We start from the raw sequence: 144,179 nt of genomic DNA, 5'->3' as shown, positions 1-144,179 counted from the left end.
ATTTTGGGAGCCTTGAAAAATGTGTGGAAGTCGAGAACATTATCTCGGAAAGCAAAAATGGGTATGTTTGAAGGAATAGTGGTTCCAACAATGTTGTATGGTTGCGAGGCGTGGGCTATGGATAGAGTTGTGCGCAGGAGGATGGATGTGCTGGAAATGAGATGTTTGAGGACAATGTGTGGTGTGAGGTGGTTTGATCGAGTAAGTAACGTAAGGGTAAGAGAGATGTGTGGAAATAAAAAGAGCGTGGTTGAGAGAGCAGAAGAGGGTGTTTTGAAATGGTTTGGGCACATGGAGAGAATGAGTGAGGAAAGATTGACCAAGAGGATATATGTGTCGGAGGTGGAGGGAACGAGGAGAAGAGGGAGACCAAATTGGAGGTGGAAAGATGGAGTGAAAAAGATTTTGTGTGATCGGGGCCTGAACATGCAGGAGGGTGAAAGGAGGGCAAGGAGTAGAGTGAATTGGAGCGATGTGGTGTACAGGGGTTGACGTGCTGTCAGTGGATTGAATCAAGGCATGTGAAGCGTCTGGGGTAAACCATGGAAAGCTGTGTAGGTATGTATATTTGCGTGTGTGGACGTGTGTATGTACATGTGTATGGGGGGGGGGTTGGGCCATTTCTTTCGTCTGTTTCCTTGCGCTACCTCGCAAACGCGGGAGACAGCGACAAAGTCTAAAAAAAAAAAAAAAAAAAAAAAAATATATATATATATATATATATATATATATATATATATATATATATATATATATATATATATTTTTTTTCATACTATTCACCATTTCCCGCATTAGCAAGGTAGCGTTAAGAACAGAGGACTGGGCCTTAGAGGGAATATCCTCACCTGGCCCCCTTCTCTGTTCCTTCTTTTGAAAAAAAAAAATGAGAGGGGAGGATTTCCAGCCCCCCACTCCCTTCCCTTTTAGTCGCCTTCTACGACACGCAGGGAATACGTGGGAAGTATTCTTTCTCCCCTATCCCCAGGGATATATATATATATATATATATATATATATATATATATATATATATATATATATATATATATATATTTGCGTGTGTGGACGTATGTATATACATGTGTATGGGGGTGGGTTGGGCCATTTTTTTCGTCTGTTTCCTTGCGCTACCTCGCAGACGCGGGAGACAGCGACAAAGCAAAAAAAAAAAAAAAAAAAAAAAATATATATATATATATATATATATATATATATATATATATATATATATATATATATATATTCTTTTTTTCATACTATTTGCCATTTCCCGCGATAGCGAGGTAGCGTTAAGAACAGAGGACTGGGCCTTTGAGGGAATATCCTCACCTGGCCCCCTTCTCTGTTCCTTCTTTTGGAAAATTAAAAAAAACGAGAGGGGAGGATTTCCAGCCCCCCGCTCCCTTCCCTTTTAGTCGCCTTCTACGACACGCAGGGAATACGTGGGAAGTATTCTTTCTCCCCTATCCCCAGGGATAATATATATATATATATATATATATATATATATATATATATATATATATATCCACAACAGACTTCATTTTTGCCCCTCTTTCCAAAACTCTTGCATTCACCTCCCTAACAACCCAATCCATAAACAAATTAAACAACCATGGAGACATCACACACCCCTGCCACAAACCTCCATTCACTGAGAACCAATCACTTTCCTCTCTCCCTACACGTACACATGCCTTACATCCTCGATAAAAACTTTTCACTGCTTCTAACAACTTGCCACCCACACCATATATTCTTAATACCTTCCACAGAGCATCTCTATCAACTCTATCATATGCCTTCTCCAGATCCATAAATGCTACATACAAATCCATTTGCTTTTCTAAGTATTTCTCACATACATTCTTCAAAGCAAACACCTGATCCACACATCCTCTACCACTTCTGAAACCACACTGCTCTTCCCCAATCTGATGCTCTGTACATGAGAGAGCTTGGGAAGTGAGTCAGTTGTTGTTCGCTGATGATACAGCGCTGGTGGCTGATTCATGTGAGAAACTGCAGAAGCTGGTGACTGAGTTTGGTAAAGTGTGTGAAAGAAAGAAAGAAGAAAGTTAAGAGTAAATGTGAATAAGAGCAAGGTTATTAGGTACAGTAGGGTTGAGGGACAAGTCAATTGGGAGGTAAGTTTGAATGGAGAAAAACTGGAAGTAAAGTGTTTTAGATATCTGGGAGTGGATCTGGCAGCGGATGGAAGCGGAAGTGAATCATAGGGTGGGGGAGGGGGCGAAAATCCTGGGAGCCTTGAAGAATGTGTGGAAGTCTAGAACATTATCTCGGAAAGCAAAAATGGGTATGTTTGAAGGAATAGTGGTTCCAACAATGTTGTATGGTTGCGAGGCGTGGGCTATGGATAGAGATGTGCGCAGGAGGATGGATGTGCTGGAAATGAGATGTTTGAGGACAATGTGTGGTGTGAGGTGGTTTGATCGAGTAAGTAACGTAAGGGTAAGAGAGATGTGTGGAAATAAAAAGAGCGTGGTTGAGAGAGCAGAAGAGGGTGTTTTGAAATGGTTTGGGCACATGGAGAGAATGAGTGAGGAAAGATTGACCAAGAGGATATATGTGTCGGAGGTGGAGGGAACGAGGAGAAGAGGGAGACCAAATTGGAGGTGGAAAGATGGAGTGAAAAAGATTTTGTGTGATCGGGGCCTGAACATGCAGGAGGGTGAAAGGAGGGCAAGGAATAGAGCGAATTGGAGCGATGTGGTATACAGGGGTTGACGTGCTGTCAGTGGATTGAATCAAGGCATGTGAAGCGTCTGGGGTAAACCATGGAAGGCTGTGTAGGTATGTATATTTGCGTGTGTGGACGTATGTACATGTGTATGGGGGGGGGGTTGGGCCATTTCTTTCGTCTGTTTCCTTGCGCTACCTCGCAAACGCGGGAGACAGCGACAAAGTATGAAAAAAAATATATATATATATATATATATATATATATATATATATATATATATATATATATATATATATATATTTTTGCTGGTTGAGGAAAACAACCAAAGCAGTGTAAAGTGATGAGGAAGGAAAAGAGTGAAAGAAGGTCTCAATATGCTTATAATTTAGCTGAAAATGAGTTTCACGATTTTGTGTGAAAAGGACTTAAGGAGATAACGATGCCCCTAAACTGTTTATGAAGTCCCACATTAGAATAGTTAAGGAGACAAAGTGTCAGGAGGCAAATATCTGAACAGCTTTCATGTATATGGATATGGTAATACTTAGCTAACTTCATATACTCCACAAGGCCAAAATTAAAAGATGTACCTAAAGTTTGGTCATTGCAAATCAAGAAGCACAAACAGCTGTAGAGAGGGTCCAGAGAATGGCAACAAAAATGGAACCAAATGTAAGATAGCTGAGTTACAGGAAAAGGCTCGAGTCTTTAAAGTTGCCCACCTTGAAGGAGAGGAATGAGGGGTGACCTGATCCAAACTTTAATTTTACAAAACAGATTAATAATGTGGAATGTGAAAAAGATTTTGAGAAATGTAGAATCAGAGCAACCACAGCGCATAACATGAAATCAAGTGAGAAACTTGTTAAAAGATGTAATAAAGTACTTGCACAAAATAAAAGGAAATAGAACAGAATTACTGAGGACATTTTAATGTAATAAAATACTTGTACAAAAGAGTAAAAGATAAATAGAACAGAATAACTGAGGAAATGCTTAATGCAGACAAAATACATAAATTTAAGTTGCATAACAGCAGAATGTTAAGGTGATGTGGCCCTGGAATTGTAAAGCTTCCTATTCATTTAGTACAAATAAGTGATTACATAAAATCTATCAATCTATATCTCTGATGCCTGTTCCCTTCTAGAATTCCCTCAAGGGGGTGGCCATGGCAAAACAGCATTCATAACTAATTAACTCCAGTGCTGCTTCTTAGCCTATAGTGCCTCACCCTTAAGAGGCCACTGGCAGAGGGCAAGTCAATCACAGTATTCATAGAGGCTCCTACCCAATGTTCTGACTGAATAATTCTACTTAATGTTCCACTAACTACTACTACCTAATATTTCTACTAACTGCTCCTACCTAAATGTTTCTATTTACTACTTCTATATACTGTTCCAACCATTTTGCCAAAAGGCAGGTACAGCACATAGTGTTCACCACAAGAAAATCTAGGGTTACAAAGAACGAGCTGTGTGAGCTGAGTTGTCAAGCATTGTGTGTGAAAAGGAGAGATTGCATGTTTGTGGACAGAATGCCAGCATTCCACATGTGGGTGAGGCAAATAGAAAACACAGCAACCTAGGTCAAAGGAATGCAACTTGACAACCACTGAAAAGTTGGTTGACCATGCAGCAGTTACTAATCCTCCCGATACCCAGGTGAGGAGTACTGGTGATATACCTTCCTGGTCACTACCTGCTGACCAACTACTACTAATATGAAATATGAAACTTCCATTCATACTACAAGATGTGAGGATATGTAAAATAAAGTGGTTCATGTTCTTTATAAATTCTAATATTTCAATTTCTATACTTTTAAGTGTTTAATTCCCTTTTATAGAATTAATGGTTAACATGAACTTTACATTTTGAGAAAAAAAATGTTAGGCACGACATAACACACATATTACATATAAAAACAAAAACCGCACAAATGTTATATATTTTATTCATGGTAAAATCTGATCTGTACATAGTACATAATATCCACACACTTGTCAACCTGCAGCTGAGAATCTATTTGATACCTATACAAACTGCACTACAATAGGGTTATATCCTCTTAACCCTAAAATCCAAACAGGACACTTACTTGCAATTAATTCATATTAGGTTGACATCAAATTTCTCAAGCCATTCTGCTCATTTTCACAATATGTTTGCACACTTTCTTAAGCACAATACATTACTGATCATATTATCATAAAAACAAGTGTTTTGACATTATTCTGCACCAGAACAAAAATAAAAATAATGTGGATTTCCTATGTAAACAACCTTGAGCCTCTGATTAATCCTTCCACAATATCTACAACCATATCCACTAAAATTCTTTCACTCACATGATGCAGTTCTAGCCACTGCATCAAAGGATCATGATACATCCAATCTACTAATACTTCTTTCATTTATGGAGCACTGAAATCAGCAACACACTTAGTCAACTCAAGCTTTTGCAAATAACCATTATTACAAAACCAATACACTCAATACTCTTTGTATGTGGATTTCCTACCCAGATTAATGGTGATAATGCTGAATAACTTCCATATTCACATAAATAAATAATGTAATATTCTTCATGAGGTAAAACCGTATGAAAAGGATATGCAGAGGATGTGACAATAAACAAGTATACAAAATTATGTAAACTGGCAATTCAACTAATATTACTGTAAAAGTACAAGTGGTGGTGACATGGTATGCAGATGAGATACAAACAGCAATGGAAAGAGTTTTTGTGCCAATCATCCATAACCTGAGTAGTATATAAACAATTCTGAGCAGTCGGCAAGTCGTTACTAATAGTTGCGACACCGGCAGTTACCTGTCTAAGTTGCTTAACATCTGCATGTTGCAGGAAGGCTGTGGAGCAAGGGCAATATGGACAAGACAGAAAACAGCAGTAAGGCACAACAAGCAGTCAAACCCGCTTGTATAAGAGAGACCTGCAAGACACCAGTTCTTGTACTCCGCTCAAACCAACTCTCATGCATACACCTTAAGGGATGGATGATTTGAACTTGTGTATGGAAACCATCATCTTATCGAGTGAGCTATTTACATTTCAAGGCCTACAAGAATGGGACCTCTGGCAGTGTACAAAATGTTACTTATGTTTACAAACATAAAAAAAAGACTGAAGAATGATTAGTCTACCCTATGATTCTTCAACCCTTCCACATCCAAACTAATAGTCTATAACCACTCATAACAACTTTTTATATACTAATAAACATGATAATATGAAGAATAAGAGTATCAATACTCTTTTCACTTACACATACACAACTAAATATCATCATTATTATTATCATTATCATAAAACCACAGTATCCCATTTTTGAGGGCTTCCGCACCTTCACGGTAACACTCAACAGGTGAGCAGGAAATGATGGATCTCTCTAAAGTGAGATGATCCTCAATGAGACTGTACTCTTTTCTGTCCATTGACAATAATATACCCTTAATGATGGTGACTTCACTCACAGTATAAGTACCTGCAGTCGGAGTCTGATAACACCTACAATAAATATATTATTATTACTGTATATATAACTTCAGGACCCCTTTTATGGGACTCCTCAAGCTTCAAGGCTGAACTACCATCAGAGGAACGAAAGTGATGGACTTCATTGAGTAAGAATTTCCTTAATGAAGCGAAATCCTGCAGATCAACTGACGTGACACAGCCTCACCAAAGGAGACTTTTCACTCATGATGCAACCAAAAGTAGGTGGAGTTTGGTTATACACACACACACACACACACACACACACATATATATATATATATATATTTTTTTTGCTTTGTCGCTGTCTCCCGCGTTTGCGAGGTAGCGCAAGGAAACAGACGAAAGAAATGGCCCAACCCACCCCATACACATGTATATACATACGTCCACACACGCAAATATACATACCTACACAGCTTTCCATGGTTTATCCCAGACGCTTCACATGCCCTGATTCAATCCACTGACAGCACGTCAACCCCGGTATACCACATCGATCCAATTCACTCTATTCCTTGCCCTCCTTTCACCCTCCTGCATGTTCAGGCCCCGATCACACAAAATCTTTTTCACTCCATCTTTCCACCTCCAATTTGGTCTCCCACTTCTCGTTCCCTCCACCTCCGACACATATATCCTCTTGGTCAATCTTTCCTCACTCATTCTCTCCATGTGCCCAAACCATTTCAAAACACCCTCTTCTGCTCTCTCAACCACGCTCTTTTTATTTCCACACATCTCTCTTACCCTTACGTTACTTACTCGATCAAACCACCTCACACCACACATTGTCCTCAAACATCTCATTTCCAGCACATCCATCCTCCTGCGCACAACTCTATCCATAGCCCACGCCTCGCAACCATACAACATTGTGGGAACCACTATTCCTTCAAACATACCCATTTTTGCTTTCCGAGATAATGTTCTCGACTTCCACACATTCTTCAAGGCTCCCAGGATTTTCACCCCCTCCCCCACCCTATGATCCACTTCCGCTTCCATGGTTCCATCCGCTGCCAGATCCACTCCCAGATATCTAAAACACTTTACTTCCTCCAGTTTTTCTCCATTCAAACTTACCTCCCAATTGACTTGACCCTCAACCCTACTGTACCTAATTACCTTGCTTTTATTCACATTTACTCTTAACTTTCTTCTTTCACACACTTTACCAAACTCAGTCACCAGCTTCTGCAGTTTCTCACATGAATCAGCCACCAGCGCTGTATCATCAGCGAACAACAACTGACTCACTTCCCAAGCTCTCTCATCCCCAACAGACTTCATACTTGCCCCTCTTTCCAAAACTCTTGCATTCACCTCCCTAACAACCCCATCCATAAACAAATTAAACAACCATGGAGACATCACACACCCCTGCCGCAAACCTACATTCACTGAGAACCAATATATATTTATATATATTTATATATATATATTTATTATTTTATTTTGCTTTGTCGCTGTCTCCCGCGTTTGCAAGGAAGTGCAAGGAAACAGATGAAAGAAATGGCACAACCCACCCCCATACACATTGTACACACACACACGCCCACACACGCAAATATACATACCTATACATCTCAATGTACACATATATATACACACACAGACACATACATATATACCCATGCACACAATTCACACTGCCTGCCCCTACTCATTCCCATCGCCACCTCGCCACACATGGAATACCATCCCCCTCCCCCCTCATGTGTGCGAGGTAGTGCTAGGAAAAGACAACAAAGGCCCCATTCGTTCACACTCAGTCTCTAGCTGTCATGCAATAATGCCCTAAACCACAGCTCCCTTTCCACATCCAGGCCCCACAGAACTTTCCATGGTTTACCCCAGACACTTCACATGCCCTGATTCAATCCTCTGACAGCACGTCGACCCCGGTATACCACATCGATCCAATTTACTCTATTCCTTGCACGCCTTTCACCCTCCTGCATGTTCAGGCCCCGATCACTCAAAATCTTTTTTACTCCATCTTTCCACCTCCAATTTGGTCTCCCACTTTTCCTCGTTCCCTCCACCTCCAACACATATATCCTCTTGGTCAATCTTTCCTCACTCATTCTCTCCATGTGACTAAACCATTTCAAAACACCCTCTTCTGCTCACTCAACCACACTCTTCTTATTTCCACACATCTCTCTTACCCTTACATTACTTACTCGATCAAACCACCTCACACCACATATTGTCCTCAAACATCTCATTTCCAGCACATCCACCCTCCTGCGCACTACTCTATCCATAGCCCATGCCTTGCAACCATATAACATTGTTGGAACCACTATTCCTTCAAACACCCATTTTTGCTTTCGGAGATAATGTTCTCGACTTCCACACATTCTTCAAGGCTCCCAGGATTTTCGCCCCCTCCCCCACCCTATGATTCACTTCTGCTTCCATGGTTCCATCCGCTGCCAGATCCACTCCCAGATATCTAAAACACTTTACTTCCTCCAGTTTTTCTCCATTCGAACTAACCTTCCAATTGACTTGATCCTCAACCCTACTGTACCTAATAACCTTGCTCTTATTCACATTTACTCTTAACTTTCTTCTTTCACACACTTTACCAAACTCAGTCACCAGCTTCTGCAGTTTCTCACATGAATCAGCCACCAGTGCTGTATCATCAGTGAACAACAACTGACTCACTTCCCAAGCTCTCTCATCCCCAACAGACTGCATACTTGCCCCTCTTTCCAAAACTCTTGCATTCACCTCCCTAACAACCCCATCCATAAACAAATTAAACAACCATAGAGACATCACATACCTCTGCCGCAAACCTACATTCACTGAGAACCAATCACTTTCCTCTCTTCCTACACGTACACATGCCTTACATCCTCGATAAAAACTTTTCACTGCTTCTAACAACTTGCCTCCTACACCATATATTCTTAGTACCTTCCACAAAGCATCTCTATCAACTCTGTCATATGCCTTCTCATGAATATATATATTCATGATCTAGCATTTGCTGATAACCACGAGGAAAATGAAACAGGATAAGTTCCCAAGTGCACTTTCGTGTAATGATCACATCATCATTAGATATACAAGAATGAGATAGAATGCATAGAACATTCAGTTGATATAAAAGGAAGAAATGTAACTAGGATGCCACTGGTAAACAAGTGTTACTACCATCTGGTAACACTTGTTTACCAATGGCGTCTCAGCTACGTCTCTTCCTTGTACATCAATTGAGTATTCTGTTTTCTATCTCATTCTTGTATCTCCCCTGACAAAGTGATCATTACACAAAAGTGCACTTGGGAACTTATCCTGTTTCATTTTCCTTGTGGTTATGTGTTTTATGTAAGTGCACGTTCATATGCACTATATTCATGTTCATATACCTCAGCATTTGTACAATAAGGTTCTGTAAAATGCTAGTTGCTAGTAATGTGAGTCTAATGGGATTTGACAGGTCTAGACCCTGTTGCTCATGGATGAGACAAAGGATATTAGATTACTTGTAATCGAATGGTCATTTTCCTATTAGGGGTGATCATAGCCAAGAGGTTAGGGTTCCCAACTACCACACAAAGGTCCTGGTTTCAAGTCCGTGTTGTTGGAGGGTATTATGTATTCTATGAAAGTGTGCATTCGTATGCACTATATTAATGTGTTGCCTTTTCCTAGCGCTGCCTCATTTCATGTGTGGTGGGGTGGCAACGGGAATGAATAAAGGCAGCAAGTATGAATTATGTACATGTGTATATATGTATATGTCTGTGTATGTATCCCTGGGGATAGGGGAGAAAGAATACTTCCCACGTATTCCCTGCGTGTCGTAGAAGGCGACTAAAAGGGAAGGGAGCGGGGGGCTGGAAATCCTCCCCTCTCATTTTTTCTTTCTTTTTTTTTCTCCAAAAGAAGGAACAGAGAAGGGGGCCAGGTGATGATATTCCCTCAAAGGCCCAGTCCTCTGTTCTAAACGCTACCTTGCTAATGCGGGAAATGGCGAATAGTATGAAAAAAAAATGTATATATATATATATATATATATATATATTAAACAACCATGGAGACTTCACACACCCCTGCCGCAAACCTACATTCACTGAGAACCAATCACTTTCCTCTCTTCCTACACGTACACATGCCTTACATCCGCGATAAAAACTTTTCACTGCTTCTAACAACTTGCCTCCCACACCATATATTCTTAATACCTTCCACAGAGCATCTCTATCAACTCTATCATATGCCTTCTCCAGATCCATAAATGCTACATACAAATCCATTTGCTTTTCTAAGTATTTCTCACATACATTCTTCAAAGCAAACACCTGATCCACACATCCTCTACCACTTCTGAAACCACACTGCTCTTCCCCAATCTGATGCTCTGTACATGCCTTCACCCTCTCAATCAATATCCTCACATATAATTTACCAGGAATACTCAACAAACTTATACCTCTGTAATTTGAGCACTCACTCTTATCCCCTTTGCGTTTGTACAATGGCACTATGCACGCATTCCGCCAATCCTCAGGCACCTCACCATGAGTCATACATACATTAAATAACCTTAACAACCAGTCAACAATACAATATGGATGGGGTTGTTAGGGAGGTGAATGCAAGAGTTTTGGAAAGAGGGGCAAGTATGAAGTCTGTTGGGGATGAGAGAGCTTGGGAAGTGAGTCAGTTGTTGTTCGCTGATGATACAGCGCTGGTGGCTGATTCATGTGAGAAACTGCAGAAGCTGGTGACTGAGTTTGGTAAAGTGTGTGAAAGAAGAAAGTTAAGAGTAAATGTGAATAAGAGCAAGGTTATTAGGTACAGTAGGGTTGAGGGTCAATTCAATTGGGAGGCGAGTTTGAATGGAGAAAAACTGGAGGAAGTGAAGTGTTTTAGAAATCTGGGAGTGGATCTGGCAGCGGATGGAACCATGGAAGCGGAAGTGGATCATAGGGTGGGGGAGGGGGCGAAAATTCTGGGAGCCTTGAAGAATGTGTGGAAGTCGAGAACATTATCTCGGAAAGCAAAAATGGGTATGTTTGAAGGAATAGTGGTTCCAACAATTTTGTATGGTTGCGAGGCGTGGACTATGGATAGAGTTGTGCGCAGGAGGATGGATGTGCTGGAAATGAGATGTTTGAGGACAATGTGTGGTGTGAGGTGGTTTGATCGAGTAAGTAACGTAAGGGTAAGAGAGATGTGTGGAAATAAAAAGAGCGTGGTTGAGAGAGCAGAAGAGGGTGTTTTGAAATGGTTTGGGCACATGGAGAGAATGAGTGAGGAAAGATTGACCAAGAGGATATATGTGTCGGAGGTGGAGGGAACGAGGAGAAGAGGGAGACCAAATTGGAGGTGGAAAGATGGAGTGAAAAGGATTTTGTGTGATCGGGGCCTGAACATGCAGGAGGGTGAAAGGAGGGCAAGGAATAGAGTGAATTGGAGCGATGTGGTATACAGGGGTTGACGTGCTGTCGGTGGATTGAATCAAGGCATGTGAAGCGTCTGGGGTAAACCATGGAAAGCTGTGTAGGTATGTATATTTGCGTGTGTGGACGTGTGTATGTACATGTGTATGGGGGGGGTTGGGCCATTTCTTTCGTCTGTTTCCTTGCGCTACCTCGCAACCGCGGGAGACAGCGACGAGGTATAAAAAAAAAAAAAGAAAAAAAACAAAATATATATATATATATGTATATGTATATTTTGAAATGCATAGGGATGTATATGTGCATGTGTGGACGTGTATGTATATACATGTGTATGTGGGTGGGTTGGGCAATTCTTTCATTTGTTTCCATGCGCTACCTCGCTAACGCGGGAGACAGTGACAAAGTATAATAAATAAATATCATTATATTTTTCATCATTACTATTTCTATCTAAAATTCCCAATGATCCCTTTCTAAAAAAGGCATCCTCTAGTTACCCAGGACCTCCTTTCCTAAGGTTCCTGCAGCCCAAGACTGCATTACTTCCAGCAGCAGGGAAGTGATGACTCCTTTGGAGTAAGTTCCCTTACAAGACTGTAGTCCCAAAGACACAGCCTTACTATGGGTGACTTTTCACTTGCAGTGTAACCTCATACATATGGAGTCCAGTAATACCTATATGCAGGGATCAAATTGAGGGTTGACAGCATTCCCTCATTTAACTAAGAATGGTATCCATCATGTTAACTCAGAATCAAATAACCACCCTCTTTTTAAATGAATAAGATATGCTTTAACATCAACCTAAAACTTACAAATGATTCTGCAGCATATCATTCCCTCAAAAGGCATCGGACTGTAGCATTATGCATTATCATAATTACTTTTTTCACAATTTTCACAGGAGGGCAAGAACCCCAGACCCCCAACCTACTCATTTTCAATATCTTGTAAATAATTTACAATTTAAGCACTGCCTAAACATACATACACACTTCAGCACCCCTCACTCACAGATCCCCCACCCCAAAAAAATATAACTAACAAAATGTACACAATGAAGTAACTTGACAAGCACTCAACAACTGTCCCTCTAACTCAGTTTCAAACTCCATCCCACAGGACATATGCCCATTTGAAGCCATTCCCCACACAAATACAAGTCCCTTTATTTCTGTTTATACTTTGGACATCACCCATCCCTACATCATCGCAATAATCATTTCATCATACTGTATTCCATGACCCTTTATGTCCACAATACAAATACCACAACAAAGACACCAAACACCTCTCAAATGCCCTACACTCTCCCTACACATAAGTGCACACATTACCACACTATATGACCTATTGTCTCACACAGAGAATGTGGCCAGCTTCCTTAGCACTGCAAAAGTTTCACAAGGATAGAAGGATCTCCTAGAGCAGGATATAAATAAGTGTGGCATTACATATATATATATATATATATCTTTGCGGAAGATGAAAGCCAGCAAGGCAGCAGGTTTGGATGGTATTGCAGTGGAATTTATTAAAAAAGGGGGTGACTGTATTGTTGACAGGCTGGTAAGGTTATCTAATGTATGTATGATTCATGGTGAGGTGCCTGAGGATTGGCGGGATGCGTGCATAGTGCCATTGTACAAAGGCAAAGGGGACAAAGGTGAGTGCTCAAATTGCATAGGTATAAGTTTATCGAGTATTCCTGGTAAACTATATGGGAGGGTATTGATTGAGAGGGTGAAGGCATGTACAGAGCATCAGACTGGGGAAGAGCAGTGTGGTTTCAGAAGTGGTAGAGGATGTGAGGATCAGGTGTTTGCTTTGAAGTATGTATGTGAAAAATACTTAGAAAAGCAAATGGATTTGTATGTAGCATTTATGGATTTGGAGAGGGCATATGATAGAGTTGATAGAGATGCTCTGTGGAAGGTATTAAGAATATACGGTGTGGGAGGTAAGTTGTTAGAAGCAGTGAAAAGTTTTTATCGAGGATGTAAGGCATGTGTACGTGTAGGAAGAGAGGAAAGTGATTGGTTCTCAGTGAATGTAGGTATGCGGATGGGGTGTGTGATGTCTCCAGGGTTGTTTAATTTGTTTATGGATGGGGTTGTTAGGGAGGTGAATGCAAGAGTTTTGGAAAGAGGGGCAAGTATGCAGTCTGTTGGGGATGAGAGAGCTTGGGAAGTGAGTCAGTTGTTGCTTGCTGATGATACAGCGCTGGTGGCTGATTCATGTGAGAAACTGCAGAAGCTGGTGACTGAGTTTGGTAAAGTGTGTGAAAGAAGAAAGCTGAGAGTAAATGTGAATAAGAGCAAGGTTATTAGGTACAATAGGGTTGAGGGTCAAGTCAATTAGGAGGTGAGTTTGAATGGAGAAAAACTGGAGGAAGTGAAGTGTTTTAGATATCTGGGAATGGATTTGGCAGCAGATGGAACCATAGAAGTGGAAGTGAATCATAGGGTGGGGGAGGGGGCGAAAGTTCTGGGAGGGTTGAAGAATGTGTGGAAGTCGAGAACAGTATCTCGGAAAGCAAAAATGGGTATGTTTGAAGGAATAGTGGTTCCAAAAATGTTGTATGGTTGCGAGGCGTGGGCTATGGATAGAGTTGTGCGCAGGAGGGTGGATGTGCTGGAAATGAGATGTTTGAGGACAATGTGTGGTGTGAGGTGGTTTGATCGAGTAAGTAATGTAAGGGTAAGAGAGATGTGTGGAAATAAAAAGAGCGTGGTTGAGAGAGCAGAAGAGGGTGTTTTGAAATGGTTTGGGCACATGGAGAGAATGAGTGAGGAAAGATTGACCAAGAGGATATATGTGTCGGAGGTGGTGGGAACGAGAAGTGGGAGACCAAATTGGAGGTGGAAAGATGGAGTGAAAAAGATTTTGAGTGATCGGGGCCTGAACATAAAGGAGGGTGAAAGGCAGGCAAGGAATAGAGTGAATTGGATCGATGTGGTATACCGGGGTTGACGTGCTGTCAGTGGATTGAATCAGGGCATGTGAAGCGTCTGGGGTAAACCATGGAAAGCTGTGTAGGTATGTATATTTGCGTGTGTGGACGTGTATGTATATACATGTGTATGGGGGTGGGTTGGGCCATTTCTTTCATCTGTTTCCTTGCGCTACCTCGCAAACGCGGGAGACAGCGACAAAGCAAAAAAAAAAAAAAAAAAAAAAAAAATATATATATATATATATATATATATATATATATATATATATATATATATATTTTTCTTTTTTCTTTCAAACTATTTGCCATTTCCCGCATTAGCGAGGTAGCGTTAAGAACAGAGGACTGGGCCTTTGAGGGAATACCCTCACCTGGCCCAATTCTCTGTTCCTTCTTTTGAAATATCTAAATATCTAAATATCTATTATACTTCGTCACTGTCTCCCGCATCAGCGAGGTAGCACAAGGAAACAGATGAACACAGCACATATACATACCTATACATCTCAACATATACATACATACACACACACAGACATATACATATATACAAATGTACATAATTCATACTGTCTGCCCTTATTCATTCCCGTCGCCACCCCGCCACACATGAAATGACAACCCCCTTCCCCCGCATGCGCATGAGGTGGCACTAGGAAAAGACAACAAAGGCCCCATTCGTTCACACTCAGTCTCTAGCTGTCATGTATAATGCACCAAAACCACAGCTCTCTTTCCACATCCAGACCCCACAGAACTTTCCACGGTTTACCCCAGACGCTTCACATGCCCTGGTTCAATCTATTGACAGCATGTCGACCCCGGTATACCACATCGTTCCAATTCACTCTATTCCTTGCACGCCTTTCACCCTCATGCATGTTCAGGCCCCGATCACTCAAAATCTTTTTCACTCCATCTTTCCACTTCCAATTTGGTCTCCCACTTCTCCTCGTTCCCTCCACCTCTCACACATATATCCTCTTCTTCAATCTTTCCTCACTCATTCTCTCCATTTGACCAAACCAATTCAAAACACCCTCTTCAGCTCTCTCAACCACACTCTTTTTATCACCACACATCTCTCCTACTCTGTTATTACTTACTCGATCAAACCACCTCACACCACATATTGTCCTCAAACATATCATTTCCAATACATCCACCCTCCTCCGGACAACTCTATCTCTAGCCCATGCCTCGCAACCATATAACACTGTTGGAACCACTATTCCTTCAAACATACCCATTTTTGCTTTCCAAGATAATGTTCTCGACTGCCACACATTCTTCAACGCTCCCAGAACTTTCGCCCCCTCCCCCACCCTATGATTCACATCCACTTCCATGGTTCCATCCACTGCTAAATCCACTCCCATGTATCTGAAACATTTCACTTCCTCCAGTTTTTCTCCATTCAAACTTACCTCCTAACTGACTTGTCCCTCAACCCTACTGTACCTAATAACCTTGCTCTTATTCACATTTACTCTCAGCTTTCTTCTTTCACACACTTTACCAAACTCAGTCATCAGCTTCTGCAGTTTCTCACATGAATCAGCCACCAGCACTGTATCATCAGTGAACAACTGACTTCCAAAACTCTTGCATTCACCTCCCTAACAACCCCATCCATAAACAAATTAAACAACCATGGAGACAACACACTACCCTGCCGCAAACCTACATTCACTGAGAACCAATCACTTTCCTCTCTTCCAACACATACACATGCCTTACATCCTTGATAAAAGCTTTTCAATGCTTCTAACAACTTGCCTCCCACACCATATATTCTTAATACCTTCCAAGAGCATCTCTATCAACTCTATCATATGCCTTCTCCAGATACATAAATGCTACATACAAATCCATTTGCTTTTCTAAGTATTTCTCACATACATTCTTCAAAGCAAACACCTGATCCACACATCCTCTACTACTTCTGAAACCACATTGCTCTTCCCCAATCTGATGCTCTGTACATGCCTTCACCCTCTCAATCAATACCCTCCCATATAATTTCCCAAGAATACTCAAACTTATACCTATGTAATTTAAGCACTCACTTTTATCCTCTTTGCCTTTGTACAATGGCACTATGCAAGCATTCCGCCAATCCTCAGGCACCTCACCATGAGTCATTTATTTTATTTATTTTATTTATTTTGCTTTGTCGCCGTCTCCCGTGTTTGCGAGGTAGCACAAGGAAACAGATGAAAGAAATGGCCCAACCCACCCACATACACATGTATATACATACACATCCACACACTCAAATATACATACCTATACATCTCAATGTACACATATATATACACACACAGACATATACATATATACACATGTACATAATTCATACTGTCTGCCTTTATTTATTCCCATCGCCACCTCGCCACACATGGAATAACATCCACCTCCCCCATCATGTGTGCGAGGTAGCACTGGGAAAAGACAACAAAGGCCCCATTCGTTCACACTCAGTCTCTAGCTGTCATGTAATAATGCACCGAAACCACAGCTCCCTTTCCACATCCAGGCCCTACAGAACTTTCCATGGTTTACCGCAGACGCTTTACATGCCCTAATTCAATCCATTAACACCATGTCGACCCTGGTATACCACATTGATCTAATTCACTCTACTCCTTGCCCGCCTTTCACCCTCCTGCATGTTCAGGCCACAATCACTCAAAGTCTTTTTCACTCCATCTTTCCACCTCCAATTTGGTCTCCCACTTCTCGTTCCTTCCACCTCCAACACATATATCCTCTTGGTCAATCTTTCCTCACTCATTCTCTCCATGTGCCCAAACCATTTCAAAACACCCTCTTCTGCTCTCTCAACCACGCCCTTTTTATTTCCACACATCTCTCTTACCCTTACGTTACTTACTCGATCAAACCACCTCACACCACACATTGTCCTCAAACATCTCATTTCCAGCACATCCATCCTCCTGCGCACAACTCTATCCATAGTCCACGCCTCACAACCATACAACATTGTTGGAAACACTATTCCTTCAAACATACCCATTTTTGCTTTCCGAGATAATGTTCTCGACTTCCACACATTCTTCAAGGCTCCCAGAATTTTCGCCCCCTCCCCCATCCCTATGATCCACTTCCGCTTCCATGGTTCCATCCGCTGCCAGATCCACTCCCAGATATCTAAAACACTTCACTTCCTCCAGTTTTTCTCCATTCAAACTCACCTCCCAATTGACTTGACCCTCAACCCTACTGTAACTAATAACCTTGCTCTTATTCACATTTACTCTTAACTTTCTTCTTTCACACACTTTACCAAACTCAGTCACCAGCTTCTGCAGTTTCTCACATGAATCAGCCACCAGCGCTGTATCATCAGCGAACAACAACTGACTCACTTCCCAAGCTCTCTCATCCCCAACAGACTTCATACTTGCCCCTCTTTCCAAAACTCTTGCATTCACCTCCCTAACAACCCCATCCATAAACAAATTAAACAACCATGGAGACATCACACACCCCTGCCGCAAACCTACATTCATTGAGAACCAATCACTTTCCTCTCTTCCTACACGTACACATGCCTTACATCCTCGATAAAAACTTTTCACTGCTTCTAACAACTTGCCTCCCACACCATATATTCTTAATACCTTCCACAGAGCATCTCTATCAACTCTATCATATGCCTTCTCCAGATCCATAAATGCTACATACAAATCCATTTGCTTTTCTAAGTATTTCTCACATACATTCTTCAAAGCAAACACCTGATCCACACATCCTCTACCACTTCTGAAACCACACTGCTCTTCCCCAATCTGATGCTCTGTACATGCCTTCACCCTCTCAATCAATACCCTCCCATATAATTTGCCAGGAATACTCAACAAACTTATACCTCTGTAATTTGAGCACTCACTCTTATCCCCTTTGCCTTTGTACAATGGCACTATGCACGCATTCTGCCAATCCTCAGGCACCTCACCATGAGTCATACATACATTAAATAACCTTACCAACCAGTCAACAATACAGTCACCCCCTTTTTTAATAAATTCCACTGCAATACCATCCAAACCTGCTGCCTTGCCGGCTTTCATCTTCCGCAAAGCTTTTACTACCTCTTCTCTGTTTATATATATATATATATATATATATATTTTTTTTTTTTTTATTATACTCTGTCGCTGTCTCCCGCGTTTGCGAGGTAGCGCAAGGAAACAGACGAAAGAAATGGGCCAACCCACCCCCATACACATGTATATACATACGTCCACACACGCAAATATACATACCTACACAGCTTTCCATGGTTTACCCCAGACGCTTCACATGCCCTGCTTCAATCCACTGACAGCACGTCAACCCCGGTATACCACATCGCTCCAATTCACTCTATTCCTTGCCCTCCTTTCACCCTCCTGCATGCTCAGGCCCCGATCACACAAAATCATTTTCACTCCATCTTTCCACCTCCAATTTGGTCTCCCTCTTCTCCTTGTTCCCTCCACCTCCGACACATATATCCTCTTGGTCAATCTTTCCTCACTCATCCTCTCCATGTGCCCAAACCACTTCAAAACACCCTCTTCTGCTCTCTCAACCACGCTCTTTTTATTTCCACACATCTCTCTTACCCTTACGTTACTCACTCGATCAAACCACCTCACACCACACATTGTCCACAAACATCTCATTTCCAGCACATCCATCCTCCTACGCACAACTCTATCCATAGCCCACGCCTCGCAACCATACAACATTGTTGGAACCACTATTCCTTCAAACATACCCATTTTTGCTTTCCGAGATAATGTTCTCGACTTCCACACATTTTTTTTGCTTTGTCGCTGTCTCCCGTGTTTGCGAGGTAGCGCAAGGAAACCAAGAGGATATATGTGTCGGAGGTGGAGGGAACGAGGAGAAGTGGGAGACCAAATTGGAGGTGGAAAGATGGAGTGAAAAAGATTTTGTGTGATCAGGGCCTGAACATGCAGGAGGGTGAAAGGAGGGCAAGGAATAGGGTGAATTGGATCGATGTGGTATACCGGGGTTGACGTGCTGTCAGTGGATTGAATCAGGGCATGTGAAGCGTCTGGGGTAAACCATGGAAAGCTGAGTAGGTATGTATATTTGCGTGTGTGGACGTATGTATATACATGTGTATGGGGTGGGTTGGGCCATTTCTTTCGTCTGTTTCCTTGCGCTACCTCGCAAACGAGGGAGACAGCAACAAAGCCTGAGGATTGGCGGAATGCGTGCATAGTGCCATTGTACAAAGGCAAAGGGGATAAGAGTGAGTGCTCAAATTACAGAGGTATAAGTCTGTTGAGTATTCCTGGTAAATTATATGGGAGGGTATTGATTGAGAGGGTGAAGGCATGTACAGAGCATCAGATTGGGGAAGAGCAGTGTGGTTTCAGAAGTGGTAGAGGATGTGTGGATCAGGTGTTTGCTTTGAAGAATGTATGTGAGAAATACTTAGAAAAGCAAATGGATTTGTATGTAGCATTTATGGATCTGGAGAAGGCATATGATAGAGTTGATAGAGATGCTCTGTGGAAGGTATTAAGAATATACGGTGTGGGAGGTAAGTTGTTAGAAGCAGTGAAAAGTTTTTATCGAGGATGTAAGGCATGTGTACGTGTAGGAAGAGAGGAAAGTGATTGGTTCTCAGTGAATGTAGGTTTGCGGCAGGGGTGTGTGATGTCTCCATGGTTGTTTAATTTGTTTATGGATGGGGTTGTTAGGGAGGTGAATGCAAGAGTTTTGGAAAGAGGGGCAAGTATGAAGTCTGTTGGGGATGAGAGAGCTTGGGAAGTGAGTCAGTTGTTGTTTGCTGATGATACAGCGCTGGTGGCTGATTCATGTGAGAAACTGCAGAAGCTGGTGACTGAGTTTGGTAAAGTGTGTGAAAGAAGAAAGTTAAGAGTAAATGTGAATAAGAGCAAGGTTATTAGTTACAGTAGGGTTGAGGGTCAAGTCAATTGGGAGGTGAGTTTGAATGGAGAAAAACTGGAGGAAGTGAAGTGTTTTAGATATCTGGGAGTGGATCTGGCAGCGGATGGAACCATGGAAGCGGAAGTGGATCATAGGGTGGGGGAGGGGGCGAAAATTCTGGGAGCCTTGAAGAATGTGTGGAAGTCAAGAACATTATCTCGGAAAGCAAAAATGGGTATGTTTGAAGGAATAGTGGTTCCAACAATGTTGTATGGTTGCGAGGCGTGGGCTATGGATAGAGTTGTGCGCAGGAGGATGGATGTGCTGGAAATGAGATGTTTGAGGACAATGTGTGGTGTGAGGTGGTTTGATCGAGTAAGTAACATAAGGGTAAGAGAGATGTGTGGAAATAAAAAGAGCGTGGTTGAGAGAGCAGAAGAGGGTGTTTTGAAGTGGTTTGGGCACATGGAGAGAATGAGTGAGGAAAGATTGACCAAGAGGATATATGTGTCGGAGGTGGAGGGAACGAGGAGAAGAGGGAGACCAAATTGGAGGTGGAAAGATGGAGTGAAAAAGATTTTGTGTGATTGGGGCCTGAACATGCAGGAGGGTGAAAGGAGGGCAAGGAATAGAGTGAATTGGAGCGATGCGGTATACCGGGGTTGATGTGCTGTCAGTGGATTGAATCAAGGCATGTGAAGCGTCTGGGGTAAACCATGGAAAGCTGTGTAGGTATGTATATTTGCGTGTGTGGACGTATGTATATACATGTGTATGGGGGGGGGGGGGTTGGGCCATTTCTTTCGTCTGTTTCCTTGCGCTACCTCGCAAACGCGGGAGACAGCGACAAGACAAAGTATAATAATAATAATACTAATAATATATATATATATATATTTATATATCCTCCCCTCTCGTTTTTTTTTTTTTTTCTAATTTTCCAAAAGAAGGAACAGAGGGGGCCAGGTGAGGATATTCCAAAAAAGGCCCAGTCCTCTGTTCCTAACGCTACCTCGCTAACGCGGGAAATGGCGAATAGTTTAAAAGAAAGAAAAATATATATATATATATACACAGACACATACATTTATACATATGTACATATTCGTACTTGCTTGCCTTCATCCATTCCTGGTGCTACCCTGTCCCACAAGAAGCGAGATCATATACATACATACATATATATTGGAAAGGATCACAATTTTGCACATGATGTATATTCCTATGAGTCCACATGTTTCAATTTCCCAATGGGCTCATAGGAATATACATATATATATGGACTGAGTGATGAGAGAAAAACTAGGGAAAAGGGGTGCAGAGATCGAATGAGGTGGTGAGGATTGGTGGCTAGTGATAAGCATGTCTGCAGATGATACTGTAATGTTAGCTGAGAAAGAATAAGAGTTGCAGGCTGTAAGTGTGTTATGAAGGTAAATGCAAGTAAAAATAAAGTAATGATGTTTGAAAGGAAGCACAGTGATGAAAGTATAGATTTTGCCAAGCCCTATAGCATAAAAGTTCTTAAGAAAGAGTACTCAACTATGTTATACATATGAGGGAGAAAGATGTGAATAGGCAACTTAATTTAAGTATTTAGAAACTAGCTTGGATAAGTCTGGTGATACAGAAGGAGAGATATGGGAGAGAGTAGTACAGGGGAAAAGAGTCACTGGGTCCCTTAACGGAATAATGAAGGGCAGTGAAGACAAAATCAATGGACAGTATTGTGCTCCTGACCCTGACCCATGCAGCCAAAACAAGGACGTGGAATTAGTGACAGATGTCAAGGACCAATAATGTGAAAATAAGTGATTTGAAAGGAACATGTGGTATGACGAGAGAATGAAAAAGAAATAAAGGGGTGTATGAAAGATTTGGTACTGTAAGGAATGCAATGGGAATGAATTGTGGAATAGAAGAATTTGGTGAAACATAATACTTTGAAAGGGTTTGGGCATGTGGAGAAAATGCAAGACGGAGATATTATAAGAAGAGTGTGAGAGGAAGACCACCTATGAAATGGGGAAATACAATGGAAGAGTACTGAAGAGACAGAAATGGCAGAAGAATAAGTGGAATGGTGTATGCAAAGGAGGCATGTAGGGACAGGGATAACTGGAGACTTTTGTCGAGACCCACTCCCTTGATAGGAGTTCCTGGAGAGAACAAGCATCAGCGATATGGACAGACAGATAGGAGTGAGAGGGAAGGGGCACTGGAATCCTTCCCCTTCAGTATTTCAGTTTCTTAGTAAAAGAGAGAACAGAAGAAGGTGCCAAGTAAGGACAGCACATCCTGCTTGATGGTTCTGACTTGGGCATCTTAAACATATGTGGATATAACCAAAATTAGAAGAAAGGTAAGATAAGTAGTCTGTCTGAGGAAAGGAACCTGAACGTTCCAGCTCTAAGTGAAACAAAGCTAAAGGGTAGAGGTGAAAATGATGATAAAGTCAGGGATACTCACACTCTCTTCAAACACACACACACACACATAGGTGCTACCAGACTCCACCTGTATGTAGTTACATTGCAAGTGAAAAGTCACCTTAAGTGAGGCTGTATCAACATCTGTTCATGAAGTCTGTAAATTCTTAATGAGGATGTTTTTGCACCAAAGAAATCCTTTGTTTCCCTATTTCTGATTGTAGCACAACCACAAAGCTTTAGGAGCCCGAGAGAAAGGTTTCTGGGATTATACAATAACAACAACAACAACAATAATAATAATAATAATAATAATAATAATTATTAGGTACAGTAGGGTTGAGGGTCAAGTCAATTGGGAGGTGAGTTTGAATGGAGAAAAACTGGAGGAAGTGAAGTGTTTTAGATATCTGGGAGTGGATCTGGCAGCGGATGGAACCATGGAAGCGGAAGTAGATCATAGGGTGGGGGAGGGGGCGAAAATTCTGGGAGCCTTGAAGAATGTGTGGAAGTCGAGAACATTATCTTGGAAAGCAAAAATGGGTATGTTTGAAGGAATAGTGGTTCCAACAATGTTGTATGGTTGCGAGGCGTGGGCTATGGATAGAGTTGTGCGCAGGAGGATGGATGTGCTGGAAATGAGATGTTTGAGGACAATGTGTGGTGTGAGGTGGTTTGATCGAGTGAGTAACGTAAGGGAAATAAAAAGAGCGTGGTTGAGAGAGCAGAAGAGGGTGTTTTGAAGTGGTTTGGGCACATGGAGAGAATGAGTGAGGAAAGATTGACCAAGAGGATATATGTGTCGGAGGTGGAGGGAACGAGGAGAAGAGGGAGACCAAATTGGAGGTGGAAAGATGGAGTGAAAAAGATTTTGTGTGATCGGGGCCTGAACATGCAGGAGGGTGAAAGGAGGGCAAGGAATAGAGTGAATTGGAGCGATGTGGTATACCGGGGTTGACGTGCTGTCAGTGGATTGAATCAAGGCATGTGAAGCGTCTGGGGTAAAGCATGGAAAGTTGTGTAGGTATGTATATTTGCGTATGTGGACGTATGTATATACATGTGTATGGGGGGGGTTGGGCCATTTCTTTTCGTCTGTTTCCTTGCGCTACCTCGCAAACGCGGGAGACAGCGACAAAGTATAATAAAATAAATAATAAATAATAATAATAATAATAATAATAATAATAATAATAATAATAATAAAAATAATAATAATAATAATAATAATAATAATAATAATAGTATAGTAATAAATTACTACTACTACTACTACTACTACTACTACTACTACTACTACTACTAATAATAATAATAATAATAATAATAAACTGATGGATTTGTATGTAGCATTTATGGATCTGGAAATGGGATATGATAGGATTGATAGAGATGCTTTGTGGAAGGTATTAAGAGTATATGGTGTGGATGGTAAGTTGCTACAAGCAGTGAAAAGTTTTTACCAAGTATGTAAGGCATGTTTATGAGTAGGAAGAGAGGATTGTGACTGGTTCCCAGTGAATGTTGGTTTGCGGCAGGGGTGCATGATGTCCCTAATGTTGTTTAATTTGTTCATGGCTGGGGTGGTTAGGGAGGTGAATGCAAGAGTTTTGGTGAGAGGGGCAAGTATGCAGTCTGTTGTGGTTGAGAGGGCTTGGGAAGTGAGCCAGTTGTTGTTCACTGATGATACAGCGCTGGTGACGATTCGGGTGAGAAACTGCAGTGGTTGATGACTAAGTTTGGTAAAGTGTACAAAAGGAGAAAGTTGAGAGTAAATGTGAATAAGAGCAAGGATATTAGGTTCAGTGGAGTGGAGGAACAAGTTAACTGGGAGTCGTTCGAATGGAGAAAAACTGGAGAAAGTGGTGTTTTTGATATCTGAGAGTGGACTTACCAGTGGATGGAACCATGGAAGCAGAAGTGAGTCACAGGTTGGGGAGGGGGCGAAGGTTCTGGGAGCATTGAAGAATGTGTGGAAGGCGTGAACATTATCTTGGAGAGCAAAAATGGGTATGTTTGAAGAGTGGTTCCAACAATGTCATATGATTGCGAGGCATGGGCTATAGTTAGGGTTGTACGGAGGAGGGTGGATGTGTTGAAAGTGAAATGTTTGAGGACAATATGAGGTGTAAGCTGGTTTGATTGAGTAAGTGATGAAAAAGTATGAGACGTGTGGTAATAAACAGAGTGTGGTTGAGAAAGCAGAAGAGGGTGTGCTGAAAAGGTTTGGACACATGGAGATAATGAGTGAGGAAAGATTGACAAAGAGGATATATATGTCTGAGGTGGAGGGAACAAGGACAAGCGGGAGACCAAACTGGAAGTGGAAGTTTTGTGGGGAATGGATGTGGAAAGGGAGCTGTGGTTTCGGTGCATTATTTACAATATGTGTATATGAGTGGTTGGACCATTCTTTGTCTGTTTCCTTGCGCTACATCACTGACACAGCAAACAGCCTTTAAGTATCACAATAACAATAATAATAATAATAATAATAATAATAATAATAATAATAATAATAATAACAATAATAATAATAATAATAATAATAATAATAATAAACACAATGAATGATCTATGTATAACAATCTTATTATAACCTACTACACAAATTCCAACACAAACTAAAAATCACTCATTCACGATCATAGTTAGCTAACTCGCAATTAATTTCATACTGAAAATTAAAATTTTCTAGTATATCCTATTTGCCATGAACAATATGGAGATAAAATAATCAGAGGCAAAAATAAAGGCCTTGTACTAAACTAAGGGAACAAAAACACTGGTAACATTCATCTTAGCATCTCAGCACATGAAATATAGTGCTCCTGGGCTGGACATCTCTTTCAGATTAATGTTTAGTGTGTGTTTCACACAATGGATATCATGGAAATAATACTGTTCTCAAAATCTACATTCTGCAATGAATATTTGGCTGATAATTAATGATAGAGAAAAATTAAATAGGCTAGAAATAGAGTCCCTTCAGTAAACACGGGAAAAACTGAGAAGCCACACAACTGAAAGCTGTTGAAGCTTCATATATAACCCCATATCACTTCCATACCCTTTACCATTCGTGTATCAAGAAATTGCACGGTAGGTCAAAAGTAGATTTCACAGATGTGTTTCTTTTTATGGTGAGTAGTTTGAAAAAAAAAAAAAAAAAAATGGAGTTGAAAAGAGATGGCTTCATGGAGTTGCTGGTGTTTTAAGTTACAAATACCATTAAGATTGTCATACCTAGTGGACACAAGACCATTGTAAAGGTAGGAATCTCTGTAGTACCAGTATTTACACTTGCAACCACTAATGACAGTCTTCTGAACTTGGCTAAATAACATATCAACACTTGAAATAGCCACAATCTTTTGAATTTCTTCTTTAGCCTTTTCATTTGACATGCAAAGCCCATTGGAATTGGAAGACTTACAAAAACATGCACAGTACAGAACACAGGATCATACATAACTGCATAGCAGCATGTATTACTGTGCAGTATATGTTGTACGTATAAATATGGTGTAATACATGATGTTAACATCAGTATAAATAAAGAAAGCCAGCTTCACACTGAACTGTCACAATCATCTCACCTTCATTCTACATCATGAAACGGTCAGGAGAAACTTTGTGTCCCTTAAAAGTAGCAATTATATTAACACCCAAATTAATAACAACAAAACTAATAATTTTTTTCACATTTGTTTCCAGTTCCCTACTTTAGCGAAGACTTACCAGAGAGTGAAAAACCCGCCTTATCTGCCTACACCCATTCTCTTGCTGCCATTACATAATGCACTGAAACTAAAGCCCCCCCATCTACATGAGGGTCCTTGGGCCATTCTGCGGTAATACCTTACTTTCATACTAGTTCACTGGACCATCATAAGTACCCAAATGCTTTAAACATTCACACAAATTTTTCATTTCTTCATCTCCCGAGTACTAATGCAAGCCAGTAACATTAAACCTAATCCTGGATAACCAGAGTACCTCTGCCCAGTGCCGATCACCCATTACAAAAACACTTTCATCACATGCTCCAACTGCACTCGATGCAGCAACAACTCTGACAGTAACTCCCAAAACCACCTCCAGCACAAACATCTAACAAACAATTCCAATCATCTCAAACAATCCCTATTACTCCATAGTATCCCCGTGACAAACTAAGCATTCAGGCATCAAAAACAAACTCAGAGAAATACCGACTACAAGATCAGAGACAAAGAAAGGCCTCATTTGCTCATATCTACGCTACAGCAGCCGTATGTAATGCACTGAAACTACAACCCACAATCCACAACTAGATCCCAAAGACTTTTCCATGGTGTCCCCTGCAAAGCTGCTTCATGGGCACCTGGTTCAATCCTATTCATTATACCCTGAGCATGCCTCTCAAGCTCCTGCATAATCAGGCCCTGAATCATCCTTCCATTTCCAATGTGGTTTCCTTTTCTCCTTGTCCCCTCAACTTCTGACATATATATCCTCTTTGTCAACCTCTCCTCACTCCTCTTCATAAGGGTGGTGATACATGTGTAAGTGTGTTTCATGATGTGTGTAAATGTTCACAATTGAATGGGAAAGTGAGAAAAAGTGAAGAAATGGTTGAAAGGAACCAGAGAAAAAGTATAGAATTTGCAAAGTCATACAGAAAAAGAAAAGAAAGTGTACTAAACCGCATTATAGATATGGGGGGGAGAAAGACTGGTATAGGTGACAAAACTTAAATGTGTGGGAACTATCTTCGGTAAGTAAGGGAGAGAACAGTACAGGGTAGAAGGGTCACTGGGTCTCTTCAAAGAATTAATTATTGGAGAGGAGCTTGTGGTTAAAAGAATGAACAAAGTAATGAGGGGGTTTACAAGGGAGTACATGATGGTACAATTAACAGGGTTAGTTTAAGAGGGGGAGCACCTGTGACATGGGAAAAAGGAAGGAAAAGTGCTGAAGGGAGAGATATGGGGGACAAATGCATGGACTGACATGTAAAAGAGGACTGTAAGGAGGGGAATAAATATAAACTCCTTCATCGTGGTCACCCTGTTGATGGGAGTTCTTAAAGGGAACAGGCACAGAGACATATATAGATGAATCTTTTTAATTATTATCATTAATATACTTAATCGCTGTCTCCCGTGTTCGCGAGGTAGTGCAAGGAAACAGACAATAGAATGGCCCAACCCACCCACATACACATGTATATACAAAACCGCCCACACATGCACATGTGCATACCTATATATTTCAATGTTTGCATACATATACATACACCGACATATACATATATACACATGTACATATTCATTCTTGCTGCCTTCATCCACTTCTGTCGCCATCCCACCACACATGAAATAGCATTATCTCTCTCTCTCTTCCCCCCCACCCCACCCCAAGGGAGGGCTAGGGAAAAGACAAAGAAAGGCCACATTCGTTCACACTCAGTCTGTAGCTGTCATGTGTAATGCACTAAAACCAAAGCTCCCTTTCCACATCCAAGCCCCACAAAACTTTCCATGGTTTACCTGAGATGCTTTACATGCCCTGGTTCAATCCACTGATAGATAAATATATATATCTATATATAATAATGCCCACATATTCCCTGCATGTTGTAGGTGATTTAGAGGAATGGCAGCAGGGAGCTGGAAACCATACCCTCCTGTATTACTTTCTAAAAGAAACAAACAAAGAAACCAAGTGAAAATTTTTCACTCTATAGTCAATCATCTGTAGAAAATGTGAGTGTGTGTGCATAATGCATATATATATATATATTTATATATATATATATATATATATATATATATATATATATATATATATATATATATATATATATATATAAAGAATGTATATTTGCATGTGTGGACGTGTCTATGTACATGTGTATGGGGGGGGGGGTTGGGCCATTTCTTTCGTCTGTTTCCTTGCGCTACCTCGCAAACGCGGGAGACAGCGACAAAGTATTAAAAAAAAAAAAAAAAAAAAAAAAAAATATATATATATATATATATATATATATATATATATATATATATATATATATATATAAATATATATATATATATATATATATATATCATTTTGCTTTGTCGCTGTCTCCCGTGTTAGCGAGGTAGCGCAAGGAAACAGATGAAAGAATGGCCCAACCACCCACATACAAATGTATATAAATATACATCCACACACGCAATATATACATACCTATACATCTCAACGTATACATATATATACACACGCAGACATACATATATCCACATGCACATAATTCATACTGTCTGCCTTAATTCATTCCCATCGCCACCTCGCCACACATGAAATGACAACCCCCTCCCCCAGCATGCACACGAGGTAGCGCCAGGAAAAGACAACAAAGGCCACATTCATTCACACTCAGTCTCTAGCTGTCATGTATAATGCACTGAAACCACAGCTCCCTTTCCACATCCAAGCCCCACAGAACTTTCCATGGTTTACCCCAGACGCTTCACATCCCTGGTTCAATCCATTGACAGCACGTCAACTCAAGTACACCACATTGTTCTAATTCACTCTATTCCTTGCACGCCTTTCACCCTCCTGCATGTTCAGGCCCTGATCGCTCAAAATCTTTTCCACTCCATCTTTCCACCTCCAATCTGGTCCTCCCACTTCTCCTTGTTCCCTCCACCTCCGACACATATATCCTTTTGGTCAATCTTTCCTCACTCATTCTCTCCATGTGATCAAACCATTTCAAAACACACTCTTCTGCTCTCTCAACCACACTCTTTTTATTACCACACATCTCTCTTACCCTTTCATTACTTACTCGATCAAATCACCTCACACCACATATTGTCCTCAAACATCTCATTTCCAACACATCCACCCTCCTCCGCATAACTCTATCTATAGCCCATGCCTCGCAACCATAAAAAATATATAAAATCTTTTTCACACTCGATCACTGTTTCCAGCAATAGCAAGGTATTGCCAGGAACAGATGAAGAAAGGCCGCATTTACTAATATCCATTCTCTGGATGCCGTGTGTAATGCACCAAAATCAAAGTTCCCTATCCATGTATAATACACCCCAAATTGTGGTCCCCTCTACATAACAACACTATCTGCAGTCAGTAATACCAAACACTGTTGTTCAACAGAGGGGATGTGTGATATCGTATATGTGAAAAAATACCAAACATTACTTATAACAACATGGAATGTTGTTTAATGATATCATTTATCAGGAGAGGTAAGTTTGATACACCAAATGCACATTAGTGGCAATGACTGGTTACCACCAGTGGCCTGGTCTGTGCAGTGGCATCTCTTCAGTTCAACTACACATCTCATTCTTTTTGGCTGCCTTTCATTCGCCCAGTTACTTTTGTAAATTTACCACTGGTGTTCTCTGTTCATCATGTACTGTACTGTGAGAAATGTCTCATTTGTTCAGCACATCATGTGCATATACTGTATTACAAAAAGAGCTTATTGTGTTTACCATGAACTGTGATTAAGCTCTCCTTTCACATGCGCAAGTGTGTACACTCTATACAATACTGTTCTGTACATCTACTCTATTCTGGTTTTGTTCTGTACTACATTGTCATACTGTGAAAATGCCAGATGTAGTGACAAAGAATGGTTCTGGGAATGAGCCACTTAGATGCTGAATAATTTTCTACTGTCATGCTCCTGGCATGGATGAACCTGTGGAAGGACCTTCAATCATCTTTCACAATAACCAGTTCAGCAACAGAGCATGGCACAATGACTAATTTGTCCTAAATTTCTATGTACAGTATCTTAAAGTAAAGTATGCTAACTATTCACTTTGTGACATCTGCTGTTATAATTTTAAAATCTTTCTAAAAATATATTGTGCATAATTAAGATGTACATGCTTCTAAACTATTTTAGATTAGGCCCTATCTATATCCTGCATAACTTATTTGATGAAAGATATAATAATAAGTGCTCTATACTCAAATGAAAATAGCTTTCCTATTCCAAGGGAAACAGTATAAATGGTTGGTAATCAAAGGTTGTCTCCAAACAGCTAATCTCTCTACAAAATCCTCTCTTTAACAACATCACTGTGGCATAAGTATTTTGTTTTTTAGGTTATACATATCTATACCAACATTATTATCACTGGTATCATAATCATTACTAGCTTCTTAAGAAAGCCTGAAACCTAGCTTGAGTAATTTTGGGGTCAGGCCTAAGGCATCTTCATTAGAGACACACCTTCACTAAACTCCATCTTTACAGCACCTTCATCTTTACTGCGCCCTTACATTCACTACAATCTCATTTTCACTATTCTTATCTCAAGCAATTCATCATCACTACACCCTTACTTTCACCGTGTCTTCATTTTCACTGCACCCTCATCTTAAGAAAACACTTATATTTACCATATCTTTAACTCTTTCATGGTTCTGAGTCATATACACTACCACCAACTCAGGGTCCAGCCTGTCAGAATACACGTACACTACCAATTTTCCGGCACTCTTGGTTCCAAAGCCTTACCGGATTAACCATTTTGCCGGATCAACCATGGTCAAGTAATAATAATTTATCAACACACCACTAACCCACTAATTATACATCTCCCATGTGTATAAAGTATACCATGGATTGCTAGAAATTTAAACAAATATTAAATGTTTGAGCACCCTAAAATGGTAAGTCTGTCCTTAGATTGTTTCAATCCTGTGGGGTCTTCTTCATCTTCTGTTATTAGTGTTTTCCTGTGTGCATTGCCAGAATAATGCAGTTTCACCTGCATTATACACCTGCTCAGGACTGAGGTGCTCGTCAGCTACGAGTTTCGCAAATTTGTCAACATATTCAGCAGCTCCTTCAAGGTTTGCAGACTGCCTTTCTCCGCACACTTTATTCATGGAAATTCCATGACGCTTCTTGAATCTGTGAAGCAATTTTTCACTATAGTCACACTCATGTTGTAACTTAAGTTCTTTATGGAACAACTTAACCTGGTCCATTATCATGCTACCTGACAAATCCACTCCACTCCGACGATGTCGAAACCATTTCATCATCACTCGATTGTGCTCAGTACTCTTCCCATCTTTCATAGTTTTTCTAATCGTCATTTTCTTCTTGGAATTGCTGTCTGCATAGAATTTCAATATTTTCTCCCTTTGCTTCTTTATATCAAAACAGTTGATGAACCAATACTGTAGATGTCACACAGCTTACGCACCAAAACACCATGGTCCATATGGACTGGTGTTTACGTTTGGCACCATGACTGACACTCTTATATGTCTTAGAAGCCATATCTAGGGTTAAATTTAAGCAAAATAAGCTAAGAATCTCACAGAATTGCAGTATCACCTCCAACAAGTGCAGTGCAAAGAATCTAAATAAGTGCACCCTACACAATGCCATCTGTGGCCACCCAGTAACCTAGTCTGGTGGCTGCAGTAATTTCAAGTTCCCTCACGTAATTCTGTCTGGACTAAAGGAGGCGCTGAACCATCAGTTGCCGGAAAATCAGTGGTATACCTGTACCAATCCATCTGCTAAGATCTAGTGTACGAAACGTGCATACTCTTTGCAAAAGAATGCTTTGTAACTGGGATTGCATTTTTTTTTTTTTTTTTGAAAACTGATGCTGAATAGTTTATCTTAAATTTATTTCCTATCAATATCTATGGAAAAAAAATAACTAGATGAAGCAAAGAAAAATTAAGTATACATCCCTGGAGATAGGGAAGAAAGAATACTTCCCATGTATTCCCTACATGTTGTAAAAGGGGAGAGAGCAGGGGGCTGGAAATCCTCCCCTCCAGTTTTTACTTTTCCAAAACAAGGAACAGAGAAGGAAGCTAAGTGAGGATTTTCCCTCTTAGGTTTAGTTCTCTGTTCTTGGCGCTACCTCGCTAATGCTGGAAATGGCGAAAATGCATAAAAAAATAATATATGGAATTACATATGAAGCAGTAAATTCATTCTTTTATTATTGTGTATACAAAAATATAATCATATACAATACAGAAACAACTAAAATAAATAAATAATAAAAAGGGGCAATGAAGAAACTGGTAGGTAGATATGAGGAGGGGATTAGCAAAGATGAGTAGTAGAACCTAAACTTCACTTCTTTCAAAATTTGTAAATACTTTCCCTCGTCTCTTCTTTTTCCCTTTCAGTAACTTCTCCATATTTCAATTAAGGCCTGGCCTTGATGCGGACTTTTGTCCATCACTGGAATCTTTAAAAAAAATTGCCAGACAAGATGTAAGAGAAAAACTGCTCTGATACAGACTGAGCATATAAATAACAGTGATATGGATTCAAACTGAAATTTTATGACCTGCAAATCATCATATGCAATACGTGTATGAAAATTATGAGGGAGGTGGGAAAGTTCATGCAAGGATTATGTACAGAAACCTATAAAGAGTTATGGATCAAGTCGAAGTCCCTCTTTACAGCACCCTTATCTTCACTACACATTTCACCTTCACAGCAAATCTTACCTTCACTACTCCCTTATTTTCAGTGATAAGGGCCATCATCACTATGCCCCATGAGAACAGCTTTGGGTTTATGGCAATATTCTAGCAATAAGTCTTTTCTACAGACAAGCGGACATGCACACACAATACCAACACCCTCAATATATTGTCTTTCATTATCATAATCATTATTACTATCTTTCAGCCCAAAGATCCCCATTTATGGGGCTCCTGGAACTTCAGAGCTGTATTACAATCAGCTGCAGGAAAATATGGACTCCTTTGGAGTATGAAATTCCTTGAAGAGACTGCACTCCTTTCCATCCAATGACAATGATATAACCATTATTATTTTTCATATGCAGGGTAATCTCATGCAGGTGGAATCTGGGAGACCAAATTGGAGGTGGAAAGATGGAGTGAAAAAGATTTTGAATGATCAGGGCCTGAACATGCAGGAGGGTGAAAGGCGTGCAAGGAATAGAGTGAATTGGAACGATGTGGTATACCGGGGTCGACATGCTGTCAATGGATTGAACCAGGGCATGTGAAGTGTCTGGGGTAAACCATGGAAAGTTTTGTGGGGCCTGGATGTGGAAAGGGAGCTGTGGTTTCGGTGCATTATACATGACAGCTAGAGACTGAGTGTGAACAAATGTGGCCTTTGCTGTCTTTTCCTAGCGCTATCTTGTGCACATGCAGGGGGAAGGGGTTGTCATTTTATGTGTGGCGGGGTGGCGACGGGAATGAACACGAGCAAACAGTATGAATTATGTACATGTGTATATATGTATATGTCTGTGTGTGTATATATATGTATACGTTGAGATGTATAGGTATGCATATGTGCGTGTGTGGACGTGTATGTATATACATGTGTAAGTGGGTGGGTTGGGCCATTCTTTTGTCTGTTTCCTGGCGGGGTGGCGACGGGAATGAATAAAGGCAGCAAGTATGAAGTATGTACATGTGTATATATGTCTGTGTATGTATATGTATGTATATGATGAAATGTATACGTATGTATATGTCCGTGTGTGGACGTGTATGTATATACATGTGTATGTGGGTGGGCTGGGCCATTCTTTCATCTGTTTCCTTGCACTACCTCGCTAATGCAGGAGACAGCGACAAAGTATAATAAATAAATAAATATATATATATATATATGTGTGTGTGTGTTACCCCTAGGGATAGGGGAGAAAGAATAATTCCTATGTATTCTCTGAGTGTCGTAGAAGGCAACCAAAAGGGGAGGGAGCGGGGGCCTGGAAATCCTTCCCTCTTGTTTTTCAATTTTCAAAAAGAAGGAACAGAGAAGGGGGCTAAGTGAGGATATTCCCTCAAAGGTTCAGTCCTCTGTTCTCGACGTTACCTCGCTAACGCGGGAAATGGCGAATAGTATGAAAATAAAGTGTGTGTGTGAGAGAGAGAGAGAGCATATATATATATATATATATATATATATATATATATATATATTTCTTCTTTCAAACTATCCCCAACAGACTTCATACTTGCCCCTCTTTCCAAAACTCTTGCATTTACCTCCCTAACAACCCCATCCATAAACAAATTAAACAACCATGGAGACATCACACACCCCTGCCGCAAACCTACATTCACTGAGAACCAATCACTTTCCTCTCTTCCTACACGTACACATGCCTTACATCCTCGATAAAAACTTTTCACTGCTTCTAACAACTTTCCTCCCACCCCATATATTCTTAATACCTTCCACAGAGCATCTCTATCAACTCTATCATATGCCTTCTCCAGATCCATAAATGCTACATACAAATCCATTTGCTTTTCTAAGTATTTCTCACATACATTCTTCAAAGCAAACACCTGATCCACACATCCTCTACCACTTCTGAAACCACACTGCTCTTCCCCAATCTGATGCTCTGTACATGCCTTCACCCTCTCAAATCAATACCCTCCCATATAATTTACCAGGAATACTCAACAAACTTATACCTCTGTAATTTGAGCACTCACTCTTATCCCCTTTGCCTTTGTACAATGGCACTATGCACGCATTCCACCAATCCTCAGGCACCTCACCATGAGTCATACATACATTAAATAACCTTACCAACCAGTCAACAATACAGTCACCCCCTTTTTTAATAAATTCCATTGCAATACCATCCAAACCTGCTGCCTTGCCGGCTTTCATCTTCCGCAAAGCTTTCACTACCTCTTCTCTGTTTACCAAATCATTTTCCCTAACCCTCTCACTTTGCACACCACCTCGACCAAAACACCCTATATCTACCACTCTATCATCAAACACATTCAACAAACCTTCAAAATACTCACTCCATCTCCTTCTCACATCACCACTACTTGTTATCACCTCCACATTTGCGCCCTTCACTGAAGTTCCCATTTGCTCCCTTGTCTTACGCACTTTATTTACCTCCTTCCAGAACATCTTTTTATTCTCCCTAAAATTTAATGATACTCTCTCACCCCAACTCTCATTTGCCCTTTTTTTCACCTCTTGCACCTTTCTCTTGACCTCCTGTCTCTTTCTTTTATACATCTCCCACTCAATTGCATTTTTTCCCTGCAAAAATCGTCTAAATGCCTCTCTCTTCTCTTTCACTAATACTCTTACTTCTTCATCCCACCACTCACTACCCTTTCTAATCAACCCACCTCCCACTCTTCTCATGCCACAAGCATCTTTTGCGCAATCCATCACTGATTCCCTAAATACATCCCATTCCTCCCCCACTCCCCTTGCTTCCATTGTTCTCACCTTTTTCCATTCTGTACTCAGTCTCTCCTGGTACTTCCTCACACAGGTCTCCTTCTCAAGCTCACTTACTCTCACCACCCTCTTCACCCCAACATTCACTCTTCTTTTCTGAAAACCCATACAAATCTTCACCTTAGCCTCCACAAGATAATGATCAGACATCCCTCCAGTTGCACCTCTCAGCACATTAACATCCAAAAGTCTCTCTTTCGCACGCCTGTCAATTAACACGTAATCCAATAACGCTCTCTGGCCATCTCTCCTACTTACATAAGTATATGTGAGAAACTGCAGAAGCTGGTGACTGAGTTTGGTAAAGTGTGTGGAAGAAGAAAGTTAAGAGTAAATGTGAATAAGAGCAAGGTTATTAGGTACAGTAGGGTTGAGGGTCAAGTCAATTGGGAGGTGAGTTTGAACGGGGAAAAACTGGAGGAAGTGAAGTGTTTTAGATATCTGGGAGTGGATCTGGCAGCGGATGGAACCATGGAAGCGGAAGTGGATCATAGGGTGGGGGAGGGGGCGAAAATTCTGGGGGCCTTGAAGAATGTGTGGAAGTCGAGAACATTATCTCGGAAAGCAAAAATGGGTATGTTTGAAGGAATAGTGGTTCCAACAATGTTGTATGGTTGCGAGGCGTGGGCTATGGATAGAGTTGTGCGCAGGAGGATGGATGTGCTGGAAATGAGATGTTTGAGGACAATGTGTGGTGTGAGGTGGTTTGATCGAGTGAGTAACGTAAGGGTAAGAGAGATGTGTGGAAATAAAAAGAGCGTGGTTGAGAGAGCAGAAGAGGGTGTTTTGAAGTGGTTTGGGCACATGGAGAGGATGAGTGAGGAAAGATTGACCAAGAGGATATATGTGTCGGAGGTGGAGGGAGCAGGGAGAGGAGGGAGACCAAATTGGAGGTGGAAAGATGGAGTGAAGGGGGTTTTGTGTGATCGGGGCCTGAACATGCAGGAGGGTGAAAGGAGGGCAGGGAATAGAGTGAATAGGAGCGATGTGGTGTATCGGGGTTGACGTGCTGTCAGTGGATTGAATCAAGGTATGTGAAGCATCTGGGGTAAACCATGGAAAGCTGTGTAGGTATGTATATTTGCGTGTGTGGACGTATGTATATACATGTGTAGGGGGGGGGGGTTGGGCCATTTCTTTCGTCTGTTTCCTTGCGCTACCTCGCAAACGCGGGAGACAGCGACAAAGTATATAAAAAAAAAATATATATATATTTTTTTCATACTATTCGCCATTTCCCGCGTTAGCGAGGTACCATTTAGAACAGAGGACTGAACCTTTGAGAGAATGTCCTCACTGGGCCCCATTCTCTGTTCCTTCTTTTAGAAAATTAAAGACGAGAGGGGAGGATTTCCAGCCAACCACTCCCTCCCTTTTAGTCGCCTTCTACGACACGCAGGGAATACGTCGGAAGTATTCTTTCTCCCCTATCACCAGGGATATATATATGTATATATATATATTTTTTTTTTGTCGGTCTCCCGCGTTTGCGAGGTAACGCAAGGAAACAGATGAAAGAAATGGCCCAACCCATCCCTGTACACATGTACATACATACGTCCACACACGCAAATATACATACCTACACAGCTTTCCATGGTTTACCCCAGACTCTTCACATGCCCTGATTCAATCCACTGACAGCACGTCAACCCCGGTATACCACATCGATCCAATTCACTCTATTCCTTGCCCTCCTTTCACCCTCCTGCATGTTCAGGCCCTGATCACACAAAACCTTTTTCACTCCATCTTTCCACCTCCAATTTGGTCTCCCACTTCTCCTCGTTCCCTCCAACTCCGACACATATATCCTCTTGGTCAATCTTTCCTCACTCATTCTCTCCATGTGCCCAAACCATTTCAAAACACCCTCTTCTGCTCTCTCAACCACGCTCTTTTTATTTCCACACATCTCTCTTACCCTTACGTTACTCACTCGACCAAACCACCTCACACCACACATTGTTCTCAAACATCTCATTTCCAGCACATCCATCCTCCTGCGCACAACTCTATCCATAGCCCACGCCTCGCAACCATACAACATTGTTGGAACCACTATTCCTTCAAACATACCCATTTTTGCTTTCCGAGATAATGTTCTCGACTTCCACACATTCTTCAAGGCTCCCAGAATTTTCACCCTCTCCCCCACCCTATGATCCGCTTCCACTTCCATGGTTCCATCCGCTGCCAGATCCACTCCCAGATATCTAAAACACTTTACTTCCTCCAGTTTTTCTCCATTCAAACTTACCTCCCAATTGACTTGATCCTCAACCCTACTGTACCTAATAACCTTGCTCTTATTCACATTTACTCTTAACTTTCTTCTTTCACACACTTTACCAAACTCAGTCACCAGCTTCTGCAGTTTCTCACATGAATCAGCCACCAGCGCTGTATCATCAGCGAACAACAACTGACTCACTTCCCAAGCTCTCTCATCCCCAACAGACTTCATACTTGCCCCCTATTATATTCTTAATAAAAAAATATCCTTTTTTCTTTCTTTCACACTATTCGCCATTTCCCGCATCAGCGAGGTAGCGCTAAGAACAGAGAACTGGGCCTCTGAGGAAATATCCTCACCTGGCCCCCTTCTCTGTTCCTTCTTTTGGAAAATTTAAAAAAAAAAAAATAAAAAAATAAAAAATAAAAAATAAAATATATATGTATATATATCTCATTCTTTCCTTCATACTATTCGCCATCTCCCACATTTTATTTTGCTTTATCGGTCTCCCGCGTTTGCGAGGTAGCGCAAGGAAACAGACGAAAGAAATGGCCCAACCCACCCCCATACACATGTATATACATACACGTCCACACACGCAAATATACATACCTATACATCTCAATGTACACATATATATACACACACAGACATATACATATATACACATGTACATAATTCATAGTCTACCTTTATTTATTTCCATTGTCACCTCGCCACACATAGAATAACATCCCCCTCCCCCCTCATGTGTGCGAGGTAGCGCTAGGAAAAGACAACAAAGGCCACATTCGTTCACACTCAGTCTCTAGCTGTCATGTAATAATGCCCGAAGCCACAGCTCTCTTTCCACATCCAGGCCCCACAGAACTTTCCATGGTTTACCCCAGACGCTTCACATGCCCTGATTCAATCCACTGACAGCACGTCGACCCCGGTATACCACATCGATCCAATTCACTCTATTCCTTGCACGCCTTTCACCCTCCTGCATGTTCAGGCCCCGATCACTCAGAATCTTTTTCACTTCATCTTTCCACCTCCAATTTGGTCTCCCACTTCTCCTCGTTCCTTCCACCTCCAACACATATATCCTCTTGGTCAATCTTTCCTCACTCATTCTCTCCATGTGACCAAGCCATTTCAAAACACCCTCTTCTGCTCTCTCAACCACGCTCTTTTTATTTCCACACATCTCTCTTACCCTTATATTACTTACTCGATCAAACCACCTCACACCACATACTGTCCTCAAACATCTCATTTCCAGCACATCCACCCTCCTGCGCACAACTCTATCCATATAGCCCATGCCTCGCAAACATACAATATTGTTGGAACCACTATTCCTTCAAACATACCCATTTTTGCTTTCCGAGATAATGTTCTCGACTTCCAAACATTCTTCAAGGCTCCCAGAATTTTCGCCCCCTCCCCCACCCTATGATTCATTCATACTGGGGGTCAACTTGCTGTCCATGGACAGAAACAGGGTATGCAAAATGTCCAAGGTAAACTATAGAAAGGTCTAAGGGGCCTGGTTGTGGATAAGGAGATTTGGTTTCAGTGCATTATAAATGAAAGCTGCAGAATGAATGTAAGCTGATACAGTTCTTCTTTGTCTGTCCCTGGCATTTCCTCTCTACCACTAGGGTGTGTGTGTGTGTGTGTGTGGAGAAAACATAAGTTGTGGTTGATACAGAACATATGGTGTGAGAGGTAGGCTGCTACAAGTAGTGGGAATTTTTTTTTGCAAGGATGTAAGGCAAGAGTATGAGTAGGAAGAGGGGAGAGTGAGTGGTTCCAAGTGAAGGTAGTCTGCAGCAGGGGAATGTGATATCATCATGGCTGTTTTAATCTTTTTATGTATGGGGCAAGTCTTGGAGAGAGGGGTAAGTATGCAGACTGAAGAGGATGAAGGGAACTGAGAAGTGAGATAATTGCTGTTTGCTGGTGACCTTGTTAGGAAGGGTATGTGAAAGAAGGAAATTAGTGGTGAATATGAATACTAGCAAGTTTATGAGGATTAGCAGGGTTGAGGGACATTTGTTACTTAGGGTGTGAGTTTGGAAGAAGAAAATTTGGAGGATGTGAAGTGTTTTAGATATCTGGTAGTGGACATGGCAGCAAATAGGACCATGGAAGCAGAAGCGAGTCAAGAGGTGTGTGTGCGAGCAAAGGTTCTGGGAGTATTGAGGAATGTGTGGAAAGGTTGTTATCGAGCAGGGCAAAAATTGAAATCTTTGAAGGTATAGTCATCTTCACAATGTTGTACAGATGTAAGGCATGGACTATAAATGAGGATGTGCAAAGGAGGGTGGATATGTTGGAAATGAAACGCTTGAGCACATTATGGTGTGTAAGGTAGAATAACTAAGTAATAAAAGTAGAAGGGGAAAAACGAGTACAGTCTCACTGATAAACTTCTCACTCTTAAGAAGTCCATCATTTCCTCTTACTGGAAGTAGCATAGCCTTAAAGCTACAGGAGCCCCTAAAGAGAAATTGGTACATGGGTTATATGATAAAAATAATAATAATAATAATAATAATAATAATAATAATGAAATAATTCTATATTAATATAAAATGAAATAATGATAAGATATGGTGTAGGAGGTAAGCTACTGGAAGCAGCGAGAGGTTTTTATCAAGGGTGTGGGGCATGTGTACAAGTAGAAAGATAGGAGAGTGACTGGTTCCAGCAAAGGCTGGGCTGTGGTAGGAGTGTGTGATATAACCATGGTTGTTTAATTTGTTTATGGATGGGGTGGTTAGGGAGGCAAATGCAAGAGTTTGGGACAAAGGGGCAAGTATATGGTCTGTTGAGGATGAGAGGGCCTGGAAAGCAAGTCCACTGCTGTTCACCAATGATGCAACACAGGAGGCTGATTCAAGTGAGAAACTGCAGAAATTGGTGACAGAGTTTGGAAAAGTGCATGAAAGGAGAAAGTTGAGAGTAAATGGGAATACGAGCAAGGTTATTAGGTTCAGTAGGGTTGAGAGACAAGTTAGTTGGGATGTAAGTTTGAATGGAGAAAAATTGGAGGAAGTGAAGTGTTTCAGATATCTGGGAGTGGATTTGGCAACAAACAGAACTATGGAAGCAGAAGTGAGTCACAGGGTGGGGGAAGGAGCAAAGGTTTTGGGAGCGATGAAGAATATGTAGAAGAAGAGAACATTATCTAGGAGAGCGAAAATGGGTATGTTTGAAGGAATAGTAGTTCCAACAATATCATATGGTTGCAAGGCATGGGCTATAGATAGGGTAGTGTATAGAAGGGTGGATGTGTTGGAAATGAAATGTTAGAGGACAATATGTGGTGTATGTAAGGTGGTTTGACTGATTAAGTAATGAAAGGGTAAGAGAGATGTGTGGAAATAAAAAGAAATGTAGTTGAGAGAGCAGAAGAGGGTGTGTAGAAATGGTTTGGACACATGGAGAGAATGAGGAAAGATTGACAAAGAGTATATATTTGTCAGAGGAAGAGGGAAAAAGGAGAAGTGGGCGACCAAATCGGAGGTGGAAGGATGGACTGAAAAAGATTTTGAGCGACCGGTGCCTGAACATACATGAGTGTGAAAGGTGTGCAAGGAATAGAGTGAATTGGAGTGAAGTGGTATACTGGGGTCGACGTGGTGTCAATAGATTGAACCAGGGAATGTGAAGCATCCGGGGTAAAACATGGAAAAGTCTGTGGGGCCTGGATGTGGAAAGGGAGCTGTGGTTTCAGTGCATTACACATGACAGCTAGAGACTGTGAACAAATGTGTACTTTTTGTCTTTTCCTGGCGCTACCTCGATGGAGGGGGGAGGAGGGGATGCTATTTCATGCGTGTCAGGGTAGCAAATGAAATGGATGAAGGCAGCAAGTTATGAATAAGTACATGTGTACGTATGTATATGTCTGTGTATGTGTATGTATGTATACGTTGAAATGTATATGTATGTATATATGCGTGTCTGGGCATTTGTGTATATACATGTGTGTGTGGGTGGGTTGGGCCATTCCTTGTCTGTTTCCTTGCATTACCTCGCTGACACAGGAGACAGCGATCAAGTATAATATAAATAAAACATTTATTATTTATCTATTTATTTATCATACTTTGTCGCTCTCCCGCATCAGTGAGGTAGAGCAAGGAATCAGACGAAAGTGGCCCAACCCACCCACATAACACATGTATAAATAATTATATCTTTCTTTCAAACTATTCGCCATTTCCCGCATTAGCGAGGTAGCGTTAAGAACAGAGGACTGGGCCTTTGAGGGAATACCCTCACCTGGCCCAATTCTCTGTTCCTTCTTTTGGAAAATTGCAAAAAAAACCGAGAGGGGAGGATTTCCAGCCCCCTGCTCCCTCCCTCTCTGGAGATAGGGGAGAAAGAAAACTTCCCACTTAATTCCTACGTGTCGTAGAAGGCAACTAAAAGGGGAGGGAGCGGGGGGGGGCTGGAAATCCTCCCCCTCTCACTTTTTTTTAATTTTCCAAAAGAAGGAACAGAGAAGGGGGCCAGGTGAGGATATTCCCTCAAAGGCCCAGTCCTCTGTTCTTAACGCTACCTCGCTAACGCGGGAAATGGTGAATAGTTGGAAAGAAAAAAAAAAAAAAAAAAATATATATATATATATATATATATATATATATATTTCTTTTTTTTTAGAAGAAAGTTAAGAGTAAATGTGAATAAGAGCAAGGTTATTAGGTACAGTAGGGTTGAGGGTCAAGTCAATTGGGAGGTAAGTTTGAATGGAGAAAAACTGGAGGAAGTAAAGTGTTTTAGATATCTGGGAGTGGATCTGGCAGCGGATGGAACCATGGAAGCGGAAGTGGATCACAGGGTGGGGGAGGGGGCAAAAATCCTGGGAGCCTTGAAGAATGTGTGGAAGTCGAGAACATTATCCCGGAAAGCAAAAATGGGTATGTTTGAAGGAATAGTAGTTCCAACAATGTTGTATGGTTGCGAGGCGTGGGCTATGGATAGAGTTGTGTGCAGGAGGATGGATGTGCTGGAAATGAGATGTTTGAGGACAATGTGTGGTGTGAGGTGGTTTGATCGAGTAAGTAACGTAAGGGTAAGAGAGATGTGTGGAAATAAAAAGAGCGTGGTTGAGAGAGCAGAAGAGGGTGTTTTGAAATGGTTTGGGCACATGGAGAGAATGAGTGAGGAAAGATTGACCAAGAGGATATATGTGTCGGAGGTGGAGGGAACGAGGAGAAGAGGGAGACCAAATTGGAGGTGGAAAGATGGAGTGAAAAGGATTTTGTGTGATCGGGGCCTGAACATGCAGGAGGGTGAAAGGAGGGCAAGGAATAGAGTGAATTGGAGCGATGTGGTATACAGGGGTTGACGTGCTGTCAGTGGATTGAATCAAGGCATGTGAAGCGTCCGGGGTAAACCATGGAAAGCTGTGTAGGTATGTATATTTGCGTGTGTGGACGTGTGTATGTACATGTGTATGGGGGGGGTTGGGCCATTGCTTTCGTCTGTTTCTTTGCGCTACCTCGCAAACGCGGGAGACAGCGACAAAGTATAAAAAAAAAAATATATATATATATATATATATATATATATATATATATATATATATATATATATATATATATATATACACACACACACACACAAACAAACCAATCAACATACTTTCAAGACAAAAATGTTTTGAGTTCTTGCAGCTGTACACTTCTAACTTCTTACTGTATGTGGAATTTACCTCTCTGTAATTTGAAATAATTCTTGGAAGCTAACAATTTTTAGTGTGATCAGCTGTACACCCAGTCTTATTAGATCTGATTTTGGGGACAATGTTTTCCAAACTATAATTTTTCCATGTTTGACCTCCAATACTAGAGGGCATGTCAGTAATTCCTAAAACAACATTCACTGTATGTGTTTGTATATGCAATAAGCATTAGCTACTTAAGTGCAACTCAACCTAGTTCAACAGAAGATGCAGCCTCCAATGAGTGTTTTTTATGTTAATGTTGTCATAGAGCTGCATAGATAATACTAAAACATCATCCAAGTTTTATCTACACTAATAAAGTAGAAATTAGATGTACTAATTTTTCTCCTTTTCAGTACATTTAAAAAAGTAAAAGTATGTACTGCATCTAACAGTTGCTTTCTTGTTGCCAAAATTGAATAATGCAATGCAATGCATTTAATATACACGTTAACTTTCAATATCATTAAACATGTGGCCATATCTCTCATATTAAGTTCCATTCTTACAAAATTTTTATCATGTTTGCACAATGTACTTGCACACCAAGAACTAAAAACAACAATCCACTTCATGTTTGCAAAAAGTATTAGGTAGACAGTCATCTTGTTTTCTTTGCTGAAATGCAGCATGATGTACTAAAAATCAGATTAGGAATTCAAAATCCAAGATTCTGCAATTTTTTAAATCCTAAACATACCACAATTAAGGGGGACCTCTGAGGTGAAAAACATACTAGAAAGCCACAGATCATATGTTCTGTCATTAAAAATTATTAACATTTGATTTATACATTAATGATTAAGCAAAAATTGCATCAGACATCCTTGATCAAGTGGCTCTCAAGCATGCTTAAATATATCTATGAATATTCTAGTCTCTACGATCCCAATGTTTATACTTTTCTTTGTGTTTCTTGTGAAACTTATGGTCTCGCATACCAAATTTGTTCCATGGCTTGTTGCGTTGGTGGTAATGATCACGGTGTTTGTTCCAGTATGAATGCCTAGGATGCTGAGAGTTGAAGTGTGGGCTTGAATACTGGTGCGGACTATGGTTGTGGTGGTTATGTGGTGTCCAAGATCCTGAATTACGTAAATCTTGGATCTTCTGAAATTCATTAGAAGAGCTACGATCCCAGCGCTGAGACTCCCAACACTTCTTTGCGGTCTTTATCTTTTTTGTCTGTTAAAAAAAGATGCAGGAATTAATGCATATGTCTGTCACTGAAAAACTAATGGAAGTTTTTATGTATTGATGGATCGCCAAAACATTACATAAAATATCAAATCTAATCAAATTCATATGTGGCTGTCAAGCCAGGGTCATTCATAAAGACTACATCCCACTAATTGCAATCTCAACAATGGAGTTCCCAAGACAACAGTTCTTTCTCTCTTTTAAATCTTTTCCTCCCATCACATCCAACAGACCGCTGCAGAACTCCCATCATAAACATATGCCACTACAAATAATTTACATCACCATGACTCTACTCAAGAAACAACAAACATGCAACACAACATTTTTTGAACACTGGCTCACTCAAAACAGAATGCCCACATCCCTAGGGAAATATATTGTCACCCTCTTAACATAAATCAAACCTGAAACCTTCCACCACCCTGAATCATCAACCATTCTAACTCAACATATTCCAACCATACTCGATATCAAATATACCCACGACATTCATTCCTTAATCAACAGAAAGGCTATAAATAAACTATAGGTCCTCATAACATTTACCAATTAAAAAAAGGTACCCTCTACAAATGATTAATTCAATTGACCTCAAACTTCATATCACCTTCCAGGTCATTTGTGCTGTCAAAATCAAAAAACAAAGTTGGAAGCCACACAAACCAGAGCACTCAGGAGAATCACACAACCACAAACATCCAACACCTGCATAACAAAACAAAATTTGCAACTGCACAGACACCCCCCCCTGCCAAACCACTTCATAACCAACCACTAATACCTAAGTAAAAGTTAAAAACTTACCCCTGCTTCCCACTTCAGCAACCTACACTTACAGATCACCTCTCCCCCAATAACCATGACAATCAGAAAACACATACACACTGTAATGACCTGACAAGCACTAAATAACAGTGTTCCCAACCCATTCTTAAGCTCTCCACTAAATATACCCATGTGAAAACACACTCCCAAGTGCAAGTTATGCATTCTTCTCAGCATTCTGGGCACTATCCATCACTCCAACTTTATAAGCACTAAATAAACATATCAAAAGACCCCTCAATCCTAAGATCCAACTTTCATGTTAATGACAATGAACACTTATTCCTTTGTCCTGTACTCAATCCACAAACAAAATCACAATTCAACACCATACTTCTTGATCTGTGGTCATGCTCAGTGAACATGGCTAGCTTCCAAAGCAAACAGAAGGGGATTCTAGGCCAGGAGACCAAGTGTACATAAATACATTCTTTTACCTAAATGACTCTCCTGCATCACCATTATAACACCCAGAAGAAAAGACCAATAGCTTTTTATTGCATTCATCCACTCTCTTGTGTTATGTACAATGTTCTGACACCAAAATCCACCATCCACATGCATCAACCACAAACTACTCCATAACTGCTTCATATACAGTGGTTCAAATCAATGATAGTCTGTTATCACCCACATAAAATATCAATCCATCTAATTCTTTCCCATGCAGTCCTCTCACCCTCAACAACTTTTAGAACGATAATAATAAAGTTTTTTATAAAAAAATGAGGATGACTTATAATACATAAACAACTTACTCTGCCACTATCAAATTCTTCATTGTACATGTCATCAGCAGTTCTCTTCTTCATTTCTCTGCGTTCTTTCTCAGTCTCTTGGTCGGCAGCACTCCTACCCCCACCCCAGGTATTCACTGTTGGGTAATAAGAGGTTCAATTATGGAATGGCTGCTAATATATTCAGGCTTCTGAGAATGTAATAAATAAATCAACATAATTACCCCACCATTCCGAAAAAGGCCCAGTCCTCTGTTCTTAACGCTACCTCGCTAACGCGGGAAATGGCGAAGTTTGAAAAAAAAAAAAAAAATTACCCCACCCCAGGTATTCACTGTTGGGTAATGGAGGTTCAATTATGTAATGGCTGCTAATACATCCAGGTTTCTGAGAATGTAATAAATAAATCAACATAATTAAAAATATAAAGGTGAAAAATGAATGATTTACGGTAAAGACAAGTGAATGGGCATGAAAAATTAAGTATAAAGCTGAAGGAACCTAAAGTTTCTTGCTTGTTACCAACATTCAACCTTTGAGTTACCTATCCATATCTCTTTGGGTGGCCATGTCAAAAGAGTCTCCATAACTGATGAACTCAAATGTTGCTACTTAGCCTTTAGTGCCTCATCCTTAAAGAGGCCACTGGCAGAGGGCAACCCCATCGCAGTATTTCCAAAGACTCTGACCTAAAGTTCCTTTCGACTACCTAATGTGTCTACCAATGTTTCAATCTACTACTACAACCTAACAATACCAAATATTTCTACCTAAAGCTTCTGACTCTGACTAATGAACCTACCCACTAATTCAATCTATTACTCCTATCATTTTGCCAAAAGGCAGGGATAATCTATATTGCTTATTGAAAGAAATTCTAGAGATACAAAGAATGAGTTGTGTGAGTTAAATGTAGTCAAGTGTTATGTGTGACAAGGAACGACTATGTTTATGGACAGGACACCAGCAACCCATATGTGGGTGAGTCAGAAAGAAAAGACAGCTTCCTGGAACAGAGAAGTGCACCTTGACAACCACTGAAGCGCTGGCTCATTATGCAGCAGTCACAAGTATCAGGCAGGTAGCACTGGTAATATCTGGTAATATAACTCCCTGGTCGGAGGCTGCCTACCAACTACTACCTCCAAACCAAGCTGCAAGCAAAAATCTTGTGAATCATATATTGCTAACTTATGCATTATTTTGAGGCCATGTGTGGGGTTGGAAATACCAATGCACCAAAAATCATTGGTAAAGCAATAAATGACCAAAAATTGCCTATATTCCTATTTCTATCACAAAGTATAAATCAATGATCACTCAATTATTAATCAATTCTTCCATAAAAACCTGGATACCTTAGCATTTCAAGAACTCTCTATGGAAATGGTTTGTGGGCTGACTTAACACCTGGTTTGTCTCAGGTGACAAATCATTAAAATAAATAAAAATCTAATTCAGAACCCTTGCTTTTCTAAACATATATTAGCAGTCAAGAATCCAGGCTATGGAAATGAGTTATTTGAAAGAAGCATATGGTATATGACTAGATGGACTGAAGAGATATGGGAGGGTGTATTAAAGATTTTGTATGACAAGAAATGCACTGTGAAGTTGTAGAGTGGGTGAAATGTATTTTGAGGTGATTTGGGCATGTAGAAAGAATGCAAGATGGGGGATTTACAAGGAGAGTGTATGACTGCATGATAAAGGAGATATGAGGAAATAAAGTGGAGGTGTACAGGAGGGAGAGAATTTGTGGAAGAATGCATGAAATGATGTATGCAAGGGAGGCATATAAGGACAGGGATATGTGAAGACTCTTTTGCTGTGGCCTTCCCCTGACAGAAGTTCCTGGAGGGAAGTAGAAATCACAGATACAGATACGGATAGATGTAATCAACATGGTATCGTCAAAATATGCTCTAATCAAGGCCATCTCGGGTGAAAGAGAAGTAAAAGAAAAAGAGAGTAGAAATTAATCAGGGTTCTGTTAGCATATCATCCCCTGCAGGTCACACTCCTCCTATTCACTTTATCCCATACACAATTCACCCTCCTACATGCTTAGGCCCTGACAACTCAAAGCATCTTTCATTTCAACCTTCCATTTTGTCCTTGATTTCCCTCTTCTCTGTGTTCACTGCACTTCTGATACTTATACCCTACTACTCATCCTCTCCATACTTCCACACAATTTCAGCACATCAACTTAAGTTCTCTTAAAAATACTCTTCTTACTATCACAACTCTATGTTAACCTATCATTTTGTAACTGATCAACCCTCCTCACATCATATAATGCCCTCAAACACTTCATTTCCAACACATCCACACTCTTCCAAATTATTATGTGCAGGGTCCATGCCTTGCACCTATACAACATTGGCTGGGTTCTTATATCATCAAACATACCCATCTTTGCCTTTACAGACTGACCTCACATTCTGCACACTCCTCAATGCACCCAGATCTTTAGTCCCCCCCTCACCCACCCTATGCCTTATCTCAACTCCCACTTCAACTCATGGCCAATGACTATGCAGCATACAAGGCTCAGGAAATTGCTTGCTTACACCCAAAATTCTCTGGTCATCTGGTTCCGAGTTGCTGCCAACCTGCAAGCAGGACTTCAGGCCCTGGAATCCATGCTAAAGAGGGCCAAGCAGGCCATCTATTGGTCTAGCATGGATGGTGACCAGCAGTATCATGGCTTGCTGTGTCTCACCTGTTAAATACATGCACCCTCAGAGCACCCTGAGCCTACAGTCCTCACACCTCAACCTGATTATCCATTTCAGAAGACTGCAGTCAACCTGTTCCAGCTGAATGGCAGGATGTACATGGTTTATGCTGAAAGGTTAACAGATTGGCTGGAGGTAGCCTAATTCCCCAGTGATACTAGCTCAGTGCAGATAATTATCAAACTGAAGAGTTACTTCATATGCTGAAGGAGATATCCACGGATGAAGGCACCAACCTTGAAAGTGAAGGGTTGGCAGTCTTCTTCAAGAGGGTGGAAAGCAATGTGCATGTGCAGTGTCTTCTGACCACTCACCCCTGGCTAACAGCCGGGCAGAGGCCTCTGTCAAGGTAGTGAAGAGGGTTCTTCACAACAACATGGGTGTGTTTGGGGGGGCAGCCTGCACAATGACAAGGTGTCACAGGTGCTGCTACAGTATCAAACATGCCCTTGCATGGTGTAGGCGAGGTGCCAGCTCAAGTAACCATGGGTAGGGATTTGAAAGATGAAGTGCCCACATCCTGCCAGCACTGTATGGTGGACTAGCTATGGAGGAGAGCCCAGTGGCAGGGGGAGCTCCATATGGCACCGCATCAGAATGAGATGGCACAGCAGATTAACTGTAATGCGACAGGCCTTACACCTCTGGCAGCTGGACAGCACGTCAAGATCTAGGATCAGACTTCCAAGAGATGGGATAGGAGAGGTGTGGGGTTGAGGCATGCCAACTCTAACAATATGCTGTCTGGCTAGACAGCCATGGTTGGCTTTACTACAGGAATTGAAAGCATCTACGGAGTGTTGTGACAATCCATCCAGTCATCCACAACTCAAAATTCAAGGTGAGAAGATACTACCTAAGCATCCACCACTGCTGAGGATGTCCCTCTGCCTCACCCAAACAGGGTGCACAAGAGACCAAGATGGATGGACGATTTTGACTAGAATTCTAGTATTAAGATTTTCAAAATTTTCAAAAGGTGGGGAGATGTGGGAGCATACTGCTGTATGAGAAGTTAGACCCAGGGGAAGCCAAAGGCAATGTGATGGTGTCACCCCCGGGCAGTTCTTGGTCAGAGTGTACAAAAGGTAGGAAACACATCTCCACCCACTGCTGTATTATCTAACCTTATTATCCCAAACTTACAAAATATTTTCCTACTCTCCCTGAAGTTTGCCAACACTATCTCAACCCAGCTCTTTTTTTACCATTTTTAGCCCATGCACATTCTTCATGACCTACCACTTCCTCTTTACATCTCACAAACACATGACCTCCTTCCCTGCAGGTAATGCCCATACACCCCTTTATTCTCCTTCAGTAACAATTTAATTATCTCTTTCCACCGCCTATTATCTTTTCTCACAAGCATAAATCTCACCTATTGCAAGCCACCCACTTCTCTTTCACATGTAAATAGTGTTTACCTATATACTTCCCATTACTTGCCCACTTCTCTAGTCTTGTCTAGTCACCTTTTGCCATTTTTTACCAAAGCTCTCCAACTATTTCCCTGTACAAGTATCTCTTCCAAGTTCACCATTTTTGCTATTCTTCACCTAATCTCTCCTACTATTTCCTCATACAAGCCTCTCTTTCAAGTTCACAACTTTCACCATCCTATTTACACCCACATCATTTCCTCTTTTCCTAAAGCCTCAACAAATATTCATCCTCGCCCGTACCATAAAGTGATCAGACAACCCATCATTTGCCCCTCTCAGCATACACTCATTCGAAAGTCCTTCTTTTGCAGGAACTTAGTTTCACTACATGCCAAAATATCCAGGTTCCTATCCCTTAACATACAACTTATCTTTCCCTTCTTCTCATCCTGGTTATAGCCATGCACATTCAGACACCCCAGCCTGAACCTTCAAGGAGAATATACACTCTTCTCTTGACTCATTCTGTTATAACATTTAAAAACTAAAATACAACTAGGGAAGGGTTTTTAGCCTCTTGCTCCCAGCCCTTTTAGTCACCTTTTATGACACTAGGAAAAAAGGGTACTGTAGTATTCTTTCTTCCCTATCACTAGTCTGGATTTCGTTCTTTCTAGATCACCTTCAATTTTCTTGTGGAAAAGAGCGGACATAAGAATCATACATAACAACTGCTGGAAAAAAATCACCATATCACAGAAGAGAAATGTGAAAGTTTAAGACAACAAGTTCAATGGTGTCAGCTTTTCCCTTTTCACAGATGAATCCAAACTGAATTTTCTGAATCTTCAACAGAAGAATTTACCAGAACCAATGGTGATATTCTTCAAAGAACATTTAATCTCGTGATTACAATACTAATATTGCTAACATGACCTTTCAAGGCAAGCAACAGTTAAAAATCCAGTCTCAGCCTAAACTGTCAAAAATCAAAAGTACAAGGATTGACTGAAATCAGTATCATGCTTTTCCCATTAACATATGTGAGGGATATATTTTCATGATCATATGTAGGAAGAGAGGAAAGTGATTGGTTCTCAGTGAATGTAGGTTTGTGGCAGGGGTGTGTGATGTCTCCATGGTTGTTTAATTTATTTATGGATGGGGTTGTTAGGGAGGTGAATGCAAGAGTTTTGGAAAGAGGGGCAAGTATGCAGTCTGTTGTGGATGAGAGAGCTTGGGAAGTGAGTCAGTTGTTGTTCGCTGATGATACAGCACTGGTGGCTGATTCATGTGAGAAACTGCAGAAGCTGGTGACTGAGTTTGGTAAAGTGTGTGGAAGAAGAAAGTTAAGAGTAAATGGGAATAAGAGCAAGGTTATTAGGTACAGTAGGGGTGAGGGTCAAGTCAATTGGGAGGTGAGTTTGAATGGAGAAAAACTGGAGGAAGTGAAGTGTTTTAGATATCTGGGAGTGGATCTGGCAGCGGATGGAACCATGGAAGCGGAAGTGGATCATAGGGTGGGGGAGGGGGCGAAAATTCTGGGAGCCTTGAAGAATGTTTGGAAGTCGAGAACATTATCTCGAAAGCAAAAATGGGTATGTTTGAAGGAATAGTGGTTCTAACAATGTTGTATGGCTGCGAGGCGTGGGCTATGGATAGAGATGTGCGCAGGAGGATGGATGTGCTGGAAATGAGATGTTTGAGGACAATATGTGGTGTGAGGTGGTTTGATCGAGTAAGTAACGTAAGGGTAAGAGAGATGTGTGGAAATAAAAAGAGTGTGGTTGAGAGAGCAGAAGAGGGTGTTTTGAAATGGTTTGGGCACATGGAGAGAATGAGTGAGGAAAGATTGACCAAGAAGATACATGTGTCAGAGGTGGAGGGAACGAGGAGAAGTGGGAGACTAAATTGGAGGTGGAAAGATGAAGTGAAAAAGATTTAGAGTGATTGGGGCCTGAACATGCAGGAGGGTGAAAGGCGTGCAAGGAATAGAGTGAATTGGAACGATGTGGTATATTGGGGTTGACGTGCTGTCAATGGATTGAACCAGGGCATGTGAAGCGTCTGGGGTAAACCACGGAAAGTTCTGTGGGGCCTGGATGTGGAAGGGGGGCTGTGGTTTCGGTGCATTATTACATGACAGCTAGAGACTGAGTGTGAATGAATGTGGCCTTTGTTGTCTCTTCCTAGCGCTACCTCACACACATGAGGGGGGAGGGGGTTGTTATTCCATGTGTGGCGAGGTGGTGATGGGAATAAATAAAGGCAGACAGTATGAATTATGTACAAGTGTATATATGTATATGTCTGTGTGTGTATATATAAATGTGTACATTGAGATGTATAGGTATGTATATTTGCGTGTGTGGACGTGTATGTATATACATGTGTATGTGGGTGGGTTGGGCCATTCTTTCGTCTGTTTCCTTGCACTACCTCACTAACGTGGGAGACAGCGACAAAGCAAAATAAATAATTAAATAAATGTAGGAAAAATCTTAAAAGGGTATAACTCCTAAAATAAATATATGGCATAGAGGACTGTAATGAGAATACTAACACCAAAAGGTACTATAATGGAAAAAAAAAAAAGTTCAGTCTTAACCTGTTTAACTCAATACCTATAAGCAGCACTATGAATCACCCAAATTAGATATTCAAAAGATTAACTGAAAATATCTGTAAGGTGTACTATATCAGCTAGGATGTGAAGCCTGTGAGCTGCAGCCTCATAAATTCTAAATGACCAGCAAACAGACAAAAAAGCTTTGTTTGACACTGAGCTGTTACACTTATCTATAAGCATCCAAAAATATGATAGGTGGGAACTTAGCCACATAACACAAAAATTTAAGCCATATATGTATATAAAAGATATGAGTATAATTACATTCAAGAAAAACTTTCAATACCCTGACTATAACTGTAAAATCTGTGCTATAAACAGGCAAAAATATTAAAGTTTTCACACAAGTTACTTTCATATTCACATATACTTCTAGATTATAATAAAAAAAAAAAGCATAAATTTTGGTATTCACTCAACTCACCTTTAGCTCCATATGCAAAGTTTCCAGCCCTCCGCAATTCATCCACTACTTCAGAGCTACGACTTCCATCCCACATTCCAGACCTCTTCTGAGGTTCTCTGACATTTTCCCTTTCATGATCACGACTTTGTTCATTGTCACGGTTACGGCCTAATGCATGAGATAAATCTTTTATGTTACTATTCCAGTGAACAACATGAGCTCCTGGATTTGTTTTGGCCTTCCCAAGAGTTTCCTTAGTTTTTTCTACCCAACACTCAGTTCCTTCCTGATCACCTTCACTTTCACTTGACTCAGAGTCTGATAATGATCCTGAGAGGGATGAGGCAGATGCAGATGAGGAGGAGTCATTCTGAACCTTTGAAGTTTCATCACTGTTACAAGACGAGCTATTTCCTTGCTTACGATCCTTGTTGTTTTTATTACCTTTCACACCCTTTGTCACAAGCCCATTTTTTGATTTTCCATTTTCATGGATGATTCCGTTTTTTGAAACATCAGAATCATTATTCTGCTTGTTTTTTGACTTTAGGTCATAACCATTATCTGATCCGTTTTTTGAAGCACATGAGCTATATCCATTTTTTGATGTCTCTTGTTCATTCTTTACGCAGCCTTTAGCCTTGTCTTCGGGACGACATTTCTTTGAAGGGCTTGATGGTTCAATGTCATCTTGGTCTCTGTATCTCTTAGTCTGGGAATTTTCTGTTTCAGTGTCAGTGTCTGATTCTGAGCTGTGATGACCATTCTCATTGTGGGAGCTGATGCCTTTCTTTTTGAATTCATCTGAAGCTTCTTTCTTACCTTCTCTGTAACTGTGTAAACTGGCTGTACCATTACACTTACTGGTCTTGTTCTCAGTATCAATATGTTTCATATTATCACCATCTAAAGACTTAAGTTCACAACATTCCTGAGTGTCCTCATGGGGATGTGAAGCTTCTGGTTGTTCATCTTCAGGGCTATCAGGACTACGAGAAGATGAAACACATGTAAAAAGAGAAAGGATAGATTTCTTCATGGATTTTGTCGATCGATCAGAACGACTGCTATCAACACTGGCTTTGCTTTTCAAACTGGCTGAATCTGGTTCATCCTTTTTATGGCTTGGCCCAGGAAGAACAGAGTCATGTGAATGAGACTTCTCTAATTCTGGGCGCTGTCTTCTTATTGTTACAGTCCATCCCTGGTTCTCAGGTTTTTCATGTGCCTGACCTTCTTGCTGCTTCTGTTCCAACTTACAGCTAGTAGGTTGGTCAACTACTGTGAATGTACTGGTATGTAATCCACCAACACTACTGCAGCTGCTCTCACTTGGAGAATGTAGAGATGCATCTGTTACCAGCCAACCTGAGTCAGCCTTTCCTTTGAAACTATTACTGCTGCTCTCTATGTGATGCTGGCAAGTATTACTTACTACCTGGAGTGATCGTGGCACAAAGTTAGTTGACCCACTTTTACTGGAACTGTGACTTTTTACACTACTGTCACTTTCAGTACTCTTACTATCACTTTTAATATCACCATTACTAAGTTTTTCTGGTTTTTGTAAATGCAAAGAGCCATTCATTCGATCACCTTTAACATTCTTAATACCACTAGCTTTCACAATTTTCTTATCATCAGTTTTCATGTTACCATTCTGTAGAGACTTGTCCCGATGTGTCTTAACAACTCCCCGCTTGGAATCATCAACTTCTGAATCCTCTGAATCATCCAGATATGGAACTAAACTAGGTGTACAAGTCGATGAGGAGGAACCTAAAGAGACTGAGGATTTTGTACCCAAGAGTGATGTAGTACTAGTGTTGAGAATGATCTTGTTTGGTTTACTTGTACTTTCACCTTTACTGCTATTCTGGCTCAATTTCATACCAAAAGAAATTCTTTCCCTGTGGAATAAACAACAGCAGAGTTGGTTCCCATTTGAAAAAATAAATTTCTATAGAAAACACTAACTTAATCATCTAAAATATCAATATAACTTGAACAACAAACCACAAATCAAATTACATAATGATAATGATTATAATCAATCCACAGCAACTACACTTGTGATAGCATGTCAGCAATGTTCAGTCCTACTTACCTTTCTTTGTGTGCTGGCAATGGAGGCTTATTGGTAGGATTTTGAATATTATTTCTACTTCCAAGTTCTCCAATGCTATCAGTGGCACGACCAAAGCCATTCGCCACAGAAGAGGCACTGTGGCTTGTTGGCAGTGGTTTCGAGACACCATCTGAATTCTGACGTACTAGAACCTTCTCAGAGCTCTGGCGAACCACCTGTTTTATATGTGATGAGTCCTTTGGTTTTCGCACCATCTCATAAAACAGGATATACGGATTTCTCAGGAGTGCACTCTGAACAGATATAGATCGCACCTACAAAACATGCAAGAGGCCAAATTAATAGGGCATGTGATGCCTTTCTTAAAAATATGTGTAAAGCTCTCAAGAAATGAGGAACTTGTAACTAAATTCATTGAAGTAATCAGCTTTGCCCAAAGAATGCACAGTTTTCAGATAAAAGTGACAAGAGCCCAAAGCTGGCTCATTATATCATTATCACTAACCCTCCCAATTTCCAGAGAGTAATACTGTACTTCCCTAACTAGTGGATGCCTGCCACTTACTACTACAACTGCTGCTACTAATACTAAGACTATTACTGATATACAAATATAAAAATACTTACTGATGAGTCATCAAATTCAAACATAGTGCCATTGGATGACTCTGCTACAGCTGTATAGTGGCCCCCGTGCTGAGATCCCCCAAGGTGAATCACCATGGATGCTAAGCGATACTGATACGGTCCACCAGTCGACTGATGTTTGTTTGCCCCATTTATAAACTTTGATATATCTATCATTCGCTGAATGCTGATGTGCTTTCCAATCTTACCACCAGATATAGTGAATCTGAAAATGACATATTCTATATTACTGATAAAATTTTGCTAGCACTTAGGCAAATTATACTTGTAATGGACAAAGTAAATATTTTCATACACAAAAAAATAAACATTACCAACCTCTTCAGCTGTATGAGCAGCACATGAGGTGCTCGTTCTATGAGATGTCTTTTAGTAGCAGGTACCTTTTTGTGGCAACGTTCACACTTATAGGCATTATCAACATCTAAGGTTTCCTTTTTAAAATGCAAGTTAAGGGCATCCTCAACACTGTTGACTGAACGTATATCTAGCACCAGGTCTTGGAAGTGTGAGAAGGTTGTTGATACATGACGACACAATGGGCATATTACTGTAAGAAAACAATATAAAAATAATATAATAAGCTTGCAAGAAATATCTAATAGAAACCATTCATCTCAAATAAGTCAGAGTAATAATTTGGTCAGAATTAAGTATAAAATAAAATTTTGCTATCTGATGATATGAAAAAAGTATATGTTGAATTTTGGGGCAGAAATATTCTATAAGCAGAGGAATGCAAATTACTAAAACTACGTAATTAACTGCGCTCTATCACATTAAATATCTATATCAAGAATGGCAACCAGTACTTATTTACTTTCCTCTCAGCTACTAAAAGCTGTCAAAAAGTAACTGATCAATCTTTAAAAACATGTTAAAGAAAATAAAAGAATATATAGTAGTTACGGATTCCAAAAAAGACATATGACAAAAATTTATCAGAGGAGCTGGAAATATGGTAACCTGTTTCACTGATCTATGCAGCAAGATGCTAGTTTTTGAGAGTGATGGGGCTTCAGAGTTTAAGATCAGTCTACATGGTGAAGAACTAGAAAGTTATGGGTGAGTTTACTATTTGAAAGTAAATTTTATTAAAAATGTCAAGAAATGCTAAAGTTGAGGGCACAGCCATGCAAGAGAGAAATATTGGTGATGGACTGGGAGTTCTGATGAATATGAAGATTTGAACCATATAGGCTGCATGAATCTTGCATGAAGGATTGCTTGTCTCAATGCTGATCTATGGCCAAGATAGGTGAATAATGTATCAGTAAAGATGCATACCTTGTGAAGGGTAACTGGGATTAGGAGGAGGGATAGAATGAACAATATAGATGACAGAAGGACAAACTTAGTAGCATAAAGAAATCATTAAAGAGGCACATGGATAACTTTAGGATGGTATGGTCATATAGAACAAATAGCATAAGATAGGTTGGCTGAAAATAAAAATAGTGATGAAAAAGAAGGTACAAGGAAGAGAGGTAAACCACAAAAGAGATTGGTTCTTGCACTAAGAAGAATGATTAGGGCTACGGATATCTCAGATGAAGGGGCAAGAGGAAGGACTAGGGATCAGGAGTAAAGGTAGCACTTTCTGTAGATGGTATGGATGGAGCCATTGGTCTCCCATGGTGAACTAAATTTTGTGAGGTGAAAAAGTGAAGAGCCCCTCTGGAAGTGTGGAAATCCATGTCATTATGTTCCTGTGGCTGTATGTACCTGATCCTTCCTATGTACATGGAAATGTAGTGCTGATGATAGACAAAGAGACAGATACGTAAAGGCTTTAGATACTTCTCATTAAAAAATGCATGGAAGACATTTGAGTATCATTACAAGCTTTCATCATGGAAATGAAACTTGTATAAGTCAACACAGGTACGTATAAGTGGTCTGAAATAAATGTGGGAGCAAATCTGAACCATAAAATCTTGCAATGGTTGTTTAATGCTTTTAGGGATGGGACACTGCTTCATATTCGAGTAAGGAGGTAACTGCAGGGTACAAAAGTGAAGGAAGAGAACAAAATGAAAGTTATTACAATTACTGAATGATGATTATGCTGTTCTCTTGGCTGTATCATAGGAGCTCGATGGAGTGGTAAGCAGCTCTGCTGATGCAGGTTGGAAGAGGAAATTAAAACCAAATCTGAATAAAGCAAGGTTTCTATTTTAAATAGAGGGGAAGTTCTGCAGTATTAAGAATGAAGAAGTAATGAATATCAATGAGTGTGGATACCAAAGAGACTGATAGGAACAAAGACAGGGTAGCTAAAGTTTACTGTAAAGTCATGCACTCTGACAGTTATGGTGAATGGAAAGAATATGTGCAGCATTTGCACAAAATCTTTATGTGCTTGTCAACACAAATGTACAGAAGTGAAACTTCATATTCCTAAATCTAAATAAGTGAAAACTAAGAAAAATTGAGGTGGATAACCTGTCATAAGTATTAGAAGTACCAACAGTAAATAATGAAGATATGTGTTACGATAAACTTTTCATTCAGAAGTGGTTGAAAGCCTTTATGATGGTACAATCATGTAGGATGTGAGGGAAATGAGAGTCAGCTCAAGAGCAACTCTGGGTGAAGGGACTACAAGATAGTGACAATATAAATGATGGACAGATGCAATGAGTGAACTGTTGAGAGTAAGATGTACTCCTCATGAGAATGACACAAGGCAGAGAAAAAGCATTTAGGATAAGACAAGTGAAAGGGTGTAACTATTTGCATGATGAATCAACTTAGTAAGTCATGAAAAACAGAATAAACCATTTCCTTTTACAGAATCCCTGTGTAATGTAAACAGGGTACCTGTACTGATGTTATCAAAATTCTTGCTTATTCAAAAATCATATTTCACCCTCGAGCTTTTACCTCTATCAAAATAAGCTTGAGTTTTAATCATTTTATCACCTAGCTTATTTCTTTAGCCTTGAAGTCATAGTATCAATTTTGCTACCCTTCTCTGAACCTGCCTAAGTGTACCTTGAAGATAAAAGGGACCCCAGAATTGTACTGCATACCCAAGAATGGGGATTACAAGGTTGAAATAAATGGTCACTGTAATGTGTGGTGTTTTGAAATGAGTTTCTTGCAATGAATCCTAATCTTAGTTGTTCTCTGAACAGCAGATATACTCTGCTTAATGAATTTCATACCATTAATAATAATGATCCCAGAACTGTACGGCATACTCAAGAATGGGGATTACAAGGTTGAAATAAAGGGTCACTGTAATGTGTGGTGTTCTGAAATTAAAGTTCTTGCAATGAATCCTAATCCTAGTTGTTCTCTGAGCAGCAGATATACTCTGCTCAATGAATTACATACCATTAATAATAATGACTCCACTTCTCTTCCTGAGCCTTTGAAGCACTTTTCCAACTGTGATATACTCATATCTTTTTGCTTTCAACTCCAAAATACACTACAGTACTACAAACTTGCCTACTCTGAGTTTCTATTGCTGATTCTCAGATCTGTCTTAGATTGTCTTGGACAATCACGTTTACCAAATGGCGTCCTAGCAAAGTCTCTTTGTTGTATATAAACTGACGGTTATATTTCTCGCTTGTATCTCCCCTAATGATGTGATTATCACACGAAAGAGCACTTGGGAACTTATCATGTTTCATGTTCCCCATGGACTCATAGGAATATACCAGATCACGCGCAAAATAGTGATCCTTTCCAATATATATATATATATATATAATGAGATGTTTGAGGACAATGTGTGGTGTGAGGTGGTTTGATCGAGTAAGTAACATAAGGGTAAGAGAGATGTGTGGAAATAAAAAGAGCGTGGTTGAGAGAGCAGAAGAGGGTGTTTTGAAATGGTTTGGGCACATGGAGAGAATGAGTGAGGAAAGATTGACCAAGAGGATATATGTGTCGGAGGTGGAGGGAACGAGGAGAAGTGGGAGACCAAATTGGAGGTGGAAAGATGGAGTGAAAAAGATTTTGTGTGATCGGGGCCTGAACATGCAGGAGGGTGAAAGGAGGGCAAGGAATAGAGTGAATTGGATCGATGTGGTATACCAGGGTTGACGTGCTGTCAATGGACTGAATCAGGGCATGTGAAGCGTCTGGGGTAAACCATGGAAAGCTGTGTAGGTATGTATATTTGCGTGTGTGGACGTATGTATATACATGTGTATGGGGGTGGGTTGGGCCATTTCTTTCGTCTGTTTCCTTGCGCTACCTCGCAAATGCGGGAGACAACGGCAAAGCAAAATATATATATATATATATATATATATTTTTTTTTTTTTTTTTATACCTCGTCGCTGTCTCCCGCGGTTGCGAGGTAGCGCAAGGAAACAGACGAAAGAAATGGCCCAACCCCCCCATACACATGTACATACACACGTCCACACACGCAAATATACATACCTACACAGCTTTCCATGGTTTACCCCGGACGCTTCACATGCCTTGATTCAATCCACTGACAGCACGTCAACCCCGGTATACCACATCGCTCCAATTCACTCTATTCCTTGCCCTCCTTTCACCCTCCTGCATGTTCAGGCCCCAATCACACAAAATCTTTTTCACTCCATCTTTCCACCTCCAATTTGGTCTCCCTCTTCTCCTTGTTCCCTCCACCTCCGACACATATATCCTCTTGGTCAATCTTTCCTCACTCATCCTCTCCATGTGCCCAAACCACTTCAAAACACCCTCTTCTGCTCTCTCAACCACGCTCTTTTTATTTCCACACATCTCTCTTACCCTTACGTTACTCACTCGATCAAACCACCTCACACCACACATTGTCCTCAAACATCTCATTTCCAGCACATCCATCCTCCTGCGCACAACTCTATCCATAGCCCACGCCTTGCAACCATACAACATTGCTGGAACCACTATTCCTTCAAACATACCCATTTTTGCTTTCCGAGATAATGTTCTCGACTTCCACACATTCTTCAAGGCCCCCAGGATTTTCACCCCCTCCCCCACCCTATGATCCACTTCCGCTTCCATAGTTCCATCCGCTGCCAGATCCACTCCCAGATATCTAAAACACTTCACTTCCTCCAGTTTTTCTCCATTCAAACTCACCTCCCAATTGACTTGACCCTCAACCCTACTGTACCTAATAACCTTGCTCTTATTCACATTTACTCTTAACTTTCTTCTTCCACACACTTTTCCAAACTCAGTCACCAGCTTCTGCAGTTTCTCACATGAATCAGCCACCAGCGCTGTATCATCAGCGAACAACAACTGACTCACTTCCCAAGCTCTCTCATCCCCAACAGACTTCATACTTGCCCCTCTTTCCAAAACTCTTGCATTTACCTCCCTAACAACCCCATCCATAAACAAATTAAACAACCATATATATATATATATATATATATATATATATATATATATATATATATATATATATATATATATATACACACTCCTACATGTTCAGGCCCTAATTGCTCAAAATCTTTTTCACTCCATACTTCCACCTCCAATTTGGTAGAGGATGTGTGGATCAGGTGTTTGCTTTGAAGAATGTATGTGAGAAATACTTAGAAATGCAAATGGATTTGTATGTAGCATTTATGGATCTGGAGAAGGCATATAATAGAGTTGATAGAGATGCTCTGTGGAAGGTATTAAGAATATATGGTGTGGGAGGCAAGTTGTTAGAAGCAGTGAAAAGTTTTCATCGAGGATGTAAGGCATGTGTACGTGTAGGAAGAGAGGAAAGTGATTGGTTCTCAGTGAATGTAGGTTTGCGGCAGGGGTGTGTGATGTCTCCATGGTTGTTTAATTTGTTTATGGATGGGGTTGTTAGGGAGGTAAATGCAAGAGTTTTGGAAAGAGGGGCAAGTATGAAGTCTGTTGGGGATGAGAGAGCTTGGGAAGTGAGTCAGTTGTTGTTCGCTAATGATACAGCGCTGGTGGCTGATTCATGTGAGAAACTGCAGAAGCTGGTGACTGAGTTTGGTAAAGTGTGTGAAAGAAGAAAGTTAAGAGTAAATGTGAATAAGAGCAAGGTTATTAGGTACAGTAGGGTTGAGGGTCAATTCAATTGGGAGGTGAGTTTGAATGGAGAAAAACTGGAGGAAGTGAAGTGTTTTAGATATCTGGGAGTGGATCTGGCAGCGGATGGAACCATGGAAGCGGAAGTGGATCATAGGGTGGGGAAGGGGGCGAAAATTCTGGGAGCCTTGAAGAATGTGTGGAAGTCGAGAACATTATCTCGGAAAACAAAAATGGGTATGTTTGAAGGAATAGTGGTTCCAACAATGTTGTATGGTTGCGAGGCGTGGACTATGGATAGAGTTGTACGCAGGAGGATGGATGTGCTGGAAATGAGATGTTTGAGGACAATGTGTGGTGTGAGGTGGTTTGATCGAGTAAGTAACGTAAGGGTAAGAGAGATGTGTGGAAATAAAAAGAGCGTGGTAGAGAGAGCAGAAGAGGGTGTTTTGAAATGGTTTGGTCACATGGAGAGAATGAGTGAGGAAAGATTGACCAAGAGGATATATGTGTCGGAGGTGGAGGGAACGAGGAGAAGAGGGAGACCAAATTGGAGGTGGAAAGATGGAGTGAAAAAGATTTTGTGTGATCGGGGCCTGAACATGCAGGAGGGTGAAAGGAGGGCAAAGAATAGAGTGAATTGGAGCGATGTGGTATACCGGGGTTGACGTGCTGTCAGTGGATTGAATCAAGGCATGTGTATGGGGGTGGGTTGGGCCATTTCTTTCGTCTGTTTCCTTGCGCTACCTCGCAAACGCGGGAGACAGCGGCAAAAAAAAAAAAAAAAAAAAAAAAAAAAAAAAAAAAAAACTTCCACCTCCAATTTGGTCTCCCACTTCTTGTTCCCTCCACCTCTAACATGTATATCCTCTTTGTGTGTGTGTATATATAGTGTTCATGAGATGGCCTTGATTAGAGCCTTAATTGCCCGAGCTGTCTCAGCTAACATAGAAAAATAGATAAAGAAAGCATATTACAGCTAGTTGTTCTTGAACTCTTTCATGTGTCTTCCATACTTCAGAGCTAGACAGAAAATTTTTGGTTGGAAAGGCAATCCCTTTATATAATGGATTTCAACTGCTCATTTAACCATGTATCAATCAGAACTAAGTTCTCCAGGAATGTAACCTTGGCAGCAAGTAGAGGAGTTGGGGAAAACTTGAAGTTGAAAGCAGAAAAAGGGAGAAAAGCTTTGCTGATTCAAAAAATCTTGTAAATGGGAAAAATCTAATTGTAGATTTTTCATGAAGCATGTATAAAGGAGTACTTGGTCCCAATGCTTAAGTATGGGTGTTTAACCCAAATGTCAGGGCAGGTTAAACCATATAAGCAGTAAGATGGATGAGTTGCATAATATAGTTAGCATCAGGTTGATATAAAGAATGAAGATCTGAGAAGCTTATGTTGTGTGGATAGGTCAGCTAAGAGCATGAATGTAAGCCTTTTCAAATGAAAAGATCAAAAAGAATGCATGATAAAAGTCATTAGAAAGGAGCATAAATGTAAGATCAACAGAAAATATGGCAAACACAGTGGTGTGTGTATAACTAGCTTAGGATAAATTTACTTGAAATAGTCCCAGTGATACCCAGTACCTTTCTAAAGGCTCCTACAGCCTAGATGCACTACTTCCAATGGCAGGGAAATGCAGACTCCTTCGAGTAAGAAGTACTCCTCATGATACAGCCTTAGCAGAGGTGACTTTTACGAGAGGTGTAACCTTGAGCAAGTGCACTCTTGGAACACCCAGTGCAGAGGTCAAAATGATAAACAGCAGAACACAGGAAGATAATACAAGGAGGAGAATGTTGATAGTAATATCTATGAACACAGTCTATTTCCGTCTATGTCTTAGAGCAAAGGTCACTTCCCTAAATGCCTTGGAAGAGAGTCCATTTACTTCTTCACTGAACAGGGTCCATTTCCCTTCATGTAATGGAAGGGATGGACAGATGTATAAAGAGATATGAATAAAGCTAAGGATATTCTAGACGAAAATGCTTGAAGAAAGATTCGGATCAGATACAAAAGAAGGCCTGGTATGTAAAGTGGGAAGTAAGGAGCATGTCTTCATGTGTGTTAGTCCATGTCTCACTTTAGCACACTGGGAATGTATTAGGGATGTGTGAATAATGTTTGGATGTTACATATACCTGATCCATTCCATCAATTGGGAAAAGTAATGATAACAGTAAGATAAGAGACACTCATAATCCCAACTCTCTGTACAGCATTTGGAGCTTAACCTTTTCACTGCAGCAGTCTTGATTTCCAGCGTACACTCTGTGTGTAGGATATTCTCTAATATTATGAAAAAAATATGAGGATTAATTAGTGCAAATTTTCTAAAGTGACAAAAAATTGACCCTAGTAAAATCTGCTTACATATACAATATGCCCTTTAACTTGAGCTTTTCTGCTGCTTGGTAAGCTAGGAGTATTGTAAGGCATATGCAGTGTTATGTGATATTCTTTAAAGTATTACAGTCACATACAAATATGACCACTAAGGATTTTCATCTCCATTATCTATCATTTTGTTAGAGCTGTAGCACTATAAGGACAATATTTAGCCTAAAGCCTAATAACAATGCATGGGGTGCCATCATGAGCACTAATGGCCACACATTTTGCCTTAACTGAAATGAACAGAAACAATATATTCAGACATATCCAACCCAGGCAGAGTAAAGAGTTGCATCAATAAAGTGGTTTGACAGTTACATTACAAACTGGAAACAAAGTACCTCACTGAAAGAGTTCCTTCAATTGCCATAAAATACTTCCTTGTAATATATATCAATGCCTTACTTTTCCTCATGTATTTGAATGATGGTGTCAAATGTAGTAAACGGGTAAAACTTACTCAGCTAATGACACAATCATCTTCAGTTCTATCCCCTGTACTTAAGAATCACTACTCATACCAAATCAGAAATGAACACTCTCCACTCCAAGTTTCTCTGATACTGAGTGAAGCTAAACTTTTACATGACACCTCTTCTAATATTCTATGAAAACAAACATAAATATACTATAGAGGCTAATGTAGTCACAGCATCTAGGGGTGAAAAGATATTTAGACTCAACACTAGTTAGATACATGTTTGATGAAACTTAACCCAAGCAAATGGAAAGGGACAAAGGTGGGGCGCAATGACAGATGGTTAAGCTATAGCTGTCGTCTTGTAATGACGGAATTACAATAATCTTCCTGTAAAAGGGACCTAGCATTAGACACAGTATACATTGTCACAAAAACCACAATTGCAGAACTGTCAAGAAAGGAATTATGAACCTGTGAATAACAACACTGCCTTCAAGTAAACACTGAGATACTGAAAAAAAAAACATATTTATGACAGGTCCACAGTGAAGTATGCTGCACAAATTTAGTCACACCTGAATTTGCTGAAAGTTCTAAACAATGCACCTGAAATAAAAGTTTTAAGCTACAAGGAAGGGTCAGCAATCAACAACTTGCTCATACAAAACACACACACACACACACACACACACACACACACACACACACACACAAACAATGAGCTTCAGGATCCTTTGTGTGAGAACTTAGGAGTCAACAACATCCCTAACCTGTTGCCAGAGTCCCACATTATGAGAATAGAAAAGGAATCAAACTGTCTTGTAGTAAACATCAGAATGGCTCCAAAGTATACATATAAGGAAATATTTAGCATGATGTTCATATCGTACATAAGGCCAAAACCAGAATATGATTCTCAGGTTTGGTCACTGCACCTAAAGCACATACAGCTAACAGAGAAAGTCCAGAGAAGGGCAACAAAGATGATACCCAAATTAAGAAATCTAAGTTACAGGCATTAAATTTCCCCATCTCAGAATACAGAAGAGAGGTGAGACTTAAATACAACCTTTAAGTTTTTAAAGCAGATTTATGATGTGGACGATCAACACTTCTTTGTGAGATGTATGGAGACAGTATCCAGAGGAAATAACATAAAATTAAGCAAGATGTGAGTTAAAAAGATGTAAAGAAGAACTTTGATGGTAACAAAATGTGAGTTAAAAAGATGCAAAGAAGAACTCTGATGGCAACAGAGCGGTGGGTGAATGGAACAGAACGACTGAGGACATAGTTAATATAGACAGCACACATAAATTCAAGACACTATTGACAGTAGAAAATGTTCATGGGATGGAGCTCCACAAGTGTAAAACTCTCCCATAATATTGTTCAGACAGGTAATTACATATAGGAAATTACACAACAGGTTAGACACTTTTAATAGATTTTCTCAGTGGTTGGGAATAGTTGATGCATGTCAGAGGAGCCTTCTCAATATGAATTGAGATGACCAGCACAGTGCCACAGGGTTCTGTACTGGGACCTTTACTCTTCTTGACCTTTGTAATGACTTGCCTGAAAATACTGACTCCTACCTGAATATGTCTGCGAATGTCGCAAAAGTCATGAGGGAAGTGAAAAGTGAGGACTGCATCAGATTACATGGCGACCTAAACAGACTCTGTGAGGACTGCATCAGATTACATGGCGACCTAAACAGACTCTCATGGTTGGTCTGATACATGGGTGATGAAATTCAACCCAAGCAAATGTAACGAAGATGAGACAAAGTGAAGGAAGGCCTTAATATGATTACACTATTATCTAGCAGGTAATAAGTTTCAAGATTCTGTATGTATGAGGCTTTTGGGAGTCAACATCATCCCTAACCTTTCGCCACAGTCCCAATCAATATAAATAGTAATTACAAACACACATAAGCAGAATAAACTACTGGAAGAAGTCACAGAGAGCAGAGTATTCAATTATAGACAGGACAATCAGGAATGCATGTGGAGTACTGGATAGAAGACTCAAAAGAATACAAACTGATTAGGATAAATGGGGAGTAATGAAAACTCAAATTTTAGTTAAGATTAAAGATGAAAAGAACACAGCATGACTATAAGAGATAACTGACAGATGGGCCACTACATGACTTAAAGAGAGAGTGAAGAATGAAGTCAACTGACATAAGTTGGTGAGAGTCTTTGTGTTGAAAAATGAAAATCTGATAAAAGAGGAAAGGGAAGAATAAGCAAGAAGAGCATATCAAAATGTGAAAAACAAGTTAGGATATCATATACAAGCACGGTATCAAAGGAAAGCAAAGGATTACCTTCATTATGGAGATGCATAGCTGAGAGGTGCTTAAGCAGGTCAATGAACCTGCCAAGATGGAAAAGTCAAAATAAGTGTTTGTCAAAAAAGAGAAACCAAGAGGAAAGAGAAAGAGAAAGAGAAAGTACCTACCTACCTATCTTTGACAAGATATATCTATGATGGCAGGGCTAGCATGAAACACTCACTACAAGTCTTACTTGATGAATAATGATGTTCTTCTCTGCTGCCACCTACATCACATAATAATCTATTCTAAGTTCATCTAGGACTGACTTCAACCATATGTCAAGTTTCCTTTGAAATGTTTCTGAAGGTGTTTCACAAAGGTTTCTTAACTCTCCTGGTAATGCATTTAAGTTGTTATTCCTGGCTGGGCTTTCATATACTTTTTTCTGATCTAGTTTCAGTATATTCCATGACACTGTTGTTGATCTAATAAGTATACTCTCCTTGTTCAGATGCTTTCATACAGAAGTCCCTTGCCAAATCCTGGCATTACATTCCTAAACCTTGTTGTTGGCAAAATTGTAGCGGGCAAGGCATACAGCCCATGGGAAGTAGGAGATTAGGGAGAGTGACCCCTGAGATACATATCTTTAGTTCTATAACAAACACTTCCTAGCTAAAAATAAGACGGTTATACATCAAAAACAACATTCTTATTCTATGAAAATACAGAGAAACGATGAAGAAAAAAGGTAATAATATACCGGCAGTATGTCACCTCTGATACCATGCCTGCATACTCTTACAAAGCAGCCCGCCAGCTGCAACACACAAAAGGCTACCTCAACACTCGTCCTTGCAACAACACCTGGTTATGACACTCATGCCCCTTCCTACAAATGGTGGTCTACAGCAGCCTACAGCCACATGACATGCTTGGATACAATTTTGGGGGTCCTATGGAAAGCTGTGTATACTTGATACTTCATGCTCTTGTTAAAATGATATACATTATTCATGGTATGTATACTCAAAACTGTGGTTGGAAAAATTGTGGAAGGCAAGGGACCTCTGTATCTGTTCTTTTATACTTTTAAGCTGTTGTCAAGTACATATTTTCACATATCTTTCTCTGTCCCATTCTTTCAACCTTTTATGATAGATAATATTTTCCATCCCCTCAACTATGCTCAGGAAGTGTTCTGAAATGTCTCTAATTTTTCTATTTCTATTTTGCTTCAAATGTAACCAAATAATAGTCACATTAAATAAATTTTGCTTCGTATGCATCACTATTTGTCAGCTGGCTGACAAAACATCGTCACTCAAAAAAGGTTTCACCTCCAAAACCCTCAAATTCCACTATGGCTGTCCCCAAGGAGCAGTACTCTCTCCAACCCTCTTCAATGTCTTCCTAAATGAGCCCCCCCTCTATATCCTTTAAACCAAACTGTAAAAGTCCTCCCATGTGCAGATGACCTCACTATTACATCACAACACCATGACACTACCAAAGGAACAATATGCAGCACTGCATAAAACAACTAGAACACTGGCTCACTCAAAACAGTGTGTCTGCATTTCCTCAGAAATCCATTATCCTAACTCCATACAGAAATGAATGCAACCTAAACCCTCCCTTAACCCTGAATGGTCAACAACTTCCAATTAACAGAGCTTAAATCATACTAAGTATGATGTAAGACAAACACATAATAGTTACTCCCCATGGCAAAAATATCAACAAAAATACGAAACACAATCTAAATTCCCTCAGAACACTTCCTGACATTAATTTCCTTCATCCACTCCAGCCTAAACTACCCCTCACCTGCCTGGTCATCAACCCTGTTAAAAAGAAACAACAAAACTGCAACCAACACCCTCCAAACAATCACTGACTTCCTTGCAACCAGAAACATTCAACACCTGCAAAATGAAACAAAAAACTGCCAAGACAATATCACTCCAAAATCACTGGCATCTTATTCTTTACAAGCTAGACACCTTATAGCCAAACCACACTGTAACCAAACATCAAGCCCTAAGCAGACAAAAGACTTAACCAAACATTACATTTCTGCATCAGTACTCACAGATCCCTCTATCCCCAGCAAACATAACACTGACAAAACATGTAAACATTGAAATGACCTGACAAGCACCACACAACTGCCTTCCTAACAAAGTCATAAACACCATTCCACTAGACATATGCACATCTAGAACCATACTCTCATGACATATAAAAGTAAAACTTCCTCATCTGCACTCTGGACACCTCCCATCTATAATACATTACAAATATCAAATCAACAAATCACAAGACCCCTCATTCTCGAGATACAACCTCCATACCAAAGACACAGAACATTTACTCCTATAGTCCCACCCAGCAAACATGGCTGGTTTACTAAACACTGTGGAGACTCCAAAGAAGGGGCTTATAAGGCAGGAAGAGATGTGTGGATAATGCATTTGCTTTGAAGAGTGTGTGCAAAAAATACTTAAACACAAGAATTTGAGTGTGGAATTTATAAACTTGGAGAGAATGCGACAGGATCGAAAGAGTGCATTGTGGAAGGTGATGCAAATGCATGATGTGAGATGAAAGTGCAAAGTAGCTTTTATCATGAGAGTAAGGCATATGAGTTCCAGGTGAAAGTGGGTCTACAGCAGGGATGTGTAATGTCACCATGGCTGTTTTATTTGTTTATGGATGAGGTAAATGCAAAGGTCTTGAAGAAAGGGGCAGATGTGCAATATATGAGAGGGGGTCATCAATTGTTGTTTGCTGATGATACAGCACTGGTAAAAGATTTAAGTGAGAAACCAGAAGTTGGTGTCTGACTTTGAGAGTGTGAGTAATAGGAGAAAGTTGAAAGCAAATCTGAAAAAAGCATGGTTATTTGGCTTACCAGGCAAGAAGACAGGTAAGTAGGGGTGTGAGTTTAAATGAAATAACTTGGAGAAAGTTAAGTGTTTCAGATACAGAAGCAAGTATAGCAGCAAATGGAACCAAGGAAGGAGAGATGAGATATAGGAAAGGTAAGCTGGTTAAGGTTTCTGAAGCATTGAGGAATGTGTGGAAAGAGAGGTTGTTATCTAGGAGAGCAAAAAATGGGTACCTTTGAAAGATTAGTTGTCCCAACAATGTTGTAATAATGTGAGTTATAGGCTACAGATGAGGAAGTGCAGAGGATGGATGTGTTGGATAAGAAATGCTTGAAGGCAATATGTGGTCAACTGATTTACAAGGGAGAGACATAGCTGAGACATGAATGGTAAACAAGTGTTACCTGATGGTGTTGTTTGGGTTAGTGGCGTTTGGGTTTGGCATCATTCCTGTCATACAATTCTATTATGTGGACGTGAAAGAGAACGTGTTTATCAATGGTATCTCAGTTACATCTCTTCCTTGTGTATCAATTGACAGTTCTACTTCTTCTATCTCACACTTGTATCTTCCCTGACGATGTGATAAATACACAAAAGTGCACTTGGGAACTTATCATCTTTCATTTTCCTCATGGTTATCGGCATATACTAGGTCACATGCACCACTGTCACCTCTTGCAAAATATACATATATTCCCTACGTGTTGCAGATGGCAACTAAAAGGGGATGGGAGCAGGGGGCTGGATATTCTCCCCTCCAGTTTCTACTTTTCTAAAAGATGGAACATAGAAGGGGGCCAAGTGAGGATTTTTCCTCAAAGGCTCAGTCCTCTGTTCTTAATGTTACCTCACAATTGTGGGAAATGGCAAATATGTATATATACGTGTATATGAGTGGATGGGCCATTCTTCATCTCTTTCCTGGCGGTACCTTGTGAATGCAAAAAACAGCAATTATGTATATTTTATTTATAGTTATTATACTCTGTCGCTGTCTCCCGTGTTTGCGAGGTAGCGCAAGGAAACAGACGAAAGAATGGCCCAACCCACCCACATACACATGTATATACATACACATCCACACACACCACATATACATATCTATATATCCCAACGTATACATATATATACACACACAAACATATACATATATACACATGTACATAATTCATACTGTCTGCCCTTATTCATTCCCGTCGCCACCCGGCCACACTTGAAATGACAACCCCCTCCTCCCGCATGTGCACAAGGTAGCAATAGGAAAAGACAACAAAGCCCCATTCATTCACACTCAGTCTCTAGCTGTCATGTATAATGCACCGAAACCACAGCTCCCTTTCCACATCCAGGCCCCACACAACTTTCCATGGTTTACCCAAGATGCTTCACATGCCCTGGTTCAATCCATTGACAGCACGTCGACCCCAGTACACCACAATGTTCCAATTCACTCTATTCCTTGCACGCCTTTCACCTTCCTGCATGTTCAGGCCCCGATCACTCAAAACCTTTTTCACTCCATCTTTCCACCTCCAATTTGATCTCCCACCTCTCCTCGTTCCCTCCACCTCTGACTCATATATCCTCTTTGTCAATCTTTCCTCACTCATTCTCTCCATGTGACCAAACCATTTCAAAACACCCTCTTCTGCTCTCTCATCCACTCTTTTTATTACCACACATCTATCTTACCCTTTCATTACTTACTCGATCAAACCACCTTACACCACATATTGTCCTCAAACATCTCATTTCCTGCACATCCACCCTCCTCCGCACAACTCTATCTATAGCCCATGCCTCGCAACCATATAACATTGTTGGAACCACTATTCCTTCAAACATACCCATTTTTGCTTTCCAAGATAACCTTCTAAACTTCCACACATTTTTCAACGCTCCCAGAACTTTCACCCCCTCCCCCACCTCCAGGGAAGGAGTAGTACCACTGAAACAGGAATGGTGGGAGTATGTGATAGAGTGTAAGAAAGTAAACTCTAGAATGATATGGGTAAAACTGAAAGTGGATGGAGAGAGATGGGTGATTATTGGTGCCTATGCACCTGGGCATAAGAAAGATCATGAGAGGCAAGCGTTTAGGGAGCAGCTGAGTGAGTGTGTTAGTAGTTTTGGTGCAAGAGGCCAGGTTATAGTGATGGGTGATTTGAATGCAAAGGTGAGTAATGTGGCAGTTGAGGGAATAATAGGTGTACATGAGGTATTCAGTGTTGTAAAAGGAAACGGTGAAGAGCTTGTAGATTTGTGTGCTGGAAAAAGGACTGGTGATTGGGAATACCTGGTTTAAAAAGAGAGATACACATAAGTATACGTATGTAAGTAGGAGAGATGGCCAGAAAGCGTTATTGGATTATGTGTTAATTGATAGGCGCACAAAAGAGAGCCTTTTGGATGTTAATGTGCTGAGAGGTGCAACTGGAGGGATGTTTGACCATTATCTTGTGGAGGCAAAGGTGAAGATTTGTAGAGGTTTTCAGAAACGAAGAGAGAATGTTGGGGTGAAGAGAGTGGTGAGAGTAAGTGAGCTTGGGAAGGAGACTTGGGTGAGGAAGTACCAGGAGAGACTGAGTGCAGAATGGAAAAAGGTAAGAGCAAAGGACATAAGGGGAATGTGGAAGGAATGGGATGTATTTAAGGAAGCAGTGATGGCTTGCGCAAAAGATGCTTGTAGCATGAAAAGTGTGGGAGGTGGGCAGAATTAGAAAGGATAAAGTGGTGGGACGAAGAAGTAAGATTTAGTGAAACATGAGAGAGGCAATTGGACGATTTTTACAAGGAAATAGTGCAAATGACTGGGAGATGTATTAAAGAAAGAGGCAGGAGGTCAAGAGAAAGGTGCAAGAGGTGAAAAAGAGGGCAAATGAGAGTTGGGGTGAGAGAGTATCATTAAATTTTAGGGAGAATAAAAAGATGTTTTGGAAGGTCAATAAAGTGCATAAGACAAGAGAACAAATAGGAACATCAGTGAAGGGGGCTAATGGGGAAGTAATAACAAGTAGTGATGAAGTGAGAAGGAGATGGAGTGAGTATTTTGAAAGTTTGTTGAATGTGTTAGATGATAGAGTGGCAGATATAGGGTGTTTTGGTCGAGGTGGTGTGCAAAGTGAGAGAGTTAGGGAGAAGATTTGGTAAAGAGAAGAGGTAGTAAAAGCTTTGCAGAAGATGAAAGCCAGCAAGGCAGCAGGTTTGGATGGTATTGCAGTGGAATTTATTAAAAAGGGGGTGACTGTCTTGTTGACTGGTTGGTAAGGATATTTAATGTATGTATGACTCATGGTGAGGTGCCTGAGGATTGGTGGAATGCATGCATAGTGCCATTGTACAAAGGCAAAGGGGTTAAAGGTGAGTGCTCAAATTACACAGGTATAAGTATGTTGAGTATTCCTGATAAATTGTATGGGAGGGTATTGATTAAGAGGGTGAAAGCATGTAAAGAGCATCAGACTGGGGAAGAGCAGTGTGGTTTCAGAAGTGGTAGAGGATGTGTGGATCAGGTGTTTGCTTTGAAGAATGTATGTGAGAAATACTTAGAAAAGCAAATGGATTTGTATGAAGCACTTATAGATCTGGAGAAGGCATATGATAAGAGTTGACAGATATGCTCTGTGGAAGGTATTAAGAATATATGATGTGGGAGGCAAGTTGTTAGAAGCAGTGAAAAGTTTTTATCAAGGATGTAAGGCATGTGTGCGAGTAGGAAGAGAGGAAAGTGATTGGTTCTCAGTGAATGTCAGTTTGCAGCAAGGGTGCGTGATGTCTCCATGGTTGTTTAATTTGTTTATGGATGGGGTCGTTAGGGAGGCGAATGCAAGAGTTTTGGAAAGAGGGGCAAGTATGCAGTCTGTTGTGGATGAGAAGGCTTGGGAAGTGAGTCAGTTGTTGTTCGCTGATGATACAGCACTGGTGGCTGATTCGGGTGAGAAACTGCAAAGCTGGTGACTGAGTTTGGTAAAGTGTGTGAAAGCAGAAAGAGAGTAAATGTGAATAAGAGCAAGGTTATTAGGTACAGTAGGGTTGAGGGTCAAGTCAATTGGGAGGTAAGTTTGAACGGATAAAAAATGGAGGAAGTGAAGTGTTTCAGATATCTGGGAGTGGATTTGGCAGCAGATGGAACCATGGAAGCGGAATTGAGTGAGTCACACAGTGGGGGAGGGGGTGAAAGTTCTGGGAGGGTTGAAAAATGTGTGGAAGGCGAGAACATTATCTCAGAAAGCAAAAATGGCTATGTTTGAAGGAACAGTAGTACCAACAATGTTATATGGTTGCGAGGTGTGGGCTATAGTTAGAGTTGTGCGGAGAAGGGTGGATGTGTTAGAAATGAGATGCTTGAGGACAATATGTGGTGTGAGGCGATTTGAGCGAGTAAGTGATGAAAGGGTGAGGGAGATGTGTGGTAATAAAAAGAGTGTGGTTGAGAGAGCAGAAGAGGGTGTTTTAAAATGGTTTGGTCACATGGAGAGAATGAGTAAGGAAAGACTGACAAAGAGGATATATGTGTCAGAGGTGGAGGGAACAAGAAGTGGGAGACCAAACTGGAGGTGGAAAGATGGAGTGAAAAAGATTTTGAGCGATCGGGGCCTGAACATACAGGAGGGTGAAAGGCGTGCAAGGAACAGAGTGAATTGGAGCGATATGGTATACCGGGGTCAACGTGCTGTCAATGGATTGAATCAGAGCATGTGAAGCATCTGGGGTGAACCAAGGAAAGTTTTGTGAGGCCTGGATGTGGAAAGGGAGCTGTGGTTTCGGTGCATTATACATGACAGCTAGAAACTGAGTGTGAACAAATGTGGCCTTTGTTGTCTTTTCCTAGTGCTACCTTGTACTATATTGTAAGCTAAAGACCTAGCCTTGTAAAATGATCGAAGGAATCTTTATCATTTTCCTTTTCTCCTATTTTTAGCTGTATCTAAGCCTTTATCATCTTCATCATCAATATTTTCTTATGCAAAACCTTTTGGCTGGTTAACTGTACACCTGGTTAACTTATGTTTTCTCCAGTGATTATGTCTTACAAATCATGAAAAAGAAGTGCTGCCAGTATGACAAACTCCACAGTTCAATTGAACCATGTTTGTGTACACCTAAAGCTGAAAAACAGTTGTTTCACATTCATCCAGTCATCTTTACAGAGTTACATATCTCAGCCAGACTATTCTAACAGCTGTTCTCCTCTCCTTCACAGACTATGATGGTTTTCAGCCAAAGAAATACTTAAAATCAAATATTTCTATCTTCAGTCTAACCCATTGCAACCAACACATAAATACTTTATACAGGAAGTCCTTGATTAAAGTTATTTTGAATAATGCTATTTAACTATTATGCTGTTGACGAATTACTATAGTGAGCTGAAATGTTTGCTGACTACACTCGACTGATGTTGCTGTCATTTAAGTCTGCATCACTTTCATCCATGATGTTCCAACATTACTCTATTTACCCCAGAAAAAAAAGAGGTGATGCTTCTGAAACTCCAGGATCGAATTAACAAAGAAAAATAACCTTAAAATCAATTAAATTAGACTTCCTTCAATATACTGAAGGTGGTGAGCATGCTACAAAAGACCAAAGGTATATTCACCTCCAGCAACATCAGTCAGGACTATCATCAAAGATTCTGTTAAAATCAAAGTTTTCAAAAACTGCAACTATTTCACCTACAATTCAACTAGTTAGAAATAAGAGTGTATTATTGGTTATTAATTACAGTATTTGGCTAGAGAATCATCATTAATTCAAGATGCCTGTGAGTACAAGGATGCACTTTCTTTTTCTTTTCTAAGGCTCCAGTCATGGATAAAAGTCCACTTCAAATCTTACCCTTCATTAAAATATAAAAAGGGTTAATGAGAAGGAGAAAGAAGAGATGAGTTAAAATATCTAGATTTTTGAAGATGGAAACATGTCTATTAAAAAGAGCCAGGTCAAAACTGTTCGAGATAAACACAAAGAGGTATAGAGTTCCAAAGCTCTGAGGAGCTGGGAAAGAAACAGCTATCAAAACTGGCCACCCTCGAGTTTCAAACAGCCACTCAGTTTTTACAAAGAACGCAATGAGCTTATTTGAGGATATGAGGGCAGAGTCTGAAAAAGCCTTCTATTTATTTCTGTTTTTCTAATGAAAGGTACTCTGTTTTTCATATAATTTACAAAGGTTTTCAACCGTGTTTATTCTGAAATATGTTTCCCATCTCATGTCAGAGAAAACTACTAAATGTTATAAAGTAGTGCTACGGGAAAATCCATTATAATCAACATAATTTTGATTAAAGTCATATTTTCTAGGATCAAATTGCCAAATTATAAAAGATTTCCTGTACCTAGCTATGAATAGGAGTGGATTAATGGCCAAAATGGAGAAGTTATTGGGAAGAGCAGTTGACTGGAGGACGAGCATCATCAGATACCTGTCAGTATGCTTTTAATAATAAAAAAAAAAAAAGCAGAGTTTATCAGAAGGTCAGAGGGAAAATTCTGGAAAGAGACAAATAACACAGACTCATTTTAATCATTTAATAATGCTTTACTGTTGTAATTCATTATAGTGTTCTACTTAGTGTTTGTTTTGCTCGTCCATTACGTGTTTTCATCTGTTGTCCTAAAATGCAATCTAATCTTTATCTAACAGCAAACTAATCTTTTAATTGAAGACTTCTGCTTCAAGTAATGCTTTCCAAAACCCATCAAAACATTAAACGAGGACTTCCTGTATTTGCACTTACCATTTCCATTTGCCAACCTCTCCCTCTCTCTCTCTCTCTCTCTCTCTCTCTCATGTGCACATTTTTCTCCTTTCCTTTCACCACCCAGTCTCACTCATACTTACCAAATCCTTATCATTCTAACATGACACTTTCCAAATCAAGTCTCCTTGCTCACATCATTTTGTACTCAGTCACTAGTATAATTACTCACTGTTTCAAGGACTGTAAAACCAGCAGGGCTCATCCTGCCCCAGAACCAGAAGGTGCTAGTCTTGAACTGAAGAAACAGTTATAGAAGCCTTACAGGGCAGCATTTGGCTTGTAAACTCCATTTATCCTGTCCTTTCCTTACAGCATACAAGTCAAGCTGTGAATCCAGTCAAATCACTACAGTTCTGGGCCCTGTAACTTCTTGTCTCTAACTGACAACAACAGGATAACAGCATCCTCGTTGTACTGCTCTATGGCAGAATATGGAGAACTGTAACCTGGAGCTTGTACAATATCCTTTCGCAGCAGGGAACAAAGAGGCAGAGTCCCACTCATATGTTATGTTTATCCTTCTCAAACTGCATGCTTCTAAAAAAAGAAAAAAGAAAAAAAAAGGCCATTTGCAGGAAAAGGCTAAAACCTTATCCATAGCTTTTCTTGTTTATGGCACTCACCAACACTTTCACTGTTCTGAAACAAAAAGCACCAACAAGGTGTTAGGATTTATTGCAAAAAAATATACATCACATTTTAACAGCACTCCATGTTGCAAACAGAGAAGCATACCAAAACATGTTCCTCTTATTACCTGGCATTATCTGTCTTGCTAATAGCTAAGAATAGGTAACCTCTATTAGCAAGCAAGCAATTATGTGGGAAAGTCATTTTACCAGGGAACAGATCAAAAGCCCATCATCATTTTAAAGAGTCATTTCCTGTCATTAAGCAAGTAACACGCTTCCTATCAAATGATACACCTTCTAAAACTAAGATTCAGTATCTATGATAAAGACTAATGGGCTTAGTTTAAAGTATCTAATCCAAAGTTCCCACTAACAAAGCAAGGTATTCAAAGGTCCAAATAATTTCTTGTCTTTTTTTTTCTGTAAATTTCTGTACCCTTCAATATCAAAATTTTACACACCCTGCATGCTGCTTAGCCCATCACACAAATGAAGCATTTACTTCATGCTAAAAGTATAAAACAGTACGCTACTAAATGAAAGTAGAAAGACAATGCCCCTAAACAAATATCAGAAAGTGAGTATGAAAGAAAGGGAAGCACAAAAAATATAATGAAAATAGAAATTATGACTCCAGTGTGTTTCACAAACTGTAAATCATTTTACCATGGCTGTTGCGTGGAAGTAGCCTGAGGAACTGAATCAGTGAAAGGAAGATAATAATATACGGTACCTACTTTTATTCAAGTAAATCCATGAATGACCAAGACCAAATGATGAACAATGATATGAAAAGTAAGTCATCTATTTTTCATATGCTTTTGCTTGAAGCTTGGAATGAAGCTCTGAAAAGTATATACTGCTTTAAACTAAGGCAAGTGTGGACTGTGATAGAAATGATGATGATGTCACACTGATATACAGAATACTGAAAGGTGCAATTGTGAGAGTGGAGTGCTTACATGGTTTGGGCACGTTAAGAAATGATGCAAGAAGGATGAACTAAATAAAAGGAAGAGGAGGGTGGCAACAACCAAGCGTAACGAGGAGGGACAATTTGGGGTGAGCTGGTTAAGAGAAGCATTTGCTTAGTTTATGATCAGAACTACACAAAGATTAGGATATGTATTTGAGTTTCTATATGCACTACTCTACTGAACAGCAGAAGATAGCAGTCATGGATGAGTTCTAAGGACAGACCTTAAGAAGAAAGGAGAGGAGAACAATCTGTGAGTTTTCAAAAGGGTTGAATTAAAAATAAGGGCAGGTTAATGCTGTTACAAAAAAACAAGGTATATATAATGAGCAAATGAAGGGTGAGAAAAAATGTGAAGACAAGAAGTAAACAAAGCATAGGATAAGTGTACTGTGCATATAGGGGTATGGTATGACCAGCATTCCTGAAATGGAGTGTATAATAGTTCTGAGCACCATTTTAACCCTCATAAATTGGGATGAAAGAAGCAGTCTGCATATGTCCTCGCCACTACAGCTTGGACAAATGGTTCCCTCCTAGCTGCTGCTTCCCAAAGAATCTGTGTGGAAAATGGCCACGAGGATTGACCATTATAATACCTCCTTCATTTCTTGAACAGCAAGTCAGTGGGAATGTCTTCCTTCTTTCATCTTTCCCTCTTCCTATAACATTTTTCCTTTGGTATTCAGGTCTACAAAACACCTGAAGTGCTGTAATTAATCTTTTTCATTCCACCGCTCTATTCTTCTTTCATCAGAAATTACTGTAATCAGGGCATGTTTCTGCCCATGCCATCCCAGCTACTAAAATGGAAAAGAAAAAATATACACACAGATGAAACGTGTGCTTCAGAAAACAAACTAAACAAAAACAGGCATTTGGAAGTATCAAATATGTAAAACAAAGAAAAACATGAATCTCTTGATGCTTTATAATAGCTCAATCTAATAATCTACAGTGTCATACAAACAATCATAGTTCCCCTTTTTGTATTTTTTCATGCCAATGTAAATCCACTTACCCCACTCTGTTACCTGGGTGGTATCGCTGCTGATCCAGTCTTCATTTATTCACAAACACTCTTATTCACAACTGCCAAAAGTTGGCATATGATTTACTTTAATGAGAAGAAGCAAAATATGCTAAATTCTTTAAGAATGTTTAGAGTATTCCATTTGAATGTCTGACAATACTAACTTCTGGAGATGAAGATTTACTAATATGCTTAGGATTGCATCTTGCATGTACAACTTTCTGGTGTTTTGGAAATTTTTTAATAATTACTGCTGGACTAATTTCTATGAAAGTGCACTGGTGTGACCCACAACCTTTTTAAAGGCTCCTACAACCCAAGCTGGATTAATTCCAATACAAGGGAAATATAAACTACTTTGGAGTGGGAAGTTCTTTGACAAGACTGCACTCCCAATGGTACAGCCTCCCCAAAGGTGACTTTTCACTCACAGCAGGCAAAGTCGGGTAACACTTGTTTGGAAATAATCTCCACATGCTACCTTTACATAAATGATAAACAGTATAAATAAATGTAGCAAATTGTAAATATTTCACTTTGAAATATGCTGTGACCAGAATCAAGAGTAAGATTGCATAATCAAGGAGTAATATATCAAAAATGAACATTAAGTTAAAGTGACACTGATATATGGAGAAGATATTCTACACCAAATGTGCAAATTCAAATGAATTTGAGAATTAGAGAGAGTTAGGAGCAACAGATAGAAGTAGTAGGTATGAACATTAGGCAGGAGCATTAGGTAGAAAAAGTTGGTAGGAACATTAGGCTGAAGCACCAGGTAGAAGTAGCAAACTGGAACATTAGGCAGGAGCATTAACAGGTAGACACATTAGATAGTAGTAGTTAGTGGGAACATTAGGTAGAAGGCTGTGGAACACTGCACTAGAGTTTCCCTCTGCCACTGGCCAATTTAGGGCAAGGAACTAAAGGCTAAAAAGCTGAAATGGAGTTCACCCATTATGGAGACTCTTTTGCCATGGCCACTCCCTTGAGGGATATACCGGAGGGAATGGGCATAACAGATATAGATAGATATAATACAATGCCCATCAAAGGGCAACTATAATGAGTTTCTACAATCAGGCTGGGATAATGAGTAGAAGTCAATGCATATACTGCTTAAATTACAATAAACTTTTTCTTAGCTACCATGTAAATTGTATAAGTAAAAATCCTAGACTCATCTAGATTCTTTTTATGTCGAAGGCTCCAGTCACAGACAAAAGTCCACATCATGGTTAGGCCTTAATTGAAATATAGAGAATAATGAAATATAAAAAGAAAAGACTAGGGAAATTATCTATGGATTTTTGAGAAAGTGAAAGATCTGTCTCTTGAAATGTGTCATGTCATACTCACAGGGAAAAACATGAAAGGGTAGAAAGTTCCAAAGCTTCAACCTGTAGATAAAGAAGCACGTATCAAAAGGGTCCATCCTTAAGTTGCTGACAGCCAAAATAATCACATGACACAGCAGCTTGCCAAGCACTGTGTGGTCTAGCTAGTAGTGGGGACACACAAGCAGCCAGCTCTCATGAGCAAAAACCAAAGTGATATCTATAGAAGAGGGAAAGTGAACCAACATTGTGGCATAAGGCAAGGGGGTAAAATTTGGAATTTAGCCTGGGACAATTTTTAAGTTGGACTGCTTTTGACTCAATTCTGTCAAGTAAGGATACAAAGCTAGAACCAACCCAAATGTGAATGCAGTATTCCATACAAGGCCAAATTAATCCCTTGTATAAAAGTACCAGGAGAGACTGTGTACAGAATGGAAAAAGGTGAGAACAATGGAAGTAAGGGGAGTGGGGGAGGAATGGGATGTATTTAGGGAATCAGTGATGGATTGCGCAAAAGATGCTTGTGGCATGAGAAGAGTGGGAGGTGGGCTGTTTAGAAAGGGTAGTGAGTGGTGGGATGAAGAAGTAAGAGTATTAGTGAAAGAGAAGAGAGAGGCATTTGGACGATTTGTGCAGGGAAAAAATGCAATTGAGTGGGAGAAGTATAAAAGAAAGAGACAGGAGGTCAAGAGAAAGGTGCAAGAGGTGAAAAAAAGGGCAAATGAGAGTTGGGGTGAGAGACTATCAGTAAATTTTAGGGAGAATAAAAAGATGTTCTGGAAGGAGGTAAATAGGGTGCGTAAGACAAGGGAGCAAATGGGAACTTCAGTGAAGGGCGTAAATGGGGAGGTGATAACATGTAGCGGTGATGTGAGAAGGAGATGGAATGAGTATTTTGAAGGTTTGTTGAATGTGTCTGATGACAGAGTGACAGATATAGGGTGTTTTGGTCGAGGTGGTGTGCAAAGTGAGAGGGTTAGGGAAAATGATTTGGTAAACAGAGAAGAGGTAGTAAAAGCTTTGCGGAAGATGAAAGCCGGCAAGGCAGCAGGTTTGGATGGTATTGCAGTGGAATTTATTAAAAAGGGGGGTGACTGTATTGTTGACTGGTTGGTAAGGTTACTTAATGTATGTATGACTCATGGTGAGGTGCCTGAGGATTGGCGGAATGCGTACATAGTGCCATTGTACAAAGGCAAAGGGGATAAGAGTGAGTGCTCAAATTACAGAGGTATAAGTTTGTTGAGTATTCCTGGTAAATTATATGGGAGGGTATTGATTGAGAGGGTGAAGGCATGTACAGAGCATCAGATTGGGGAAGAGCAGTGCGGTTTCAGAAGTGGTAGAGGATGTGTGGATCAGGTGTTTGCTTTGAAGAATGTATGTGAGAAATACTTAGAAAAGCAAATGGATTTGTATGTAGCATTTATGGATCTGGAGAAGGCATATGATAGAGTTGATAGAGATGCTCTGTGGAAGGTATTAAGAATATATGGTGTGGGAGGCAAGTTGTTAGAAGCAGTGAAAAGTTTTTATCGAGGATGTAAGGCATGTGTACGTGTAGGAAGAGAGGAAAGTGATTGGTTCTCAGTGAATGTAGGTTTGCGGCAGGGGTGTGTGATGTCTCCATGGTTGTTTAATTTGTTTATGGATGGGGTTGTTAGGGAGGTAAATGCAAGAGTCCTGGAAAGAGGGGCAAGTATGAAGTCTGTTGGGGATGAGAGAGCTTGGGAAGTGAGTCAGTTGTTGTTCGCTGATGATACAGCGCTGGTGGCTGATTCATGTGAGAAACTGCAGAAGCTGGTGACTGAGTTTGGTAAAGTGTGTGGAAGAAGAAAGTTAAGAGTAAATGTGAATAAGAGCAAGGTTATTAGGTACAGTAGGGTTGAGGGTCAAGTCAATTGGGAGGTGAGTTTGAATGGAGAAAAACTGGAGGAAGTGAAGTGTTTTAGATATCTGGGAGTGGATCTGTCAGCGGATGGAACCATGGAAGCGGAAGTGGATCATAGGGTGGGGGAGGGGGCGAAAATTTTGGGAGCCTTGAAAAATGTGTGGAAGTCGAGAACATTATCTCGGAAAGCAAAAATGGGTATGTTTGAAGGAATAGTGGTTCCAACAATGTTGTATGGTTGCGAGGCGTGGGCTATGGATAGAGATGTGCGCAGGAGGATGGATGTGCTGGAAATGAGATGTTTGAGGACAATGTGTGGTGTGAGGTGGTTTGATCGAGTAAGTAACGTAAGGGTAAGAGAGATGTGTGGAAATAAAAAGAGCGTGGTTGAGAGAGCAGAAGAGGGTGTTTTGAAATGGTTTGGGCACATGGAGAGAATGAGTGAGGAAAGATTGACCAAGAGGATATATGTGTCGGAGGTGGAGGGAACGAGGAGAAGAGGGAGACCAAATTGGAGGTGGAAAGATGGAGTGAAAAAGATTTTGTGTGATTGGGGCCTGAACATGCAAGAGGGTGAAAGGAGGGCAAGGAATAGAGTGAATTGGAGCGATGTGGTATACAGGGGTTGACGTGCTGTCAGTGGATTGAATCAAGGCATGTGAAGCGTCTGGGGTAAACCATGGAAGGCTGTGTAGGTATGTATATTTGCGTGTGTGGACGTATGTACATGTGTATGGGGGGGGGGTTGGGCCATTTCTTTCGTCTGTTTCTTTGCGCTACCTCGCAAACGCGGGAGACAGCGACAAAGAATGAAAAAAAAAAAAAAAAAAAGTATAAAAAGAGCAACTGTTTAGAAGAGAAGTTTTGATATCTAGTAGAACACCCAGTTTCTTCGAGGCAGACTTAGCTGCTCCTGTAATATGGGGTTTCTGAAAATAAATAGATGATACAGTAATACCAAGGATGTTCAGTGAGTCAAGAGGTGGAATTACAGAACCATCAAAGGAGAGACAAGAATTGTGAGGAGATTTAGATAGAGAGATGGGTAGAAATTGGGTTGCTGGAGGGGGAAGTGCTATTAGAATCAATACATTTATGAGACTATGATCAGAAAAACCAATTAAGGGGAGATTGTGTATTTACAGTGAGATAAACTATTGGTGAAAAACAAATCCAGAATATTAGGAGAGTGGTCACAGCGGTCAGCCATATGTTATATGTTTTTAACCATTTATCAAGGCAACTTTTGAATGCTTCTGTAGATTTCAATTGGCAATACACTGAAAATTTTTTTGTCTTATGCAATAAGGTGTTGTAAATTTTCCCTTGGGGTGTTCCAAGGTAATACTGCAGACTTAATCTCTCATGATGATTCAAATGATCCATTCCCCCGATTTCCTTGTGAAGTGTTCCAGGATTCTTCATAAATCGTTTATTTCTCTTTGTACTGATAATCACGAAATAATACAGCAGTATGTAAGTTTCCTTTTCACGTATACACTTCCATGTCAACATTCCTGATTTTTACATCAAGCTCTTCTCTCCTTTCTTTATGCAATGCTATTTTTCTTATTTCTATTTTCAGCTGTTCATTTAGATTTTTCTTTCTTTTCCTTGCCCCATGCTTTTTCTATGGCAATAAGGCTTTAGAAATATTTTTCATACTTGATCACCATTTCCTGTTTTTATGGTGTATTACCAGGAATAGATGAAGAAAAGCTGAATTCACTCATCTCTTCTGTAGCTGTCATGTGTAATACACATAAATCACAGCCTCTATCCACAACCAGGCCCTACAGACCTTTCCATGGTTTCCCTCAGCTGTTTCACATGCCCTGGTTCTGGCCACTGATATCACATTGTCCACTGTACACCAAATTATTCCAATTCACTCTATCCTGTGCATGCCTTTCACCCTCCTGCATGTTCACGCCCCAATCACTCAAAATCACTTTTACTCCATTCTCCATCTCCAATTTCGTAACATCCTTATCCTTGTTCCCTCCCATTCTGACACATAAATCCTCTTTGTTAACCTCTCCTCACTCATTCTTTCCATATGTCCAAGCCCTTTCAGCATACCATCTTCAACTCTCTCTCTACCACACTCTTATTAATACCCTTTTACCACTTACTCAATCAAATTACCTCACACCACACACTGCCCTCAAACATTTCACTTCCAACATACCCAACCTCCTCCAAACCATTCTTCCCTCTTAATCTTCAGTTTTGTTTCACTCGGCACCAAAACATCTAGATTCCTTTCCTTAAACATACTACAGGTAAACCACCGAATTTCCGGCAAATGATGGTTCGGCACCTCATTTAGTCCAGACAAAATTTCATGAGGGAACTTGAAATTACCCCGGCCACCAGACTAGTTTACTGGGAGGCCACAGATGGCATTGTGTGTAGGGCACGCTTATTTACATTCTTTACACTGCATTTGTTGGTGGTAACACTGCAATTCTGTGAGATTCTTAGCTTATTTTGCTTAAATTTAACCCTAGCTATGGCTTCTAAGACATATGAGAGTTTCAGTTGTGGAGTCAAATTTAAACACCAGTCCATAGCAATCCAAGATAAAGTAGAACTGTTGAAAAAATGGACTGTGGTGTTTTGATGCGTAAGCTGTATGACAACTACAGTATTGGTTCATCAACTGTTTATGATGTAAAGAAGCAAAGGGAGAAAATGTTGAAATTCTATGCACACAGCAATTCCAAGAAGCAAATGACGATTAGAAAAACTATGAAAGATGGCAGGAGTACTGAGCACGATCGAGTGATGATGGAATGGTTTTCAGTGAGTCGGAGTGATGGAGTGGACTTGTCAGGCAGCATGATAATGACCAGGCTAAGTTGTTCCATAAAATGGGCTGAACCAGAGCATGTGAAGCAGCTGGGGAAAACAATGGACACATCAGTGAGGTCTGGTAAGGGATACAGAATTCTGGTTTTGCTGCATCATAAAAGACAGATAGTGGGTGGAGGTGAGAAAATTAGGCCATTTCTTTACCTGTTCCTGGCACTACCTCACTAACATGGGATATGGTGAATGAATGAAAAAATTATAAACTGTGACACCATTCTCAACAACCACCTTGTCTCATATGGTGATGTCACTTGAAGGGGTTTCATAAGCAAAAGACAGCTAATATTTGAGGATCACAAGTAATACGTTCTTAGGATGGCAGCATCAAATCGAAAGAGGAGGTATGGTTGAACATAGAAGAACTTACCCACCAACAGGTAAAGAAAGGTTTATACTTATCTTGAAAAGGATATTTCCTAATGGAAAAGATACCTGGGTCACCTACCTTTCATAAAGATACAATTTAGGTAAATCTCCCCTCCTAGTCAATAAATCTAATCAAAAAGTACATACTCAGGTGACTGGCTCCAAGTAAAATATGAAATTACATAAGCAAAGGATAAAAGAAAATAAATGTGAAAATGAGAGCAGAGCAGCAAGAAACTTGAATGTAAAAATTAGAAAAGCCTCATCTTTGTTACCCGAACACTCCCAAACACAACATTCACTGCTATACATGACAGCAATAAGCCACGTGTGCAAATCAGAATAGTAACATCACTAGAAAAATCACTGCCTTGTAAAAGTTTAGCAATAACTACAATAAGTGTTGAGCTTACAACTGAGGCTATCAAATCAAGCTGGTAAGTGCTGCTGCTTGCCTAGCACCAAGTTTAAGGAATTGGTCCTATCCATGATTTAGCTGTTTTGCTGAAAAACACTGTGTAACAATATCATGAAGTACTGATACCTTTTCTATCTTGAGGATCAGAAGACTGAGGCCTAAGCACCTCAGTAAGCACAACTCTCTACTCATAAGTATTTGTGGAACCCAGCTGTCATGTACTGCACTGGCCTTGTGATAGCATCTTTTGGCCTGTTATAATCAACCTTCTGTAAGTCCAAAATTAACCATGGCAAGTCTCAAAGCAGTGTCTTACAATACAACGGTTATGTTAATCCAATAACCTTTCATACTAATTACAAAGTTCCTCCTCACTCTGATGAAAATAATCCAACCTAACAGGTGTTAATTTCCTAGACCCATACATGGTGACAAATAAAAACATCAATTTAAAGGGAGTTGTTGCATAACAAAAGTTTACAGAAGGCATGCAGAGGCTCTCAGTTTACCTGTCAATATCTATTCAGGGGAGAAAAACTTTTCATTCTATCAAACTCACTGTTGCATCACCTAATAAAAAAAACATCCACACAAAATCCAAACAGTGGCATCTGTGGTCAGCAAAATATTAAACGGCTGTGCAGCAAAGAGCTCTAAAAAAAAGTCAATTAAGAGCTTAAGGAACATCAAATTACTCAGTGCAAGTGCAATAAAGTGTAATTCAATCCAAAGGCACATCACTACACACATCATTAGGATACTGTATTACAGAAAATATATGAATGATACATTCATTTTCTGATACTGTACTGCCAGTTGCTGCACAAAACCTAAAAACAACATGGAAGAATTAGTAATACTTACCCTGTTGTCTTATATAACCTCCAAATATCTGATTCAGGGGTGTGGTCTCCTTCGACCGATGATCAAGCTTAGTGGCTCTCCTGAATGTTAAGTATGATTTTTCCATGTGGTCCAAAAGCAACTTGATAAACTCATGGGCATCTTCTTGTCGTCCATACATAAGTGTCTTTCCTATACCTGATAAAGCAGCACTATTATAGTATACTGAATATATAGATGCTATCCTGGAAGTGTAATAAAGAGTAAAGAATACAGTATGTGAAAAATGACCACGCAAAATTTACAAGTAAGATAAATGAGTAAGAAAAGAAGACATAACAAGCAATCAACAAATTAATTTAGGATGAAAAGCCATATTTCTAGACCTACACAGAAAAATATTAAAGGATACTTCCCTGACTGTCCTGTTCTATCAAGGCAGCTAGACTTCTCTGACACTCCTGTTCTGTCAAGGTAGCTAGACTTCCCTGACAGTCCTGTTCTGTCAAGGTAGCTAGACCTTAACATGGAAAACCTGTGCAATCTAACAAATTATCCATTACAACAACCAACTGTCTTCTGAAGACAAGCAAATCACAGCTCATAAAGAACTTAAAAAAAATATATAGATCATGCTTACACAGATTCTCTTATGAGTTATACACATCCTCAACCTATTTTGAGTGTGGCAAAGCTTTTGCCCCCAGACAGTGCTTCTTACTTTTTTTTTTACTCTGTATACACCAATGACTTTCTAAATAACAACAGCATCTCTACTCACACTACCTCAATAAACAAAATGTTTTCAATGAAGCGTATCACTCATTCCTCTTACAATTTCATCTGAAATACCCAAAGCCCTAATAAACTTTCTCACATCATCTATCCACATTTGCACTCTACATGTTTTCCTTATACCTTTGGCTGTATTACTATATACCACTTGACTAACTTACCATCTGCCATACATTGAACATCACTGTTCCATCCCAAAAGAATTTATCAATATGCCTTTATAATAATTTCTTCAAGACACAGTCTCTTGTATCTTCATTCTTCACCCTATCTACCCTCCTAATTTTAAATATATAAGTCAAGCTCATCTCTGGAAATAGGGGAGAAAGAATGCTTCCCTCATATTCCCTGCATATCGTAAAAGGCAACTAAAAGGGGAAGGAGCAGGAGGCTGGAAATCCTCCCCTCCAGTTTTTACTTTTCCAAAAGCAGTAACAGAGAAGGGGGCCAAGAGAGGATTCTCCCTCTTAGACTCAGTCCTCTGTTCTAAAGGCTACCTCACTGATGCAGGAAACAGTGAATATGTATGAAAAAAAACTCAAGTGACCCATCTCTACTGCTCTCATCATTTACAATTATCCTAACCTATAAAAAGTTGGAGTATGTGATAGAGTGTAAGAAAGTAAATTCTCGATTAATATGGGTAAAACTGAAAGTTGATGGAGAGAGGTGGGTGATTATTGGTGCATATGCACCTGGGCATGAGAAGAAAGATCAAGAGAGGCAAGTGTTTTGGGAGCAGCTGAATGAGTGTGTTAGTGGTTTTGATGCACGAGACCGGGTTATAGTGATGGGTGATTTGAATGCACAGGTGAGTAATGTGGCAGTTGAGGGAATAATTGGTATACATGGGGTGTTCAGTGTTGTAAATGGAAATGGTGAAGAGCTTGTAGATTTATGTGCTGAAAAAGGACTGATGATTGGGAATACCTGGTTTAAAAAGCGAGATATACATAAGTATACTTATGTAAGTAGGAGAGATGGCCAGAGAGCGTTATTGGATTACGTGTTAATTGACAGGCGTGCGAAAGAGAGACTTTTGGATGTTAATGTGCTGAGAGGTGCAACTGGAGGGATGTCTGATCATTATCTTGTGGAGGCTAAGGTGAAGATTTGTATGGGTTTTCAGAAAAGAAGAGTGAATGTTGGGGTGAAGAGGGTGGTGAGAGTAAGTGAGCTTGAGAAGGAGACCTGTGTGAGGAAGTACCAGAAGAGACTGAGTACAGAATGGAAAAAGGTGAGAACAATGGAAGCAAGGGGAGTGGGGGAGGGATGGGATGTATTTAGGGAATCAGTGATGGATTGTGCAAAAGATGCTTGTGGCATGAGAAGAGTGGGAGGTGGGTTGATTAGAAAGGGTAGTGAGTGGTGGGATGAAGAAGTAAGAGTATTAGTGAAAGAGAAGAGAGAGGCATTTGGACAATTTTTGCAGGGAAAAAATGCAAATGAGTGGGAGATGTATAAAAGAAAGAGACAGGAGGTCAAGAGAAAGGTGCAAGAGGTGAAAAAAAGGGCAAATGAGAGTTGGGGTGAGAGAGTATCATTAAATTTTAGGGAGAATAAAAAGATGTTCTGGAAGGAGGTAAATAAAGTGCGTAAGACAAGGGAGCAAATGGGAACTTCAGTGAAGGGCGCAAATGGGGAGGTGATAACAAGTAGCGGTGATGTGAGAAGGAGATGGAGTGAGTATTTTGAAGGTTTGTTGAATGTGTTTGATGATAGAGTGGCAGATATAGGGTGTTTTGGTCGAGGTGGTGTGCAAAGTGAGAGGGTTAGGGAAAATGATTTGGTAAACAGAGAAGAGGTAGTGAAAGCTTTGCGGAAGATGAAAGCCGGCAAGGCAGCATGGTATTGCATGGTTTGGATGGTATTGCAGTGGAATTTATTAAAAAAGGGGGTGACTGTATTGTTGACTGGTTGGTAAGGTTATTTAATGTATGTATGACTCATGGTGAGGTGCCTGAGGATTGGCGGAATGCGTGCATAGTGCCATTGTACAAAGGCAAAGGGGATAAGAGTCAGTGCTCAAATTACAGAGGTATAAGTTTGTTGAGTATTCCTGGTAAATTATATGGGAGGGTATTGATTGAGAGGGTGAAGGCATGTACAGAGCATCAGATTGGGGAAGAGCAGTGTGGTTTCAGAAGTGGTAGAGGATGTGTGGATCAGGTGTTTGCTTTGAAGAATGTATGTGAGAAATACTTAGAAAAGCAAATGGATTTGTATGTAGCATTTATGGATCTGGAGAAGGCATATGATAGAGTTGATAGAGATGCCCTGTGGAAGGTATTAAGAATATATGGTGTGGGAGGAAAGTTGTTAGAAGCAGTGAAAAGTTTTCATCGAGGATGTAAGGCATGTGTACGTGTAGGAAGAGAGGAAAGTGATTGGTTCTCAGTGAATGTAGGTTTGCGGCAGGGGTGTGTGATGTCTCCATGGTTGTTTAATTTGTTTATGGATGGGGTTGTTAGGGAGGTAAATGCAAGAGTCCTGGAAAGAGGGGCAAGTATGAAGTCTGTTGGGGATGAGAGAGCTTGGGAAGTGAGTCAGTTGTTGTTCGCTGATGATACAGCGCTGGTGGCTGATTCATGTGAGAAACTGCAGAAGCTGGTGACTGAGTTTGGTAAAGTGTGTGGAAGAAGAAAGTTAAGAGTAAATGTGAATAAGAGCAAGGTTATTAGGTACAGTAGGGTTGAGGGTCAAGTCAATCGGGAGGTGAGTTTGAATGGAGAAAAACTGGAGGAAGTGAAGTGTTTTAGATATCTGGGAGTGGATCTGGCAGCGGATGGAACCATGGAAGCGGAAGTGGATCATAGGGTGGGGGAGGGGGCGAAAATTCTGGGGGCCTTGAAGAATGTGTGGAAGTCGAGAACATTATCTCGGAAAGCAAAAATGGGTATGTTTGAAGGAATAGTGGTTCCAACAATGTTGTATGGTTGCGAGGCGTAGGGCTATGGATAGAGTTGTGCGCAGGAGGATGGATGTGCTGGAAATGAGATGTTTGAGGACAATGTGTGGTGTGAGGTGGTTTGATCGAGTGAGTAACGTAAGGGTAAGAGAGATGTGTGGAAATAAAAAGAGCGTGGTTGAGAGAGCAGAAGAGGGTGTTTTGAAGTGGTTTGGGCACATGGAGAGGATGAGGGAGGAAAGATTGACCAAGAGGATATATGTGTCGGAGGTGGAGGGAGCAAGGAGAAGAGGGAGACCAAATTGGAGGTGGAAAGATGGAGTGAAAAAGATTTTGTGTGATCGGGGCCTGAACATGCAGGAGGGTGAAAGGAGGGCAAGGAATAGAGTGAATTGGAGCGATGTGGTATACCGGGGTTGACGTGCTGTCAGTGGATTGAATCAAGGCATGTGAAGCGTCTGGGGTAAACCATGGAAAGCTGTGTAGGTATGTATATTTGCGTGTGTGGACGTATGTATATACATGTGTATGGGGGGGGGGGGCATTTCTTTCGTCTGTTACCTTGCGCTACCTCGCAAACGCGGGAGACAGCGACAAAGTATAAAAGAAAAAAAAAAAAAAAAAAAAAGTTGGGTTTCACATCTATTCATCGGAGATGGAAAAATTTTCTTGCACACTCTACACTTTAATCTTTATCATCCACAACAGCTTTCAGTGCATCTCCAAATTTCTTCTTTGCATGAATCTGCTCTTACTTTCATCTTTATCACTAACATTCTTGCTGAACTTTACTTCTAAATACTTAAATTCATCCATAACATCTGGTTTTACACCATGTAGACTGATACTACTCTGGGATGCCCGAACACTTTCATAAGCAAGAGCCCTACTTTTATTCAAATTCATCTTACTTCACAAATAGCACCAAAGCAGTCCATCATGCTATCCAGCTTCTCCTTTAACTAAGCTGAAGACAAAATAATCAACATAAAAGCAAATGTGAGCAAAAACAAAGTCATCAAGTTTAGCACTGCAAAGGGATAGGTCTCTTGGGTGAAAGTTTAAATGGAGAAAATTTGGAGGAAGTGAAGTGTTCCAGATACCTGGGAGTGGATATGGTAGCAAATGAAGCCATGGAATCAGAAGTGAGTCACAGGGTGGATGAGGGGGTATGCCTCTCACCCTCCTGTATGTTCAGGCCCCGAGCATTCAAAATCTTTTCCACTCCATCTTCCACCTCCAATTTGGTCTCCTGCTTCTCCTTGTTCCCTTCACCTCTGACATATATATCCTCTGTCAATCTTTCCTTGCTCATTCTCTCCATATGTCCAAACCATTTCAACACACCCTCTTCTGCTCTCTTAACCACACTTTATATTTCCACACATCTCTCTTAACCTTTTTTTTTTATTACTTACTTGTGTCGTAGAAGGTGACTAAAAGGAATAGAGAAGGGGGCCATGGGAGGATTTTCTCCTCTAAGGCTCAGTCATATGTTCTTGATGTTACCTCACTGAGGTGGGAAAGGGCATAAAAAAATAGATTGGAAAAGAAGACCAAACTGGAGATGAATGGATGGAGTGAAAAAATTCTGAGTACTTGGGGAACTGAAAATGCAGAAAGGTGAAAGGAGAGCATGAGATACAGAGTGAATTAGAGTGATGCTATGTACAGCGGGCGACGTCCTGTCATTGGACCAAACCAATGCATACGAAGCAGTCGGAGGGAACTAGAGAAAGGTCTGTGGTTTTGGTGCATTATACAAGACATAGAGAATAGCTGTGTGCGAATAAGGCTTTTCCTTCTCTGTAACTGGCATTAGCTTGTTGGCACAGTAGATGTACAGGTATAAAAAAAATATTTTAAGTATTTCTTGGTCAGTACTTTTACACTTAATAATCAAACCCTAAATTCTTGCTTGCTCAAAGGCTTTCAGCCATCATTATTGTCCTTCCTCCCTTAAATTTGTTGCCAAACACTGATTACTATCTCTCTTCTTTTCAGGCTCTAAAGTTAATTGATTTTCAGTCCATCATGATAGTTCCTGCATTCCAACTTCTTTATTCTATTTGGGGAGCACTAGTGAATTCTTTAATTTATTGGTTTTTGTATATTTGGTTGGTAACCATACAACAAAGCAAAATTCAATTTTGTTACTGATATATTCATTAAACATTCTCATCAATAGTTTTCTGTCTCTAATGGTGGGTGAAAATTTTATTATCATACAGCTCATCACATGGCTTAATCAGTGGATTCACCATACTGTTCATCAGGCAAAATATATTGTAAGCACTATCTCCAAGACCTGCATTTCAGCAAAATATCATCTTAGTCACTCATGGGTAGGTAGGTAGGTAGGTACTTGAGAGAATAAAAGAAATACAGATTTAAAAAACAAAAGCTTTTCCCAGTCAAATTAAGAAACAGCACTTAAATGCGTTTCTCAATGCATATAAAAAAAAAGTACAACTTGAAATGAAAAGAGAAAGTGTAAACTACCACTTAAATGAAAAGAAATGGAAAATCAGTCTATTTCATACTGCACACTTTCAGAAAAGTGATTACAATTTGTCTTTTTTCTAATCATTAAAGTATGTTTTGAGAAAAATTAAACAAAGAACGTATTCTACAAATGTGGCAACATTAGGAAGTCCTGAAGAGATTTTTAGTTCTGTGCAAACTAGAAAGTAGCTACTATTAGGACAGTGTCTTCAGATGCAGGCTTACATGATATCTGCAAGTGGTACTGAATATAATAATTAAAAGACATAAACATAATAATGAATGCTCAAAATAACAGACAGACAGACAGCCACATGAGTAAGAAAACAATACTCACTTTTTAGTTTGTGTTGAATAAGTGATGGCTTGATGACAGTGTTTGAACGATCAAGAGTGGAGCGAAAAGTCCTCATCATTGCACAAACGGAGCAATACGAGGCATTTCCTGAAATATTTTCACATCGAGTAGTGTGGCTTGAGAGGTCTTCTATAAGCCAATTTGCCATGGCCGGGATGTGGAAAAGAGCCTAAGAGAATGAAACAAAATCGGTTAGTCTCCCATATGTAACCTTGTCCACTGTGTAACTTCAAACATTCTTCCATACTAACAGCCTCTCAATGCACTCACTAAATCTTATCTTACTTCTTCCACCTCAAAAAAATCTAAACCTTTCTTCATCAATTTGGCACCCTTCCTTTTCACAGGGTCATAATGCAATACATATCAATTTTTTTACCTTTCAAGTGAATATCTATCTATCTATATCTCTGATGCCTGTTCCCTTTGGGAACTCCCTCAGGGGGTGGCCAGAGGGAGTGGCCATGGCAAAAGAGTCTCCATAACTGTTGAACTCCAGCACTGCCTCTTAGCTTTCATGCCTCACCCTTAACAGGCCACGAGCAGAGAGCAACTCTAGCGCAGTTTACAGAAGCTCCTACCTATGTTCCTACAAACTGCTTCTACCTTATGTGCCTACATAATATTCATGCCTAATTTTCAAGTGACCCTTTTATCTATTCCAAGATTTATTACAGCCACATTTTTTCACTTTCACTATCTACTAATCTTACACCACATTCTCCTCCTACAAAACATGCTATGCTGCCTTTATCAACCCCTTACTTTGTCCTTGCATACTTTAGTAATACTTCAAACTATAATAAAAAATGAAGAAATCTTTCAAAACAAAGACATTAATAAACCTTCTTACCCTTTATAATCCTCCTCAGATCAAGAAGTATCCTCACTTTCACATTTGACATACTTGCCCTTTAATTTTCAACCTCATTCACAAATACCGTCAAATGAAAATGAAGCTGGAGTATACATTATAACAAAGTCGCTAGGAAGGGAGTTTACTAATGATAAACAATGGGAACGTGGGATGAAGTACATCCTTGTGATTTTCCTCTCAGAATTTTCAGTTGTCCTAACTACTGAATATATTAGAAATACAAAGGGGTGTTTCTCAAATATCTATCAACAGAAGCCTACCATTCATACATATGAACTTAATAATGCCATTGTCAAGGAAGTCAAAATTTCATGCCCACCTCTTCCTCTTCTACAGAAGGTACATGAGCATCATTTCCACTTGCAAGACCTTCTGTTATTACCTGTAGATTACAGCAAGAAAGTCCTCTTATATACAGACAACCATATGATCATTACAGGTCCATGACACTCCTCAAGCAACAACAAATATGAAGAACATTATGCAATTAGAACAATACAGATGCTCCCCCTCTTCCGATGGTTCAACTTACAATTTTTTTACGTTACAATGGTGTGACAGTGATATGCATTCAGTAGAAACTATACTTCAAATTTTTGAATTTTGATCTTTCCCTGGGATACTGATATGCAGTAAGTTACTCTCTTGTGATGCTGTGCAGCGCCAGCGAGCCACAGCTTCCAGTCAGCCATGTGATCACAGATGCCTTCCACCAGCTACTCTCAAGCCTCCTCAGAAGAGAGAGAAATTCATGACCCTGTTGATTTAGTATCCTCCCTCATCAAAAGCAACTAATGTTAGTGTACATGCTTCAAACATTCTTCATGTCCAGTGTGCTTTCAGCTGTGCACGTTAATGGTGAGTACCCATACAACTATTCTGCTTTTGTTTCAGTACAGTATTCAATAAATTACTTGAGATATTCAACAATTTCTGATCATTATCTTGTGGAGGATAAGGTGATGATTTGTATGGGTTTTCAAAAAAGAAGAGTGAATGTTGCGGTGAAGAGGGTGGTGAGAGTAAGTGGGAAGGAGACTTGTGTGAGGAAGTACCAGGAGAGACTGAGTACAGAATGGAAAAAGGTGAGAACAATGGAAGTAAGGGGAGTGGGGGAGGAATGGGATGTATTTAGGGAATCAGTGATGGATTGCGCAAAAGATGCTTGTGGTATGAGAAGCGTGGGAGGTGGGTTGATTAGAAAGGGTAGTGAGTGGTGGGATGAAGAAGTAAGATTATTAGCGAAAGAGAAGAGAGAGATGTATAAAAGAAAGAGACAGGAGGTCAAGAGAAAGGTGCAAGAGGTGAAAAAGAGGGCAAATGAGAGTTGGGGTGAGAGAGTATCATTCAATTTTAGGGAGAATAAAAAGATGTTCTGGAAGGAGGTAAATAAAGTGCGTAAGACAAGGGAGCAAATGGGAACTTCAGTGAAGGGCGCTAATGGGGAGGTGATAACAAGTAGTGGTGATGTGAGAAGGAGATGGAGTGAGTATTTTTGAAGGTTTGTTGAATGTGTTTGATGATAGAGTGGCAGATATAGGGTGTTTTGGTCGAGGTGGTGTGCAAAGTGAGAGGGTTAGGGAAAATGATTTAGTAAACAGAAAAGAGGTAGTAAAAGCTTTGCGGAAAATGACAGCCGGCAAGGCAGCAGGTTTGGATGGTATTGCAATGGAATTTATTAAAAAAGGGGGTGACTGTATTGTTGACTGGTTGGTAAGGTTATTTAATGTATGTATGACTCATGGTGAGGTGCCTGAGGATTGGCGGAATGCGTGCATAGTGCCATTGTACAAAGGCAAAGGGGATAAGAGTGAGTGCTCAAATTACAGAGGTATAAGTTTGTTGAGTATTCCCGGTAAATTATATGGCAGGGTATTGATTGAGAGGGTGAAGGCATGTACAGAGCATCAGATTGGGGAAGAGCAGTGTGGTTTCAGAAGTGGTAGAGGATGTGTGGATCAGGTGTTTGCTTTGAAGAATGTATGTGAGAAATACTTAGAAAAGCAAATGGATTTGTATGTAGCATTTATGGATCTGGAGAAGGCATATGACAGAGTTGATAGAGATGCTCTGTGGAAGGTATTAAGAATATATGGTGTGGGAGGCAAGTTGGTAGAAGCAGTGAAAAGTTTTTATCGAGGATGTAAGGCATGTGTACGTGTAGCAAGAGAGGAAAGTGATTGGTTCTCAGTAAAGTAGGTTTGCGGCAGGAGTGTGTGATGTCTCCATGGTTGTTTAATTTGTTTATGGATGGGGTTGTTAGGGAGGTGAATGCAAGAGTTTTGGAAAGAGGGGCAAGTATGCAGTCTGTTGTGAATGAGAGAGCTTGGGAAGTGAGTCAGTTGTTGTTCGCTGATGATACAGCGCTGGTGGCTGATTCATGTGAGAAACTGCAAAAGCTGGTGACTGAGTTTGGTAAAGTGTGTGAAAGAAGAAAGTTAAGAGTAAATGTGAATAAGAGCAAGGTTATTAGGTACAGTAGGGTTGAGGGTCAAGTCAATTGGGAGGTAAGTTTGAATGGAGAAAAACTGGAGGAAGTAAAGTGTTTTAGATATCTGGGAGTGGATCTGGCAGCGGATGGAACCATGGAAGCGGAAGTGAATCATAGGGTGGGGGAGGGGGCGAAAATCCTGGGAGCCTTGAAGAATGCGTGGAAGTCGAGAACATTATCTCGGAAAGCAAAAATGGGTATGTCTGAAGGAACAGTGGTTCCAACAATGTTGTATGGTTGCGAGGCGTGGGCTATGGATAGAGTTGTGCGCAGGAGGGTGGATGTGCTGGAAATGAGACGTTTGAGGACAATGTGTGGTGTGAGGTGGTTTGATCGAGTAAGTAATGTAAGGGTGAGAGAGATGTGTGGAAATAAAAAGAGCGTGGTTGAGAGAGCAGAAGAGGATGTTTTGAAGTGGTTTGGGCACATGGAGAGAATGAGTGAGGAAAGATTGACCAAGAGGATATATGTGTCGGAGGTGGAGGGAACAAGGAGAAGTGGGAGACCAAATTGGAGGTGGAAAGATGGAGTGAAAAAGATTTTGAGTGATCGGGGCCTGAACATGCAGGAGGGTGAAAGGCGGGCAAGGAATAGAGTGAATTGGATCAATGTGGTATACCGGGGTGGACGTGCTGTCAGTGGATTGAATCAGGGCATGTGAAGCGTCTGGGGTAAACCATGGAAAGTTGTGTGGGGCCTGGATGTGGAAAGGGAGCTGTGGTTTCGGGCATTATTGTATGACAGATAGAGACTGAGTGTGAACGAATGGGGCTTTGTTGTCTTTTCCTAGCGCTACCTCGCACACATGAGGGGGGAGGGGGATGGTATTCCATGTGTGGCGAGGTGGCGATGGGAATGAATAAAGGCAGACAGTGTGAATTGTGTGCATGGGTATATATGTATGTGTCTGTGTGTGTATATATATGTGTACATTGAGATGTATAAGTATGTATATTTGCGTGTGTGGACGTGTATGTATATACATGTGTATGGGGGTGGGTTGGGCCATTTCTTTTGTCTGTTTCCTTGCGCTACCTCGCAAACGCGGGAGACAGCGACAAAGCAAAATAGAATAAAAATAAATATTCAACACCTTATCATAAAATAGGCCTTGTGTTAGATGATTTTGTCTAACTGTAGGTTACAGTGTTCTGAGAATGTTTAAGGTAGGTTAGGCTGAGATATGATGTTCAGTAGGTTAGATGTACAGTATGAAATGTATTTTTGAATTATGATATTTTCAACTTACAATGAGTTTATCGGAAAGTAACCCCATCATAAGTGAAGGAGCATCTGTAATTCATTCGACAAAATTCCTGTATCTCCTTAGAAATCCAACATTATCCTCTTATTTCCAGACAGACATGAATTCAAGTGCACCCTTCCCTAACCCTGAAAAATTAACCAATACCACCCAGGAGAACTCCAAATACTCTAAATATCACATTCGACAGGCATCATATTCTCTTCCCAAACCACAAAGATCATCAAAAAAGTCATAAACACTCTTCACTCTAAATGCTCTCAATACTTACCAGCATTAGTTTTCAATACAAAAAGAACCATCAAATCATTAAATCTTACCTAATTTACACATTATATGGCAACAGCTGTTGAATCAGGTGATACAAATCACGTTTTAATATATGGTATACTGATGGAATGCTCCTTTGAGGATGGTCCTTATATAAGAGTTAGAATAGAGAAATTTTTTATCATGTATATAATCCCCTCATAAAACAGGATTCAGTGATTTGTATAATGAGAGACTAGTACATTATAATCGTCACAAATTTACCAAAAGAATGTACACAAACCTGCAGAAACTGCTTTACAGGTGCAATGGAGTGAACAAACCTTATGTTTATCACAAGAATGCATACTAGAAAGCACGAGAAAACATATTTACCTCCCCCCAACTCCTTGAAGAACAATTCTCCATTCTATGGACACAGAGCCGAACAAGAATATCTAAACTATAGCTAAGGATGGCAATCTGAAGTTGAGGTGCCACCAAACTGTTGTGGGACTCTGTAAAGCATATAACTTCCTCTTTGAGTTACAAATGGCTTACTACAGGGCACCAATTTTTTGCTGTGATTTTGAGCAGCTCAACTACTGTCATCTTGACCTGCATAATAATATTTTGTCTAAAATGATATTGAAGCAAGACATCAGAAATTTAGCACCCCAAGTTAGTCATTCTTTTTCATACATATTCACCATTTCCCACATTAGCAAGGTAGCATTAAGAACAGAGGACTGAGCTCTAAGGAGAAAATCCTCACTTGGCCCCCTTCTCTGCTCCCTCTTTTCAAAAGTAAAAACTGGAGGGGAGGATTTCCAGCCCCCAGCTCTCCCCCCTTTTAGTATCCTTCTACTACATGCAGGAATACGTGGGAAGTATTCTTTCTCCCCTATCCCCAGGGATTAAGTTTGTTTTAATGCACAGTAAAAATAGGCAGCTTTCCTTAAATTAGCAAATCTAGTAAAATAACTTCCTTCTGCTGAAGTTGTGCGAGTGTGTGTATGGAAGTGAGCCCAAGTCTGATATGGGTGAAAATGACTATGGATTACAAAGAGATGCCACTGTCGGAGGGCAAATATGATGTGTATTTGATGCATATGGATGCAAGGAATCGGGGTAAAAAAAGGAGGGTGGATGTGACTAAAATGAAATGCTTGAGAACAAATTAAGATGAGGAGGGTTGATCACGTACAAAATGACATGTGTAACTACTTATGAGTACATACAGTGAGATTCTGCCATTGAAGCATGGCTAGCACATAAACCTCATCACTTAACTTGAATGCAGAACATGGAAGTAAGAAGAATATGGTTGAATGAGATGAAAAGGTTGTGCCAAAATGGTGTGGTCATCAGAGAAGATGAGTGAGGAGAGGATGATTAATTGAGTATACATTTCAGAAGTGGAGGACATGAAGAAAAGGAAAGAACAAGGAAGAGAAAGAAGGATGTGAAAGATGCTGGGAGTGAATTGGAGTGACGTAATATATGGAGCATCATGATGTCAATGTACTGAACTAGGACATGAGACAGGCAGAGGAAACTACAGAAATATCTGTAATGCTTCGCTGTGGATAGGAGGTTCTAATTTTGGTGCATCAAAAATGACAGCTAAAGAGAGGATGTGAGCAAATGAGGATATTCTTTTTCTTCCTGACACTACCTTGCAACACAAAAAATGGCAAACATAAAAAAACTAATGAAGCTATAGCAAGGAAAGCCTCCAAATACCAAAGCAGATAGCATTTAATAGTCTTATATCTTATATCGGCCCAGGAATATACTTTCCTTAAAAATCTTTCTGCTTAAGCAACAAGTTTTCCCAAACTGACTCATCCTTACAACATTCTGGTCCATTAATTTTGCCAGCTATCCATCACACTTTCCCTCCAAATGCATTTAAACAGCTCAGTTTTTAAGCTTTATTTCAAACTAACCTGGAGTGAGGAGTTCAGGTAGCACGTGTTTCCCATATTGACCATTCCTGCACCAGGGGGGAAGGTCTTCCTCCACCCAAGAGTGACTTTGTCCCGAGGCCACAAGACTACACGAGGCTCATCCAACTGATCTTCTTTCACACCAAAGGATGGCTTATGTTGTGCATGGGCCATGCTACCTGACGGAGAGGTAGGAGTGGTGGTGTCGCTGGCTGTCAGGTTCACATATTTGGTTTTCAAAGAGCTTAGCACCAATGACTGTTGGGTGCCCACACTGTCATACTCAACATGGTTCAGCAGCACCTACAAGACAAATGGTAATCTATACAAAATTACTCTACAACATTTCATCTGCACAACTAGTGACCTTAATCTTCTGAAAAAAAGTTATCAATCATTGTTGCTTTTATTGTATGTCAAAAAGCCATTATGTTACACCTGACTATCAAGGAATGTTTTCAGAATCCACTGAAAATCCTGCATTGAAAATGTGTGAGTGATGAAATTTTACTGGACAAAAAGATTAACATTATGTATAGAAAGAGACAGAGAAGATACAGTATTTTACTTAACAAAAGGTAAGATTATTATCAAATGAGAAAATAATTTCACAGAAACAAAGAATATTATCAATTAATCTAAGGAATACCTGGTAATTCAACTGAAAAAATTACAACAATTAAAGAAGAACAGAAAAAATGTAAGTAGCAAATGGAATAAGTGTGCTCATCTATGAAGTAAAATGTGACAACACAAATCAAAAGTAAGAACCATCTACTTCCTACTTAGACTTTACTTACACTGAATTAAAACCATAACCTTATCTAGTGGTCTGCTGCAAGACTTAATCCCATAACCATGGCCAAAATCCTTATACTTTACCATCACCTTAATTCCATTATCAACTTCTTTTTCCTTCTTCATCATGCATATTCATATCATTAATCCTTTCTAAAGAGGTGATATCTAGATATCTCCAACAGACAGCATATTCTAACAATACTTAAGCACTGAAAAACAAGTCATATGAACCACTTAAATAGCTCATACGATTCTAGAACACAGCTACAAAGATAATGCAACACCAGAATTAAAACAATCTTACCTGTTTACTAGATGCTAAAAGTTGGTCCTCTATGTGCCTTTTCTTATGTAAGGAAGAGGGGGCTGTGTCCACCGTTCTATGTCGGTATGCAGACTGCAGCGCCACCCCTATAACCTCAGCTGATGATGCAGGCATCACACGCTCTGCATTCCCACATGCTGCAATAGTGTCAAATAAGATGGATAGCTATCTACAAATACTTCACACAGTCCCTATCTTACATTTATAAAATCAAAATGCAAGTATAAGTGTTTTGCATGAGAATCTTGTCAATCACTGCATTCAATAAACATCTCTAAATAAGAAGGGAAAGAAAAGAAGAAAGAAAGATCTGCAAAAGGATATGATTTATTTCAAGGGGACTCTGGAATGATGATCTGGTATCTAAAAGGACCTCATGCTCTTCATAATCATCAAACTGTAAAATACAGGCAAGAAGTTTTATACTCACGTGAATCCATCTCTTATGGTTTCTTTACCCTCCTTAATTCTGTACACTGATGACACTCAATACCTTTTTTTTTTTTTTTTTTTTTTTTGCTTTGTCGCTGTCTCCCGCGTTTGCGAGGTAGCGCAAGGAAACAGACGAAAGAAATGACCCCCCCCCCCATACACATGTATATACATACGTCCACACACGCAAAATATACATACCTACACAGCTTTCCATGGTTTACCCTAGACGCTTCACATGCCCCGATTTAATCCACTGACAGCACGTCAACCCCGGTATACCACATCGCTCCAATTCACTCTATTCCTTGCCCTCCTTTCACCCTCCTGCATGTTCAGGCCCCGATCACACAAAATCTTTTTCACTCCATCTTTCCACCTCCAATTTGGTCTCCCTCTTCTCCTCGTTCCCTCCACCTCCAACACATATATCCTCTTGGTCAATCTTTCCTCACTCATTCTCTCCATGTGCCCAAACCATTTCAAAACACCCTTCTTCTGCTCTCTCAACCACGCTCTTTTTATTTCCACACATCTCTCTTACCCTTACGTTACTTACTTGATCAAACCACCTCACACCACACATTGTCCTCAAACATCTCATTTCCAGCACATCCATCCTCCTGTGCACAACTCTATCCATAGCACACGCCTCGCAACCATACAACATTGTTGGAACCACTATTCCTTCAATCATACTCATTTTTGCTTTCCGAGATAATGTTCTCGACTTCCACACATTCTTCAAGGCTCCCAGAATTTTTGCCCCCTCCCCCACCCTATGATCCACTTCCGCTTCCATGGTTCCATTCGCTGCCAGATCCACTCCCAGATATCTAAAACACTTCACTTCCTCCAGTTTTTCTCCATTCAAACTCACCTCCCAATTGACTTGACCCTCAACCCTACTGTACCTAATAACCTTGCTCTTATTCACATTTACTCTTAACTTTCTTCTTTCACACACTTTACCAAACTCAGTCACCAGCTTCTGCAGTTTCTCACATGAATCAGCCACCAGCGCTGTATCATCAGTGAACAGCAACTGACTCACTTCCCAAGCTCTCTCATCCCCAACAAACTTCTAAACTTTTATTGAGTTGTTTATATTAACAAAGATGAGTACAAACATGTTTTCACTCTTAAAAGCTTCAGACATGCAGTTTTGATGATACATGGTAAATTTCTATCTCTGAGGCACCATAGAAACATCCTATGGAAGTGAGAGAAACGCATATCAGTGGAATCCTAACACTTAACTCCAATCTAAAAAGGCATTGGGTGCCACATCATAATCTGCTTTGGATACAGAGTGATATATTCTGTAGTGCAAGTACAGAGACAAGAGAATGCATAAATAATGTTTATGATATTTCATCATACAATATTAAAAGAGACAATAGCAGTAAGGTTATGCATACTAGAGAAAAGGTGGAGTTAATGCAAAATTAGGGAAACTTTTGTAAAATTTTCATCCTATATAAAACTCTCAACTGGTAGCTGATGCAATAGTAGCAATATGCCAACATTAAATTCATCTGCTACTGGGGGTCACATTTCCACTAACAAGTGCATCATCTGATTATTGGCATACAGGTCCATCTGTATGATACCCAATCAGGGGTTTGACCTGGATATTTCAATCAGAAGACTGAGAATTAAGATAACTTTTGACACACACGGAGTTTCAGTGAGGTTTTCATAAGTTCTGCTAATTTTCTACAAATGTATTTGGAAGTGCAAAACTAGTACCTACTCTTACATTAATTAACGTAACATTTTTAAAGATATAATAATACAGTATAAAAGATAATAATATATAACAGTCCCCCACAAGTCGTTCTGTAATCACATTAAATTATGTACATAAAGCATCTAATTCATTCACAGCTTGGGCCACATACATAGTGAGAGCATATATGACCTTAGAATTATCATTCTAACACCTAAAAACATTAAAGATTTCTTAGTTGGTGGATGAAGGTTGATACTGATGGCATTAATGACTCTAGCTGTTGATAGGCCTACGACTCATTCAAGCAACCATTCCTAAAGCTTAATATACTTAATATACTTTTAATGTACACAGATCCAAATATAATACTGTAAGGGCGAAAGTGGGGGAGGTTGGCAAACTTCACAGGAAAATGCAGTAAAAATAAAAAATAATTACATAGTATAAACCAAACTGAACCTATAAAAACCTCACCAAACTTTCCCTACCAGCCAAAATTATTTCCATATATTGATAATTTGGAAAATATCAATTTCATAATTTCTATTCAGTTGCTGCAAAGTCTGGGCAATGCATGTGTGTCTAATCCCATCCCTCTACTTGGAGCCAATTCAAGCAAATAGTTTTCAACAGGTGGCTGGATGAATATAACAATATTAGCAGTATATTTCAACAAAAAGAGAAGTGTATCTTGATCCTTACATGAAGTTATACAAGGTTTTCATAAGTTCTACTGATATCTTGAAGTGTTTCCCTGGACATTTATGCTAATCAAACAATCACCTTCCTTCATCTACATCACCCACTCTTATGTCACATACATCTATATCATAAAAAGATTTTGAAGTCACATTTCATCGGTCTACATTTCCTCTACAAAGTGCAGGAGGTCCAGTGATATGATTCCCTATACATTTAAAAGCTGTTCTCATTGAGTCCTTAAAGTATATACCTACCTAAACCTCTTCAATTCGTAAGCAAGTATCGTAAATTAATCAAGACTCACCTTAAATCATAAAATGCATGTAAGAGGTCACTGTAAATACATTTTCATCTGAAATTCAATTAACAAATAAAACTAGCTTTCCATTTTGAGAACTAACCTGATATCATCAATATAGCTAATTAATGTAAATGCAACACGTAAATGCTTTAAAACTTAGATGATTTCTACAATAACAAATTGCTTATTGTGATTTTCAGCAATATGTCAGCAACCCAATCAGCGTTACAGAACTATATTTCTACATTATCTAATCAATTACAAGTTGAAACAAAAAATTAATAAGTTCATGAATTCAGAGAACAGGACACTTTCAGGCCAAAATTGTTGGCAATCACTGGAATTCCCTGTCACAGCAACATCGGTCAGTGTTATACAGCCATCTAATTTTCTTTTCTTTCTCTGCATGATATGTACGTGCAAAAACGCCACCAGATTTAATAACCCACCAACACCTTTAAACAACCATTCACATGAGCATGAAATCCCCCCTTAGCACACGAACCTGCTGCATCAACCTGGTGGCATGGAGATCTAAGATATCGAGCATTTTACCAGCACGGTAAGTGCAGCTCCGTCATTTTTTCCATAAAACACTACATTCACAATGTCTATATAACAGGAAATATGAAAAAACCAATGGAACAAGCAAAACATGAGGCTCTGGTGAGACTTGACAGTTCTCTCGTGGGCAACATTTTCCCGCCAGGCTAATTTTGCCACTCCAGTTCTCTACTCACCATCTAGAATATACTGTTGGTTCTTAATACAAAAGCACGGATTTCTTCTAGGAAGTTTACGAGTGGCTGTGGGGTTAATTCATGGAAATCACAACGTAGCCAACGAGTAGTAAACACACGAGCAGCGTATTGGTGTCGGGAAGCCGCAGCCAACCGGAGTCTGGCGTCTATATTTTCATCCCTCCACCAACCTCTTCAGAGGCGTAAATAAAAGGTTAAAGGCCATTGGAAGTCAATTGAATATTTCGAAAATTAAATTTTCTTCTAATAAAGGATACTGTATATCGATATTTTCTTAAAATACGCCATACTTTAAGTTTTGCATATTCAGGTGTTCTTTCCGGCAGGTTACCTAATGTGCATTCTACCACTGACAATTTCAACACTGAATTTATTCTTACAATTCCCAATACGATTTTTGATTCTATGAATTTCATGTATTAATTATGTTTTTCCCTTATCGCAGAAAATTTGACGTGTATAAATGTTGTGGTCTGTATTTCTATTTTAGTATAATGTTTTTTAGAGAACAAGAATAGAGCATCATATATTGCCCCTTACTAGTGTTAGATGGTCTAAAAACTTCTTGTATCTTCCTGCCAGGTTACTCGTCGATCCAGTTTAAAGTAGAGGGAAGAAAATTTGGAAAAATTAATTCATTCGGTTGTGTTTTGCCAGTTTTTTGATCAAAATGATTACTCTTTGACTCTCATCTCTAATATCTTAACATGGTGAAGAAAGTTACAGTGTTAGATAAATGTATAATCGAATACAAGAATTGAGAAGCTCATTAAATCAAAGAAGTTCATTGGCAGGTCATTGATTGATTGAACTTTCTACAATCATTCTAGTTACTTGCCAACGTATTTCAAAGTGTGTGTGTCACAGTCCGAAGACGAGCCAGGTTACAAGCAGTGAAACAAATTGAGTGATTAGTGTACAAGGAAAGTGGAGGGAAGGTGCTAGTGAGCCAAGCAAATTGAATGTCTTATGGGAAGGGAAGTTGAGTGTTAGAGTGAAATATGTTGTACCTTTACCAGCCTACCTTTAGATTTTTGGTGCTTTTACCTCATGCCAAGCCGAGCAAGACTTTCATCGTCTCTACTGTAAGGTTTGTTGACCATTGACAAGTTGCACTAACCCCCCCCCCCCCCCTAAAATATGACTGCCTGCAAGGTTATCTTTACAACAGATACAAATAAGAAATTAGAAATGTTGATTCAATATAATTATGAGCATGTGAAATACCCAATTATTTAGAGTTCATACAATATGTCAGTAGATTAAGTACAGTGAGGAGCAGGTACTGTATATACTAGAAAATGTGCAAGCAGTCATAGTTTAGGGGAAGTGTTATTTTTCAGCCAAAAAAGTTAGAACTAGGCTGCAGAATAGGATGCTGGCCATTCAGCAATAGAAGACATGTAGCTGAAAGATGAGGCTAATTACACAGATATTGGAAATGTAGAGCTTACTGTAGTGTCACTTGTAGGCCACAAAACACTACACAGCGTTAGATTTTCTACATACAAATACTACAACACCTTTTCTTAGTAGAAATACCTTGCACTGGTATCTTATGAAAGTTTCAGATTATTCCTGGGACTATGACATTTAGTACATGCAGTGGTTTCATTTTAATTAACAATTTTTAGAAAATTACTAATTGTCCTCCAGTCCTATATATACACATATATACATGCATAGATGTACATGTACATACATATATGTATCAACAAATACACATATTTATGCATACACATACATGGCCATATACATCCATACAGATATACATATTCTTACTCGCCTGCGTTCATCTATTCCTGGTTCCACCCTTTCCCACAGGAAACAGCATCGCCACCCCCTGCAACAGCAAGATAGTGCCCAGAAAACATACCAATAAAAGGCCACATTCCTTTACACTCAGTCTCTAGCTGTCATGTGTAATGCACTGTAACCACAACTCCCTATCCACATCCAGTCCTAACAGACCTCTCCTCGGTTTACCCCACATTTCACATGCCCTGGCTCAGCCCGGACGTTGACAGCACATCAACCCCCAATATACCACATTGTTCCAATTCACTCCATTCCTTGCACACCTCTCACCCTCCTGTATGTTCAGGCCCCAATCACTCAAAATCTTTTTCACTCCATCATTCTACCTTCAATTTGGTCTCCCACTTCTCCTACTTCCCTCCACCTCTGACACATGTATCCTCTTTGTCACTCTTTCCTCACTTATTCTCTCCATATGTCCAAACCATTTCAACACACCCTCTTCTGCTCTCAAACACACTTTTTGTTACCACACATATCCCCAAACCTTTCATTACTTATTCGATCAAACCACTTCACACCACATATTGTCCTCAAGCATTTCATTCATAACACATCCACCCTCCTCCGTACAACCCTATCTATAGCCCATGCCTTGCAACCATATAAAATTTTTTGAACTACTGTTCCTTCGAACATACACATTTTGGCACTCCAAGATAACATTCTTTCTTTTCACACATTCTTCATTGCTCACAGAACCTTTGCCTCCTTCCCCACCCTATGACTCACTTTCACTTCCGTGGTTCCATTCACTGCTAAATCCACTCCCAGATATTTGAGACACTTCCTCCAATTTTTCTCCATTCAAATTCACATCCCAACTAAAGTCCCTCATCCCAGCTGAACTTAATAACCTTGCTTTTATTCGCATTTACTCTCAACTTTCTTCTTTCACACTTTTCCAAACTCAGTCACCAATTTCTGCAGTTTCTAACTCAAATCACCAGTGCTGTATCATCATCAAACAACAACTGACAATTCCCACTTCTGAAACCACACTGCTCCTCCCCAGCCTGATCCTCTGTACATGCCCTCACCCTCTCAATCAGTACCTTCCCATGCAGGTTTCTAGGAATACTCAACAAACTTCTGTCTCTACTGTCTCTAGTTTGCACAGTCACTGTATCCCCTTTGCTTTTGTACAATTGGCATTCCACCAATCCTGAGGCACTTCACCATGATCCATACGTACAATGAATATCCTTACCAACCAATCAACAACACAGTCGCCCCCTTTCTTAATAAATGTAATTCCAATACAGGTACACCACCGATTGATTCCAAAGCCTTGCCAAATAAACCATTTCGCCGAACCAATCGTGGTCGTGGAATAGTAATTCATCAACACTCCTTTAACTCACTAATTATACATCTCCCATGTGTCTAAAGTATACCAAGGACTGCTAGAAATCTAAATTAAACAAATATTAAATTGAAATTGAATAAATGAATTAAATGCATAATACACCTGCTCAGGACTGTGATGCTCATCAGCTGCAAGTTTCGCAAATTCGTCCACATACTCGACAGCTCCTTTGTGGTTTGCAGACCACTTTTCTCTGCACACTTTATTCTTGGAAGTTCCATGACGCTTCTTCTCAACAACACAGTCAACCCCTTTCTTAATGAATTTAATTGCAGTGCCATCCAGACCTGCTGCCTTCCCAGATTTCATCTTCCACAAGGGTTTCACCACATCTCTTTTCACCAAACCACAATCACTGGCTCTCTCACTTTGCACACCACCTGGACCAAAACTACTCTATCACAAACACAATCAACAGATGTTCAAAATACTCACTTCATCACTACCTTTTATCACTTTGCCCCTCGCCCCTTTCACCAATGTTCCCATTTGTTCTCTTGTCTTATGCATTTTATTTACCTCATTCCAAAATATCATTATATTCTCCCTCAAGTTCAATGATACTCTCTCACCCCATCTTTCTTTTTCAACTCTTGCAACTTCATTGTGACTTCCACTTCCATGGTTCCATTCACTGCTAATTCCACTCCCAGATATCTAAAACACTTCACTTCCTCCACTTTTCCTCCATTCAAACTCACATCCCAACTAGCTTCTCCCAGAACCCTGCTGAAGCTAATAACCTTGTTCTTATTCACATTTGTTCTCAACTTTCTCCTTTCACACTCATCTCCAAACTCAGTCACCAACTTCTGCAGTTTCTCACTTATATCAGCCACCAGCATTGTATCAACAGCAAATGACAATTAACTCACTTCCCAGGCTTTCTCATTCCCAACAGACTGCACACTCACCCCACTCGTCAAAACTCTTGTATTTACCTCCTTAAACACTTCATCCTTAAAGAAATTAAAAGAAAATGGTAACATCACACACCTCTTCCACAGACCAACCTTCACTGGAAACCAGTCACTCTCCTCTCTTCCTAATTGTACAAATGCCTTACACCATTAATAAAAACTTCTCGTCACTTTTAGGAGCTTACCTCTACAAAGCATCTTTATACACCATGTCATATGCCTTCTCCATATGCATAAATGTTAGATACAAATTCAATGTTTTCTATATGTCACTCATTCTTCACAGAAAAGATCTGATCCACATATCCTGTACCACTTCTGAAACCACACTACTTTTCCCCAGCCTGATGTTCTGTACGTGCATTCAACCTCTCAGTCAATTCCTTCCCATACAGGTTTCCAGAAATACTCAACAAACTTATGTTTCTGTAGTTTGCACACTCACCTTTATCCCCTTTCCTTTTTTACTATGGCACTATACATGCCATCTACCAATCCTGAGGCACTTCACCATAATCCATACATGCAATGAGTATCCTTACCAATCTGTGAACAACACAGTCACCCTCTTTCTTAATAAATTTAATTGCAATACCATCCAAACCTACTGCCTTGCCAGATTTCGTCTTCCACAAGGGTTTCACAACCTCTTCTCTTTTCACGAAACCACTATCACAGGCTCTTTCACTCTGCACACCACCTGAACCAAAACACCCTGTATCTGCTACTCTATCATCAAACACATAGACCTTCAAAATACTCACTTCACCACTACCTGTTATCACTGTGCCCCTAGGCCCTTTCATCAATGTTACCATTGTCTCTTGTCTTATGGATTTTATTTACCTCCTTCCAAAACATCATTTCATTCTCCCTAAAGTTAAATGATACTCCCTCCCTAACGCTCATTTGCCCTCTTTTTCAACTCTTGCACCTTCATGTGACTTTCACTTCCATAGTTCCATTCACTGCTAAGTACACTCCCAGATACTTAAAACACTTCACTTCTTCCAATTTTTTCCCGTCCCAAAAACCCTATATCTGCCACTGCATCATCAAACACATTCAACAGACCTTCAAAATACTCACTTCATCACTACATGTTATCACTTCGCCCCTTGCCCCTTTCACCAATGTTCTCATTTGTTCTCTTGTCTTATGCATTTTATTTACCTCCTTCCAAAACATCATTTTGTTCTCTCTAAAGTTTAATGATACTCTCATCCCACCTTGGATTTTCCATTTTTCAACTCTTGTGCTTTCATTGTGATTTCCATTTCCATGGTTCCTTTCAGTGCAAAGTCCACTACCAAATATCTCTAACGTTTCACTGCCTCTAATTTTTTCTCCATTGCAACTCGCATCCTAACTAGCCTCTCCCTGAACCCTGCTGAAGCTAATAACCTTGCTCTTATTCACATTTTTTTTCTCTACTTTCTCCTTTCACACTCTTTTCCAAAGTCAGTTACCAACTTCTGCAATTTCTCACTCATACCAGCCACCAGCACTGTATCATCAGCAAACAACAACTGACTTCCCAGGCTTTCTTATTCCCAACACACTGCAGCTTACCTCCCACACTGTATTCTTTTAAGACCTACAAAGCATCTTTATCCACCATGTCATATGCCTACTCCATATCCATAAATGTCAAATACAAATTCCTTTGTTTCTCTAAGTATATCTCACTCATTCTTCACAGGAAAGATCTCATCCACACATTGTCTACCACTTCTGAAACCACACTACTTCTCCCAGTCTGATGCTCTGTACATGCCTTCAATCTCTCAGTCAATTCCTTCCCATAAAGGTTCCCAGGAATACTCAACAAACTTATGTTTTTTAGTTGGCACACTCACCTTTATTCCCCTTGCCTTTTTACAATGACACTATACATGTATTCCACCAATCCTGAGGCACTTCACTATAATCCATACATACAGTGAGTATCCTTACCAAGCAATCTACAATACAGTCATCCCCTTTCTTAATGATTTGATTGCAATACCATCCAAAACTGGAGGAAGTGAAGTGTTTTAGATATCTGGGAGTGGATTTGGCAGCAGATGGAACCATGGAAGTGGAAGGGAATCATAGGGTGGGGGAGGGGGCGAAAGTTCTGGAAGCGTTGAAAAATGTGTGGAAGTTGAGAACGTTATCTTGGAAAGCAAAAATGGGTATGTTTGAAGGAATAGTGGTTCCAACAATGTTATATGGTTGCGAGGTATGGGCTATAGATAGAGTTGAGCGGAGGAGGGTGGATGTGCTGGAAATGAGATGTTTGAGGACAGTATGTGATGTAAGGTGGTTTGATCCAGTAGGTTATGAAAGGGTAAGAGAGATGTGTGGTAATAAAAAGAGTGTGGTTGAGAGAGCAGAAGAGGGTGTTTTGAAATGGTTTGGTCACATGGAGAGAATGAGTGAGGAAAGATTGACAAAGAGGATATATGTATCAGAGGTAGAGGGAACGAGAAGTGGGAGACCAAACTGGAGGTGGAAAGATGGAGTGAAAAAGATTTTGAGTAATCGGGGCCAGAACATGCAGGAGGGTGAAAGGTGTGCAAGGAATAGAGTGAATTGGAACGATGTGGTATACCGGGGTCGACATGCTGTCAATGGATTGAACCAGTGCATGTGAAGCATCTGGGGTAAACCATGGAAAGTTGTGTGGGGCCTGGATGTGGAAAGGGAGCTGTGGTTTCGGTGCATTATACATGACAGCTAGAGACTGAGTGTGAACGAATGTGGCCTTTGCTGTCTTTTCCTAGCGCTACCTTGCGCACATGTGGAGGGAGGGGGTTGTCATTTCTTGTGTGGAGGGGTGGTGACGGGAAAGAATAAGGGCAGACTGTATGAGTTATGTACATGTGTATATATGTATATGTCTGTGTGTGTATATATATGTATACGTTGAGATGTATAGGTAAGTATATGAGCGTGTGGACGTGTATGTATATACATGTGTATGTGGATGGGTTGGGCCATTCTTTCATCTATTTCCTTGCGCTACCACGCTGACGCGGGAGACAGCGACAAATTATAATAATAAAATGAAATAACCATCCAAATCTGCTGCCTTACCATATTTCATCTTCCACAAGGGTTTCACCACCTCTTCTCTATTCACCAAACCATCATCATTGACTCTCTCACTTTAAACACCACCTGAACCAAGACACCCAATATCTGCTACTCTATCATCAAACACATTCAATAGATCTTCACCAATGTTCCCATTTGTTCTCTTGAGTTATGCATTTTATTTGCCTCTCTCCAAAACATCATTTTATTCTCCCTAAATTTTGATAATACTCTCTCACCATAACTCTTATTTGCCCTCATTTTCAACTCTTGCATCTTCATTGTGACTTCCACTTCCATTTTTCCATTCACTACTAAGTCCAGTCCCAGATATCTAAATCTTTTCCTCCAATTTTTCTCCATTCAAACTCACATCAAAACTAGCTTCTCCCAGAACCTTGCTGAAGCTAATAACCTTGCCCTTTTTCACATTTACTCACAACTTTCTCCTTTCACACTATTTTCCAAACTCAGTCACCAACTTCTGCAGTTTCTCAGTTATATCAGCCACCAGCACTATATCACCAGCAAACAACAACTTACTCACTTCCCAGGCTTTCTCATTCCCAGCAGACTGCATACTCACCCCTCTCTCCAAAACTCTTGTATTTACCTCCTTAACCACCTCATCCATAAACAAATTAAAGAACCATGGGAACATCACACACCTCTGCTACAGACTGACCTTCACGGGAAACCAGTCACTCTCCTCTCTTCCTAATTGTATACACGCCTTACACCCTTGATAAAAACTTCTAACTGCTTTTAGCAGCTTACCTCCCACACTGTATTCTTTTAAGACCTTCTACAAAGCATCATTATCCATGTCATATGACTTCTCCATATCCATGAATGTTGAATATATATTCCTTTGTTTCTCTAAGTGTATCTCACTCATTCTTCACAGGATATATCTGATCCACACTGAAGAAACTTATGTTTTTATAGTTTACACGCTCACCTTCATCCCCTTTGCCTTTTAACAGTGGCATTATACATGCATTCCACCAATCCTGAGGCACTTCCCCATAATCCATACATACAATGACTATCCTTACCAACCTATCAACAACACAGTCACCCCCCTTTCTGAATATATTATATTGCAATACCATCCAAACCCACTGCCTTGCCAGATTTCATCTTCCACAAGGGTTTCACCACCTCTTCTCTTTTCACAAAACCACTATCACTGGCTCTCTCACTTTGCACACCACCTGAAGCAAAACACCCTATATCTGCTACTGTATCATCAAACACATTCAACAGTCCTTCAAAATACTCACTTCATCACTAGCTGTTATCACATTGCCCCGTGCCCCTTTCACCAATGTTACCATTTGTTCTCTTGTCTTATGCATTTTATTTACCTCCTTCCAAAACATCATTTTATTCTCCCTGAGGTTTAATGATACTCTCACCCTAACTCTCATTTGCCCCCTTTTTCAACTCCTGCACCTTCATTGTGACTTCTATTTCCATGTGTCCATTCACTGCTAAGTCTTCCAGATATCTAAAACTTCACTTCCTCCAATTTATCTCCTTTCAAACTCACATCCCAACTAGCTTCTCCTAGAACTCTGCTGAAGCTAATAACCTTGCTGTTATTCACATTTGCTCTCAACTTTCTCCTTTCACACTTTTTTCTAAACTCAGTCACCAACTTCAGCATGTTTCTCACTCATATCAGCCACCAGCACTGTATCATCAGCAAACAACAACTGAGTCACTTCCCAGGCTTTCTCATCCCCAACAGACTGCAGCTTACCTCCCACACCAACCTCCCACACCATATTCTTGAAAGACCTACAAATTATATTTATCTACCATGTCATATGCCTTCTTCATATCCATAAATGTCAAATACAATTTCGGTTGTTTCTCTAAGTAAATCTCACTCATTCTACACAGGAAAGATCTGATCCACACATTATCTACCATTTCTGAATCACACTGCTTTTCCCAGTCTGATGCTCTGTACATGCCTTCAACCTCTCACTCAATTCCTTCCCATAAAGGTTTCCAGGAATACTCAACAAACTTATGTTTTTTAGTTTGCACACTCATCTTTATTTGCTTTGCATTTTACAATGGCATGATACAGTTCTGAGGCACTTCACTATAATCCATACATATAATGAGTATCCTTATCAAGCAATCAACAACACAGTCATCCCCTTTCTTAATAAATTGATTGCATTACCATCCAGATCTGCTGCCTTGCCATATTTCAGCTTCCACAAGGGTTTCAACACCTCTTCTCTTTTCACCAAACCACCATCACTGGCTCTCACTTTGCACACCACCTGAACCAAGACTCCCTATATCTGCTACTGTATCATCAAACACATTCAACAGACCTTCAAAATACTCACTTCATCACTACCTGTTATCACTGCGCCCCTTGCCCCTTTCACTAATGTTCCCATTTGTTCTCTTGTGTTATGCATTTTATTTACCTCTTTCCAAAACATCATTTTATTCTCCCTAAAGTTTAATGATACTCTCTCATCCCAACTGTCATTTGCCCACTTTTTCAACTCTTCTATCTTCATTGTGACTTACACTTCCATTTTTCCATTCACTGCCAAGTCTACTCCCAGATATCTAAAACACTTCCTCCAATTTTTCTCCATTCAAACTTACATCCTAGCTAGCTTCTCCCAGAATAATAACCTTGCTCTTATTCACATTTGCTCTCAACTTTCAGCTTTCACACTCTTTTCCTAACTCAGTCACCAACTTCTGCAGTTTCTCACTTATATCAGCCACCAGCACAATATCACCAGCAAACAACAACTGACTCACTTCCCAGGCTTTCTCATTCCCAGCAGACTGCATTATCGCAACCTTTCTCATAAACTCTTGCATTTACCTCCTTAACCACCTCATCCATAAACAAATTAAAGAACCATGGGAACATTACACACCTCTACCACAGACCAACCTTCACTGGAAACCAGTCACTATCCTCTCTTCCTAATTGTACACATGCCTGACACCCTTAAAAAACTTCTCACTGATTTTAGGAGCTTACCTCCCACTCCATATTCTTTTAAAACCTTCTACAAAGCATCTTTATCCACCATGTCATATATCTTCTCCTTATCCAGAAATGTCAAATATATATTCATTTGTTTCTCTAAATATATCTCACTCATTCTTCACAGGAAAGATCTGATCCACACTCAAGAAACTTATGTTTTTGTAGTTTTCACACTCACCTTCATCACCTTTGCCTTTTTGCAATGGAACTATACATGCATTCCACCAATGCTGAGGTACTTCTCCATTATCCATACATACAATGAGTATCCATGCCAACCAATCAACAACACAGTCACCCCTTTTCTTGATCAGTTTTATTGCAATACCATCCAAACCTACTGTCTTGCCAGATTTCATCTTCCACAAGGGCTTCACCACCTCTTCTCTTTCCACCAAGCAACTGTCACTGGCTCTCTCACTTTGCACACCACCTGAAGCAAACCACCCTATATCTACCAATGTATCATCAAACATTCAACAGTCCTTCAAAATACTCACTTCATCACTATCTGTTATCACTTCGCCCCTTGCCCCTTTCACCAATGTTCCCATTTTGTTTTCTTGTCTTATGCCTTTTATTCACCTTCCAAAACATCATTTTTATTCTCCCTAATGTTTGATGATACTCTCACCCTAACTCTCATTTGCCCTCCTATTCATCTCTTGCATCTTCATTGTGACTTCCATTTCCATGTGTCCATTCACTGCTAAGTCCACTCCCAGATTCTAAAACAATTCACTTCCTTCGATTCTTCTCCATTCAAACTCAAATCCCAACTAGCTTCTCCCAGAACCCTGATGAAGGTAATAACCTTGCTGTTATTCACATTCGCGCTCAACTTTCTCCTTTCATGCTCTTTTCTAACTCAGTCACCATCTTCTGCAGTTTCTCACTTATGTCAGACACCAGCCCTGTATCACAAGCAAACAACAACTGACTCACTTCCCAGGCTTTCTCATTCCCAACAGACTGCATACTCGCCCCTCTATCCAAAACTCTTGCATTTACCTCCTTAAGCACCTCATCCATAAACAAATTAAAGAACCATGGGAACATCACACACCTGTACCACAGACCAACACTGGGAACCAGTCACTCTCCTCTCTTTCTAATTGTACACATGCCATATACCCTTAACAAAGACTTTTCGCTGCTTTTACCAGCTTACCTGCCACACCATATTCTTTTAAGGCCTTCTACAAAGCATCTTTATCCACCATGTCATATGCCTTCTCCATATCCATAAATGTAAAATATATATTCATTTGTTTCTCTAAGTATATCTCACTCATTCTTCACAGGAAAGATCTGATCCACACTCAAGAAACTTATGTTTTTGTAGTTTGCACACTCGCCTTCATCCCTTTTGCCTTTTTACAGTGGCACTATACATGCATTCCATCTATCCTGAGACACTTCCCCATAATCCATGCATACAGTGAGTATCCTTACCAACCAATCAACAACACAGTCACCCCCTTTCTAAATCAATTTTATTGCAATACCATCCAAACCTACTGCCATGCCAGATTTCATCTTCCACAAGGGTTTCACCACCTCTTCTCTTTTCACCAAGCCACTATCACTGGCTCTGTCACTTTGCACATCACCTGAAGAAAAACACCCTATATCTGCTACTGTATCATAAAACACATTCAACAGACCTTCAAAATACTCTTTTCATCACAAGCTGTTATCATTACGCCCCTTACCCCTTTCACCAATGTTCCCATTTGTTCTGTTCTCTTATGAATTTTTTTCACCTCCTTCCAAAACATCATTTTATTCTCCCTGAAGCTTGATGATACTCTCACCCTAACTTTCATTTGCTCTCTTTTTCAACTCTTGCACCTTCATTCTGTCTTCCATTTCCAGATTCTAAAACAGAACCCTGCTGAAGCTAATAACCTTGCTCTTATTCACATTCGCTCTGAACTTTCTCCTCTCACACTTTTCTAAACTCAGTCACCAACTTCTGCAGTTTCTCACTTATATCAGCCACCAGCACTGTTTCTCCAGCGAAAAACAACTGACTCACTTTCCAGGCTTTCTCATTCCCAACAGACTGCATCCTCACCCCTCTCTCCAAAACTCTTGCATTTATCTCCTCAGGCCTCATCCATAAAAAAATTAAAGAACCAGGGGAACATCACACACGTCTGCTACAGACCAACCTTCGCTGGAAACCAGTCACTACCCTCTCCTAATTGCACACATGCCTTACACACTTAATAAAAGCATATCACTTTTAGCAGCTTACCTCCCACAACGTATTATTTTAAGACTTACAAAGCATCTTATCCACCATATCATGTGCCTTCTCGATATCCATAAATGTCAAATGGAAGCGGAAGTGAATTATAGGGTGGGGGAGGGGGCAAAAATCCTGGGAGCCTTGAAGAATGTGTGGAAGTCGAGAACATTATCTCCGAAAGCAAAAATGGCTATGTTTGAAGGAATAGTGGTTCCAACAATGTTGTATGGTTGCGAGGCGTGGGCTATGGATAGAGTTGTGTGCAGGAGGGTGATTGTGCTGGAAATGAGATGTTTGAGGACAATATGTGGTGTGAGGTGGTTTGATCGAGTAAGTAATGTAAGGGTAAGAGAGATGTGTGGAAATAAAAAGAGCGTGGTTGAGAGAGCAGAAGACGGTGTTTTGAAATGGTTTGGGCACATGGAGAGAATGAGTGAGGAAAGATTGACCAAGAGGATACATGTGTCGGAGGTGGAGGGAACGAGGAGAAGTGGGAGACCAAATTGGAGGTGGAAAGATGGAGTGAAAAAGATTTTGAGTGATCGGGGCCTGAACATGCAGGAGGGTGAAAGGCAGGCAAGGAATAGAGTGAATTGGATCGATGTGGTATACCGAGGTCCACGTGCTGTCAATAGATTGAATCAGGGCATGTGAAGCGTCTGGGGTAAACCATGGAAAGTTGTGTGGGGCCTGGATGTGGAAAGGGAGCTGTGGTTTCGGGCATTATTGCATGACAGCTAGAGACTGCGTGTAAACGAATGGGGTCTTTGTTGTCTTTTCCTAGCGCTACCTCGCACACATGAGGGGGGAGGGGATGTTATTCCATGTGTGGCGAGGTGGCGATGGGAATGAATAAAGGCAGAGAGTGTGAATTGTGTGCATGTGTATATATGTAGGTGTCTGTGTGTGTATATGTATGTGTACATTGAGATGTATGGGTATGTATATACATTGTGCATGGGGATGGGTTGGGCCAATTCTTTCGTCTGTTTCCTTGCGCTACCTCGCAAACGCGGGAGACAGCGACAAAGCAAAATAGTAATAATAATAATTCTTTCTCTAAATATATCTCACTCATTCTTCACAGGAAAGATCTGATCCACATTCAAGAGACTTGTTTTTGTAGTTTCCACACTCACCTTCATCCTCTTTGCCTTTTTACAATGGAACTATACATGTATCTCACCAATCCTGAGGCACTTCTCTATAATCCATACATACAATGACTTTCCTTATCAACGAATCAACAACACAGTCACCCCCTTTCTTAAGCAATCGTATTGCAATACCATCCTAACTTACTGCCTTGCCAGATTTCATCTTCCACAAGGGTTTCACCACCTCTTCACTTTTCACCAAACCACTATAACTGGCTCTCTCACTTTCCACACTACCTGAAGCAAAACACCCTACATCTGCTAATGTATCATGAAAATCATTCAAAGAGATCTTCAAAATACTCACTTCATCCCTAGATATTATAACTTGCCCCTTGCCCCTTTCACCAATGTTCCCATTTGTTCTCTATCTTTTGCATTTTATTTACCTCCTTCCAAAACGTCATTTTATTCTCCCTGAAGTATAATGATACTCTCACCGTAACTCTCATTTGCCCTCTTTTTCAACTCCTGCACCTTCATTGTGACCTCCCTTTCCTTGTATCCATTCACTGCTAAGTCCACTCCCAGATAACTGAAACACTTCACTTCCTCCAATTTCTCTCCATTCAAACTCACATCCCAACTAGTTTCTCCTAGAACTCTGCTGAAGCTAATCACCTTGCTCCTATTCACAGTCGCTCTGAACTTTCTCCTTTTACACTCTTTTCTAAACTCAGTCACCAACTTCTGCAGTTTCTCACTTATATCAGCCACCAGCTCTGTGTCACAAGCAAACAACAACTGACTCACTTCCCAGGTTTTCTCATTCCGAACAGACCGTATAATCGCTCCTCTCTCCAAAACTCGTGCATTTACCTCCTTAACTACCTCATCCATAAACAAATTAAAGGACCGTGTGAACGAACTTTACTCACCTTTGCCACAGACCAACCTTCAGTTGAAACCAGTAACTCTTCTCTGCTCCTAATTGTACACATGCCTTACAGTCTTAATAAAAACTTCTCACTGCTTGTAGCATCTTACCTCCCACACCATATTCTTTTAAGACCTTCTATAAAGCAACTTATCCATCATGTCATATGCCTTCTTCATATCCATAAATGTCAAATATATATTAATTTGTTTCTCTAAGTACATCTCTCATTCTTCACAGGAAAGATCTGATCCACACTGGAGGAACTTATGTTTTTGTAGCTTGCACACTCAGCTTCATCCCATTTGCCTTTTTAAAGGGGCACTGTACATGAATTCCATCTATTGTAAGGCACTTCTCCATAATCCATACATACAATGAGTATCCTTACCAACCAGTCAACAACACAGTCACCCCCTTTCTCAATCAATTTTATATCAACACCATCCAAACCTACTTCTTTGCCAGATTTCATCTTAAACAAGAGTTTCACCACCTCTTCTCTTTTCACCAAACCACTATCACTGGCTCTCTCATTTTGTACACCACCTTAAGAAAAACACCCTATATCTGCTAATGTATCATGAAACACATTCAATAGACCTGTTTTTGTAGTTTTTGTAGTTTGCACTCTCACCTTCATCTCTATTGCCTTTTTTCAGTGGCACTATACATGCATTCCATCAGTCCTGAGGCACTTCTCCATAATCCATACATACAATGAGTATCCTTACCAACCAATCAACAACTCAGTCACCCTATTTCTTAATCCATTTTATCGCAATACCATCCAAACCTACTGCCTTGCCATATTTCATCTTCCACAAGGGTTTCATCACCTCTTCTCTTTTCACCAAACCACTATCCCTGCCTCTCTCACTTTGCACACCACCTGAAGTAAAACACCCTACATCTGCTAATGTATCATCAAACGCATTCAACAGACATTCAAAATACTCACTTCATCACTATCTGTTATCACTTCGCCCCTTGCCCCTTTCACCAGTGTTCCCATTTGTTCTCTCATCTTGTGCATTTTATTCACCTTCTTCCAAAACATCATTTTATTCTCCCTGAAGTTTAATGATACTCTCACCCTAACTTTCATTTGCCCTCTTTTTCAACTCTTGCACTTTTATTATGACTTCCATTTCCATGTGTCCATTCACTGCTAAGTCCCCTCCCAGATTTTAAACATTTCACTTCCTCCAGTGTTTCTCCATTCAAACTCATATCCCAACTAGCTTCTCCTAGAACCCTGTTGAAGCTAATAACCTTACTGTTATTCACATTCGCTCTCATTTTTCTCCTTTAACACTCTTTTCTAAACTCAGACACCAACTTCTGCAGTTTCTCACTTATATCTGCCACCAGCACTGTATCAACAGTAAACAACAACTGACTCACTTTCAAGGCTTTCTCATTCCCAACAGACTGCATACACGCCCCTTTCTCCAAAAACTCTTGGATTTACCTTCTTAACAACCTCATCCGTACACAAATTAAGGAACCATGGGAACATCACACACCTCTGTCACAAACCAACCTTCACTGGAAACCAGTCACTCTCCTCTCTTCCTAATTGTACGCATGCCTTACACCCTTAATGAAAACTTCTCTGCTTTTAGGAGCTGACCTCCCACACCATATTCTTTTAAGACCTTCTACAAGCATCTTTATCCACCATATCATATACCTTTTCCATATCCATAAATGTCAAAGATATATTCATTTGTTTCTCCAAATATATCTCACCCATTCTTTACAGTAAAGATCTGATCCAAAATCAAGAAACTTATGTTTTTGTAGTTTGCACACTCACCTTCATCCCCTTTGCCTTTTTACTATGGAAATATACATGCATTCCAACTTCTCACTGCTTTTAGCAGCTTACCACCCACACCGCATTCTTTTGAGACCTTCTACAAAGCAACTTTATCCAGCATGTCATATGCCTTCTCTATATCCATAATGTCAAATATATATTCATTTGTTACTCTAGGTATATCTCGCTCATTCATCACAGAAAAGATCTGACCCACAATGAAGAAACTCATGTTTTTGTAGTTTGCACACTCACCTTCATCCCCTTTGCCTTTTTACTGTGGCACTATACATGCATTCCATCTATACTGAGGCACTTCGCCATAAGCCATACATACAATAAGTATTCTTACCAACCAATCAACAACACAGTCACCCCCTTTCTTATTCGGTTTTATTGTAATACCATCGAAACCTACCGCCTTGCCAGATTTCATCTTCCACAAGGGTTTCACCACCTCTTTTCACCAAGCCAGTATCACTGGCTCTCTCACTTTGCACACCACCTGAAGGAAAACACCCTACATCTGCTAATATATCATCAAACACCTTCAACAGACCTTCAGAATATTCACTTCATCTCTAGCTGTTATCAGTTCGTCCTTTGCCCCTTTCACCAATGTTCCCATTTGTTCTCTTGTCTTATGCATTTTATTCACCTCCTTCGAAAACATCATTTTATTCTTCCTGAAATTTGATAATTCTTTCACCCTAACTCTCATTTGCCCCTTTTTCAAATCTTGGACCTTCATTATGACTTCCATTTTCATGTGTCCATTCACTGCTAAGTCCACTCCCAGATTCTAAAACACTTCTTCCTCTAAATTTTCTCCATTCGAAATTTAATCCGAACTAGCTTCTCCCAGAACCCTGCTGAAGCTTATTCACATTCGCTCTGAACTTTCTTCTTTCACACTCTTTTCTTAACTCAGTCTCCAACTTCTGCAGTTTCTTGCTTATATCAGCCACCAGGACTGTACCACCAGCAAACAACAACTGCCTCCCATCTATCGTAAGGCACTTCCCCATAATTCATACATAGAATGAGTATCCTTACCAACCAATCAACAACACAGTCATCCCCTTTTTTAAATCAGTTTTATTGCAGTACCTTCCAAACCTACTGCCTTGCCACATTTCATCTTCCACAAGGGTTTCACTACCTCTTCTCTTTTCACCAAACCACTATCACCGGTCTCTCTCAATTTGCACACCACCTGCAGCAAAATACCCTGTATATGCTAATGTTTCATCAAACACAGTCAACAGTCCTTCAAAATACTCACTTCATCACTATCTATTATCACTTCGCCCCTTGCCCTTTTCACCAATGTTCCCATTTTTTCTCTTGTCTAATGCATTTTACTCACCTCTTTCCAAAACATCATTTTATTCTCCCTGAAGTATAATGATACTCTCACCCTAACTCTCATTTGCCCTCTTTTTCAACTACTGCGCCTTCATTGTGACTTCCCTTTCCATGTTTCCATTCACTGCTAAGTCCACTCCCAGATATCTGAAACACTTCACTTCTTCCAATTTCTCTCCATTCAAAGTCACATCCCAACTAGCTTCTCCTAGAACTCTGCTGAAGCTAATAACCTTGCTCTTATTCACATTCGCTCTTAACTTTTTCCTTTTATACTCTTTTCTAAACTCAGTCACCAACTTCTGCAGTTTCTCACCTATATCAGCCACCAGCACTGTATCAGAAGCAAACAACAACTGACTCACTTCCCAGGTTTTCTCATTCCCAGCAGACTTTATAATCGCCCCTCTCTCGAAAACTCTTGCATTTACCTCCTTAACCACCTCATCCATAAACAAAGTAAAGTACCATGTGAACATTACACACTTCTGCTACAGACCAACCTTCAATTGAAACCAGTCACTCTTCTCTTTCTAATTGTACACATGCCTTACAACCTTAATATAAACTTCTCTGCTTTTAGCAGCTTACACCCCACACCGTATTCTTTTAAGACCTTCTGCAAAGCAACTTTATCCACCTTTTCATATGCCTTCTCCATATCTATAAATGTCAAATATATGTTCATTTGTTTTTCTAATTATATCTCACTCATTCTTCACAGGAAAGATTTGATGCACACTCAAGAAACTTATGTTTTGTAGTTTGCACACTCACCTTCATCCCCTTTGCCTTTTTTTAAATGGCACTATATATGCATTCCACCAATACTGAGGCACTTTCTCATAATTCATATATACAGTGAGTATCCTTACCAACCAATCAAGAACAAAATTTTGTAATCAATTTTTTTGCAATACCATCCAAACCTATTGCTTTGCCAGATTTCACCTTCCACAAGGGTTTCACCACCTGTTCTCTTTTCCCGAAACCAATATCAATAGCTCTCTCACTTTGCACACCACCTGAAGCAAAACATCATATATCTGGTAATGTATCATCAAACGCATTTAACAGTCCTTCAAAATACTCACTTCATCACTATTTATTATCACTTTACCCCTTGCCCCTTTCACCAATGTTCCCATTTGTTCTCTTGTCTTATGCATTTGATTCACCTCCTTCCAAAACATCATTTTATTCTCCCTGAAGTTTGATGATACTCTCACCCTAACTCTCATTTGCCCTCTTTTTCAACTCCTGCACCTTTATTATGACTTCCATTTCCATGTGTCCATTCACTGCTAAGTCCACTCCCAGATATCTGAAACAGTTCACTTCCTCCAATTTCTCTCCATTCAAAGTCACATCCCAACTAGCTTCTCCCAGAACCCTGCTGACGCTAATAACCTTGCTGTTATTCACATTCGCTCTGAACTTTCTTCTTTCACACTCTTTTCTAAACTCAGTCTCCAACTTCTGCAGTTTCTTGCTTATATCAGCCACCAGCACTGTATCACCAGCAAACAACAACTGACTCCCTTCCATCTATCATGAGGCACTTCCCCGTAATCCTTACATACAGTCAGTATCATTACCAACCAATCAACAACACAGTCATCCCCCTTTCTTTAATCAGTTTTATTGCAATACCTTCCAAATCTATTGCCTTGCTACATTTCATCTTCCACAAGGGTTTCACCACCCTTTTACTTTTCCACCAAACCACTATCACTGGCTCTCAATTTACACACCATCTGCAGCAAAACACCCTGTATCTTCTAATGTTTCATCAAACACAGTCAACAGCCCTTCAAAATACTCACTTCATCACTATCTATTATCCCTTCGGTCCTTGCCCCTTTCACAACGATGTTCCCATTTTTTCTCTTGTCTAATGCATTTTATTCACCTCCTTCGAAAACATCAATTTATTCTCCCTGAAGTATATTTATACACTCACCCTAACTGTCATTTGCCCTCTTTTTCAACTCCTGCACCTTCATTGTGACTTCCCTTTCCATGTTTCCATTGACTGCTAAGTCCACTCCCAGATATCTGAAGCACTTCACTTCCTCCAATTTCTCTCCATTGAAACTCTCATCCCAACTAGCTTCTCCTAGAAGTCTGCTGAAGCTAATAACCTTGCTCTTATTTACATTCGCTCTTAACTTTCTCCTTTTATACTCTTTTCTAAACTCAGTCACCAACTTCTACAGTTTCTCACTTATATCAGCCACCGGCACTGTATCACAAGCATACAACAACTGACTCATTTCTTAGGTTTTCTCATTCCCAATAGACTGTATAATCGCCCCTCTCTCCAAAACTCTTGCATTTGCCTCCTTAACTACCTCATCCATAAATAAATTAAAGAACCATGTGAACATAACAAACCACTGCCACAGACCAACCTTCAATTGAAACCAGTCACTCTTCTCTCTTGCTAATTGTACACATGCCTCAGAACCTTAATGTAAACTTCTCTGCCTTTAGGAGCTTACCCAACTACACCGTATTCTTTTAAGACCTTCTACAAAGCAATTTTATCCACCTTTTCATATGCCTTCTCCATATCCATAAATGTCAAATATATATTCATTGTTTTTCTAATTATATCTCACTCATTCTTCACAGGAAAGATCTGATCCACACTTAAGAAACTTATGTTTTGTAGTTTGCATACTCTTCATCTTTGCAGTTTTTCAGTGGTACCATATTTGCATTCCACCAATACTGAGACACTTTCCCGTAATTCATATATACAATGAGTATCCTTACCAACCAATCAAGAACACAGTCACCCTATTTTTTAATTAATTTTTTTGCAATACTATCCAAACCAAGTGCCTTGCCAGATTTCACCTTTCACAAGGGATTCACCGCCTCTTCTCTTTTCACCAAACCGATATCACTGGCGCTCTCACTTTGCACACCACCTGAAGCAAAACACCATATATCTGCTAATGTATCATGAAACACATTCAACAGTCCTTCAAAATACTCACTTCATCACTGTTTATTATCACTTTACCCCTTGCCCCTTTCACCAATGTTCCCATTTGTTTTCTTGTCTTATGCATTTTATTTACCTCCTTCCAAAACATCATTTTATTCTCCCTGAAGTTTGATGATACTCTCACCCTAACTCTCATTTGCCGTCTTTTTCAACTCCTGCACCTTCATTGTGACTTCCTTTCCATGTTTCTATTCACTGCTAAGTCCGTTCCCAGATATCTGAAACATTTCACTTCCTCCAATTTCTCTCTGTTCAAAGTCACATCCCTACTAGCTTTTCCTAGAACTCTGCTGAAGTTAATAACCTTGCTCTTATTCTCATTCGATCTCAACTTTCTCTTGTTACACTCTTTACTAAACTCAGTCACCAACCTCTGCAGTTTCTCACTTATATCACCACCAGCACTGTATCACAAGCAAACAACAACTGACTCACTTCCCAGGTTTTCATATTCCCAGCAGACTTTATAATAGCCCCTCTCTCCAAAACTCTTGTATTTACCTACTTAACTACCTCATCCATAAATGAATTAAAGAACTATGTGAACATTACGCATCGCTGCCATAGACCAACATTCAATTGAAACCAGTGACTCTCCTCTCTTCCTAATTGTACACATTCCTTACAACCGTAATAAAAACTTCTCTGTTTTTAGCAGCTTACCACCCACACCGCATTCTTTTAAGACCTTCTACAAAGCAGCTTTATCCAGCATGTCATATGCCTTCTCCATATCCATAATATCAAATATATATTCATTTGTTTCCCTTAGTATATCTCGCTCATTCTTCACAGGAAATATCTGATCCACAATGAAGAAATTTATGTTTTTGTAGTTTGCACACTCACCTTTATCCCCTTTAATTTTTTACTGTGGCACTACATATGCATTCCATCTATACTGAGGCACTTCCCCATAATCCATACATACAGTGAGTATCCTCACCAACCATTCAACAACACAATCACCCCCTTTCTTAATCAATTTTATTGCAATACCATCGAAACCTACCGCCTTGCCAGATTTCATCTTCCACAATGGTTTCACCACCTATTCTCTTTTCACCAAGCCAGTATCACTGGCTCTCTCACTTTGCACACCACCTGAAGCAAAACACCCTACATTTGCTATTGTATCATGAAACACATTCAACAGTCCTTCAAAATACTCACTTCATCTCTATCTATTATCACTTCGCTGTTTGCCCGTTTCATCAATGTTCCCATTTGTTCTCTTGTCTTATGTATTTTATTCACCTCCTTCCAAAACATCATTTAATTCTTCCTGAAGTTTGATGATACTATCACTCTAACTCTCCACACCGTATTCTTTTAAGACCTTCTACAAAGGAACTTCATCCACATTGTCATATGCCTTCTCCATATCCATAAATGTCACATATATATTCTTTACTTTCTCGAAGTATATCTCACTCATTCTTCTTAGGAAAGATCTGATCCACACTTAAGAAACTTATGTTTTTCTAGTTTGCACACTCAACTTCATCCCCTTTGTCTCTTTTCAGTGGCACTATACATGCATTCCACCAATGCAGAGGCACTTCCACATAATCCATATATACAATGAGTATCCTTGGTTACTCTTTTTTTAATCAATTTTACCCTTTTTTTAATCAGTTTTATTGTAATATCATCCAAACCTACTGCCTTGCCTGATTTCATCTTCCACAGGGGTTTCACCACCTCTTCTCTTTTTACCAAATCACTATCACTGCCTCTCTCACTTTGCACACCACCTGAAGCAAAACACCCTACATCTGCTAATATATCATCAAACACATTCAACATACCTTAAAAATATTCACTTCATCACTAGCTGCTATTAGTTCGCCCCTTGCCCCTTTCACCAATGTTCCCATTTGTTCTCTTGTCTTATGCATTTAATTAACCTCCTTTAAAAACATCATTTTATTCTCCGTGATGTTTGATAATACTCTCTTCCTAACTCTCATTTGCCCCCTTTTTCAAATCTTGCACCTTCATTATGACTTCCATTTCCATGTGTCCATTGACTGTTAAGTCCACTCTCAGATTCCTCCAAATTTTCTCCATTTGAAATTAAATCCCAACTAGCCTCTCCCAGAACCCTGCTGAAGCTAATAACCGTGCTCTTATTCACATTCGCTCTGAACTTTCTTCTTTCACACTTTTTTCTAAACTCAGTCTTCAACTTCTGCAGTTGCTCGGTTATATCAGCCACCAGCACTGTATCACCAGCAAACGACAACTAACTCAGTTCCATCTATCCTGAGGCACTTCCCCATAATCCATACATACAATGAGTACCCTTACCTACCAATCAACGACCCCTTTTCTTAATCAGTTTTATTGCAATACCTTCCAAACCTACAGCCTTGCCAGATTTCATCTTCCTCAAGGGTTTCACCACCTTTTCTCTTTTCACCAAACCACTATCACTGGCTCTCTCACTTTGCACACCACCTGCAGCAAAACACCCTGTATCAGGTAATGATTCATCAAACACATTCAAAATATTCACTTCATCACAAGCTGTTATCAGTTCGCCCCTTGTCTCTTTCACGCATGTTGCCATTTTTTCTCTTGTCTTATGCATTTTATTAACGTCTTTTAAAAACATCATTTTATTCTCCCTGAAGTTTGATAATACTCTCACCCTAACTCTCATTTGCCCTCTTTTTCAACTCCTGCACCTTCATTGTGACTTCCCTTTCCATGTTTCCATTCACTTCTAAGTCCACTCTCAGATATCTGAAACACTTCACTTCCTCCAATTTCTCTCCATTCAAAGTCACATCCCAACTAGCTTTTCCTAGAACTCTGCTGAAGTTAATAACCTTGCTCTTATTCACATTCGCTCTGAAGTTTCTTCTTTCACACTCTTTTCTAAACTCAGTCTCCAACTTCTGCAGTTTCTCGGTTATATCAGCCACCAGCACTATATCACCAGCAAACGACAACTAACTCACTTCCATCTATCCTGAGGCACTTCCCCATAATCCATACATACAATGAGTATCCTTACCTACCAATCAACAACCCCTTTTCTTAATCAGTTTTATTGCAGTACCTTCCAAACCTACAGCCTTGCCAGATTTCATCTTCCACAAGGGTTTCACCACCTTTTCTGTTTTCACCAAACCACTATCACTGGCTCTCTCACTTTGCACACCACCTGCAGCAAAACACCCTGTATCTGGTAATGATTCATCAAACACATTCAAAATATTCACTTCATCACTAGCTGTTATCAGTTCGCCCGTTGCCTCTTTCACCAATGTGCTCATTTGTTCTCTTGTCTTATGCATTTTATTAACGTCTTTTAAAAACATCATTTTATTCTCCCTGAAGTATAATAATACTCTCACCCTAACTCTCATTTGCCCTCTTTTTTTAACTCCTGCACTTTCATTGTGACTTCCCTTTCCATGTTTCCATTCACTGCTCAGTCCACTCCCAGATATCTGAAACAGTTCACTTCCTCCAATTTCTCTCCATTCAAAGTCACATCCCAACCAGCTTCTCCTAGAAGTCTGCTGAAGCTAATAACCTTGCTCCTATTCTCACTCACTCTCAACTTTCTCCTTTTACACTCTTTGGTAAACTTAGTCACCAACTTCTGCAGTTTCTCACTTATATCAGCCACTAGCACTGTATCACAAGCAAACAACAACTGACTCACTTCCCACGTTTTCTCACTCCCAAGAGACAGTATAATCGCCCCTTTCTCCAAAATTCTTGTATTTACCTCCTTAACTACCTCATCCATAAACAAATTAAAGAATAATGTGATCATTACACACCTCTGCCAGACACCAACCTTCAGTTGAAACCACTCTCCTCTCTTCCTAATTGTACACATGCCTTACAACCTTAATAAAAACTTCTCACTGGTTTTAGCAGCCGACATCCCTCCGCCCCCCCAACACACACACACACACCGTATTCTTTTCAGACCTTCTACAAAGCAACTTTATCCACCATGTCATGTGTCTTCTCCATATCCATAAATGTCAAATTGTTTTCTCTAACTATATCTCACTCATTCTTCACAGGAAAGATCTGATCCACAATGAAGAAACTTATGTTTTTGTAGTTTGCACACTCACCTTCATCCCCTTTGTCTTTTTTTCAATGGCACTATACATGCATTCCACTAATGCTGAGGCACTTCCCCATAATCCATATATCCAATGAGTATCTTTGCCAGCCAATCAAGAACACAGTCACCCCCTTTCTTAATCAATTTTATTGCAATACCACCCAAGCCTACTGACTTGCCAGATTTCATCTTCCAAAAGGGTTTCACCACCTATCTTTTCACCAAACCACTATCACTGGCTCTCTCACTTTGCACACCACCGGAAGCAAAACACCCTATATCTGCTAATGTTTCATGAAACACATTCAACAGACCTTGAGAATACTCACATCATCACCAGGTGTTACCAGTTCCCCCCTTGCCCCTTTCACCAATGCTCCCATTTGTACTTTTGTCTTATCTAATGTATTCACCTCCTTCCAAAACATAATTTTATTCTCCCTGAAGTTTGCTGATACTCTCACCCTAACTCTCATTTTCCCTGTTTTTCAATTCTTGCACCTTCATTGTGACTTCCATGTGTTACTTTACTGCTAAGTCCACTCCCAGATATCTAAAACACTTCACTTCCTCCAATTTTTCTCTATTCGAACTCAAATCCCAGCTAGCTTCTCCAAGAACCCTGCTGAAGCTGATAACCTTGCTATTATTCACATTCGCTCCCAACTTTCTCCTTTCACACTCTTTTCTAATCTCAGTCACCACCTCCTGCCGTTTTTCACTTAATATCAGTCATCAGCACTGTATCACCAGCAAACAACTACTGACTCACTTCCCAGGTTTTCTCATTCCCAATAGACTGCATACACGCCCCTCTTTCCAAAACTCTACATTTACCTCCTTAACCACCTCATCCATAAACAAATTAGAGAACCATGTGAACATCACACACCTCTGCCACAAACCAGCCTTCACTGGAAACCAGTCACTCTCCTATCTCCATAATTGTACACATGCCTTACACCCTTAATAAAAACTTCTCACTGCTTTTAGCAGCTTACCTCTCACACCGTATTCTTTTAAGACCTTCTACAAAGCATCTTTATCCACCATGTCATATGCTGTCTCCATATCCATGTCAAATATATATTCATTTGTTTCTTTAAATATATCTCTCTCATTCTTCACAGGAAAGATCTGATCCACACTCAAGAAACTTATGTTTTTGTAGTTTGCACACTCACCTCCATCCCCTTTGTCTTTTTTACAATGGAACTATACATTCATTCCACCAATCCTTAGGCACTTCCCCATAATCCATACATACAATGAGTATCCTTACCAGCCAGTGAACAACACAGTCACCCCCTTTCTTAATATATTTAATTGCAATACCATCCAAATCTACTGCATTACCACATTTCATCCTCCACAAGGTTTTCATCACCCCTTCTCTTTTCACCAAACCACTATCACTGGCTGTCACTTTGCACACCACCTGAAGCAAAACACCTTATATCTGCTACTGTATCATCAAACACATTCAACAGACCTTCAAAATTCTCACTTCATCACTACCTGTTATCACTTTGCCCATTGCCCCTTTCACTAATGTTCCTATTTGTTCTCTTGTATTATGCATTTTATTTACCTCCTTCCAAAACATCATTTCATTCTCCCTAAAGCTGAACGATACTCTCACCCTAACTCTCATTTGCCCTCTTTTTGAACTCTTGCACCTTCATTGTGGCTTCTTTTTCCATGGTTCCATTCAGTGCTAAGTCCACTCCCAGATATCTGAAACACTTCACTTCCTCCAATTTTTCTCCATTCAAACTCACATCCCAGCTGTCTTCTCCCAGAACCCTGCTGAAGCTAATCACCTTGTTCTTATTCACATTTGCTCTCTACTTTCTCCTTTCACACTCTTTCTGCAAGTCCGGCACCAACTTCTCCAGTTTCTCACTCATATCAGCCACCAGCACTGTATCATCAGCAAACATCAAGGAAACATCATAGTCACCCTCTTTCTTAATAAATTTGATTGCAGTGCCATCCAAACCTACTGCCTTGCGAGACTTCATCTCTTCTCTTTTCACCAAACCACTATCCCTGGCTCCCCCACTTTGCACACCACCTGAAGCAAAACACCCTATATCTGCTACTGTATCATCAAACACATTCAACAGACCTTCAAAATACTCACTTTATCAGTAGCTGTTGTCAGTTCGCCCCTTGCCCCTTTCACCAATGTTCCCATTTGTTCTCGTGTCTTATGCATTTTATTTACCACCTTCCAAAACATCATTTTATTCTTCCTAAAGTTTAATGATACTCCCTCACCTCAACTCTTATTTGCCCTCTTTTTTCAACTTTTGCACTTTCATTGTGATTTCCATTTCCATTGTTCCATTCACTGCTAAGTCCACTCCCAGATATCTGAAACACTTCACTTCCTCCAATTTTTCTTCATTCAAACTCGCATCTCAACTAGCTTCTCCCTGAACTCTCCTGAAGCTAATAACCACCATCACTAGCCCTCTCACTTTGCACACTACCTGAACCAACACACCCTATATCTGCTACTTTTATCATCAAACACATTCAACAGACCTTCAAAATATTCACTTCATCACTACCTGTTATTACTTCCCCCCAGCCCCTTTCACCAATGTTCCCATTTGTTCTCTTGTCTTATGCATTTTATTTACCTCTTTCCAAAACATCATTTTATTCTCCCTAAAGTTTAATGATACTCTCTCATTTGCCCTCTTTTCAACTCTTGCACCTTTCTCTTGACCTCCTGCCTCTTTCTTTTATACATCTCCCAGTCATTTGCAGTACTTCCTGTAAGAATCATGCAAATGCCTCTCTCTTTTTATTCTCCCTAAAGTTTAATGATACTCTCTCACCCCAACTCTCTTTTGCTCTCTTTTTCAACTTTTGCACCTTCCTTGTGACTTTCACTTCCATGGTTCCATTTGCTGCTAAGTCCTCTCCCAGATATATAAAACACATCACTTCCTCCAGTTTTTCTCCATTCAAACTCAAATCCCAACTAACTTGTCCCTTAACCCTGCTTAAGCTAATTACCTTGCTCTTATTCACATTTACTCTGAACTTTTTCCTTTCACACACTTTTCCAAACTCATTCACCAACTTTTGCAGTTTCTCACTCAAATCAACCACTAGTGCTGTATCATCAGCGAACAACAACTAACTCACTTCCCAGGCCCTCTTTTCCCCAACATACTGCTTACTTGCCCCTCTCTCCAAAACACTTGCATTGTCCTCCCTAACCACCCCATCCATAAAGAAATTAAATGACCATGAGGACATCACACACCCGTACCGCAGACCAACCTTCATTGGAAACTAGTCACTCTTCTCTCTTCCTAATCATACACGTGCCTTACACCCTTGATGAAAACATCTCTTCTTTTAGCAGCTTACCTCCCACACCATGTACTCGTAGGACCTTCCACAAAGCATCTTTTTCCACCCAGTCTTATGGCTTCTCTAGATCCATAATGGCCACATACACATCCATCTGTTTCTCTAAGTATTTCTCACTTGCATTCTTAAAAGCAAACATCTGATTCCCACATCCTCTATCGCTTCTCAACCACAGTGCTCCTCCCCAGTCTGATGCTCTGTACATGCCTTCACCCTCTGTCAATACCGGTCCATACAGGTTTCCTGGAGTACACAACAAACTTATGTCTTTGTAGTTTTCACACTCACTTTTATCCCCTTTGCTTAATACAATGGCACTATATATGCATTCCAAAAATCCTGAGGCACTTCACCTTGATCCATACATACAGTGAATATCCTTACCAACCAATCAACAACACAGTCACCCTCTTTCTTAATAAATCTGATTGCAATACTCTCCAAACCTGCTGTCTTGCCAGACTTCATCTTTCACAAGGGTTTCACCACCTCTTCTCTCTTCACCAAATCAATCTCACGGATTCTCTCACTTTGCACAGCACCCCAACCAAAACACCCTACATCTGCCACTCTATCATCAAACACATTTAAGAAACTTTTGAAATACTCACTCCATCTCCTCACTTCATCACAATCTGTTATCACTTCGCCCCTTGCCCCCTTCACCAATCTTCCCATTTGTTCTCTTGTCTTACGCATTTTATCTACCTCCCTCCAAAACATCTTTTTATTCTCCCTGATACTCTCTCAACCCAACTCTCATTTCCCCCTTTTTCAACTTTTGCATTTTCCTTGTGACTTCCACTTCTATGGTCCCATTCGCAGCTAAGTCCACTCCCAGATATATAAAGACTTCACTTCTTCCACTTTTTCTCCATTCACACTTACATCCCAACTAACTTGTCCCTGAACCCTGCTGAAGCTAATAACCTTGCTCTTATTCACATTTACCCTCAACTTTTTCCTTTCACACACTTTTCGAAATTCAGTCACCAGCTTTGCAGGTTCTCACTGAAATCAGCCACCAGTGCTGTATCATGAGCAGACAGCAACTGACTCACTTCCCAGGCCTTCTCATCCCCAAGAGACTGCATACTCGCCCCTGTCTCCAAAAGTCTTGCATTTACCTTTGAGAACATCACATACCTCTGCCACAGACCAACCTTCATTGGAAAGCATTCGCTCTCCTCTCTTCCTAATTGTACACATTCTTCACACCCTTGATAAAATCTTCTCACTGCTTTTAGCAGCTTACCTCCCACACCGTATTCTTTTAATACCTTCTACAAAGCATCTTTATCCACCATGTCATATACCTTCTCCAGACCCATAACTGCCACATAGAAAGCTCTCATTTTCTTTGAGTATATTACACATTTTTCAAAGCCCACATCTGTTGCACACCTGTGCCATTTCAGAAACCACACTGCTCCTCCCCAGTCTGATACCTTCACCCTCTTAAGAGAATCAGTACCTTCGTACCTTCCCATATAGTTTTCCAGGAATACTCAAGAAACTTATGTTTCTGTAGTTTCCACACTTAACTTTATCCCCTTTGCCTTTGTACAGTGGCACTATACATGCATTCCACCAGTCCTGAGGTACTTCACCATGATCCATACATACAATGAATATCCTTACCAACTAATCAACAACACCATCACCCCCTCTCTTAATAGATTTAACTGCAATACCATCCAAAGCTGCTGCCTTGCCGGATTTCATCTTTCTAAAGGCTTACACCACCTCTTCTCCCTTCACCAAACCACTCTCACTGACACTCTCACTTCACACACCACTCAAACCAAAACACCCTACATCTGCCACTCTATCATCACTTCATCTCCTCCTCACTTCTTCACTACCTGTTATCACTTCTCCCCTTGCCCCCTTCACCAATATTCCCATTTTTTCCCTTGTCTTATGCATTTTATTTTCCTCCTTCCAAAACATCTTTTTATTCTCCCTGAAGTTTAATGATACTCACTAACCCCAACTCTCATTTTCCCTCCTTTTCAACTCTTGCACCTTCCTTGTGACTTCCACTTCTGTGACTCCATTCACTGCTAAGTCCACTCCCAGATGTCTAAAACACTTTACTTCTTCCAGTTTTTCTCCATTCAAACTCACATTCCAACTAACTTCTCCCAGAACCCTGCTGAAGCTGATAACCTTGCTCCTTTTCACATTTACTCTCAACTTTCTCCTTTCACACACTTTTCCAAACTCAGTCACCAACTTCTGCAGTTTCTCACCCAAATCAGCCACCAGTGCATCTTCATCCACCTTGTCATATGCCTTCTTCAGATACACAAATCCATCTGTTTCTCTAAGTATATCTCAAACATTCTTGTAAGGAAACATCTGATCCACACATCCTCTATCACTTTTGAAACCACACAGCTCCTCCCCAATCTGATGCTCTGTACATGCCTTCACCCTCTCAATCAATACCCCACTATACAGTTTTCTAGGAGTATTCAACAAACTTATGCATCTGTAATTTGAACACTCACCTTCATTCCCTTTGCCTTTGTACAATATCACTACACATGCATTCTGCCAATCCTGAGGTACTTCACCATGATTCCTACATACAATGAATATCCTTATCAACCAATTAACAACACAGCACCCTCTTTCTTGAGATTTAATTGCAATACTTTCCAAACTTGCCGCCTTGCCGGATATCATCTTCCACTAGGCTTTCATCACCACTTTTCTCTTCACCAAAACACTCTCACTGACTTTCTCACTTCGCACACCACCCCAGCCAAAACACCCTTCATCTGCCACTCTATTATCAAACACATTTAACAAACCTTCAAAATACTCACTCTATCTCCTCCTCACTTCATCACTACCTGTTATCACTTCCCCCCTTGCCGCATTCACCATTTTTCCCATTTGTTCTTTTGTCTTATGCATTTTATTTACCTCCTTCCCAAACGTCATTGTATTCTCCCTAAAGTTTAATGATACGCTCTCACCCCAACTCTCCTTTGCTCTCTTTTTCCACTCTTGCACCTTCCTCATGACTTCCTGCCACTTTCTTTATACATATTCCAGTGATTTGCACGCCTTCCTTGCAAGTATCTTCCAAATGCATCTCTTTTTACCTTGCAACTTTATCCTTCATCTTGCCACTTACTACCATTTCTAATCTGCCCACCTCCCACCTTTCTCATGCCATATACCATCACTTCTTCCCTAAATACATCCTGTTCCTCACCCACTCCCCTCACATCCTTTGCTGTTACCTTTTGCCATTCTACACTTAATCTCTCGTTGTACGTCCTCACACACTTCTCCTTTCCAAGCTCACTTAATCTCTCTACTCTCTTCTCTTCGATGTCTTGTTTTGATAATATGGTGTTTATTGTTTAGTTTTAGATATAATTACTATTTTTTGTTGCAGATGGCATGGATCAATGAATAATGCAACTACCAAAGAGCGACATATGTTTGAAAAGAAAATTCCAGTTTCCCTCTCTCAGATTAGTGATTCAGCATTTTTGCAAACATTAAAACAAAATATATGTTGCAACTGTCACTTCTCTGTCAAAAATGGCAAAGAGATGACAGAGCCAGAGGTTAAAAGGGCCATTGAAAGCATTTCAGAGAAGTTTACCGAAGCCATGGAACTCATGAATGATGCAGTGAGTATTCAGTTATGATGTTTTAACCTTAAGCACTGTTTACACCATTAGGCAATAGTTGCCATGTAATTAGTTGCAATAGCTACAGGATGTAGAAGATATCTTAAGCTAAATTCAGCAGGCATGCAATGAGTGTGAATCAACTGAAGTTCGGTGGGAAAACTAAACTTCCTAAATAGTGATGCTTGGAACCATTGTTGTGATGTGAACTTCAAGGAAGCTCTGAGAGCAGCACATTTTGCTTGGAATGGTTTTATAGATACCAATTGCAATATGCATTTGTCTTGGGAGCCTTAGGAAATTCCAGATGCAAGAGCTTTCCAGTTAGTCAGATGCCAAATGCTATAACTTTTATTGTGCATCATATTTATTCTGCCAGAGAATGTTGTCTGAATATTATCTATAATTCACGTTTGTCTTTTTGAAATAGGCCATTATAATATCCAAATGTGAATAGCATTGTCATTAATAGTTTCAAATCCTCACATGACAGAGATCATCTTCAGGAACAGTCTACTTCTCTGAGGATATGGAAGATACACAAGTTCAAGTAACAGAAACACTGAACGACTACAATGCATTATTGAGGAAGTTAAATGAAAATCAAAAAAAGAGTGTTATTCAAACTATAGGTGAGTTATTCACTACAAGGTTTTTCAGTTGTATTCATTGAAAACCCTTATCAGGTTGGAAGTAAGATAGACAAATTTAAAACTAATTATAGTATAGGTAGATTTATTGTAACATAATGGGATAAGGATGTAGAAAGAATGAATGTGTGAAGGATCATTAAAATTGGGCTTTTGTAAGTGATGATAGTATGAGACTCAGAGAGAACCAGAGAAAGATAGAGGGGTCTTTTGAGGTGAAATTCTGTTGATGTGGTCGAGTTTGGTGAAATGTGCAGTAAGCATGTCACTTGTATTATTGAAAAATTGATTTCCTGTTTCTCAGTTGAAACTTCCTTTTATATTACAAGAGAGAGCCTGTAAATTCTTGTTGTGATAAATTTTTGTTTTTGATCATCAGAATCTATGAGATTGTTTGATTGGCAATCTGATGGTAACAAAAGGACTTATGATATAGACAGTGTACTCAACAAGTGATGGCATTTTGTTATTTTAGTTGGCCTGCCATCTTATTCCTCCCTAAATCTCATGTTCATCAGTAAGTACTGAATATGGGCTATAGAGTTGGATCATATCTCTGCCCATTTTGACAATTTTTTTGGGTTTTGCATTGTTCTAAACTTGCCATATCCAACAGCTAAATGAGTGTGGCATGCCTCCTCTTGGATTAATGGAGTGACTACTCGTTTAATTTAAGCCACTCAGTCCCTGAGTAATCATTCTCTGATATTCTGCTCCTGAGTGAAGAGCTCCTGGCAGCTTGTGACTTATGAGAGAGGTGGTCACTGTTTTGGTAGTCTACTTTTAGTGGAAATGGTGTTCTCCTGCCATTACCCACATGTTGACGCGGATAAGTCTGCTCTGTTCATACTTTAGGTAAGTGCTAAAATATGTTTCTCATACTCAAAACGTTTTCTTTTGCCCCAGGTCTTAAGATGGAAGAGCTTAAAGCCCAGATGTCTTTACTGGAAGACTTGGCGAAGGAGTAGAATACATATGGATCACCAGTATCTCACACAAATGATTGGTGTAGAAGTCTGTGTTGAATCAGTCTAGAGTGTATTGCATGTACTTGAACTATTTTGATTTACCAGAGGTACTAGCATTAGATTCATGTGACAAGCATGTAGGAGTAGTCTATTTGTAGTCACGGTGATGAGTAAGTTGGAAGTGTTATTATGAGGAACAAGTATGAAATTCTGTCATGTATTCATGTTGAGATTACTGTATTATGCTTTTGTTAAGAGGCAAAAACTCTGCCCTCCAGTTATGATAAATGTAACTAACAGTACATTTGGTTACATTTGTGATCTTAGATTGTCTTTATTGTCCATCACATTTTGAAAGCAACATGAATACACTGGTAAATAATATGCCTGGAGAACATTCATAGATATGATATGAAAACAAGATACAGTATGTTTAAGCTGATATGAATAACAAACTGATTCAAGTAACATACCAGCTAAGATCCATTTTTCATCATGATCTCCAAATATTGTATCAAATTTGCTATATATGGTATTACAAGTTGTGTATAGTTTACACTTAAGAGAATGATGTAGGTAATCTCAGATAATAATAATGTGGCTTTGCTTATGAATAAAGACAAAGGAAGAGCATTTGGGTACACGGGTGTTACTCAGTAGAAATCCTAAGCATGTCAGATTGGAGGCAAGCAGTGAGGGCTGTTAGCACCAATGAAGCGATAATATGTACTTGTATTTTCCCCTTAAACTGTAATCCATTCAGTTTTCCTCCAATGTAAAACTGAATTATATGTGTCAGGCAATTATAACTATTAATGATGCCCATAGAAGATATACCGATATTTACCATTACAGAAGTTACTGGCATGGAAGTAAACTTTACTCAGTGGCTAACAGTTAAACAGCATTTGTAACTGCCAGTTCAGTTACTCATATCTGCTTTGCATATAAAAGGCATGAGAAGATGATTATAGAAACAGAACTTTGTGATATTGCAACTAAAGTAACATCATCCAAGCAAAGAGGGATATATTTCAAGAAAATACTGAAAACTAAACTAACGATAAAGCTACTGAAACTGATAAATGTATCATCTGAGCTACAGATTTTTTTCCTAAGGAAGCATGTCTGGGCTAATAATTGGTATTTGATAATCGTTCTTTTGTCTTTTTCCCGTAGACGCATTCATAATTTCTCGTATTAGCAAGGTAGTGCCAAGAATAGAGGAATAAAAGGCCTCATTTGCTCACATCCATTCTCTAGCTGTCATGTGTAATACACCAAAACTACAGCCCCCCTCTTCACAACTAGGCCCCACAGAATCTTTCCACGGTTTCCCCAGCTGATCATATACATTGTGGCAGTCCACTGATAGCATGTCATCCCCTGTCTGTATTGTAAACATAGTGATTATGACATTAGATTAGAATCCCGTCTGGATCCAAATTCAAATCATGATTTTGTGGGTTTAAGGATACACAGTGTTATCTCCTTCCCATGATGACTGCATTAGATGGTTCCTACAATGTAATAATCACTATGTGCCACCAAACCATGTTCAGTATGAGGTAAATCACTATACACTCGCTCGTAATGCATAATTACATTTATCACAGACTATATATATATATATATATATATATATATATATATATATATATATATATATATATATATATATATATATATTCTTGTTTTTCAAACCAGGTGTAAAGATCAGTCACTAGTACAGGTTGAGGATCCCTAATCCGAAATCCGAAGCTTTTTAAGCGGCGACATGACGTTCCATGTGGAAAATTCCACACCTGACCTCACTTGCCCATGCTGGACTCTGACACTCTGTTGGCGCCAGTTTGTTACATACCATCATCACCGCCAGACCTGCGATGCATTACTCACTGTGTTTTTTTGCTTGGTCTCTGCTCTGTGTGAATAAGCGTAAGAGAGTGATTTCCCCTCAGTAGCATATGAATTCAGAGTCAAGAATGAAGGTGATGCCAAACCACAGATTGTCCACATGAGCGGCTGAGGTTAGTGACGCCTTAGCTCTCTGATGGTTCACTATTACACAAACCTTTTCGTGAGCAAAATTATTTCAAATATTGTACATATTACCTTCAGGCTGTGTGAGTTGTGTATAAAACATTTATTGATTTTGTGTTTAAAAGACTTGGGTCCCTTCCCCAAGATATCTCATTATTTATTATCCATCGTGGTAAATGTGGAACACAGAATGGTATGGAAACAAACGGGTTAGAGCTGACCGTTTCAGCGGTCTTCCTCAGAAACTGATTTCAGCATTCGGCGGGACCTTATTCCCCAGCAAGTGATGGTCACCCTGTCGGACGCCTTGGCGTGTCGCTCCCTGATTGGATCGCTTGCCCTGGCAACCTCCACCCTTTCACAACGATCTCCGTGTCCTACCGTGACTAGCAGATGAACCTAGACCTTGTGTTAACGTTGTTCTTATTCCCTTCCTCTAGGTAAGCTTTCACACTATCACGAAAAAGTTTTGTCACTTTCCTATAGTTACCTTGGCGTCGACCGTTCAGTGATAAGTGTGAAAGCTTACCTAGAGGAAGGGATTAAGAACAACGTTAACACAAAGTCTGGGTTCATCTACTGGTCACGTCAGGCAGCAGAGATCGCTGGGAACGAGTGGAGGCAGCGCGACAAGCGATCCAGTCAAGAGAGCGACACGCCGAGTTGACCGTCACTTCTTGAACACAGTCCTGCAGAATGCTGGAATCATTATCTCCTGAGGAAGACCGTTGAACAGTCGTTTGTTTCCGCACCATCCTAGTTTCCACATATTATGTATATGCAAATATTCCAAAATCCGAAAAATCCAAAATACTATGCTCCCGGCATTTCGGATAAGGGATACTCAGCCTTTAGTTGAATTTGCAAGATTGCAGCTTACAGACACAAAAAGTATCCTGTTGTATTCAGGATGCAGAATGTGAGCTGTTATCCTAACAGGTCTCATGCTTCATACTCATTGGAATATAAGAAGTAGTGCCATTAAACCGGGTATATGTTTGTAAAATAGTGTAGGATCAAAATCTCTCTGTAGATAAGTTTGAATACATCCCATCTCCATCTCGGAGCCAACTTGTGATTAATTTATTCTAAGGGAACTATGTGGGAAGTATATTAACAATTTAAAGCGTATAATCGCTAATAGTTGAATTTGCTAGACAATTGATTATTTTTATAGGCACAAAACTGTCCCATTGAACGCAGCAGGTAGACTAAGCATTTATCCACTTAGGTTTCATGCTTTATTCACACGTGAAGGTCATTACCATAAATCTGAATACTCTTTATAATGAAAGTATTGGATAAATGCATCTCCAAGCTGTATCATTTGTCCCATTTCCAGTAGGGACCTTACATACTAATTCAATTCCTTTAACATGTGGGGAGATGATTCATAGGGAATTATGTCTGCATTGTATTTTTGTAATTGTAAAAAAAAAGCATGTATATAATACTGAGATTTGAATTTTATGAAATGATTTTTTTTTTCATCATCCTTGGGAATCGGGGGGAAAAATGTTCCTCGTAAATCTCTTGCATGCTGTGAGAGGTTACTAAGAAAAGCAGGAGTGAACAGCTAGAACTCCTTCCCTCCTCTATTAACTTTTTTAAATATAGGAACAGAAGGAGTCAAGTACGAATTTCTCATCAAAATGGCTCATGTTCCTGTTCCTCATGTTGCCCTCCCAAGACAGGAAAGGTAAGCCAATATGGTTAAAAAAATCCTATGGAACTTCATGCATTTGGATGTATATTGGAACTATTTATTTTTCATGATTTAGATCTGTGTTTTCAAAAGTTTCATAGTACTTCTGTGAATGCAGTGAAATTAAGCTGCATTTCAACTTAGTAGTGCACTGTCATACTGAGATCCCTTGGCTTTCCACAGTTAATACGTTCAATGTACCTCTTCTACACAGAACTCCGAATCCTTAAATGCACTCCAAGTTACTTGTATCACACCCTTTTGCAATGCATCTCTGTTCAGAAACTCCAAGATTGGATGTTGCAACATCTTGCATTCTATTTCAGAGAGCTATAACTCCAATGATTTTATGAGAAGCACAGTGCAACAGAAGGATTCTAACAT

General features: G+C 40.0%; 2 protein-coding genes across 3 annotated transcripts; one reads left to right on the top strand and one right to left on the bottom strand.

The window, feature by feature from the left end:
• Positions 1–44,203: 44,203 nt before the first annotated feature.
• Positions 44,204–106,687, bottom strand: LOC139763225 (uncharacterized). 2 transcript variants are annotated; one of them, XM_071689083.1, is made up of 11 exons: positions 106,515–106,685; positions 102,584–102,741; positions 101,479–101,781; positions 94,625–94,814; positions 88,101–88,277; positions 57,226–57,457; positions 56,887–57,112; positions 56,278–56,573; positions 54,189–56,080; positions 47,028–47,143; positions 44,204–45,426 (listed from the first exon to the last, which is right to left on the bottom strand). In XM_071689083.1, the coding sequence occupies exons 2-11, from the start codon at positions 102,716–102,718 to the stop codon at positions 45,115–45,117; spliced, it is 3,879 nt and encodes a 1,292-aa protein (XP_071545184.1). In that variant the 5' UTR covers positions 102,719–102,741; positions 106,515–106,685; the 3' UTR covers positions 44,204–45,114. The 2 variants fall into 2 exon arrangements, with proteins under 2 accessions (XP_071545184.1, XP_071545185.1); XM_071689084.1 differs by lacking the exons at positions 44,204–45,426; positions 47,028–47,143 and adding an exon at positions 47,264–47,340 and having other exon boundaries at positions 106,515–106,687.
• A 423-nt stretch (positions 106,688–107,110) lies between these two features.
• LOC139763226 (uncharacterized) lies at positions 107,111–143,565 on the top strand. Its single transcript, XM_071689085.1, has 4 exons — positions 107,111–107,625; positions 138,189–138,429; positions 138,923–139,061; positions 139,986–143,565. The coding sequence occupies exons 1-4, from the start codon at positions 107,537–107,539 to the stop codon at positions 140,045–140,047; spliced, it is 531 nt and encodes a 176-aa protein (XP_071545186.1). The 5' UTR covers positions 107,111–107,536; the 3' UTR covers positions 140,048–143,565.
• Positions 143,566–144,179: the final 614 nt, after the last annotated feature.

This window comes from Panulirus ornatus, chromosome 46, assembly GCF_036320965.1.
Source record: "Panulirus ornatus isolate Po-2019 chromosome 46, ASM3632096v1, whole genome shotgun sequence".
NCBI lineage: Eukaryota > Metazoa > Arthropoda > Malacostraca > Decapoda > Palinuridae > Panulirus > Panulirus ornatus.
Note: the sequence above shows the minus strand (reverse complement) of the source record. Positions and strands in the feature narration are given on the sequence as shown.

Coding starts and splice junctions, on each gene's coding strand:
- LOC139763226 (XM_071689085.1), top strand. CDS start 107,537: ATGTTGTACCTTTACCAGCCTACCTTTAGATTTTTGGTGCTTTTACCT. Junction 138,430..138,922: donor TGGAACTCATGAATGATGCA/GTGAGTATTCAG, acceptor CTCACATGACAG/AGATCATCTTCAGGAACAGT. Junction 139,062..139,985: donor GAGTGTTATTCAAACTATAG/GTGAGTTATTCA, acceptor CTTTTGCCCCAG/GTCTTAAGATGGAAGAGCTT.
- LOC139763225 (XM_071689083.1), bottom strand. CDS start 102,718: ATGCCTGCATCATCAGCTGAGGTTATAGGGGTGGCGCTGCAGTCTGCA. Junction 57,458..88,100: donor AGGTTATATAAGACAACAGG/GTAAGTATTACT, acceptor GTTTTCTTACAG/TAATATGCCCATTGTGTCGT. Junction 47,144..54,188: donor CTTTGCATATGGAGCTAAAG/GTGAGTTGAGTG, acceptor ATTACCCAACAG/TGAATACCTGGGGTGGGGGT.